The sequence below is a fragment of the Pongo abelii genome, chromosome 14 (genome assembly GCF_028885655.2).
Source record: "Pongo abelii isolate AG06213 chromosome 14, NHGRI_mPonAbe1-v2.0_pri, whole genome shotgun sequence".
Lineage (NCBI taxonomy): Eukaryota > Metazoa > Chordata > Mammalia > Primates > Hominidae > Pongo > Pongo abelii.
In genome coordinates, this window is record NC_071999.2 from 119,441,915 (window position 1) to 119,584,951 (window position 143,037).

The 143,037-nt window shown below is 45.8% G+C and overlaps 3 protein-coding genes and 1 pseudogene across 9 annotated transcripts in view; 3 read left to right on the forward strand and 1 right to left on the reverse strand.

The window, feature by feature from the left end:
* Positions 1 to 1,045: 1,045 nt before the first annotated feature.
* PCID2 (PCI domain containing 2) lies at positions 1,046 to 32,156 on the reverse strand. 5 transcript variants are annotated; one of them, XM_009248805.4, is made up of 14 exons: positions 32,018 to 32,156; positions 23,643 to 23,732; positions 21,346 to 21,419; positions 20,334 to 20,399; positions 19,345 to 19,386; positions 18,303 to 18,357; positions 14,109 to 14,212; positions 8,825 to 8,900; positions 7,830 to 7,971; positions 4,593 to 4,693; positions 3,620 to 3,693; positions 3,379 to 3,504; positions 2,404 to 2,527; positions 1,046 to 1,724 (listed from the first exon to the last, which is right to left on the reverse strand). In XM_009248805.4, the coding sequence occupies exons 1-14, from the start codon at positions 32,051 to 32,053 to the stop codon at positions 1,635 to 1,637; spliced, it is 1,200 nt and encodes a 399-aa protein (XP_009247080.1). In that variant the 5' UTR covers positions 32,054 to 32,156; the 3' UTR covers positions 1,046 to 1,634. The 5 variants fall into 5 exon arrangements, with proteins under 5 accessions (XP_009247080.1, XP_024086489.1, XP_024086490.1 ...); XM_024230721.3 differs by having other exon boundaries at positions 31,765 to 32,083; XM_024230722.3 differs by having other exon boundaries at positions 1,540 to 1,724; positions 2,400 to 2,527.
* Positions 32,157 to 33,030: 874 nt separating this feature from the next.
* On the forward strand, positions 33,031 to 88,037 carry CUL4A (cullin 4A). 3 transcript variants are annotated; one of them, XM_002824451.6, is made up of 20 exons: positions 33,043 to 33,222; positions 33,420 to 33,535; positions 41,370 to 41,473; positions 50,890 to 50,959; positions 52,370 to 52,443; positions 55,985 to 56,147; positions 56,661 to 56,750; positions 57,891 to 57,973; positions 59,658 to 59,725; positions 62,279 to 62,397; positions 65,925 to 66,117; positions 67,355 to 67,459; positions 67,898 to 68,008; positions 68,101 to 68,186; positions 68,912 to 69,019; positions 75,855 to 75,968; positions 77,466 to 77,571; positions 77,726 to 77,898; positions 83,372 to 83,524; positions 86,469 to 88,037. In XM_002824451.6, exons 1-20 carry the CDS (start codon positions 33,075 to 33,077, stop codon positions 86,562 to 86,564), a joined length of 2,280 nt encoding a protein of 759 aa, XP_002824497.2. In that variant the 5' UTR covers positions 33,043 to 33,074; the 3' UTR covers positions 86,565 to 88,037. The 3 variants fall into 3 exon arrangements, with proteins under 3 accessions (XP_054385270.1, XP_002824497.2, XP_054385269.1); XM_054529294.2 differs by lacking the exons at positions 33,043 to 33,222; positions 33,420 to 33,535 and adding an exon at positions 34,367 to 34,390; XM_054529295.2 differs by lacking the exons at positions 55,985 to 56,147; positions 56,661 to 56,750; positions 57,891 to 57,973; ... (10 more) ...; positions 83,372 to 83,524; positions 86,469 to 88,037 and adding an exon at positions 52,566 to 53,681 and having other exon boundaries at positions 33,031 to 33,222.
* Positions 88,038 to 101,014: 12,977 nt separating this feature from the next.
* Positions 101,015 to 102,224, forward strand: LOC134759871 (L-lactate dehydrogenase B chain-like; annotated as a pseudogene).
* Positions 102,225 to 122,522: 20,298 nt separating this feature from the next.
* LAMP1 (lysosomal associated membrane protein 1) overlaps positions 122,523 to 143,037 on the forward strand; it is a 24,746-nt gene continuing 4,231 nt past the window's right edge. The window contains exons 1-4 of the mRNA XM_024230776.3: positions 122,523 to 122,941; positions 131,874 to 131,995; positions 135,069 to 135,288; positions 136,140 to 136,298. Of these exons, the coding sequence (XP_024086544.2) occupies positions 122,875 to 122,941; positions 131,874 to 131,995; positions 135,069 to 135,288; positions 136,140 to 136,298 (568 nt within the window). The 5' untranslated portion in view covers positions 122,523 to 122,874. The remainder of the gene's footprint in view (positions 122,942 to 131,873; positions 131,996 to 135,068; positions 135,289 to 136,139; positions 136,299 to 143,037) is intronic.

The following is a 143,037-nucleotide window of genomic DNA, read 5'->3' on the forward strand; positions in this document are numbered from 1 at the left end:
AGACCAGCCTGTGCAACACTAGCAAGACCCTGTCTCTACAAAAAATAAAAAAATTAGTTGGGTGTGGTGGCATGCACCTGTGGTCCCAGCTACTTGGGAGGCTGAGGAGGGAAGATCACTTGAGTCTCGGAGGTCAAGGCTGTAGTAAGCACTGACTGTACCACGCACTCCAGCCTGGGCGACAGAGCGAGGTCCTGTCTCAAAAAAGGAGGGAGAGAGTCATCTCTATCTGTACCATCTCTAGCACAGCAAGAATACCACCTTATTCTTAAGTGTGCAACTCAGAAGAGAGCCCTCCCCAGAAGCCGACCGTGCTAGCAACCCCATCTCAGTCAGACTGCAGCCTCTAGAACTGTGAGGAAATACATTCCTGTTGCTTAAGCTGCCTGTGGTATTGTGAAGGCAGCCCCAACAGCCCAATGTGAGTGGCCCAACTTAGCGACTGTCAACCTCGCCGTGGTGCCGAACGGATGCACTCGGGGCAGCCATGCCTCAGCGTCCACGCAGCCCTTCGGTTTCCACTCTCAGTGCAGCACTCGGTAAGCTACACGAGGTATTTACACTTTTATTTTTATTTATTTGTTTTTTTGAGATGGAGTTTCACTCTTGTTGCCCAGGCTGGAGTGCAATGGCATGATCTCGGCTCACTGCAACATTTGCCTCCCGGGTTCAAGCGATTCTCCTGCCTCAGCCTCCTGAGTAGCTGGAATTACAGGTATGTACCACCATGCCTGGCTAATTTTGTATTTTTAGTAGAGATGGGGTTTCTCCATGTTGGTCAGGCTGGGCTCCAACTCTCAATCTCAGGTGATCTGCCTGCCTTGGCCTCCCAAAGTGCTGGGATTACAGGCGTGAGCCTCAGTGCCCGGCATCTATGCTTTATTATAAAATAAAATCGGCTTCATGTTTGATTTTGCCTAAGTGGAGGCTTCTGAGTATGTTAAGGAAGGCTAGAGTGAGCCATAATGTTTAGTAGCAGGTGTATTAGATGTATTTTCAATTTAAGATGGTTTTTTAAAAGAAATGTTTTTTTTTCACCAACAAAGCAAAGGCAAATAAAATAAGTTTATTGGGATGTAACCCCATCATAAATTGAGGAGCATCCATATGGGCAAGCTATAAAATCTGGAAAATTTAAATCAAATTAAATTCTGCTTTTAAAAAGATGCCTTAAGTTAACCAAGCATTTTGATAACATATTCAAATTTAATATATAAAAATAGATGTATCCTGGAAGATATAATGAAGAACATGCCATGTGCATAAATTCAGAATATCCTTTTTATACAAAGAACTACAAAAAGTTACAAAGACAGCCTTCAGGAACCACACTTAGGAAAAGTGAGTCGGAGCTGCCTTCACGCAAAGCCTCCTTCAAGGAAGTTTCACAAAGACTCCAGAACCAGCTGAGTTTTGTGAAAAAGGAATTCCAGGTTTTCATCAGGCTGAAATTAGTTACAAATGAAGGAGACTAACTCGGGTGTGCGGAAAATCTCAGCCTCAGCATCCCTGGGAAAAGCGCCTCCAAGAGTTCCGGCTTCAGGGAGTCCTGTCGCAGTACTGGACCGGTCTCATCAGCACAACCAAAATGGAAAGAAACAACTGCTCACCCGTCCTCAGGGCTACATGTACTTTCAACACACCGTGGACAGTGGAGGAAATGGGTTCTGCTTGCTGACCACTAGCTTCTGATGCTGATGCGATATGTAGCCTTTGATGTGGCCCTGCAGGACAGAAAGGGAGGAATTCGTTTACATTTTTGGATCTGAGTCATGTCAAAGATGCTGGGTGATCTAATTAATTTGGCATTAGCATTCTTCCCCAAGAGCGGCACAGTTCAGTTCAGTGGGAAGACAATGAATAAAAATAAATACAATCAACCCTCTATATCCATGGTGGGTTTCATATCCATGAATCCAACCAACTGTGGACTGAAAATATTTGGGAAAAAAAAAAACACATCTGTAATGAACATGTACAGATGCTCTTCCCTTGCCATGATTCCCTAAACAATACAGTATAACACCTATCTACAGTGCACTGAGTATTTTAAGTAACCTAGAGATAATTTAAAGTATACAGGAGGATGTGCATAGCTTTTATGCAAATACTACGTCCTATCAGTGACTGCAGCACCTGTGGATTTTGGTATCCGAGGGGGGCTGGAGAATCGACAGATACTGAGGGATGTACCACCAGTAAAGGATATGCAAACATACGGAGTATCTGTCCCCTCATGCTCCTAAGGCCCTGGTGAATGGTATTTCCTGGGCTAAAATTAATTCTATCAAAAAAAAAAAGCAAAAGGCCTTTTAACAATTTTAACACCACCACACTGAAGCTTCAAATTCTGGGCTGAATCTTGCTGTGAGTAGCTGCTTAAATTAAAACTAGGACACACACCATGTATATCAAGTTAGCCAGAATACACTGAACTTCGTCAATGTCCACGTCCTCCACCTGCATGAATTTCAGGGCAACCAGAAAAGCATCCAGAGAGAGCTGGTGTGTTTTCAGTAACAAATACCTGGAAGAGGGGAGGAGAAGGGCACTGTGGTTACCGACAGGATGCAACACTCCACAGCCAAAAAAAGGCACTGTGAGTCAGCAGGGAAAAGGCACCTCTTAATAAGCCAGTGTTCTAAAGGAGTAAAAAAATTCCCACCTATTAGATAAACTCTAAACTACACTCTCAAAGAGCTATTAAATCTAATTTGACTTTTCAATCTTTAAAAAGTCACTAGTACAAATACAAATTTTAATCATTTTCTAAGTATTTCATTAAGGTTCGTTTTTTTTTCACATTTTAATCTCCCTGAAATCAGGAAGCACCTGACAATGGGCTGTGTCTCACAGACTCAGCGAAATAGGGTCCCTGTTGTTTGTGACGTGCTACCCACAGCTCTATACAAAGTTGGCCTTTGCCTGAAGTTTACTGAACTGAGCTCCTGCTGGGACGAGGCCTCAGAAGACGTGTGAGGAAAGGAATGACTATCTCTGCATCTGCCTTTGTGACAGGCGGGAGTGGCTGGGAGGGCTACTTGGTCAGGACTAAGGGAGGGGAGTGAGTGGCGAGTCCTGTGTGCTCTGATGAAATGTGGTACCGCGGCTCTCAGGGCTGATGTTCTAAGTCATCTTCTCACATAGAACCTGCTTACCTCCCCCAGAAGTCCAGGCACAGCTTGTGCTACTCACGTGTGTCCGCGCAGGGCCCCCAGGAGGCAGTGGGCGGAGGCTTCATTTTATCCTACACAATGGAAGGAAGATGACGGCCCTACCCACACGGTGGCCTCGTCTCTTAGCCTGCAACAGCCCTGGATGTCTGACTGCTCTGCTGAGAGCCACACTGGGAGCCCAACGTGCCGGGGAAGCGCTTACACTTTCTTAAAGAGGTTCCTGTAGGTGATGATCTTCAGCTTCTCCAGGATGAGGAAGATCCCGCAGCGAATGAAGAAGGCCTCGTGCTTTGCCAGCGCCTCGTGCAGCAGCAGCAGGTTGCCCTCGCTGGTGATGGGGGAGGCGCGTCAGAAGGAGGGTGAGTTTCTCACACAGTGTGCACGTCAACTCTCATCAGGCTTGCATTTTTAAAACCCCAAACAGGAAGGATGGCATACTCTACCTCACAGCTCTGGTTACTTCTGCAAACTGCATCAGGTGATACTTTTTCAGGAGCTCCACGGTGGGCATGTGACCCTAAGACAGTCAATTTTCCAGAATGAAAATGTTTTCATTTTTGACAAAATTGTCCTTGATAAATATTCATATCAAGGAATTAAGTTTTAAGAAAATTGCAGCCTGAGTTTCTTAGAATGTCCATGGATTAAACACATCATAGTACACTAGGAAAACAACACAGGTCTAGAAATCAGAACACCTGGGTACAATACACTTTTGTCATTCCATGACACGTGACCTTGATCTTGACCTTCTCACATTTCTTCGCATTTCTGTAACAGGAGAGTGATAACTGAAGAAATGCTAGTATAAGCATGAGATGTAGGCATACAGAAGTAGCTTCCAGAAGAATCAGCTAAGCATTTGAAACTGGCTGTCAGTTAAATGGGGTGAGAAGTGAGGAGGGCAAGGCCACAGCAGCGCTTCTCCATCACAATCCATTCAGAGCTACAGAAGCTTTAGCCACCTGTGTGCAATGCTTTTCTCATTAGTCAATTAACTTACCAGTTATTTCAAGTATCAAAAATACATTTCAGTAACTAAATGAAATACCCACAGAGAGGGTGAAATGACATTTTTCTTTCTTGGTGAATCCACTGCTTTTAACTTAGGTTTTAAGGGAGGAATACAAATGATACGTACTTATTTTGTCACATGAACGTTAAACTCTTGAGTTAAATACTTTTAAGGGAAACAAGACACAGGGAGAGCTTTTCTAGAAGGACCTGGAGGCGTAAGGCATGAAGCTCTGGGTTTGGGCCACACCCAATGCATGCTCCTTCTTTATTTTGGGGTGTGCTCATACACAGCTCAGGCTGTGATCAACTACAGACTGTCTGCTAGGTTTTAAAATACCTATCAGCTGTCAACTTTGTGAAAGCACCAGGATCTATAAACATGGAGTAACAATCACTCACCAATAGCATTTTTACTGGAAGCAAATAGATCAGAATCATCCTTTTGTTCTTCTGACTAGAACGGTGACAATGCTCAAAGGCAAACGACAGGTACTCCTCAGCTGCAAAGAAGGCAGAGCCAGCACGCGTGAGACCAACGCACCTGCTTCAGGCCCCTTCCTGCTCCATTTTCTACCACTGTCTCCTGATTTAAAAGACAAAAGCCCCCTCCCTTTATTATCTCAAAAAATATCAGCCCAGTTTCATTTCTGTGATCAATGACTTTCCTTAAGTAAAATCCATACCCCCAAATTCAACGGGAACTGCCTGGGAAGTCCTACTTCACAGAGGAAAACTGAAGAAAATAACTTTCACAGAGATTCTGATTTGCCTAAGGTCATCTGGCAAGCCATTATGATAACATTTTAAAAGTTTGACCCTGCTCAGATGATTTCTACATTCATGAAAAATATAAAGACATATTTAAAAATGTACCTCCACAATACATTTTAATCACTCATAATTAAACAATGAAAATAACTTAGTAAAACACCATCCTCCAGCTTAACATATAATTAGTGATCATATATCTTCCATTTTAAATGACCGCATGCTTTAAAAAATTAACTTATTGTTAATAACACACAACATATTAATTTTGTCCTGAGAGCAATATTAAAAAACAGACTTGAATTTAATAGATTTCAAAATACAAAAGTAATTCTATTCGTCAAGATTAATCCTACAAACTACATGACAGGCCTGCAAAGAGTTCAGCCCATGCTAACAAGGAACTCTCAGAACAGGCAGGCAGGAGCTGAGCCTTGTCCTGAGGCTGGAAAGCTGAAGGGTCAGGGGTTTCTGGACAATGATTCCACGTTCTCCCTAGGTGAAGAGAAGAGGCTTTGCTAAGGCTGAGTTTGGGTCAAGAATTAGGAAAGTGAGATGTTCCTGTTTATGTAAGTTCTTCCTGAACAGTGATATTAAGTCCCAAATATAAGAGAACAGAGATGCTCAGAGCTGCAGAGGCCCTCCCTTATGTAGAATGGGTCACCAGAAGCAGCAGGCCCTGGGGTCTGGGTCGAGGCCTAGGGAACCCACACTGAGACCACACACTGCCTCTGCTCCTAAACTGTGTGGCCACACTGGCACAAAAAACATCCAGTCTTGCACAGCGAGCGTGAATGCTGTGGGGCCAGTGTCTCTTCCAAACCACAAAGCCATGACCCACGAGGAGCTCTGTGGGGCTGAGACCAAGGAACAAGGATTCAATGAGAGTCTGCAATATCCCACCAGCTGCCAGTTTGACTTTTGCAAACTAGCCTCTAAAAAGTATACCTTTGCTACTGCCCAAGGTAATCTCAAATTCTCCTGGATATACAAAAAATGCATTTTTTTTCTTTTTTTTGAGATGGAGTCTCACTCTGTTGCCCAAGCCGGAGTGCAGTGGCGCGATCTCAGCTCACTGCAAGCTCCGCCTCCCGGGTTCGCGTCATTCTCCTGCCTCAGCCTCCCGAGTAGCTGGGACTACAGGAACCCGCCACCGTGCCCGGCTAATTTTTGGTATTTTTAGTAGAGACGGGGTTTCACCGTGCTCTCGATTTCCTGACCTTGTGATCTACCCTCCTCAGCCTCCCAAAACGCTGGGACTACAGGCGTGAGCCACCGCGCCCGGCCAAAAAATGCATTTTCTAATAGTTAACGTAAGCTGAGATTTTTCTGCTGTCTTTGAGGGAACCTTAGTCATTTTGCATCAAATAATATATTTCGGTTGCAGTCAAAAATATCTAGAGGGGTATAAATCTCTGAAATTAATAAATTAATGGAAGTATACATACAACAACTGAGATACTCCGAATACTCTCTTTCTTACATAAATAATATAAAATCACAGTAAAGAAAATCACCACAATCTCTGCAGACATTTTATCCACTTAAATACAATTAGGGCTCTAGGAATTCCTAGCAGTAAAATGGAAAACAAAATCTCTGCAAGCTACAAGGCAGAAGATGTATGGCCAGCGCTGGCTTTTTGGGGACACAGAATCACTCAGTAATCTCAGAGCATCACACTGTCAATGGCTTTCTATTTCTTTTACAGTCAAACGAAAGGGTTGGATGATACAGACTTAAACAAACTTTTTAGCTCTAAAGATGTCAGAAACTATGACTATGTCGCATCAATATTAATAATAATTTCTGGCTATGTTAGGCATTCAAAAATACCACTTACTGAATCCTCAGAAGAAAAAAAATCAATACCTTAATAAAATCCAATAGGATAGAATTTAAAAGCTTCTCCACCTTTATGCTTCATATTAAGAGAAAAAAAAAGAGACAGATAAGAAAAGCCCTTCTTTAATTTAAAAGCCCTAGATCTACTAAAAACTGAAAGGAAATGAACAGTCAGTCCATACAAGCCCACAGAGTAAAAACTGTGAAAGGAAATGGTCTATACAAGCCTATAGAATAAAAAGCCAGAGCGTCTTTATGAAAGGGCTATTATTTATCTTGCATTGCCTAAAGTTTATGTTGCTTCATGTACTTGGGACTGTGCGCTCAACAAACAGCTGAAGAAGAGTTTAAAGTCTGGTTTAAGCACAACAGAAGAGATCACCAAGAATGATGCCATGACAGCCAATAAAAAATTACAAAAAGAAGAAAAGACTAGTTTCCTGTTCTTGAGAAAGTTACCAACGTAAACTAATACAATAATGTCAGGTGTGGTAGCGACACACCGTGCGAGGCTGTTTAAACAGGAGCTCTGTGGTAGCAACACACTGCACGAGGCTGTTTAAACGTGAGCTCTGACACCAGGTCCAAGGGCATATCCCCTGCTTCTAAGTCATCTCCATGAGGGATTTGTAGGTCATTAAGTCAGTCGCTGAACTAAATGTTGTCCTAATCTCCATTTCCTATGTCAACATAACCAGCATCTATTACAGGGTCAAAAGGCAAATAAAGAAAACAATGATTTACATTCTATTCCGAGAACAGTCATGCTCAGTGAACTCAGAAAAGGATGTCTATGATGCCTGTGAGACTCCAGCATGCACTTCAGAGACCCAGTGTGGATTAAGAATCTTCAATATCATTTCCCTTTAATCAGCTTTAGTGTCAAATATGTATATATAACTTGGTCCATATTTAAAAATAAAATATAGTAATTGTGTTCTCTGAAACTATCTTTATTATTCAAAGTTGTTCAGAATGCAATGTCTTATTTAAAATACTGGGAAAAAAAGATTAGCAACATACCTTGCTTAAAGTCGCTGTCAAACATGGCCTTGCGTCCAACGTAGTATTTGTATGTTACTCTCTGTGCAGTGCTGTAATCGTCTTTCAGGTTTGAGCTGTCAATTGCTCTAATTAGCGGTTTACATAAATGGAGTTTGTTGATCTATAATGAATAACAATCCATTTAAAATATTTAAAAACAACAAAAACAGGTGGCAAAACAAATTACTAAGCATGTCTCCTTAAAATGCAAATTACAAAACCTATTGTATCATAAAAATTATTTATATAATAAAACCAAAACAGAGAGCAGCCAGCATAGATGGCATTCACCCTGGGAGGCTCTGCGAAGCCGTTCCAGGGGGCACAGCCCTACAGGAGCCAGTGCTAGTGGAGGCTCTGGGAAGCCGTTCCAGGGGGCACAGTCCTGCAGGAGCCAGTGCTAGTGGAGGCTCTGGGAAGCCGTTCCAGGGGGCACAGTCCTGCAGGAGTCTGTGCTTGTGCAGCACCGGCAGCAAGGTGGGGTGCTCTACAGGAGTGGAAGGCCCTGGACAGAAGGCACAAGTCCCAGCTGCTGACACGTGATGGGCTGCTCTTCACCTGACTGACTTTATGTGGCAATGGTTTCTTTATCCATCTATCCATCTACGTGCCTGCTTTTCCATAGTTAATTATGACCACAGAAGACAAAAGGCTCTGGAGTGAAACCGCCTGCACTGAAAGCCCAATTCCACCACACTGGGCCAGCTGCTTCACACACAGGGGCCTTCGTTTCCTCTGGGGCTGGGAGCGCTAACCTCAGAGGGCTGATTGTCAACAGGAAGACATTTGTAAAGCATTCAGAATAGTGCCTTGCACCTAGTAGGCATTCAACAAATGTTCGCTATTAGGACTAGGAATACGGTTATGATCATTTTGCAAGCAACACCAGGGAGGCTAGCTGATATATATGATATGTGGGAAGCCCAGGAGAATCGAAAATTGTAAAGACAGAAAGGATTCAAACAGAAGCGCACCTTGAAGTAGATTTTAAACAGCTGGTTCACCAGAAACAGCATGCCCCACTTCTTAGAGTCCTCTATACCAGCACGGCTACGGGGAAATAATTTTTTTTAAGTTACATAGGAAATCAAAATTTTATTTATAAATCACAAAATAAACTGCCTAAACAAATTAATATCTTGAGGTAAAGTCCCAAAGCTCAAGTCATATTCATATCAACTTATTCATATCAAGTCATATTCATCAAACAAAATAACATTATGAAAAAAGATGTCTTACCTGATGGGTAAAAATAAAAGAAAAAGCAAACCAGGAAAATCCCAATTAACTACTTGAGTAACATCCTCCCTCCGCGGCACCAGCTAAAAACTGCCTCATTTGCAGCAACAATGTGTAAAATTTGTTATAAACCATTTTTGAAAAATGGAAAAATAGGGCATGGTGATGTGTGCCTGCAATCCCAGCCACTCAGGAGGCTGAGGCAGGAGAATCACTCGAACCCAGGCCAATGCACTTCAGCCTGGGTGACAGAGCGTGACTCCGTCTCAAAAAACAAAAACAAAAAAAGAAAAGAAAAATGGAAAAATACCTTCTCATCAGTACAACAAAACAAACGAGTAAAACACAAAGAGGATGAGTCCCACCAAGGCAGACACAAAAAGTACACACTGTGGGCATCCATTTACATGAAGTCACCGAACAGGCAGGAAATGACCCACGGTGGAACAAATCCAGACGGCAGAAAGGGCCTGCCCCACATGAGGGATGAGGGAAGTTTCTGGGGTGGCAATCGTGTCCTATACCTCAGCAGCAAGCAGACAGATAATACTGTAGGTAGTTCACTGCATGCAAATTTTACCTCAAAAGACTGAAAAAACAGAAACTGAAGCACCTAGGGGAGGGTGTGCCACTGTCTGCAATTAACTTGGAAATAGTCACATGTTACACAACACTTCGGTCAACTACAGATGACCACATGTGAGATGGGGGTCCTACAGATTCTCACACTGTATTTTTACTACATCTTTTCTGTGTTTAGATATGTTTAGACACACAAATAATTCCCACTGTGTTCCAGTTGCCTACAGCATTCAGTGCAGCCACACAAGGCTGCTCTTGCTCCTCGCAGCCTAGGACCCACAGGCTGCGCCCCACAGTGGGGGTGTGTAGTAGGCCACGCCATCTAGGTTTACGAAGAACACTCTGTGGTGTTAACAAAATGATAAAATCACTCAAAGTCAAGGCACAAAAATACAAAAGTGCCCAGTACAGAAAATAAGCAGGTGGTTTACAAGCCACAGAACATAAAATTACTCTTAAAGACCAAAATGTGTCCATATAGAAACACTTAAAATAATGTAAAAATACAATTTTAAAATATCAAACCCTGTTTTATAACTGCCTGTGAGCTGCTCTAAGCAGGTCTATGACTTTTATCATTCCCTAGGTGCATGACCTCAAACAAAAGTCTCTCAAGGTCTCGTTTTCCTCATCTGAAAACGGAGACAAATAATAATATTGTTCTATGACTTCAAAGAGCTATGGGAAAACCAAACAAAACACGTAAGTACTCTGTAATTCACGTAAAATGCTACATGTATGGTAATATCGTAGCTGGTCTGGCACCAGGAACGATGACCTCTATTGGAGACTGTGACAAAAGCAAACCCCAACAGGAAAGAGATGTCACTGGGGATCTGCCTCTGTCTTCTGAGTGTCCCCTCAGGGTGGAAATGCTGCGTCACATGGTAGCTCTACGTCCAACTTTGAGGAACTGCCTTCCCGTTTCTGCACAGCAGCTGCACTGTTTTTGTTCCCCTGGCAATGTGTACAAGACTCGTCTCCCTGCATCCTCACTGGCGCTGCCCATCTTTCTGATTACAGTCATCCCACTGGGTGTGGACTGGCAGCTCTCAGAGGTTCTGATTTGCATTTCAAGTGACTGATGCATTAGTCATTGCTGACTAAGTCATTGGTGACTAATGACGTTGAGCATCTTTTCATGCACTTACTGGCCACTTGTGAATTTTGTTTGGAAAATTTTTCAAATTCTTTAACCATTTTAAAATTGGATTGTCTTTTTACTGTTGAGTTGTAATAATTCTTTATATATTCTGGATATTAGGCCCTTATCAGATGTATTATTTGCTAGTTTATGGTTGTTTTTTACTTTTTTGAGAATGTCCTTTGAAGTCTAAAGTGTTTAATTTTGATGAAGTCCGATTTATTTTTTCCTTTGGTGGCTTATGCTTTTGTTGTTGCATCTGAGAAGCCTCATCAAACGCCATGAAGGTCACTGCTGTGCAGGAATACACAACCAAGCAAAATTTCAAGTATTCATTTAAGAAACACTGATTGAGCTCCTGTGGTGCAAGGAACGCCAGTGATGGAGAAGGCCCATGCCCTTACGCACTTCGCAATCAAATACAACGTCATCAAATCATTTGGTAAACACAGTGAAAGAAATGTACAGTCTGCTATGAATGTTTATAAAAGGGAAATCTGATCCACCATGAAGTCCAGCAGCGAGAGGCTTTAGAGAAGGCGGAAACCTTTAAATGAGTATAGACTGCCAGAAGTCGAGGAGAACCTCCCAGCAAAGGAAACGGCACCCATGGGAGGCCTCAGTGGGAAAGTGCCATGGCATAGGAAGGACTTTTCTACAGTCCAGCCTTGGTACAAAAAGTTCTGAAGTGAGGCTGGGTAGGGAGGCCATGTTACCCCCACAGCACTATACATCTTGTAGGCTTGGCTGAACAGCTGCACAATTCAAACTCTGCTTATCTTCAGCAATTGGATGCCTGAGGTCAGAGGCTCCCCTCTTGGTTAAACCAGCTAAGACCAGCAGGATGCTAAGTGGAAGTCCACCTGGCCTTTGCAGGGCCTCCAACTTCATTACAATCTCATTTTCATGCTCAGTGACACTCCCACCAGTGCCACAACGGCTGACAATCACCATGACAATGACGGGAAGAAGCCGTAAAAGGACAAAAAGATGGCAGTGCTTCAGCTCCCGGAAGTTCACTGTCCATTTCCAGAAAAGCCATGAATATTCTTCCCCTTGCTTTCAATGTCCAACCCCTTCATTCGAGAAACCGTCTATTTCAATCCCTCACCCGTCAGGAGTAGAGAAGTTGATTTGTGAGCCACACTCCTGCTTCTTCATTCCTTGGCCTTTACATACAGCTTGCTCTGCTCAACCCTTACTTTTGGTTTCATGGATGGGATCTACGACACCCAAAAGGAAAAGTTCCCATCTTTTGAGGCTACCAAGTTTATTGGCAACAAACATGGTGAGTGAAAAGAGAAGCTGGGCTACTGCTATGGTTTGGATGTGGTTTTTTGGCCACATCCAGCCTCATGTTAAAACCTGATCCCCGTTGTTGGAGGAGGAGCCTAATGGGAGGTTTTCAGGTCATGGGGGTGGACCCCTCATGAATGGCTTGGTGATGTCCTTGCCATAATGAATGAGTTCTCGCTCTGAGCTCCTGTAAGCGTTCCCAGACAGCTGGTTGTGGAAGAGCCTGGTGCCTCCCCTTCTATCTCCTGCCTCCTCTCTTGCCATGTAGTGGGCTCCTCTTTGTCTTCCAGCATGAGTGGAAGCAGCCTGAGTCCTCACCAGAAGCAGATATGAGCACCATGCTTCTTGTGCAACCTGCAGAACTGTGAGCCAAATAAACCTCTTTTCTTACATTCCGCAGCCTCAGGTATTCCCCTCTTTTCTTACATTCTCCAGCCTCAGGCATTCCCCTCTTTTCTTACATTCCCCAGCCTCAGGTATTCCCCTCTTTTCTTACATTCCCCAGCCTCAGGTATTCCCTTCTTTTCTTACATTCCCCAGCCTCAGGTATTCCTTTATAGCAATACAAGAGGACTAAAACAACTACTCTCTGGGAACGATAGTTTTTTGTTTATTTATATATGGATACCTTTGATAATCTTTCTTTGCTTTAAAATTTCCTAAATCTCATAAATAAATGTGATTATATACTTGGTGAAGAGATGTGAGTTTTAGAAGAAAAAATGGAAACCCTAAAGCAGAATCAGATGGAAAGCTGAGAATTTAAAAATAAATAATGACAGAAAAGATCAGTTAACGTGTAAGCAGGTCAATACAAATTACCTAAAATGAGGGAGAGGAAAAAAAAAAAAAAAAAAAGGATTGAGGCCAGGTGCAGTGGCTCACGCCTATAAATCCCAGCACTTTGGGAGGCCAAGGAGGGTGGATCACTTGAGGTCAGAAATTCAAGACCAGCCTGGCCAACATGGTGAAACCCCATCTCTACTAAAAATACAAAAATTAGCCAGACGTGGTGGCATGTGCCTGTAATCCCAGCTATTCAGGAGGCTGAGGGAGGAGAATGGTTTGAACCCAGGAGGCGGAGGTTGCAGTGAGCTGAGATGGCGCCACTGCACTCCAGCCTGGGCGACAGAGCAAGAGTCTGTCTCAAAAAAAAAAAAAGATTAAAAAATAAACAAAGAGACTAACAGTGGCCTGTGAGGGATAATATCATGCATTTAACACACATGCAGTTGAAATCCCAGAAAGAGAAGAGAAAAAATGGGGCCAAAGGTAGTTGAAGAATGTAAAACATTAAATTTTTTAAAACATCAACTTACAAATATAGGAAGCCCAATGAACCCTAAACAGGAGAAATTAAAGAAAAAAAAAAAGCCAACTATGCACATCAGAGCCAAATTACTGAATGCCAATGATAAAGAGAAAGTCATAGCCAGAGGAAAAAGACCCATTCTATACAGGGAACGATGGCAAGGACTCATCAGAAGCAAAGGAAACCAGATGGAACGACATTTTTAAAGTGCCAAAAGGAAAAAACTGTCAACCCACGAGACTCCATGTAGCAAATGGAGCCTTAAAAAATGAAGGTAATCAGTGCTGCTTCTTCACTGGTAAAAAGAGAAAATTTCTTAAAAAAAATAAAGACAGTTTCAGAAAAATGAAAGCTTAAAAGATTCACTGCCCTCAGACCCTCACCAAATGCAAATGCGGAAGAAAGTGCCTCAGGAAAGGGAAATGGCACTAGACGGAAACTGGTTCCTGCAGAGAGGAGCTCCAGGCATGGTCAAATGTGGGCAAATGAAGACTCTTTTTTTCCCTCAGCTCTTATTTCCTTTACAAAACAATCAACTTTTTAAAGCAAAAATAATGATGGTTGTGGGATTTTAACGTGTAGAAGTGAAATATGTGTCAACAATAAACACAGGCCAGAAAGGGTGAACGCTGCAAGAAAACACCACCAACAGCGTCTGGTGGTCGGTCCTCAAGTCCTTACTCACGTGTCACTGGCACAGACCCGGAAACAGCTCATCAGTAACTCTGCTGCTTTTTCCAACATGTCCCCAACTTTGCTTTTTCCTTTCTTTACCAACTGCTGATCTGCCTAATAAAATATAAAAACATTTATTTTATTTCATTTTTCTGAGGCAAGATCTTGCCTTGTCATCCAACCTGGAGTGCAGTGGCACAATCACACCTCACTGCAGCATCAACCTCCTGGGCTCCACTGATCTTCCCACCTCAGCTTCCTGAGGAGCTGGAACCATGGAACCAGGTACTACCATGCCTGGCTAGTTTTGGGTTTTGTTTTGTTTTTTTTTTTTTTAATTTTAATTAATTTTAATATTTTTTTTCTTTTTTTTTTGTAGAGACAGGGTCTCACTTTGTTGCTCTGGCTGGTCCTGAACTTCTGAGTCCAAGTAATCCTCCCATCCTGGCCTCCCGAAGTGTTGGGATTATAGGCATGAGCCATTGTGCCCAGCCAAAACATTAATTTCTTAAAGCAAAAAATGGGTACAATTAAGACTCAAAGTCCCGAAAGATTCTGGAGAAATCAGGTAGCATGTACTATACTATAATATTTTTAAAAACTGAGAAGTCTGTATTACTCCAATTCTTCCACAAACCAAATCTTTCTTCAATTATTTCAAGTTAAGTCAGTCACCAATTTTTCAAACCTGCACTGCATATGTTACTAAGCAACTAAGCTCTCTCTTACTTCAGTCCCTGAAGTTGGCTAGTCAAAACACTTGAAATAAAAACGTTTAACAAATATTAAAGTCATCACTGAGTTTGACTTTTCCCTCGCATTTGGGAGGATGGCCTTGGTTAAAGAAGAAAGAATCTGTTTCTGTCACTTGCGTTCTCCACAAACCCGAGGCCTGCAACAGGCTTGCAGATGACCCACAGCTCAAACTATATTCACAACAACACTAAGCCATTATGGTCTTATTTTTACTGTATTAACATTTGCATTGATGGTGCAAAAACAGCAATAGGTAAAATGCTGGAGTGCTCCCACCAGCACCAAACTACACAAGTAATCACCATGTTCTTAAACACCAGACACTTTACAATCAATCAATCAATCAACAAACCAGTAAAATTAGTTTCCTTTAAAAAATGTCCTTGATGAGCCAAGCACAGTGGTTCACACCTGTAATCCCAGCACTTTCGGAAGGCTGAGGTGGGAGAATCACTTGAGCCCAGGAGTTGAGACCAGCCTGGGCAATATGGCAAGACTCTGTCTTAATTAAAAATTTTTAAATTAGCCTGGTATCATGGCATAGACCTGTAGTCCCAGCTACTCGGGAGGCTGAGGTGGGAGGCTTCAGCCCAGGAACTCAAGGCTGCAGTGAGCTATGACTGCACCATTGCACTTCAGCTTGGGTGACAGAGCAAGACCATCTCTAAATAAATAAATAAAATGTCCTTGATAATGCAGTAAATATGAATTTTCTTAAATCTTGGTCCTTGAGCACACATGTTTTTTATATTCTTTGTGATGAAATGAGAAGCATACAGCACTTCTGTTGCACACAGGTGTCTCATGGCTGTTTACAGAAAAGCTCTGGGCAGCTGTCTGAGCTGTGAGCTGAACTAGCTGCTTCTTGCGGAACAGAAAACTGACAGGCAGACACAGCTACCCAGGCTTGGGCATCTGGCTGACCATATTCTCCAAAACGAATGAAACAAATCTGTCACTTCCAGACAAACAACTGATGGTACTGGTTGCCAATGACAACATTTGTGCTTTCAAGAAAAATCAGAATTCTGGAAAACTTCTATGAACTACCGTGAGCTTAGCAGCTTTTCCTTACTCCAAGGCTTTTCTGATGAGGCCCCTGGAGATGTCAAGGAAGGTAGGGGTTTGGGGGTTGGGTTTTTAACAGTGGTATGTCAACACTTGGGAGGTGCTGCATGGCTCAGTAAGCCAATATTCTCCAAATGGTCTGCTATGGTCTGAAGGCTTGCGTCCCCTCCAAAACTCATGCTGAAATCCTAACCCTCAAAGTGACGGTGTTTGGAAGAGAGGCCTTTGGAAGGTGATGAGGTCACGAAGGTGAAGCTGTCATGAATGGGAAAGAGAGATCCCTTGCCCCATCTACCACGTGCAGACACAGCAAGAAGATGCTATTAGCCAGGAAGCAGCCCTCTTCATCAGACAGTCAACCTGCTGGTGACTTGATCTGGACCTCCCTGCCTCCAGAACTGTGAGACATAAATGCTTGTTGGTTACAAGCCACCCAGTTTATAGTATTTTCTTATAGCAGTCCAAATGGACTAAGACATGACTAACGCAAGATATTACGAAATCCATTCAGTGCTTCAGGCAGACCAGTGGATTTCAGTGTAAAGGTAGAAAAAGTTTATTGGTACACTTCAGAAGCCAATTGTAACTAACCTTTTAAAAAAAAAACTGCCTCTTGGAGTTTTTGTATATAGAGTCAAAGAATTATCTCAATGGTCTGGAAAGCCTATGAGAATATTCCTCTCTTTTCCATCTACATCTTTGTGATGTAGCCTTTCACCATCAGGCAGAGAAATACTTTACTCAAAACAGTGTACTACAACAGAGTGAGTGCAGAAGCAAGCGAGGGGACCAGATTGCCTCTGCTGAACTAGACATCAAAGAGGTCAAAAGTGATGTGACACAACTTTTCTTAGTATTTTGTTTTGGAAATATAGTTATTTTGTATTTAAAAAGTCAGTTATGTTACATGTAAAAAGTTTATTATTGTTGCTTTCAAATGAATATTTTAAAATCTTCTCTAATTAAAATTTCTAATACAGTAAATATAAATAGATATAACAAAAATAAAAGCTCTCTGAGGTCTTCAGTATACTTTTCAGTTCTAAAATTTCCATTTGGTTCTTCTTTATATCACCTATTTCCTTGTTAAGACTTTAAATGTTTTCATTTGTTTCAAGCACGTTCTAAATTGCTTGCTGAATCAAGAGGGCTGTTTAAAACTCTTGTCAGGTAATTCCAACATCTGTGCAATCTCAGCATTGGTGTCTTCTGCTGAATGTTTTTTCTCATTCGACATCTCCGAAAGTTGAGATTTTCCCGGTAATCAGTGTCGATTAGATCCCGGATATTTGAGGCACTACCTGACGAGACTATGGACTTTATTTCTCTTGTTTAGCAGGCCTCACCATGCAAGCAGAGAAACAGGCGCATCCCCTTTGCCACTGAGTGGGGGAGGTCTAGTTCCCCTGCTTAGCCTCTGACATCCACCTGGTGGGGAGGGGGACTAGCTCCTCATTACTGCTAGCCCACGGTGGAAGTCCTGGGCCACCCCCAGCCCGCACCACTTTGCAGATGGGCGGGAGGGACCTGCTGACTTTTTTGTGCCTGGCACTGGAGTGAGGTAGTGACGGTCAGAGTTCTGTCTTGCTGGACTGTCTTCCCAGCCTCCTGGTTTCCTTGGGGCTTTTTGTCTCTGCCTGATGGTGAAAGGCTTCAGGTTTCTAACGTGCCCAGTCCAGGACAGACAGGAGACAAAAAGGAAACCTGGAGACTCCCTACATGTAACTCTGAGCCCCATCCCCCTCTTCTCTCCACCTCCCATAGCCATGCCCGCCTGACAACTCCCAGGGTTTTAACTGTTTTTAGCAGGCACAAAAGGGAGAAATCCATTGCATCCTGACTGGAACTGAAGTCAACAATCATTCCTAAAACTGTAAAGGGGTTGTCCTAAAACCAAAAAGTTGACAAATGCTGCTCCATAATGGGGACTTCCGTGGGTCCCCATGGGGACGTCGCCTCCATAAAACCCAGGATCTCCCCTCACCCCAGGGAAGCCCCCTCCTACTGCCCAAATCTATATGAAGCTGAATTCTTTTTGGCAGGGGAGCAGGCCACATCTTAAAGGTAGAAGAGATGCAGAATAGCTCATTTGTTGTTGTTCCACTCACTTCATAAAAATAACACATACCATAAATGGTTAACCACAGAATGGAACCTCTCCCTCTATATGAACAGTGTGGAAATCTGAGCAAATGTTTATTTAAATCTGTTTGTGTTAACCCAGAAAGAATAGTCAATATCTTTCTTTTGCTCCCTATACCAGACACATCCCAACTCCAATTCGCTCCTCAAAACTTCTGGGAAGAATGACATGAAATTAAACAACAGATAGTCATCAAGTTTCAGTTTTAAAACAATAATGACAGCAAATTAAACTTACATTATTGGCAAACACTCGAAGGTCAAGCGCTACTGCATACATGACAGGCAGAGCCCTACAGGGCAAAAAGTAAACAAAAGTGTGAGGGGCTATGTGGCCCAAGATTCCATCCCCAGAGGTGGGAAGAACACGGACACCCAGGGCTACTATCCAGAATGGAGTCCGCACTCATCCAAAACTCTGACAGTTGTCTGCTTCCTCACCTTCTGTCCAGGTAGGCTGCAGGCCCCAGAATTCCTGATCATCCCGGGGCCCCACAATGCGGTGCTCCACACCCCTTTCCCCAACCCGGTCAGAGGCCCCAGCCCTGCTTCAGTTCTGGGCTCCCAGGATATCCTCCTCCCCTCAGCTTCCCACCAGTATCCAAACAGCACCACTAAAAAAGAAGTGGTTTGATCAGATTTCCTAACAGGAACCAGAATATGTAATACACAAAATGTCACAAAACAACTTTTACAGCCAACTGGCAAAACTGGACTGTTTTCATGTACAAGTTTTCACGTTAAAAGATAAAAGGGTGGCAGGAGGCAGAGGCTGCAATGAGCCGAGATTGTGCCACTGCACTCCAGCCTCGGCAACTGAGCAAGACTCCTTCTCAAAAAAAATAAAATAAAATAAAAATAAAAGGGTGGGTTTGTTTGCAAAAGGCCTTTGGTTATTTTAGTATAAACAAATTTCGGTATTAACCTATAGTTCGTTAATAAATCAAAAAATTAAGAATTAGTTTGGCAAGGCATTTAAAAATACCACCATTATTATGTATTAGAACACCCCAAATGAACTGTAGTTGGTCTACCTCTTTTATCTAAGGTTTAAAACCAAAAGTTCAAAATTGACAACTGAAGGAAAAAACAGTATTTAAATCTACCATTTAGATTTGTAACTCCACTAATCTGTGTAGATATTACCATATGTCAACACACTGATTATTAAATATCCACATGGAAAATACAATACACATTTATTTAAAGCAAATTTGTAAAAAGATTCTGCTAAAAAAAAATTGCCATTTGCTAATTCAGCTGTTTCTGTTCACACTTACCAGTTTTCTTCTTTGTGGGCCTGGAATGCTCGCAAGAATGACGTACTGTATTAAGGAAGATATGGTATATGAAGTTCAAATAATGCTACGTACAATAAAAGTAAAGAATAAGAATCTAAATTTTAAGGAACATAGCTCACCCTTTAGCAGATTTATGCTGCAACAATAGTAAGTTCTTGAAGGAAAAAAGGTATAAGCTCACATTACAAATATCTGTATCTCATTAGGCTCAAGTATACTAAATACACTTATTTCATACATACTGTCTCCTAAATAAAAAAGACTTACAAGATTTTTTAAAATCAGCCATTTCAGACATTTTATTTGGTTTCTCTGAGCGCAGATGATCATGAGTTATATTTAAGTGCTTTAGAATCTGTAGCATAAGGCTGATTTTATCAACTCTAGAATTCTTGAATTCTAAGGAGGCTGTTAGCAAATAGCCCAACTCTCTTCTGTGTATATTTAAACAAGGTGGTTAAAACGAAAAGACAAAATCTAAAGATACATACAAATCCTTAGAACACTCACTGATTCAGGCCATAACTAAAGATACCCTTTAAATGACTTAAGTATGAACTGGTTTGATTTAAGGTCTTCAGCCGCCACAATTCAATGCCGATGTGCATCTGAGTCCACTCTTGTCCTTCTCTGCCTGAATTCTGGATTTCTGATATTTCACCAACAGGACTTAACCAGTCCCTGTAAATATACTTACTACCTTACTAAGGGCAACAAAGCACTCTTCTTCTCAGCAGAGTAAGATCCTTCTTCCTAACCAGTGTTCTTCCTTACTAAGTACTGTACGAGTCTTCAGATCCATGCTAAATTTAAGTACCCAAGTGAAATAGCTGAAACAAGCTTCTGTTCCAACATTCCTTTCTAACTGCAGAAATGAGCAACTGGCCCAATGTTTCCAGGTCTCAAGTCCCAAGTAATTCACTGCATGTGTTCTATGCTGGACAGCTGCCATGAACGACAAAGGATATTGGACTATCACGGTCTGGCACTTGTAAGCCTCTATGAAGTCATGATTCCCCACTGCGTAAGTGCACCTGGAGGAGAAACATAAACACGCTGTCACACAATAAAAACCTAGCACTCGTTATGCAGCCCACACAGCTCACTTCACTGCACAGGTCCCAGTGGTCCTGGGATGAAAGGAGTGAAGGAAGAAACACACAAATGGCTGAACACAAACAGGTGAGGATAAGAGGAAGTCCCACAGTAAGCTTGGAGACTACTCTTTCAAGTCCCAGAAGGACCTAGCACCAGCAGGTTTATGAGTAACACATGTTGATAACATAGTATGACCCTTCCACTCTAGCAGGGGCTGACAATGACATTCAAACTAGATTCCCAGCTGGGTAATGTCAGTGTTAGTTCATTGCCAAATCTGGAACCTATTGCACACCGCACAGAGCTAGGAAATCACAGGTACTTCGTACTACAAGGAACACGGTGGTGCCCCAACTCTTCCAAAGACCCTGTGGGGTTCACAGAACATTCCTGCTCACAGACCCCACCCTGGTCCTGTAGCCCAGGCTGCTCTGAAAGACAGTAATCAAATCTCACACGGCTATAAGGACACAATCTTCTGCCTGAACTGATCCTTTAAAGATAAAACAGTAGATATGAAGTGTACATAAAAAGTAGCATTGTTTGCTTTGCTCAACTCTAGTTTCTTTCCCAGTAACATAAAGAGCTTCAAAAACAGGCATATTTCCACGAAAAGGGTAAGTGAACAGTTAGGCTCCATACTCTACTAAAAAGACCACTAACCAGGCACTATGCTAAATATTATGTGATGTTAAAAATAGTATTATATAACTGATGTACAAAATTTTCACAGGCTTTATCAAAATGAAATTACAAATGCATTTTCCTACTTTTTCGAATCAATTATTCACTGCTTCAAGCATAAGATAATGCAAGATAAAACCCCCAGTTAATTCAGCAATTTCCAGATGTGTGTGTTTTTCTTCCTCCCCAACAGATTACCTTAAATGAGCTGCAAACATTTCATCATAAGGGGGTTCCAAGACTTGTTGACACTTCTCCTCTGGAGAGGCCATCTGATTTTAAAAAAGAAAAACGGCAAAAGTAAAATTAACAGGCACAGAAAGAATGCAACATATAGAAAGAGATTTAAACCTCTGTTTCAAGAGAATTTATGCTTTATAGTTCACAGTAACACTTTATATTTAACACTCGAAACAAAAGGTTCAGGCCGTGAGCACAGTGGCTCATGCCTGTAATCCCAGCACTTTGGGAGGGCGAGGTGGGCAGATCACTTGAGGCTAGAAGTTCAAGACCAGCCTGGCCGACATGGTGAAAGCCCATCTCCACAAAAAAAATTACAAAAATTAGCTGGATGTGGTGGTACACACTGGTAATCCCAGCTACTCAGGAGGCTGAGGCATGAGAATCGCTTGAACCTGGGTGGTGGAGGTTGCAGTAAGCCAAGATCGTGCCACTGCACTACAGCCTGGGTGACAGAGGGAGACTCTGTCTCATAAATAAATAAATAAATAAATAAATGGTTCATTACTTCAACAAATATTTATCAATATTTCAGGGGAAGAAGAAGCCCACGAATATAATTTAGTCTCGCCTTCTGCAAGTCAGAAAATATTCTAGGCACTTTCATATACATTTTAGTATACTAGTATTCTTGACCAGTCAGTCAAGAAATACTTGTTAAGTAACTATCATAGGTTTAGTAAGTGAGGTCTAATGAGTTACGGATGGTGCTATGTTAGGACTCGTTCTTCTCGGCTTCCTGCTGAGAGTACCAGTCTCATCTCCTGGGCTAGTCTAGCTGACATTTCTTTCTAAGTTTTCCTTTCCTCCTAACAGTCAAATTTTAGATAATCTGAACATCTCAATAGGTGATGGTTAATTTTGCCAACTTGACTGGCCATGGAGTCCCCAGACAATGTTCTTTCTGGGAGTATCTGTGAGGGTGTTTCTGGATGAGACTGGCAGTTGCACTAGTAGACTCAGGAAAGTAGATGGCCCTCCTCAGTGTGGACGGGCAATGGCCAATCTGATGAGGGCTTGAATAGAACAATGACCCTCCTCAGTGTGGACGGGCAATGACCAATCTGATGAGGGCTTGAATAGAACAAGAGGTCGAGGAAGGAAGGATTCACTCCTTGTATGGGATTTCTTGACCTCTACAATCACAGGACCCAGTTCCTCATACTAAATCTCTATAAATATCGATATATCCCACTGGCTCTGTTTCTCTGGAGAACCCAGACTAACCCACAATGGATTATAGTACGTTGCGTTTTTTTGTTTTGTTTTGTTTTGTTTTACAAAAGCAATGAGCCCATGCTGATATGGTGAGAGAGAAGAATGACAGTATTAGAAAAATCACCATTCTACCGTCCCTGGTGAATGAAACCACCGGAAGAAAGTTTACTGGGGAATTTTACAATGAAGGGATCCATCTCAGATTGCCAACAGGACAGTGTGTGTCCTCTCATGTCATACAATACAAAGCACAGGGTAGCAGCCATGGGGTGTTCTGGCCAAGGCAAGCCTGAGTCTCATCGAGTCTCTAGCACTAACTCCTACTTAAAGCAATGGTTTTTAACACTGTCTACACATAGAATCACCTAGGTAACTTTATTAGAAAAACAAAAACAAGCCTGCTGCTACTTCAGAGACTGATTTACCTGGTCTGAGTTGCAAGTCTGTACACCGCCAAACATAATCGCCAACAGATAAGCCCATTTCTCTTCCAAAAGAAAAATGCTGCTCCCAGTAGGAACACACTCCAATATGATAAAGGGTGTCAATAAGGAAATAGGGCTTTACCAAATGTCCACAAGATTTTCTATAGAAAATACTGCCTCAACATCATCTACACCACAGATGACATGGAAACTCCATGTACAACCCCAGGCTGGGCCTTGGCTTGCCAGCCTTTCTGACTAACAACTTAAATGGGAGACACCTGCGGTACAGGATGTCTATGGGGCTTTGGGGACGCACAGGCCTAGAAAGAGTCTAAGCTCCACCGCCTCTCGACCATCTAACTTCTCTAAACCTCAGAGAGCTGTCTAGGAATCAAACACAAGAGCAGGAGGTCCACATCACCACAGTGTACATACATAGTCAGTGCTCCACAAATGAATTGAAATACATAAATCATAAAGAAACTTCAAAATTTTCAAATAAGAGTGACAATATTAGTTTTCTTCTTACTCAAACTCTATGCTTCTCTTAGGAAAGTGGTTACCCTGTAATTGTCTGCAGACACCTGTGTGCACAGCTCTTTTACCTACTTGAAGTCGTGGGTTTGCAACATGAGGATGTTTAAAAGACACCAACTCTGCACAAGATGCTCCATCTCTGGTGTCGATGGCTTCGTACACCTGAAACATTTGAAAGGGAAACCTAAGTAGAAAATAAAATATTCTCTTCGAACAGAACCTACAACAATACATTGAATGCCACACTGGGGAAAATTCATTTTCCCCTACTTTGAAAGAAGACAGAACAATCAAAATGTAACAGGTGGTCACTACTCTCTGCAGTGGGTAAACAACAATTTCATTTCAAAATAGATTGTTCCTGACTGGCTCAGGCCTGTAATCCCAGCACTTTGTGAGGCTGAGGAAGGATTGCTTGAGCCAGGAGTTCGAGACCATCCTGGACAACATAGCAAGACCCATCTCTTTAAAACAGACCAAAAAAACAAAAACAAAAACAAAAACAGATGTTCCTGAAGCAAAAAAACAGGTTAAGCAAATAAAAATAAGTCAGTGGTTTATCATGTAGCTCTTCATGAAGGTGAATTATTCTAATTTTACTCAAGCACACTAATATATGTTTGAAAATCCAAATACACAGCTTATGAAAAAGAAATCAGTTTAAAAACCACATATATCCAAAATTCAAAAAGCTTCCACTCAAACTTAATATAAAATAAAAAGAAAATGGAAATAGCTAAATAGATGTCACATTCATACAATGCAATACTTGGCTGCTGTTAAAAAGAATAAAATAGATCTATATGTAGTAATGTGAGAAAGTGCCCACAATATGATGATCAAATAGATCTATATGTAGTAACGTGAGAAAGTGCCCACAATATGATGATCAAATAGATCTGTATGTAGTAACGTGAGAAAGTGCCCACAATATGATGATCAAATACATCTATATGTAGTAACGTGAGAAAGTGCCCACAATATGATGATCAAATAGATCTGTATGTAGTAACGTGAGAAAGTGCCCACAATATGATGATTAAATAGATCTGTATGTAGTAACGTGAGAAAGTGCCCACAATATAAATAGATCTGTATGTAGTAACGTGAGAAAGTGCCCACAATATGATGATTAAATGAAAAAAAAAAAGTTAACTGCAGGAAAACTGTATAACTTGATTTGGGAGAAAAAAGAAGAGAAAAATTATGTACAACATGCAAGCACAGGAAAGAATGCAGGGCCTGTACCATACCACACCAGCTGACTGCACAGACCGTGGGGTGGAGACTAGGAGACCCGGGAGCCTTTTGCCCCATCTAGCTCCTGCCACAACAGACATTTTATAATTAGAAAACCAAATATGCTTTTAAATTATATTTACAAAAAAATTGCCAGGCGCAGTGGCTCACGCCTGTAATCCCAGCACTTTGGGAGGCTGAGGCAGGCAGATCATGAGGTCAGGAGATCGAGACCCTCCTGGCTAACACAATGAAACCCCATCTCTACTAAAAATACAAAAAAATTAGCCAGGCGTGGTGGTGGGCACCTGTAGTCCCAGCTACTCGGGAGACTGAGGCAGGAGAATGGTGTGAACCCGGGAGGCAGAGATTGCAGTGAGCAGAGATCGTGCCACTGCACTCCAGCCTGGGCGATAGAGCGAGACTCCGTCTCAAAAAATAAAAGGACATAAAAATTCTAACTAAGCAAAAAGGCAAGCACAAAGCTTTAGATACAGTATAATTTAACTATGATAAAATTAAATATTTACATTTTATGCTAACACAAGACTGACCGGGGATGTCATAACATGGATGTGCAAATGGCAAAAAAGCACAAGCAGATGAGATCCCTCTACACACCCACAAGAGTACTTACAACTAGGAAGGTTGATGACACCAAGTGTTGCCAGGAGCCTGAAGCAACTAGAAGGCTCACACATTGGTGATGGGGTAACTTGGGGTAAATTTTTAGAAGAAAATTGGTATTCTACTAAAGCAAGCAAATGCCTACTCTCTGACCCAGTAATCCTGTGCCCAGGTGTCCATACCCAGAAGAAAGGGAGGCACATGCCACCAGTTCAACACGCTGCAGCCCAACTCCTCCTACCCCATTGTTCAACCCAGGGTATGACTGGGAGGCTGACACCATCTTCCTGAAAACTAACTTATAATGATAAGGAATTTCCCACCTGACTATTCCATACAACTACATATGCTACATTTTGAAACAGTAATCACACTTCCAGGGACTTACAACTAGAAACAGAATGTATTTGTACTCAGCTACATGTAATCACAAAATATTGGACACAAACTAAATATCCATCCATAGAGACAGGCTGAATACTCTGTGAAACATCTATTTTAAGGCACACTATGCAACCATTTTTTGAAAATGAGGAAGATCTCTATGAATTTACATGGAATAATTTCTAGGAAGATACAGTTAAGTGAAAAAAGCAAGTTGTAAAAGAGTATGTATAGAATGCTGCCTCTTGCATAAGAATGAAGGGAAACAAGAAAAATATGTGTGTTTATGTGTGTGTGTGTGTGTCACATATACATCCCAAAAGGAAACACAGGATGGAGAAGGCAGAATCTAATGCAAATGATTATCTTTCTAGAGAGGGGGTGGAATGAGGTGAGAGAGAAGGAAAGTTTCTGAGCACACCTTTAAATATAATAGTTACTTACAACCCCATTCAAGAAATAAAATAGACAAACCTTAAAATTGAAACAAATAAAAAATACATACCTAAGTGGATATCAGAAAAAAAGAATATGATTTGTGGAATTTGACTGTCCGTATTCTAAGGATGAAAAGACTGCCAAAAAAAAAAAAATTCTGAATTTCAACATCACTGAGTAGATGTTGTTGGTGGCACTGGGGCCCTAATCCTGAACTACTTGTGAGTGTAGTGGGTAGACTGGTGTCGCTGGGACCACAGTCGTCAGTGAGAAAGAGGAGCACTGGCACAGAGCAGGAGAAGGGAGAGTCCCATGGGATTTGGCTTGGAGGTGTGAGCAGGAACTTAACTTTATCTTCAGCTGAAGCCATCTGAAGACTTCCAGGTTTTACGCCTTCATCGGAAAATTCCAGCCATTCAGAGGCAGCCCCCCTGCCCCTGTCCATGCAAGATCACAGGATGCTGCTCAAGGTCACATTGTATCCCAGCTCCTGACATTTTCAAAGTCACAAATGGGTGCAAGATGATTTGGGCCCAAGTATTATGAAAACTAAGTTTCTCTTCACAGCCCTGGCCACAAGTTTAGGAATTTCATCTAAAAGGTAGACAGATGGATACTAAGATCCTCAACTGTTTAGGGGAAAGGGTTAGGTTTCCTCTTTAAAATCACCATGCTACAGATCAGTATTTTGCGATTTACAACACTGCATTTGCCAATCATCATCAAGAAGCTGAAGGTGGCCCCAAGAAGACAACACTGGCATCTGCCCATCCTCTGCAGGAGGCTTTCCCGTGTCCCCTGCCCACGCCCTGCAAGAACTCACTGGTGCCCAGCTCCAAAAGGGCCTCATCTGGCTCCCTCGAGACCACCTGACCAGGTGCAATGGAACAGCGCCCTCAAGGATGAGGGTGGCAACTGCCTTGGCCAGGCAGGCACACTGGGTCTTCCCTGCCTGCCCTCCCATCAGTAGTTGGCCCTGGGCTGGAAGGCAAAACAACCAATCCCGCCCAGGTCTTGGTCTGCAAGTCCCCCAAGAAAACCAGGATTAGTCAGTTTAGCCCCAAAGAGGACACACCTTCCAAAGTGGCCCTCCCTGTGCCATGTGGGCAGGCCTAGCCACAGGAGCCCCAACAGACTCCAACCTTGCTCAACTAAGGAGCTTCCGGCTAGAAAGCGTTCTGGAGCCTGCTGGCCAAGCCCTGCTCTATTTGGTTCCACACAAACAGGAGGTTCAAGCTAAGAGTTCCCCACAGCCACCCCTGCTTATGGTTCCAGGCACTCCAGGCCCCGCACTGTGCGATCACTCGCACCACCTAGGGCCTTGCACTGGGCCCAGCCCCAGGAGCCTGAGAAGAGGAGGGTTCTGGTTAACATCAGTACTCTGGTGACCGGTCATACTTGAGCACGATGTTCTGATGTCGCCAAGGCCTCCAGAGCTCTCTGCAGAAGGAACCTACGGGTGACTGAGAGCTGAGAGTCCCAGACTTGGAGCAAGCACTGTGGAATGGAAACATACTTCAATGACTAAACACACTGGGGACACAATGGTCATGAAGAGATCAAACCCTGGAGTCCAGACACCGGGTCACTCCAAGGAGAGGTGGAGACCCCTGCTGGGGGCATTCACTGGTAGCCCTCCTTTGCCTGTGACCTCCCAGGGTGGTCCCTGCACATATGCAGGGTGATGTCACCACATCCTCGGCTCCGCTTGGCCACACCCACCTGGGCTGCACCCAGTGTCCCAGGGGTGACCTGACCAGAGGAGGGCTCAGTGCCACAGGGCCTTGAGCCCAAGGAGGGCCCCAGCTTGCTTGGCAGGCATGAATGTGTCCCAAGGGTGGTCCTATCAATGCCCCTGCCTCAATGACTAAACCGTGAGAAGGCTGGGGATGTGAAGAGGAAAAGCAGGGATGGCAACGAACAGTACCAGCAAGCCCTAAAGGTGCGACTGGCGCCGCAGTGGACACAGGACCCCTAGCAGCCCAGCCACCTGGCCAACTCTTAACAGCTCATGCTGCAGAGCCTTCAGCCCTCAATGGGACCACACAACCAGACTCCAAGTGAGCACCTTCTGAGCGGCACCCCCAGGCCTGGCTCACCAGGGGATGCTCCCTGGCTCTGGCCCCAGGAAGACTTTCTTGTGGCTGCTGCATGCCCCTCACGACCTCCAGTCTGGTCCACACAGGAGGCACCATCTACTCTTGGAACTCATAACTCTCCTAAAAATTCAAAATCATTACAGGTCATGAACCTCTGAAGTCACTTCTGAATAGTCAAACTTTCCAATTCCATAAACTCTTGAAAGACAATATGAAGAACTATCGAAGATGAAGGAGTAAAGTATCTAACTCAAAGCTGATTCCCTAAATAAAGGTGTTCACTACATCTGTAAAAAGGAGAGGTGTTCTTGGCAAAAGGAACATAATGAAGAAAATCTTTGGGACAAGAAAGATCACGGGGTGCCACAAGAAGATACCACTCCGCACCCAGCAGGATGGCCATAATAAAAAGAATGGAAAAAAACAAGTGTTGACAAGGAAGTGAAGAAATTGCAACCCTCATACATTGCTGGTGAAAATGTAAAATGATGCAGCTGGCTGCTTTGGCATTTCTTTAACAAGTTAAACACAGAATTACCATATGACTCAGCAATTCCACTCTTAGGTATATGCCAAAAAGAATACAAAACGTGGGCATGAATGTTCACAGCAGCAGCACAATAGCCAAAAAGAGGAAACAACTGAAGTGATCCATCAACTGATGAACGGATAAACAAAATGCTCCATACAGTAGAATATCATTAGCCATAAAAAGGAACGACACACTGACACATGCTCCAACATGGATGAACCCTGAAAACATTATGTAAGGAAAAGACACACAAAAGCCACATACTGAAATCACCAGAATCAGCAAATCCATACAGACAGAGAGTAGATTAGTGGTTGACAGGGGCTCAGGAAGGAGGAACAGGGAGTGACTGCTTAATGCTTATGACGTTTCCATTTGGGGTGACAAAAAAATTCTGGATAATGTTGATGGTTGTGCAACATTGTCAATGTACTTAATTGTGTACTTTAAAATGTTTAAATGGTAAATTTTAAGTTATGAGTACTTCGGTGGGGCAATGGTGCATTCAGCACAAGTGAAATAAACCTTCAGACTGGTGATGCCAAGTTAACAGGTAAACATGGACCAGATGATGTGCTAAAGCATTTGGAACTTTCCCTGGAGGAAACAGAGAATCAATGAAGTTTTAGTAACAGAGGCAGATGCTCAACTCTTCTTCAATAAAATACCAGAACTATCATTTACTAAGTAAACGCATTTTCTGTGTATTCATGGTCTTTTTAATTCTCACAACTTACGTGAAGCCTGTTTAGAGATGGAGAGTCACATAAGTAAGATAACTTGTCATGGTCCCAGAATTAGTAAAAATGCTAGGATTTGGGCTGAAGTCTTATTGTCTTTAAAGTCTATGCTGTCTTTGCTGTTTCACTAGGAAAAGGCAAAGTAAAGGAAACCATCAACCAGTACCTGCAGCAGGTGGGTCCTGGCTGGGGAGCATGTGGCAACAGATAAAAAAGGGATGGATCTGAGAGACTTCGAAGATACATCCAATTAGGTAAAGGACTATTTGCTGAGACTAAAGGAGGAGTCAATGATTTCCCCCAACTTCCTAGCTTTGATGAATGTGCAAATGATGGTTTTATTCCCAAAGAGACACAGTTACATTAGCACCTATGTTCCTATACAACAAATCAAACTTGCTGTGTTACCGTGTACAACCGGTTGCTGTTCTGTATCAAAGAGGCACCTATTTTTAAAAAATATTCAAGAATCTGTTAATACATAAAACTTAGGTAACATGCCAGTCCAACCAGAAATATTTTTATCCATCAAAATTAGGAGGAAGTGGACTTCTTGCTGTCTCACCTTAGTGGCTACACTGCCCTTTGTGGAGATGTAGGCATGCGCATCTCCATAGAGGTCCATCCTGGGCCCAGTCCCTGTCTACTCTCTACTTGTTCCCTGGGTCACCCCTTCCCTTCTCAGTCTTTCCCATCATGTGAATACCAAGGAGTCTCAGATTTGTATCTTTAACCCAAATCTGTCTGTTTAAACTTCAGTTTACAAACATAGAGTAGAAGCTCGCTTACCAGTCTCACTTTAACTGACGTGAATTGGAATAATGACTCTCTCCAAACCCTCCCTGAAATACACGAGCTGATGCCCAAGGCATGATGAGGACTTTCAGCAAGTAGGCTTCACTCAAATACATCGCAAGCTTTTGCCAGCTAAGTTGTATGTGTTCTCATATCCAGATGTGTTTGTTCTCAAATCTATTTTTGCTACCCGAACCTGTTACGGTAGTTATGTACTTTCAAGCTCATCAATGAAATATAAATGCAAAAGGAAGCAGTTGTTTCTCTATAAGCTAAGTTGCATGTTTTTAAAAGGCTCACTTGAGTTTTTAAAAAAAATAATTAGGTGTGGGGGAAAAATTGTAAAAGATTAAGAAAATTCTAAAGATAATCGTATCAAATTGGTTCTTAAATGCCTATATCCTTGTTTAACTTTAAATAAACTTATATTGGAAAATGTTAACTCTGCAAAGATTAGGCCAAAACAGACACAGCCTAAAGAAAAGGCCTTGGGCTTACATCAAAAGATTGGCAAGTATAGAACCTGAGGTAAGTGGTTTAAAAAAAAAAATTGCCAAGTGAATGTATACTTTCATGTTTTAAGTTAAAAGCATACATCCATTTTTTTGTGATTCCTGTTTCAACCAGTTTTCTCAATTAACCAAGCAACTGCTGGGCCCAATCATGTCAGACTTTTCAGCTATCAAGTACGTATCTTTACCTAGTTGTCAACAGACATCTCAAACTCAACATGCCCAAAACTTTATTTCTCCCTCCAAATCCACTCTATTCATCTTTTTCCCAGATTACAAACCTGGGAATCATTCTTAACTCCTCCGTGTCCCTCAGCCCACCCATTCTTATTCACCACATCCTGGTAATGTTTCCTTCAAATATTTTAAAAATCCATTCCCTATATTTCCTATGCCTGTTAACACAGTGCTGGTTCGGAAGACAGGCATAGTTTAGTGGAAACAATATGCGCTTTGAATCTTTACAAGTGTTCATGTTTTAACTGTGCTTCTGCTACTTACAAGCTGTTGAACAACATCCGTCAGACGCATGTACCGAGCGATATGAAGTGTGCATTGTGCTCGGAGAGTGAAGGGCGTTAAACCACAGCGAGGACGAGGGGCACGAGCTCGGCCTGCAGCACGGCCACAGCCTCGCGCTTACCCCTCCATCGCCTCCTGGAGTCCCCGAATTCATCCCGCATCCTGCTGGGAAGCAGCGTCCAACCGACACATCACCGCCCACACCGGGCCCTCGGCGTGGCCCGCAGGCCCTTCGGACCCCCTGGGAGCGCGGCCACACATGCCAGCAAGTGAGGGCAGCGACCTGGGACCACCGCGTCTACTTACACCGCGACGACTCCGCGATCCATGGACACCGCCCGGCCCCCACGGCGGCCCTGCAGGGGAGACCTCGGGCCGCCTTCCCGAGTCCCGGCCGCCGCTGTTCGGCCTTTCAGTCGGCTCGCGCGGCTGCCCGCCGGGGACCCGGGCGGAGAAAGAGTGGCGAGGCGGGAAAGGAAAAGGCCTGAGGGTCCAAGGCAGGACACGGAACACGCCGAGGGCCAACCACGCCGCCGCGCGCTCCCCGGCTAGGACCCACCTGCTGCAGGTACTGGTTAATGGTAATGTGCGCCATGGGAGCGCCGCCGAACAGAGAGCGCCACCCCTTACGCCTCAAGCCGGCCAGCTGGCGTCACTTCCGGCCCTCGGTCCGTTTCGGTCCTGGCGCCCCCCCGGCCCCGCAGCCGGTGCGCAGGCTGGTTCCGGAGGGAGAACCCGGGGACCGGCTCGGCGACGCGCTCGGGCTGAGGGGGCCCGGGGTCTTTCTGCCTGGGCCCCGTCCTCTCAGCCGGGACGCCAGCGGCTCTGATTGTGTGTTCGGGCCCGCCCGGGCTGAGGGGTTTGGGGTCCAGTGGCGAGGACAGCCCCACGGCTAAACTGCGTTTCACTGCGCTGACCCTTCGTCTGCCCCTTGTGAAAACGAGGCCGCGGGGGACACTCCGCGCCCGGCTGGGCCAGGGCCTCGGGGCGCGCGCGCCTGAGCAGGGGGAGGGGGAGGGACATGGCGCGCGCTCCCGAGCTCTCATAAGGTGCCTCCGCCGCGCGCTCCCGAGCCTTCAGGAGTTAGGGCACGTCCCGGCGCGCACCCCTGAGCCCTCGAGGTGGTCTCACGCCCGGGGTGGGGGTGCCGAGCCCTCAGGAGGCGCGCGCCCCGGGGCCCTCAGGAGGGGGTCCCGGCTCCCGATCCCCTCAGGAGGGGGTCCCGGCTCCCGATCCCCTCAGGAGGGGTGCCCCCGGCAAGCATCCCCGAGCCGGGGGGGGGGGGGCCCGGAGCCCTGGGAGCAGGGTCTCGGTGCGCCCCCCGGAGCCGGGGGTGAGGGTCCCGTTCCCTCAGGACGGGAGTCTCGTCGCGCGCCCTCGAGCCAGGAGGGGGTGTCCGAATCTCTTAGGGGGAGTCCGATCCCTCAGGAGGGGTTCCCGGCGCGCGTTCCTAAGCCCTCAGGAGTAGCCGGGCGCGGCGGCGGTTGGGCTCGGGCACGCGGGCGGGGCGGGGCGCGCGAGGAGGACTGGGCGGAGGCCGCGCGGACCGGGGCGGGCGGAGCGGAGCTGGGCGGGCGGCGGCGCTCGGGGCGGGGCGCGGCGGTTCCGGCCCAGCCATGGCGGACGAGGCCCCGCGGAAGGGCAGCTTCTCGGCGCTCGTGGGCCGCACCAACGGCCTCACCAAGCCCGCGGCCCTGGCCGCCGCGCCCGCCAAGCCGGGGGGCGCGGGCGGCTCTAAGAAGCTGGTCATCAAGAACTTCCGAGGTGGGTGCGGCGGCCGGGTCGAGGGCCAGGCGACCCCGGCGGGGACCCCACGAGACCCCGCCCGACTTGGGGGGAAGGCCCCGAGATCGGTGCGGGCCCCGGGAGCGGGGGCGCCGGGGCGCCGGCCGGGTCGGGGGTGGCTACGCGGGGCTCTTCGCGGCGCGCCCTGAGCCGCCCGCTCTCCCTCCGCCCTGCAGACAGACCCCGGCTGCCCGACAACTACACGCAGGACACGTGGCGGAAGCTGCACGAGGCGGTGCGGGCAGTGCAGAGCAGTACCTCCATCAGGTACAACCTCGAGGAGCTCTACCAGGTGAGGCGGCGGCCGGGGCTGGGGGCGCCTCTCCTGCCCCGCGTGACGCAGTCGCGGCCGGGTGGCCGCTCCGGGTGCCTCGCAGGCTCTCGCCGGGGAGCGGAAAGGCAGGGCGTTTGCCTCCACTGCAGGGCCGGGAGCCCCAGAGGCAACAAGTGGTTTTGTTTATTGCCGTGGTGGAATTTTTGTTTTCAGGCTTAAGCTGCTTAGAACGATATTTAAAGTTATCCCATTACAGAGGAGAAGGAGGTGTGTTTCTAGGAGCCACGTGACTCATATTTTGCAAGTATACAGCAAATTATTTTCTCATTATATATAAAGCTCACTACTGTGTCACTTGCCACAGTAATAAGAGGGTCTTTTCTCTATTTTGTGATTAATGATTGCCTTTAAGATATTCAAACAGATTTTGAAAAAATTCAAAATTCAAAAAAAGTGGTTTTTTTCTCAGTTGTGTTTCGTGATTAGTGGTTGCCTTTAAGATATTCAAAACGGATTTTGTAGCATTTAATTCAAAGTGATGGTGTTCCGTTTCTAAAGTAACAAAAAATGGCTAAAAGTACATTTTAGCATACTTGGATATTTTATTTATAAGCGGACTTTTTTTCTGACGTCTTTTTGTAAAACAACATTCATTAAGTCTAATATCTATATTTTAGGTCACGATGTGTCATACAATTATTTCTATTAAAAGGCTTGAACTAAAAAAAATTTTTTTTCTGGATATGCAAGTGACTGCATTGTAAAAATTATAAAAAATACAAAAAAGAAGACTTCAATCACCTATACTCCTACCACCCAAAGAAAACTACTGTTGACAGTTTGGTGTACATACATCCATTCTTTGTCTGAAGTGTAAGTGGATTATGTTTTCTTACCAGCTTTGAGATATAGTCTACATATAATGTGCACTTCAAGAAGTTTTAACAGATGCATACAGTTATGTAACCGGCACCACGGTCAAGATGGAATCTTTCTTGGTAGAACGGTAGAATATTGCTACCACCCCCGAAATTGCCATGACCACTTTTGCAGTCAGCGCTCTCCCCTGACTCCTAGCCCTTGGCGGTCCTCCATTTGCTTTCTGACACTATATTTTGTGATTTCTAGAACCTTATGTAAAATGCAGTCATGTATTTCGTAGTCTTTTGTATCTGGCTTTCACTTAGGACAGTGCTTTTGAGATTCATGCACACGCAGTGTGATTGTAATTTGTTTATTACCTAGTAGAATGGGTATGACACAGTTGTTTTATCCATTCACCAGTTAATGGACGTTTGGGTGTCCATGTTTGGGGTTTTTTGTTTGTTCTTTGAGACGGAGTTTCACTCTTGCGGCCCAGGCTGGAGTGCAGTGACACGATCTTGGCTCACTGCAACCTCCACTTCGCAGGTTCAAGCGATTCTCTTGCCTCAGCCTCCCGAGTAGCTGGGATTACAGGCACCTGCCACCACGCCTGGCTAATTTTTGTATTTTTAGTAGAGTCGGGGTTTCACCATGTTGGGCAGGCTGTTCTCAAACTCCTCAGGTGATCCACCCACCTCGGTCTCTAAAAGTGCTGGGTTTACCAGCATGAGCCACCGCGCCTGGCCTTGGGTTGTTTTAAATAAAGCTGCTGTAAACATTTGTGAATAACTCTTTGTTTGGACATATATTCTTATTCTTCTCAGGTAAGTTCTGCTTACTTCTGTATCTACAAGTAAGTTCTCAGGGTCATATGGAAAATGTATGTTTAACTTTGTGCGAAATTTCTTGTTTTTGCAAGTGGCTGCCCCTTTTGCGTCTCTCCCAGCAGTGTATGGGAGTTCCAGTTCCACTCCACCACCAGCGTGTGGTGTCCTCAGTCTGTAATTTTAGCTGTGCTAGTGGGTGTGTGGTGGAGTGTGGTTGTGGTTTTAGTTTGCATTTCCCTCTGATGCTAAGCATCTTTGTATTTACTTGCCATTCTATGTATCTTCTTTGACAAAGTGTCTGTTTAAATATTTTGCTCATTTTTATTGGGTTGGTTATTTTCTTATTATTGAGTATTTGACTTTATTATGTATTCTGGATACAAGTCCTATATCAGATATTCACCTTGCAAATACTTTCTGCCTAGTCTTCAACTTGTCTTTTGATTCTCTTAACTGTGCCATTTGAAGAGTAATCGTTTTAAGTTTTCAAGTCACATGTATCAGTTTGTTCTTCTATGGATTGTGCTTTTAGTATCCAAGAAATCTTGCCTAATCTGAGGTCACAAAGTTTTCTCTTATATTTTCCTGCAGACATTTTAGAGTTTTAGGTTTTACATCTAGGTCTACAATCTATGTAGAGTGAATTTTTGTATATATTGTGAAATACAATCTAGAGTTAGAGTTGGGTGCAGTGGCTCATGCCTGTAATCCCAGCACTTTGGGAGGCCAAGGTGGGTGGATCGCCTGAGCGTCAGGAGTTTGAGACCAGCCTGGCCAACATGGTGAAACCCCATCTCTACTAAACATACAAAAAATTAGCTGGGCGTGGTGGCAGGCACCTGTAATCCCAGCTACTCGAGAGGCTGAGGCCAGAGAATCGCTTGAACCCGGGAGGCGGAGGTTGCAGTGAGCCGAGGTTGTGCCACTGCACTCCAGCTTGAGCAACAGAGTGAGACTCCATCTCAAAAAAAAAAAAAAAGAAAAAAGAAAAGTCTAGAGTCAGTGTTTTCCCGCACATGTCCAGTTGTTCAGTCTCTTTTCCCCTACTGAGTTGCCTTTGCTCCTTTGTCAAAAACCATGTAGGAGTAGGTGGAGTGAGTTGTGAAATCGGGGTGTGTTGGCCCCCCAACTTCATACATTTGCACAGGTTTCTGGCTATTCTTGGTCCCTTGTGTTTCCATGTGAATTTTAGAATCGGCCAATTTGTATAAGAAAGTGTGCTAAGATTTTGATTGACGGTATATAGAATCTATAGATCAATGTAGGAGAATTAAATTCTTAACAGTACTGAGAGTCTGGGCTCAGTGGCTCACACCTGTAATCCCAGCACTTTGAGGGGCTGAGGTGGCCTGATCGCTTGAGCCCAGGAGTTCGAGACCAGGAGGCAACATGGTGAAACCCCATCTCTACAAAAAATTTAAAAATTAGCCTAGTGGGGTGTTGCATGCCTGTAGTCCCAGCTACTCACTCAGGGCCCCCACACTACAACCTGGAAGCTCTTCACGCAGGAAGCTGAGCAGTTGGGGCCTGTTTGTCTCCCATCTTTCTGAGATTCACTGTCTTTCATAGCCCAGTGCTCAGTGCTTCGAAAACTGTTGCTTCGTGTATTTTGTCTGATTTTGTGGATATTTCAGGCAGAAAGTTAATACAGTTCTTATACTGTGTCTTGACTAGAAACAAGAGTCCCACCTGAACTCTCAGAGGTCTTTGGTTTAATAAAATACGATACCTTACAGCTAAAGCTTCTTACTACCTTTTTCCTGGAGATTTGGCTGTCTGATATCTGCTGCCTCATTATTTTTACTTAAAATGGCGGAATTACTTTGCAACACCTTGTACACAGTGATATGTCTTATAAAATAATCACTGTAGATATTATGAACAATGTTTGCAGGTGCCTTAGGTGTCTGTCTTGAAACCCTGAGAACTAGGAGTGCTTACCCCAAAATGATAGTCACTGGTTCCTCCTTGGAATGAGACATTGCAAATTCCAGGGGCATCTCTGGAGGTGCTGCCCCACCAGGGGCCATGTGGAATCAATTGATTCACTTACTTGTGGTCATCTCTCCACGCACAGGTGGGCTTCTGGCCTCTCACAGAGTCTGAAGCATGAGCTGCCTCAGATCTATTGGAAGCAAATGGAATAGAAATCTAAGAAAAGCAAATGTGAGATTACTGATGTCTGATCAAGCCGGCAATACATTTGACTTGGTGTTTCAAAATAAAGTCTCAATTTTTGTATAGGTGGGGTGGTGTATACTTTGCCAAAGAATCTTATGTGAAAGGACCAATTCTCACCCAAGTTTGAAAGATTTGGTTTCGTGTTTGGTTTTTGGTTTTGCTCAGTCTCCCTCTACCTCTGAACACCTTAGGAGTCCTGTCACTTACATTGTTTGGGCCTCAGCTGGCCTGTTGTTTCTCTGTTTGTTACTTTGTTTTTATCATTTTCCTCCTGTAATGTGTAGAGGAGAATGTTGTGAAGGCATAGATCTTTTGCATTTAACGACCTGAATTTCAGTCTGTAGTAACTAACTCCCTGAAGAAAGTGCATCTTCTGTGTCTTGTGTCTCTATGTTTTAGTCCTGCTTGTTGCTAAATGAGACAACAGAAAACTGAAGACTGCATTTCTAGAAAGGTTTCAGAGAAAGGCTGTGTTTTGATTTAGAACTGGTTTTTTTGTTTGTTGTTGCACAAAAACAAACCTCTCAGGCCTTTTTAAAAAAAGAGAGAGAGGCGTGGCCTCCCTATGTTGTCCAGGCTCCTTGGGAACTCCTGGACTCAAGCAGTCCTCCTGCCCTGGCCTCCCGAAGTGCTGGGATTCCAGGCGTGAGCCACTGCACCCAGCTGACATACAAGTTCTGGGGAAAGCCAGGCTGTCTTTCTTGAGTCACAGAGTAGTTGTCTCCGTGACATGTTGATACCAGGTGATAATGGTGAGTGAAAGAGAGCGGTTAGTCCTTTGTATTAGGTGGCGTCCTTCCCTCACACCCAAGCTGCGGGCGCCCAGCGTAGGGATGGGACCTCCACAGCTACACAGGTCTCATTCTGTGTGGCTGTGAAGGTCGCTATATGACTCTGGAGGTAGCTGGGTGACTATGGAGGTCGCATCCCGTGTGGCTGTGGAGGTCGCTGTGTGACTGTGGAGGTCTCGTCCTTTGTGGCTGTGGACGTCTTGTCTACGTGACTGTGGAGGTCACTGTGTGACCATGGAAGTCGCGTCCCGTGTGGCTGTGGAGGTCTGTGTGGGAGTATGGAGGTCACATCCCATGTGGCTGTGGAGGTCACTGTGTGACTCTGGAAGTCTCGTCCGTGTGGCTATGGAGGTCTGTGTGTGACTCTGGAGGTCACGTCCCGTGTGGCTGTGGAGGTCACTGTGTGACTATGGAGGTCACGTCCCATGTGGCTGTGGAGGTCTCTGTGTGACTATGGAGGTCATGTCCCACAGCTCCATGGACTTCCTTGTTCTGTCTTCCACATCTGAGAGCAGGGATTGCCCTTATCCACAGTGAGCATTTTGTTTAAGTGGCAGTGAGTTCACTCCAGGCAATGCTTTGACACTATAAATAGACGTGTATTTGACATTCAAACACGTGTCTGTTGAGCTAATACAGGCAATCATTTGATGTACCTGCTGGTTAGGAAGTAGCTGTGATGTGAGAAGAGACAGTGCTGGGTGAAGATACACACCAAGTTTCCTCACTTGGCTGTTGATACAAGGAAAGCATCTTGGTACTAATAGGAGTAGAATGCAAATGATACTTCTCCACCTCCGATGATTGGATTACATTCCTTTTCTCTGGGGTGAATCTTTAAAATACTAATGGCCTGAGTGCACCAACATGAAGCACACAGTACCATCTGATTAGTTGCTTTATGCATCCAGAGAGGGTATTTCTAAATCTCAAAGTATGATTGAGTGTCAAAAATCCATTTGAGGGAGGAGCAACTCCTGTGTTGTGCTGCCTCTGTAACAGCACAAAAAAGTCTTCCAGTATATTCCTGCCAGCAAGGAGTTGGCAGGGCGGAGAGAAACAAAGGCTGTCGCCTTTCCAGTGATGAGTGCCTGTAATATGAAGCCGGGAGTCCTGACTCAGCACCTACAGCAAACCTGGGTTACCCAGGGCTTGCCACTTGTTTTGAGAGGTTCCTAAATTCTTGATTTTAAAAACAAAGTAAATTGCAATATGACTCATATGAATAGTAAATGTGCACCAAATAGGACACATAGGAGGCAGAGTGGGTTATAAAATATTTAGTCATTTGCCACAACCAGGAAAAGATAGTTTTAAGGATATTGGTTCTTGGCCTAGGAATTAAAACATCCAGAAAATGGTCCTAAGTTACTGTTGATTTTTGCTGAAGAAAATACATTTTTTTCATGGGTTATAAAAAAAACTTACTTGGTAATAATTATGTTTGTGGGATTCACTAATGTTTAACTACTGGAGCAAAACCTTTGCCGTAAAGTTCTCTTGGTTGTTTGAGGAGACAAAAGGATGGCAGATCTTTGACCAAATTATGAAGATATGGAATTCAAAGGGATGGAATTGAGCTTGAGAAAGGAGTTGAAGTAAATACAGAGTGTGGGTAGGAATTCTCTATTTCTATAGTAAGACAAAATGTAGGGGGAGAGTTTGTATTTCTTTGTTATTATGCTGATAATAAGCTTGCTAGAAAACAGGATTATAATTAAAAACAGGATTATAATTGTTCCACATCCTCTTTTGATCTTTGTAAATATGCATGTATTTTATGTGGTAATAATCAGTGTATGTATTTAACTTTGGTTAATATGTAGCAGCTCTCTGATATTTACTATTGGAATTATTAATACTTGTAAGTATTAGTAAAATGAATAGCTTTATAACTTTAATTTACCTTTTTTCCTAGGAGTATATTGTATCCTAATTAAATTCAGATTATTTATCTTAAGTGTTTTTATTCTGTATATCCCCACATTTTTCGAACCCCACATTGGTTCAAAACTTGTTAGAAAAACCATATTTCTGTTTATAATATTTCATATTGGAATTGAATGAATTTAAGTTTTTGTACCTAAGATTGGAAAGGAAATTTTATTAGAACTGGTAAGAATGTATAAGCATTGTTTCTTTGAGGTGAGTAAAAATATTGTGAGAAAAAGTTTTCTGCTTCAAAAAATGGTGTCAGCTGGGCACGGTGGCTCATGCCTGTAATCCCAGCACTGTGGGAGGCCGAGGCGGACAAATCACCTGAGGTCAGGCGTTTGAGACCAGCCTGGCCAACATGGCAAAACCCCTCCTCTACTGAAAATACAAAAATTAACCTGGGCGTGGTGGCAGGCATCTATAATTCCAGCTACTTGGGAGGCTGAGGCAGGAGAATCGCTTGAACCCGGGAGGTGGAGGTTGCAGTGAGCCAAGATCCTGCCATTGCACTCCAGCCTGGGTGACAGAGCAAGACTCCAACTCAAAAAAAAAAAAAAAAAGATTTCTTCTTGTACTAGGGATGTTCACAGAAAAAAAAAAGTTTCTTAATTAAACAAACTGAAGTGAATTACATATCTAGCCTGCAGAAAAATAAATAGGAAACAATACAGTCTGGCCTGTGTCACCCAGAAAAAGCTCAGTTTGGACTGAATCACTGCCCTGGGTAGTGTGAGGGGAAGGCCCAGCCTGTTGTTCTCCTTCCTGATGGGAAGGTGGTCACTGATGGAAAAGATTTTCTTGGTTCTCTAGCCCTGATTTCACTTTGTAATCATCAAGGTGAACTTAAACACACACACACTCCGGTGACCCCCACCTCAGACTGAGGAATCGGAGCACCCAGAAACAGGCCTGTGAGGATCAAACCTGTTGAGAAGTCCCGAGTGACTGGGCACCATAGATGCTCAGGAGTGGTGGAGGCCAGCCGCCTGGGACCCGAGGTCCAGCAGGCGCAATGTGCCCACATTAACTGTTGTTACCTCTACCCCATGCCAACTATGACTGGACTGCAGTGTTCCAACGAGAAGTGCCCGAAACTAAATAAATAATAAGTAATTTATTTGTAGATTCCTGAAGTACTGGGGTAGGGTGTGGGGTGCCTTTTTGTTATGATTACAGCTATATTAACAATAGGGTTTTTTTATGAACCAATCTGTTGTTCATACTGAAGAATTGATGTACCCCTTTTGTTTGCAGGCTGTGGAAAATCTCTGTTCTCACAAAGTCTCCCCAATGCTCTACAAGCAGCTGCGTCAGGCCTGTGAAGACCACGTCCAGGCACAGATCCTTCCGTTTAGAGAATATCCTTTTTTTGGTTCATGAGGTTTCTATTCATTATCTAAGTCTTTTAAAACTGAACATTATTATGATAAAGAACTAATGAGTATCCTTAATATTAAAACAACAGCTTTTAAAGTTCTGTTTTATTTGGTAGGTTTGTAAGTGAAATTTACCATTTAAATTATTTTGCTGATCTGAATTAAAGGGAAACCGTGTTCATTTATTGGGTATGGTTGAAGTATTTAGGAAATGTTCTGAAAAATGTCTTAAAGTTTAAGTATCCTTTATTCTAATAAACACCATCTGCATTGGCTTTCTGTGATAGGCAACAAAGTCCCATCAACTTGGCGACTTATGGAGACACCCACTTAATCAGCTCACAGTTGTGTCTGTCAGGGGGCCAGGCAGGATTCAGTGGATTCTATGCTCAGTCTCACGGGCAAAGTCAAGGTGTCAGCCAGGTTGGGGCCTCACCTGAGGTCTTCGCTAGCACGGGCAGGCAGTCGGCGGAAGCCAGTTCCTGTGGTAGTGGGACTGAGGGCCCTGCCTTCTGTCCCGTGTTGCTCGGTGTCACTCTCAGCTCCACATGCACAGGTCCTTACCTCTCCTCTCACAGCACGACTCTTTTCTGCTTCTAGACCAGCAGGAGAATCTGCCTGTCTGACTTGCTGAGATAGGGCCTTATATGATGTAACCCGTAACCCAGTCAAGGAATGATGACCTTCGTATTCACAGCCTCGTTCACAGTTGCGTGTGAGGCATCCTCCACATGGGGACAGGGCAGGAGCATCTCGGAATTCTGCTGCCACACCAGCTGTGACTCAGACGTCTACAGGGGAGTCTCTGGGCTCCTTGGCATCCTATAGAAAATCCTTTAATCTGGACTCAATCTCATTCCCCAGCCTCCTCCCATTACTGTAGCTGTCCATGTGTCTCACTGGGTAGGAATTAGAAAGTAGAGTTTATAATTGCAGAAAATCTACTTGTGGCTGTACTTTTCTAGGCCTCCGTTTCTTCATGTGTAAAATTAGGTGGTTTGTGTTTGCTTATTTCTAAGTGTTCTTCTAGTTCAAGGAAACTTCTGCTCCCCCTTCTCCCTGATCTTGGTAAACTAAACCATTCTGAGTTCATTGGAAGGATCCTCAGGGAATCTGCAGCAGTTGGTGCTGCTGAAGTTGAAGCACGTGACAAGCTGAAATGTAGGGTGAGAGGCCTCTGTTTAGACAATCTCCACAGCACCCCCCACAGATGGTGAGTGAGGTCAGTTCCAGCTCTGTTGTGCTGGCTTCTGTAAATACGCCTCTGCAGTGTTTTCCAGCAAAGCCCTTTCCTAAAGATCATGAGGTTGTTCAAGAGATCAGTGACCACACACAACCTTTTGGAACCTGGCCAAAGTGCACCTTATCTCAGGAGGCGCCTGTGAGGGCGCACAGAAGCAGGCCCCGCCCCAGTGCCACAGCTCAGCAATGTACTTCCAGGAACACATGTTCCAGATGTTTCCATCCAAAAAGTGGCCTGACTCCTAGGCTTGGGGGAAGTCTTTAGCAGATGCCCAAGCCTTCTCCCAAAGACTTAGGCATTTGTGAGAGTCAGTAGGCGATAATTGTTCCTACTCTAGTTGCTGTCCCAATTTACTTGAAAACTACTATTTGATTACCTGATCAAATGAATCTTCTGCCAGTTACTCCTACTCTGTGGGTTGACTAATGTGCCATCAGTTCACTCACTGCACAAGCACTTGCTTTCTACCTACTGCACTGGCACCGCAAAATGGAAAGTGACCCCCATGCCTGATTTCTACCCTCCAAGAAGTCGCAGGCCTATGGGAGAGGCAGGGGAATTACTGTATTTCCCTGGTGCGGTGGCAAAACTGTGATTACAAAAATTATCATTTGGTTCATTAAAGGCGAAAGAAAAAAACACTACCATATTAAATGCCCTTATTAGTCATGAGACAAGATCTTGAGTTGAGAACTGCGAGTCAGGCCAGGAATGGTGGCATGTGAAGCATCTGGGGCAGAGCCTCCCAGAGGAGACCCTCCTGAAGGATGGGGAGGATGCGCCCTCCTGTGGATGTGGCACCAGAAGCAGAGCGTGGAGGGTGCTCTGGAAACCCCGAGCAGCGGGCACAACTAGAACTCCAGAGATCTGGTGGCCCTTAGGCTGTGATGCTAAGTTGCAGATTGAATTTGAATCTTTGTGGATACTATCAAGGAGTTAGACTTCAGTCTGTGAGTATCCCAGAGTCCTCACAGGTTTTTTAAGCAAGAAACCAGAATTAGATTGTTCATGGAGGTCACTCTGGCAGAATGATGAGATAAGTTTACATATAGACAGCACACCACAGCCTTCCATTGGGTCGGCACATGTTTTTAAGTATCTGTCATGTGCTAGGTATAATGCCAGGCCCCGGGAAAATAAATCTGAGCAGAATGGGATTCTGTCCCTTTGGAGCTTAAACCCCAATGGCGGTGGCAAAAGCATCAGGATAAGCATTTACGCAGTGCTGTGATAAGGGTTTTTTTTTTGTTTTTTTGTGTGTTTTTTATTTATTTATTTATTTTTTTGTGAGACGGAGTCTTGCTCTGTCACCCAGGCTGGAGTGCAGTGGCACGATCTCGGCTCACTGCACCTTTCCCTCCTGGGTTCAAGCCATTCTCCTGCCTCAGCCTTTCCAGCAGCTGGGATTACAGGTGCCCACCACCACGCCCGGCTAATTTTTGTATTTTTAGTAGAGACGGGGTTTCACCCCGTTGGTCAGGCTGGTCTGGAACTCCGTACTTCGTGATCCGCCTGCCTCAGCCTCCCAGAGTGCTGGGATTACAGGCGTGAGCCACTGCACCCAGCCTGTGATAAGGGTTTTCAAAGGTTCAGATAAGCTCCTGGGACCTAAAGAAAGAGCAGCCAGCCCGCCTGTGTAGGGGAGCATTGCAGGGGCGAAGCGATGTCTGGGCCATGTCCTAAAGGATGGATGAGGAAGTAGCAGGTGCTGTGGGATGCCAAGGTGGCACAGGCCAGGGAGCAGCATGGGCAGCCCTGGCGCTGAGGAAGCTTACTGGGCAAAAGAGCCAGGTATGCTGCTGGGTGTGGGAGAGTTGACCACTGACAGGATCCCTAAAGGGGAAAACGACAGGAAGGTGGATGCTGAATTGTGGAGGAGCCTTTGTTGAACCAAGAGGTTGAGGTTTATCTGAAGGTGGAGATTGAGCCAAGGTGTTCAGGCACAGCATGGCTGGGTTATGTTGGTAAGAAGTTAGTGTGCCTGTGTGTGTGCACTGTGGTGTGAGGGGTCACACCACAATGGTTTGACTGGGCAGCAAAACCACGGAGTGGAATGGCAGCATCCTGCCAGCAAACCTCTTATGGTTCAGAGGGAAAGGATCTGACTGCTGTGGAAGGATGAACCAGACACAGATTGAGGCGGGGAGGGTCTGTCATGGTCACGTTGATTTGGAAGGAGGAGACACGGATTGAGGCGGGGAGGGTCTGTCTTGGTCACGTTGATTTGGAAGGAGGAGGCACGGATTGAGGCGGGGAGGGTCTGTCGTGGTCACGTTGATTTGGAAGGAGGAGATACGGATTGAGGCGGGGAGGGTCTGTCTTGGTCACGTTGATTTGGAAGGAGGAGACACGGATTGAGGCGGGGAGGGTCTGTCTTGGTCACGTTGATTTGGAAGGAGGAGGCACGGATTGAGGCGGGGAGGGTCTGTCGTGGTAACATTGATTTGGAAGGAGGTGAGGAGGCACTCAGGTGGAGATGCCTGTTGTGCATTTGGGGCTAGAGACACAGATCCAGTGGTTCCAGACATGGATGAGATGCCCAGGAAAAATGAGCAGAGTGGCCAGACACAGTGGCTCACGCCTCTAACCTTAGCACTGCATTTTGGGAGGCCAAGTTGGGAGGGTCAGTTGAGCCCAAGAGTTCAAGAGCAGCCTAGACAACAATTAGCCGGGTGTGTGGTTCACACCTGTGGTCCCAGCTACTCTGGAGGCTGAGGTGGGAGGATTGCATGAGCCCAGGAGGCCGAGGCTACAGTGAGCTGAGATTTCACCACTGCACTCCAGCCTGAGCAACAGAGCAAGACCCCCATCTCTAAAAAGAAAATGAGCAGAGCCATCAGAGGAGGTGGTTGAGGGCTGGTGTCAGGGAGATGAGAGGAGAACCTGGAGAGTCATCTTGTGGGAATCGAGGGGCGAGTTTAATACGGCAAGCGGTTTAGTGACCAGTAAGTAGAGTCTGAAGGGATGATGAGACCAGGAAGTGGCAGGTTACTGTGATGAAGGCTTTTAGGCTACATTCGTACATTAACCTAGTAAACATGGGGTGTTTCTATCCAACTCAGCACTGTGCGTTGGGGACCACGGACAGGCATAAATGGCATGGGTCCTGCTCTCAAAAAGCTTGTTTTTGCTGGAAGAGAGTTCTGACCCAGTCCAGTCTCATATGGGGAAATGTTAATGTGATGGCAGATGCTCAGATACTGTGTGGCAGGGAGTATTCCAAGGTCTACATATTCAGATTTCTTTGGCCTCTGGGCTATTCCAGTACTTCAAGTAATTCTACTTTCTAAGATTTAAATAATTTGTTGTTGTTGTTGTTGTTTTGAGATGCAGTTTTGCTCTTAATTGCCCAGGCTAGAGTGCAATGGCGCAACCTTGGCTCACCGCAACCTCCACTCCTGGGTTCAAGCGATTCTCCTGCCTCAGCCTCTCGAGTAGCTGGGATTACAGGAATGCGCCACCACGCCTGGCTAATTTTGTATTTTTAGTAGAAACGCAGTTTCTCCATATTGGTCAGGCTGATCTCGAATTTGCGATCTTGGGTTATCTGCCTGCCTCGACCTCCCAAAGTGTTGGGATTACAGGCATGAGCCACCATGCCCGGCCAGATTTAAGTAATGTTATGTGCCGATTATATTTTGATTGTGTGCTGATATTAGATTACAGATGAAACCCATCAGATGCGCAGGTAGAAAAAGGGCTTTTGTGGAATTGAGTCATTCACTACCATCTTCTTCATTTACCATGTCCGTTTTCTTGTCTCATGTGTTTGATAAATTCTGCACTTAGCTGTCCCTTTCAAAATAGGTACCTGCTCTTGGTGACGTCCCTTCCCCAAAATAAAGGCCATTTGTACCCATGCACTCATACACATGCTCAGCCACAGGCAGCTGCTGCAGAACCCGCACCACATGCTGCAGGACCATGTGCCACCCAGCCAGGCTACATGAGCACCAGGAGCTCATCAAAAATGTCAAGCCAGCGGAGTGCGGTGGCTCACGCCTGTAATACCAGCACTTTGGGAGGCTGAGGCGGGCAGATCACGAGGTCAGGAGATCGAGACCATCCTGGCTAACATGGTGAAACCCCTTCTCTACTGAAAATACAAAAAAATTAGCCGGGCGTGGTGGCGGGCACCTGTAGTCCCAGCTACTCGGGAGGCTGAGGCAGGAGAATGGCGTGAACCCGGGAGGCAGAGCTTGCAGTGAGCCGAGATTGCGCCACTGCACTCCAGCCTGGGTGACAGAGCGAGACTCCGTCTCAAAAAAAAAAAAAATATCAAGCCAACTGTCCCAACTGTCCTCAGAATCTAACCTGTAGATAACTATAGATGAGGCTCACATCTTCCTTCCCCTGGCTCACCTTGACAGCATTGCAGCTCTGGTCTAACTATAGATGAAGCTCACATCTTCCTTCCCCTGGTTCACCTTGACAGCATTGCAGCTCTGGTCTAACTATAGATGAAGCTCACATCTTCCTTCCCCTGGCTCACCTTGTCTGCAGCTCTGGTCAGCCACCGAATGCCAGGCAGTGGTGGACACCATGAGAGCCGTGTGGCCAGAAGGGAAGGGCACGGGAGTGAGCTGGGAACCTTGGCTGTTGGGGAAGTTGCAAAGCTCCAGTTTCCTCACAGCGTGCCTTTATGATCCGCACTGGCGACAGCAGGCTTTGTCTTTCCTTAGAAAGCCTTTGTGCCTGTTCTCACTTGACCAGATATCGTGTACAGAGCACTTGCCGGCAGTAGGCCAAGCTCTGCACATTCACGAATTGCTTTGTCTCACAACACCCTGAGCTGTAGGTACCTGTATTGACCATATTTTCTAGATGAAGAGATGAAAGCCCAAGAGAACCCTGTTAGTGCTCGGCCAGATCAGAGAAGACAAAAAAGCACCCCTGCCTTCATGGGTTGTGTGGATGAATGAGGGTCGGCCTAGGGCTGTCCCCTCGCAGTCTGTCCGGTCTGTCTGTGGGTAGAGGCAGCAGATGGGCCACTTGTTCCTGGAATTGCAGAAGCAGATAACCAAGCATAGAAAATGTACGTATCCCTCTTCTGCCCCAACAGAAGCACCGTCTTTTTGCTTTCTTTTTCTTTTTAATTATGGATATGATAGGTAGGTTTTTTTCTATGGTGTAAGCATTTCTGCTGTTGGATTTTGTTTGCTGTTTGAAGACCTGCCTAACTTATCTCAGTAGGCTGTATAAACCCTTTAACGAAGATTGGGCCTTTTCTGAAATGAGAAAAAGGATGGTTGCTGAAGAACCTATCTCGAGAATACACTGTTGACAGACTGATGGTGTCTATGTGTCTCATATGCTGGAATTACTTGTGCAACATTGTGGCTATAGGCTGTATAAATCCTTTAATGAAGATTGGCCCTTTTCTGAAGTGAGAAAAAGGATGGTTGCTGAAGAACCTATCTCGAGAATACACTGTTGACAGACTCACAGTGTCTGTGTGTCTCACATCCTGGAGTTACTTGCACAACATTGTGGCTATGTGTTATATCCTAGAATATGGAATTGATTTTGATATTTAGAAGGCCAGAGCTTACTTAGTAAATGCCACACTGATTTTAGCTTACCATTTTGTACTTTTTTCTGTGGGAAATAACAAAACAATTATTGATTGAGGATCTATATTGATTTTACAGAAAGTTTTTCTCATTTAATGAACACTTTACGTTGGACTTTCCATCTTAACAAGACACTGCCCCAGGTGGAACTCTATCTTCACAACACCTGAGCTGCCCAATGGTGTCAGATTGACTGGCGTCCGTTTAACCCCATTAAGTTGAAAGGATCTGTGCACCCTTATCTGGAAACAGAGCTCCGCCTCCAGCTGGTGCGGCCGGCCGGCCTGCCTGCCAGCAGAGAGACTTGCTGGGAGGTCCAGGCCACAGCTCTCATTCAGCTCCTGGAGTCAGAAATGCAGGATGGCTGTTGGGGTTCCTTGAAGCCTGTCCAAATGTACTTGGGATGGGTTTTTTTGTTTGTTTTGTCCAGACTGTTTCTGTAGATTCCTAATATAATGAGCCATTATAATTTTGAACAATTTGAAAAGAGTACTTCTAGAGGAACCTGTTAACCATTCAACCATTAGGTCTTTGCTGTAAGTGTCTTTAATTTTCTGGCGATGCTTTCTGAGAATTCAGCAAAGCCTCAAGAAAAAATAGTGTAAGCTGTCTTAGCCAGGCCCCTGTAGCTGTGGTCACAGCACTTCCTGGTGTTACAAGGACTCAGACCCCCCCGGGAGCCCCTTGGCTGTCCTCAGCACCGTTTATTCCTCCTCAGGCTCTGCCTGGCACCCTACCCTCCCTGGTACTCTTTCTTTGTACCTCCTGGTACTCTTTGCCACCCTGAGACTCCAGCTCCTGTCTGATTTGTGCATCCTACTTAACTGATGTGTTTTTCCTCCTCTCTGTGTGTGAGGATGTTGTCACCACCTCACGTCGGCTCTTGAGTGTGAAGTGTCTTGCTGCACAGCAGAAACAGGCCTAGAGAAGTCCCTTGGTATGGCCAGTATCGTGTTGCTGACAGGCGGTGGATCAAGAGTTAGCATGTAGGAAGTCCATGTTCTGTCAACTTTGATGAGCCATCTTCTTAATCTGTGCAGAGGGAGCAATGCCTGCACCACGAGGTTGGGGAGATTTTCAGTGAGGATGCATGTGAAGAGTGTTTCCTAAACCAGAAAGCAGTTTATAGTCATTTATGATTCCAGCTTTGCATGAACCTGAGGGACGCCAGACCACTTGCTCTACGAGCCCATATTCTGGGTTCTTTGTCCTAAACTACTTTTTGGGCCTTTTCCTAAAAATACACATTCTAAGAGTCAAGGTAAGAGTGTTCCTAATTTGGTGCATGCATGAGAGTTCATGTTAGTTTTCATTGAGGCTGGAAGTTAAACCTGAGCCATTTTCCTGTCCAGCTGCACTTCGCCACAGGCTGGGCACACTGGCTCACACCTGTAATCCTAGCACTTTGGGAGACTGAGACAGGAGGATTACTTAAGACCACGCGTTCAAGACCAGCCTAGGAGTATAGTGAGGCGCCGTCTCTTTTAATTTTTAAAATATAGTCCTAGTGACTCTTACCAGGCCAGTCACCATCTCCAGGAGCCCCTCTGTGGGAGTATGTTCAGTGTCTGCCCTTTGTGAAGTGGGGCCTTTTGTCCGGCCACCTAGCCCCAGGGCACTTATGGCCTGGGTGTGTTTCTGCCGGCAGGGACTTGAAAGTGTCTGGCAGTGAAGGAAAGAGAGGATGAAGGGAGGCTGGAGAGGGAGTGGCGAGCGGCCGGAGGCAGGCAGGGCCGCGGGAAGGGAAGGCAGCACAGGCAGGCTGAGGTGATGAGATACAGAGATCCATGATTGAACTTCTAGTGTATCTTAGCCCACTGGGGCTGCTATGACAAAACACCATAGCCTGTGGCTCATCAACAGCAGGAGTCTGTTGCTCACAGCTCTGGAGGCTGCAGGTCCAGGGTCAAGGCACTGGCAGATTTCATGTCTGGTGGGGTCCATAGCCAGCACCTTCTCACTGCATCCTTATATGGTGGAAGAGTCAGGGGAGCTCTCTGGGGTCTCTTTTGTAACCCCATTCTTGAGGCTTGTCCACTCTCGTGACCTAATCACCTCCCAGAGGCCCTGCCTCCTAACATCATTACCGTGGAGTGAGAGTTTCGGCCTATGAATTTTGGGGGGACATGAACATTCAAGACTAATATTCTTTCAGTATTCCAATTACTGAATGGTGTGTAGTATTCAGTGGAGAAGATAGCTGAAATTAAGGGTTAAAATTGTAATAATGGCCAGGTGCGGTGGCTCACGCCTGTAATCCCGGCACTTTGGGAGGCTGAGGCCAGTGGATCACGAGGTCAGGAGTTCGAGATCAGCCTGACCAACATGGTGAAACCCTATCTCTACTAAAAATACAAAAAATTAGCTGGGCGTGGTGGTGCATGCCAGTAATCCCAGCTACTCAAGAGGCTGAGGCAGGAGAATCGCTTGAACCTGGGAGGCGGAGGCTGCACAGCAGTGAGCTAAGATCGTGCCACTGCACTCCAGCCTGGGCGACAGAGCGAGACTCCATCTCAAAAAAAAAAAAATTGTAATAATTAAACTGGCCAGCGTTTTTGAAGTTTTCCTTAGCAGGTCTGTACAGACTCACTAGATAGTGTTTTATTTTTAAAGAAGATTAACACATGCTGGCAGGACCACTGCAGACAAATGGTAAGCTTGTTAATTTTTATATCAAAACACGACCTCATCCATCTTCCCTCACCCACATGATTGAGAGCTGAGACATAGAAGTTCTGTCGAGGGTTCTGTCTGTGTTCAGTGCTGTAGTTGAACAGCACAATGAGAAAAGCAGAGAAGGTGAACTCCTCAGCTCCTGTGGAGGGCCCCATGACCCTCTTGGCCTTCAGGTCCACAGTCACTCCGCAGTGGTGAGAGGATTCTTAGATGCCTGAATGGGTCTCTAAGTGTCTCTTTAAGCACAGTTTACTCCTGAAAATCTAGCCTGAATCCCAGGTCTTTACTGCAACTGCACAACCAACGTCTTAGGCTTTGTAGATGTCTTGGCTTTGACTTGACTTCATGTATACATTTTTAGTGTGACCTGGCCATTAATTACTTAAGTGAGAGAAAAGACCGTATTAATAGCTTTCCTAAGTAGGTTGAAATCTTTCGTTTTCTAAATGATATAAGTAGGAGACGATGGGTGTATTTCTCTTCTGGGCCAGGTACCTGGCAGCTGCTAGAGCTTGCTGAGTGTCTGTTGGGAAGGTTTTGGTGAGATGTGTCCACAAGTCTCCCCAGCCAGGTAGTGGGCTCAATGGTAGGAGCACAGGACAGGACCAGTGCATCATCCTGCGTCCCCTCACTCTGCTCGCAACGCAGAGTCAGAGAGACACGTCCAAGAGCCTCATCATGTAACAGGAACTCAGGTTTTAAAAGCTTAGTGCATCTCACTAATCTAGTAAGAAGTACCACATCAGTCAAAAAAAATGACCAAATTTAGGCCAGGCGCGGTGGCTCACGCCTGTAATCCCAGCTCTTTGGGAGGCCGAGGAGGGCAGATCACGAGGTCAGGAGATTGAGACGATCCTGGCTAACACGGTGAAACCCCGTCTCTACTGAAAATACAAAAAAAAAAAAAACAAAAAAACCGGGTGGGGTGGCGGGCGCCTGTAGTCCCAGCTACTTGGGAGGCTGAGGCAGGAGAATGGTGTGAACCCGGGAGGCAGAGCTTGCACTGAGCTTGCACATTGCGCCACTGCACTCCAGCCTGGGCGACAGAGCGAGACTCCATCTCAAAAAAAAAAAAAAAAAAGACCAAATTTAAAAGATATCCTTTAGGCCTTGGCTGAACACAGGATCTCTTTAAAAAAAGAAAAAATATCGTTTTAGGCTAAGTGCATTAAAATTCCTACAGTCAGATTTACGATATTATAGAGATGGAAATCACATACCAAGGGGACAAAATTAACTTTAGAAAAAAAAAATCAAACATGAGGGCCGTGGTGGACAGGAAACAGTTGTTGGATTTGAGACAGCTAGCATGGAGTTAAAAGGCCTGATCTTTAATATTTTGCTAGTAGAATTCATAAGTAAATGGTTCTCCTTTCTGCTGGTCAGATCATGATCAGAAGCATCTTCCTGTTCTTGGACCGCACCTATGTGCTGCAGAACTCCACGCTGCCCTCCATCTGGTGAGTGTCCTCACAGGATAGAGCTGCGTCTTCCCTGCGGCTGATGCTTTTCGTCCCGTTTGTGTCTTCCGCAGGCTAAGATGGTAAAGTGTGTGTGATTACTTGTGCCTTCCTTTCTTCAGCCAAAATCATTAACGTGAACGTAGGAGTCCAGGTGGGTCTGTCTTATCCTTCAAACACCAGGTGTCTAGCCAGCAGTGAGGAGTGGAGCGGGAAGCTGGGACAGGCGGCTGACTTTGGTCATGAGTGTGAAGACGGAGGGTCTTGGTTTCTCTCTGACGACTGGAGGTTGAGTCTGGAGCAGCTCTTTCCAGCGCTGCAGTTGAAACTCTGAGAAAGACTGCCTGCTGCCCGTGGGGTGGCAGCCCTGAGGCTGTGCGTCCCCTGTGGGATGGCTTGCTCAGCCTCCCGGCCTCCTGAGCACATAGCACTCATCATCTGTCATCTTTCGGGGACTGTATACACTAGGGGTTCTGGGGCCTTTCCTCAGCAGCATTCATGGTCACTGACCCCTGCATGTCCTCTGCTGACCCCTGTGTGTCCTCTGTGACCACCCCAGGGTGCTGAGTCCTGCCGCCTCCTGCAAGCCGACTTTGGACAAAAGTTGTGTCTGGTCTCACCGTCTGATTTGTCTTGTTCTCTGTTAATGTAGTGTTTCATTCTTCTCACATTCATGCATAAAAGTGATGTTGTGCCTTCTCATGAGCTTTAAACCCAAGTTCTTTAAAATGTGCCTGCTTTTCCTACCCCCACCCACTGGGCATGCTGAGCCAAGGCAATGTGATTTCTGCTTTCACCATGTAGAGATTGCTCTTGTCTGAGATGTCGGTGACCTGCCAGTTACCAAATCCAGCGAGCGTTTTTGTCCTTATTTTATACAATATTTGTGCAATTTTGAACACCCTGTCCTTGTTGAAGCTCCCGTTAATGCCATTTGCGCTTCTAACTTCCTCATGGAACTCCCACACATCTCCTAGCAGGCATCCATGTGGTCTATGAGAAGGCAAACGCTGCACAGAAAAGACAGCCTGTGTTCCAGGAAAGAATGGAGATGATAAAAGTGATCATAGCAGATTATTTAGCATTTGCTCTGTGCAAGGGACTGTTTCCTACTAATGTATTTAATCCCTAGAACAGCTCTATGGCGTGGCCATTGTTACTCCTATTTTATACAAACTAAGGCACATAAGTTAAAATAACTTGCCCTACCTCAGTTGTCTGGCCCATAGTCTAAATGCTTTTCAAAAATTATTATTATTATTATTATTATTATTTTTAGAGACAGGGTCTCACTCTGTTACCCAGGCTGGAGTGCAGTGGCGCAATCATAACTCACTGCAGCCTCAAACTCCTGGGCTCAAGAGATCCTCCTGTGTTGGCCTCCCCTGTAGCTGGGACTATAGGCATGCACCGCCACATTCGACTAACTTCTAAAAGTTTTTTGTAGTGCCAGGATCTCGCTATGTTGCCCAGGCTGGTCTCGAACCCCTGGCCTCAAGCGATCCTCCCACCTCAGCCTCCCAAAGTGCTGGAATTACACAGGTGTGAACCACCATGCCCAACACTAAACTCTTAATTTATAAACATAGTTTATACCATAATTGTCATACAAACTATAAACATTGTTTATAGAATAGAATAAATGATGCCACCTCCAGTCTATCACAAGAGGCTAAAAACCTGAATGTGAGCATCATTACAAGAAGAATCCTGGTTGAGGTGTGTGTGGGCAATGCGTGGTGAGGACATACTTTGTCCATCTCTGGGATGGGGAGGAGGGCTGAGGGTGAACCTTGGCCTGTGCTTTGAAGAATGGGCAAGGGTGATCAGGCAGCTAAGAAAGAAAGAGTAGAAGGAAGGAAGCAGTAAGTTCAAAGCTGAGTATCTCCTGCTAGTGATGGCTAGGATGGCAGCATGACCAGAAGAAGCCTGTGTGGGGAGTGGGAGGTGGGGAGGGATGGAGCTGATGAGGGCCCTGAAGGCTTTTCAGCTGAGGTTGATGTTTTAAAGAGAAGATCCCAGTGGCAGGGTAGAGAGTCACACAAGTGGAGACCTAAGCCTTCCTAAGCACTGGCTACCTGCCTGGCACTGCCCCAAGGGCTTCACAGGCAGGAACTAATAACATTTGATCCCCATTTTACAGTTCAGGAAGGAAAGGCACAGAGACATTAAGCTTCTTGCTCAGGGTCACACAGCTAGCAAGTAGTAGGGCCAGGATTCAAACCCAGGCAGCTGCCTCGAGCCCACAAGTCTGGCCACTGCACCTTCCCGCTCCAACTGTGGTGAAGTGCACAGAAGACCTGGTGTGCAGCACGCCCGGGAGCAACAGGAGAGGCCCATGGCGATGTGGTGGGCAGTCAAAGGAGGTGCATGTCTCCACCATCGAGGTGGCTCCCAGGGCCCTCTGCACACCTGTGTGACACCCACCACTGTGGCTGCTGCCACCACTGCCACCATAATATTATTAATAATATTACTACCACCACCGCCACCACTGCGATTTCTACTGCCGCCACCACCACTGTTACTATTACCGCCACCACCACTGTTGCTATTACTGCCGCCACCACCTGCCCACCATGTTACTGCTGCCACCACCACTGTTAGTATTACCGCCACCACCACTGTTAGTATTACCGCCACCACCACTGTTACTATTACTGCCGCCACCACCTGCCCACCATGTTACTGCTGCCACCACCACTGTTAGTATTACCGCCACCACCACTGTTAGTATTACCGCCACCACCACTGTTACTATTACTGCCACCACCACTGTTACTATTACTGCCACCACCAGCACCACTCCTGCCCTGATGTGCCAATTCAGGATTTCTGGCTGGAGCCCAGCATCTGTATTTTTGGCCCCTCCTTAATGGAGTACTTGGCCATTGGGGACAGCATGAGTGTCAAAGCAAAGCACAGAGCCCACAAGATGGGTTTTGTGGACAGCCACTGGCAGCTGAACCATCTTCCTAACATTCTTCAGGCCATGAGCTGAGGACTGCGATGAACTCTGAAAGCTGTGTGTCACCTTCTCTTCTCAGGGGAAAGCAGCAAACGTTTGGTAGGAGAGCTCCCAGGGCTTGGAGAAGGGAAGCTGCTGGGATGTGCTCAGCAGAGGACACTGGGAAGAGAGTGTACCCTGAGGGCTGTTAGAGACAGTGGCGGGCGGGGCAGGTGGGGCAGACAGGGTCGTGGTGCCCAACTGCCTGAGCGTCTCCAGTCACTCAGCAGGAAGGTGGCGAGGACCCCAGGCTTCTGCCAGCAGCTTGTGTGATACCAGTTTTATTGTCAGTGGCATGCATGACCTAGCAGTGTCTCCAGGAACGTGGAGCAGCTCTGTTTAAGGAAGGAAATACAAAGCACGCTAGACTGGCCGAGAAACAGAAGTTTTTAAAAAGGAATTCTTGGCACCTAGATGTAGAGAATTAGCAACTTCACATTTTTGGGATGATATTGAATAGCATAGCTGGAGATTCACCCATAACTTCTAAAAAGCGAAACTAAAATGTAGTCCTGTTTCTTACTGTCTGTACAGGGATATGGGATTAGAACTGTTTAGAACCCATATTATTAGTGATAAAATGGTTCAGAGTAAAACCATTGATGGAATCCTGCTGCTGATCGAGCGCGAGAGGAGCGGCGAGGCCGTGGACCGGAGCCTGCTGCGGAGCCTGCTGGGCATGCTGTCTGACCTGCAGGTGAGTGCTGCCTGTGCGGAAGATACCTGTGTACCTGCCCAGCTACTTGCACCAGAATAAATGGTTGTACCAAAGATGTTAAACAATGAAATCATAAAGACATTTGTTGAAGATAGGAGAGTCTTTAAAATCCCTAGAAGGGGAATGGCTCTCGAGCTACCACCACACCAGGTGCCACAAAAGAGAAGATAGATCAAATATCACTACATAAAATGCACCTTTTTCATGGAAAATATAAACAGAGACAAAACCAGATGACACACTGGGGGAAAATATTAGCAACACACACGAAGTTCTTTAGAGCAATAGGACCCCAAGGCACGGTAGGAAGAGAACAGAGGAGGGCCTGCCTGGCCGTTTTGGGAAGGACAGTGCAGCCAGCCGGCTGGGTGGCCACAGGCGGCTCCAAGTTCGGGTCATGGCAGCCTGCCCCGTCAGAAACTGGGATGTGTTACCACTTGTAAAGATTGTTTCCTTTACTGAAATTGGTCAATAACTTTGCTCATTTCTTAGGTGTATAAAGACTCATTTGAACTGAAATTTTTGGAAGAGACTAATTGCTTATATGCTTCCGAAGGCCAAAGGTTAATGCAGGAGAGAGAGGTGAGATGATGGGATGTTTCTGAATCCCCTGGCTTTGTTTCTGCAGATGAGCACCTGGGAGGACTTTCCTCATGTTTGCCTTTTCACACACACGCAAACGTTTCATTGAAAATCTTCTGAAAGCTGCAATCTTGCCAGAATCCCCAGTAATGAGCTTCGTTCTTAGTATACTAAGAATTTAGTTTATGTGAACTTAGAAACTATTGCACTCCCCCGACAAGTAAAAAGCTGTAAGATCATTTCTGAAATAATTAAAATAACTCAAATTTAAGCAAGATGATAAAAACATACATCTTAAAAATGAAAAATAAATACAAATGATAAAATTTTTTATTTGTGTGAAGCACTGCAAAAAATTTTCCCAAAAAAAGCCGTGTGAAAAAACGTATGATAGTAATAGGAACCCAAAAAACTTAATCACCTTTCCAGATACCAGAGCAAAATCATAAAGGAACCTGCCCCATAGACTGTCACCCAAATGGCGTGTGCTACTGCCTAGAATGGACCCTGGCCATTGGTTCCTTCATTCTGGCTTTGGAGAGGAAGTTTCATGTCAGATACTGAGCCCGGCTGCAGCTACCCCAGCAGAGCCTCAGGCCTTTCCTGCACTGTCTTGGGAAACATGGGGGTACTTTGAGGTCCCCGGCAGAGCCCCAGGCCTTTCCCGCACTGTCTTGGGAAACATGGGCGTACTTTGAAGTCTCCTGCAACCGTGTTGTTTGGTGTCCCCCAGATGAACAACCAACTTGTTGACTTGCTTTTGCTGACCCAGCTGTGCAGGGCAGGGTTGCCATTTAGCACCTCACCCTCTTACCAAGTGCTGCTCAGCTCCCTGTGGGCCCTGGGGATGGGAGGAGGGTGTGTACAGACCCCGAAACTTGGTGGTGAGCAGGGACAAAAGAGAAGTGCAGCCTGGGCCCTGTTCTAGGATGGATGTTAATCTCAGGGTCCTTTCTCCATGTCCCCCACACACATATTTCCGTCCTACCTCTCCCTCCCTGTTAATCTGTGTTAATATTTGGCTTGAATATATATTCTGCTTTTTAAAAAAATTACATGTAAGGAAAACAAAATTTCAATTTCTTGGATAGTGTCGACAGTCTTTTTGTTACTGACACGTTTAATTGTTTTGTTTGTAAGGTTCCAGAATATCTTAACCATGTAAGTAAACGCTTAGAGGAAGAAGGAGACAGAGTAATCACTTACTTGGACCACAGCACACAGTAAGTACTGTTTGCTCGCTGAGCATTCGTATCTTCACCGTGGCTGGAAGGTTCTCCTGGCTGGTTATTGAAATAAAGGGTGACTTTGTCAATTCATTCAATACTAAGAGTATTTTTGCACCTAGCATATTTTACTATGTTATTTGTCATTATTTGGCATTCACAAATTACAGTTTTTACCCAGTGCCTTGTCGTGAGTTACTGTCTAAAGGAGTAAATCTTGCTGAGATACTTGGCATCTTTGAGTTTTGAGATGGTCTATTTATGTTAATGGAGTATCACTGAATATTAGACTATTTTGATTGTGCACTCTCTGTTACACATTTTATATTGCTTTAATTTTATTTATGGTGCTGTCACACAATTTTCTCTTTTTATCTAATGTTTTTTTCCTGCAAACCTCAGGTTGATGAGTAGCTAGGGAAACAAAAAGGGAGAGATTATGTGAGCGTGCATGTCAGGCACAGAGTGTCCATATGATGGGAGGCAAGGACAGAGGCAGAGGGGACAGCAAGGGAGAGAAATGAAAATGATACAGTGTGCAGCCGGGCGTTATGACTCACACCTGTAATCCCAGCACTTTGGGAGGCTGAGGTGGGCGGATCACAAAGTCAGGAGATCGAGACCATCCTGGCCAACATGGTGAAACCCTGTCTCTACTAACAATACAAAAAATTAGCCGGGCGTGATGGCAGGAACCTATAGTCCCAGCTACCTGGGAGGCTGAGGCAGGAGAATGGCATGAACCCAGGAGGCAGAGCTTGCAGTGAGCCGAGATCGCGCCACTGCACTCCAGCCTGGGCGACAGAGTGAGACTCCGTCTCAAAAAAAAAAAAAAAAAAAAAAAAAAGAAAATGATACAGTGTGCAGAACTGGACCCAGTAGGGAATGATAAAATATACAGATGTGCAGAACAGGACTTGGTAGGACTCAGCAGAGAAAACAGGAGGAGAGATGAAAATGATACGGTGTGCAGAACTGGACTCAGTAAGGTAAGGAAAGGGGCAGGATTATGACAGAATCCAGCACAAAAACAGGGCGCAGAAAAAGAGATTTGGTCACTCAGACGTGTGGAGTGTTGGAGGAGCCTGTGGGAAATCCAAGATCTCGAGCCAGGCCAGGGCGGCTCAGGTACCATGTTGTGCTTCCTTCCAACTGGGAGCAGAAGAGCAGCCCCCAGGAGACTGGGAAGCAGCAGCCAGGGAAGTCAGGGGGAAATAGTGGAGAGAGCTGCAGCTACAGCAAAGCCCAACAACCAGGGTGTGCAGGTCACACACAGCCTCCCTGAGCCCTTTCCGCTCGTGTAGGAAGCAGAAGGCGGAATGTCGGCTCTACTCTTCTCCATAAGATGGTGCATTAAAACGTTCCTTATAAACTAGAAATGAAGGCTTGGGAAGATGGCTAAAATAAGCAATTCTTGGAATAACGCAGAAGCATCCCTGCTTCCCAGGGCCCGCCCGTGGGCCTGTTTGTGCCGTTCAGTAGGTAGTTTTTAGAAAGCGCTTCCTTTAGCGTCGTTAGCAACAGGAGTCGTCGTCCGTTTGCATGAGGAAATGCTCTTAACCTTCCGTTTCTGATTGCCTCTAGACTGCATCTGTCGTAGAGAAACGCCCCCGTCTTTTACAGAGAACCAGTTTCTTCTTTAAACTTTGTTTCTAACGCTTATTCTTTTTGCCTTATATAGGAAACCACTGATTGCTTGTGTGGAGAAACAGCTATTAGGAGAACATTTAACAGCAATTCTGCAGAAAGGTAGATTTCCTAACTCTTGTGCAAATTAAACTGAACAATTATCCTTAATTCATTAGGAAAGTAAAGGGAGCATTACAAATAGCAATGTTAGGATGTTTGTTATTTTCATAAGACAGTCATTAAAAATCTTTTCTAATGAACATGTTAGCCATCCACAGGAGAAAAAAAATCAGTAAGAGAAATAATGGAAGGCACCTAGTGGAACTACATTCACTGCTAAAACCCCAGTGGCGGGAAGGCCCGGCGGACCTCCTATACCACACACATGCTGAAACGTGGGTGCAGTGAGCCTGATGCAGCTCTCTGAGCAGGCTCATTTCCTGTGTCCGGCCATTCTTCATGCACACTCGGATGTAGGGGACTCAGGGAGCTGTTCGGGCTGTTAGATTTTCGTGAGGCTTCCCTCACCTGTGGACTTCGTGCATCTTAGTGTCAGATGAACTACTGACTAGGTGGTCTGCTTAAGCAGAGTACACTTTTCTCCTGATTTTCTGGAAGAGAAGAGCATGTGTTGTAGTGCTGACTGCGCAGCCTTCACGTCCACTTCTCCCCAAGTGGTGGCAGTACCTGGCCACAGGAAGATGGCTTCTAGCAGCCTGCACCTTTAAAATTGATGCTGATGTCTTACCTCGATCTTTGTTTATTGCTTTTATTTCTAGGCTTCAAAGTGTGCTAAATTCTGTGAAAATTATAATGAGCAGTCTAACCTTTATAACACTTTAGTACTTAATTGGGACAGTCACTGTTACCATTTGAAACAATGTTACCTTCTGAAAGTCATTTTAAATGTATTTGGAAAATACAAGACTTTTTTCAGGCCATTGGAAACCTTAAAGTTTAATTTTGAGAAGGCCCTAAATGGTATTCAAATATATTCTGGTTTGGGTTCTACATTGTCAGATAATAGTAGTATGGCTAATGAGATACTTAAGTGAAACCAGAATAAAACCAAAAAGTAGGAGAATTAACATGATTGAGCATCTCCTGTTACAAACAACTGCACTTGATGTAAATATCTTTTAAAACAATTCTGTGAAATCATTATCCCCATTCTACAAATAAGAAAACCAGGGCTTAAAACAGCCAGATATTGGTGCCTGGAATCACATTGCTTGTGAGCTGAGAGCCATGGGTCCAATCTGGTCATGATTTTTCTGCTTATGCCACACTGAAACCTACACAGCTGATGTAGTTTCACCTATCCATCTAAAAACAAATGCATTCAGAATTTGTGTCAGGTGTTTTTATGAAAGGAGTCACTTTATAAGAAAAAAGGCCAGGCGTGGTGGCCCATACCTGTGACATCAGCACTTTGGGAGGCCAAAGTATCACTTTGGATCACTTGAGCCCAAGAATTCACGACCAGCCTGGGCAACAAAGAGAGACCCTGTCTCTACCAAAAAAATAAAAATAAAATTTTTTTTAAAGCCACAGGTGGTGCATGCCTAGGGTCCCAGCTACTCAGGAGGCTGAGGTGGGAGGATCACTTTGGCCCAGGAGGTTAAGGCTATAGAACTACAAAAGCCTGGGTGACAAAGCAAGAGACCTGTCTGAAAAAAAAAAGAGAAAAAAGATTTCAAGTAAATAGTAGAAATTTGCATAAATTGTTCCAGTGCATACTTTGTTGAGCAAAATTATTTAAAGAAAATGGTAAATTATATATGTAAAAGCTTACCCTAAATTTTATTAGAAGTATTTTAAAAATTAAAAAGATACTTTTTTTGAATTCTTAAGACATGGGTTTTAGTAAGATAAAGTATAAAAAGTTTGTGTCAGTAGATCAGAATGTAATTGAGAGAAATAAACATTTGGAACTCTAGGTAAGGATTGTAATTATAGCCCCACCATGTGTTTGCACACAACTTTAAACCACTCGTTTGTGTGGACATCGTGCCCACTGTAGGCAGAATCTGAGGCTTTGTGAATTGTATGACTGTTCACCATTTTATGCTTTAACCTGGCTGCCTCTCAATAGCTATCATAAAGCAAGTATTTAGAAAATCCATGGAGTTTTTCTAATTGAAGTATGGTTTTAGAAAGCCGTTATCAATATTAAAAATCTAAAACACTGAAAACTTTTTTAAATGCTATGTTAAACACTTCAAAATGTCTGATGATGTTTTTCTCTTATAGTTTACTATAGGTGTGAATAAATTTAATCCACTATAAATTAGATTTGATAGCTTGTGCTTTTACATTGTCTGGCCGATGGACTAAATCAGAAGTAGATTGAGAACATGAACCTCCCAGGTTAAATAGTTGGTGTAAACTGGATTTTCTGACTTGCTAACTTAAGTGAAATAAGAGGGCTTCAATGACATGAAGAAGTAAATAATACATCTTCCAACATACTCAGAGAAAATGAGGTTCACCTAATAGGATCCATCTCAGATATTTAACCAGATCAACCTGCTCATGTAGAGGCAGCGATATGGAGACCTGCCCAATTTCTAAGCGGTGTATTGACGTTCTTATGGTGCACGCTGTATTCTAGTTGAGTTGTTGTTAATGCTGCCCATGCTGTACTCTGCTGACGTGTACTGCACATCTCAGGGCTTGACCACTTACTGGATGAGAACAGAGTGCCGGACCTCGCACAGATGTACCAGCTGTTCAGCCGGGTGAGGGGCGGGCAGCAGGTGCTGCTGCAGCACTGGAGCGAGTACATCAAGGTACTGGCGGGGTTTTGAGGCCGCGGGCGCGGGCATTCCCTGCAGGGAGCAGAGCCCCTCCTGAGAACGCCTAGTGTGCCCTGGCAAAGGGAACTGGGCTGCTGGAGGGCCCGTCTGCATTTTCATCACATAGGGTGATGATATGGTGGATGGTAGGCTTCCATCTGCTTCCCAATCACCAGTGTGAATTTGCTTTTTAGGATAACACCAGCAGTGATTAGCACCATCAAGGTAGAAAGTATAACTTAAGAACAACTGTTTTGCTCTTCTTCATCAGCATAAATATTGGTTTAATTCTAAATCATGATTTTTCCGAAAGTAATCATTTTGGTAAATCTGCTTGTCAGACATGATCTCCTCATGCCCTTTCCTCAGTGGGAACTATTATATATTTGGCATATCAGGTTGCTTTATAGACTTTATTTCTTAACGGTCCAAATTTAGGATTTATTACTTCAACTTTCGCTTTCGTGTTTTGAAAGCATTTCTTTGGCATCCCTGACAAGCCCAGTCCAACCCGTCGCAGAGTGGCTTCTTGGGCAGTACCCTGAGTTTTCACATGTCCTGCCCAGGAGAAAGGCCCCTCGGTGCTGACATAGGACCTCCCTGAAGACTAGGGGCTCTTGGCCCAGGGCTCCACCCCACCAAGGGGACACTTGTTGATGTCTGGAGACATTTGTGGCTGTCTGAACAGAGAGGATACTGCTTGCTTTGCTGGGCAGCACCAGGGGTGCTGCTGAATGCACAAGGCAGCCCTCACCACAAAGAATCGCCTGCCCAGAGGGCCAGAGTTGCCCAGCCCAAGAAACCTGCTGAAGACCCTCTGATGAGAAGCCGTTCTCCAGATGCCCCTCACAGAAACAGGAGAACTGAGGCAGACATCAGGGCCCCTTCACAGATAGCTCGTGTTTTCAGGATGTGCCAGTTGCCTAGCATGAATTTTCCATCTTAAATGGTGAACATTTAGCAGAAATCTGTGTTTTTGCTTGCTGGTGACTATTCTTAGATCCCATAATGAAAAGATAAACAAAATTTCCAAAGAATTACGCTGAGAGGAAAAAAAAAAAAGCCAATCACAGATACTTAACATGTTATTGCATAACATGTTGGAAATGACAAAATTTAGAAATGGAGGATAGATGAAAAGTTACCAGGGTGTAGGGATGGGGCGGGGTGTGTGGTTATAAAAGGCCCCAGGAGGTAGCCTTCTGCGGGAACAGTCGGGGTTTTGGCCGAGGTCTACATGTGCACACCCAGATGAGTTACGAGTAAACTGGGCCATCTGAAAAAGACTGGTGTGTTGTCAGTGTCAGTATCCCAGTTGAGATACTGTTGTGTAGTTTTGCAAACCGTTGCCATTGGAGGAAACTGTGGAAACACACACTGGGATTGCTTTGCTATTTTTACTGTTGTGCAAATCTTTCATTATCTCAGTAAAGATTTCTGTTAAGTAAAAAAGATAAATGAAAGCTTACATGCTGCTTTATGGAATAATCAGACCTGAAGTCATGCATCAGTCCAGCTGTAGAAAACCGGCGCTCACAGCACCCCTCCCCACAAGGTCTCGTACAGGGATAGAATTGGAAGTTATAACTGAGTCACACTAAATTGGCCATAAAGCTACTGAAGATTTAGGTTTTTTGCCAGTGAGACAGTCTTCAGGGGATGGGAATATGTGCTAAAACTAGGAAAAGTTCACCTTTGCAGTTTCCAATCTGGGTAATAAAAATCAGTCAGTGACCATCACCCCTGAGTGTCAGCAATAAGCAGTTATGCTGTAACAAAATAGTAGTTTATATTCAACTCCACATGCCGTTATCAAAATAAAGCTGGGCCTTGTAGTATATGTGCATTATTTTAAAATGCAGTTAGCACCAAAGGGTGTAGAGTAAGAGGTAAGTCCCTCCCACACCTGCTGGCCACACACTGCCCCTCTCTGGGAGACTCTGTGCCCTTTCTGTTGGCATCTTTTTTTTTTTTTTTTTTTTGAGACGCAATCTCACTCTGTCATCCAGGCTGGAGTGTGGTGGCGTGATCTCAGCTCACTGCAACCTCTGCCTCCCGAGTTCAAGCAGTTCCCTGCCTCAGCCTCTTGAGTAGCTGGGATTACAGGCTCCTGCCACCACACCCGGCTAATTTTTGTATTTTTAGTAGAGATGGGGTTTCACCATATTGTCCAAGCTGGTCTTGGAACTCCAGACCTTGTGATCCACCCGCCTCAGCCTTCCGAAGTGCTGGGATTACACGCGTGAGCCACTGTGCCCAGCCTTCTGTTGGCATCTTTCCACCAACCAGCTACCTCGCGTGTGTGTGTGATGTGTGAGTGCACATGTGCATTCTATTGAGACAAATTTTTTAAATCCAGTCATTGTATTCAGTTCCTCTTCGGCATATATAGTTTATATCATCAAATGTTAACTGTTTATTAGTGCCCTACACAGACTTTTAGGAATGTTTAATATAACATTTTTAAATTAAAAATACAAACTAGGCTAGGTACAGTGGCTCACGCTTGTAATCCCACCACTTTGGGAGGCTAAGGCAGGGGGATCATGAAGTCAAGAGATCGAGACCATCCTGGCCAACATGGTGAAACCCCGTCTCTAGCTGGGCGTGGTGGTGTGCCCCTGTAGTCCCAGCTACTTGGGAGGCGGAGGTTGCAGTGAGCCGAGGTTGCGCCACTGCACTCCAGCCTGGTGACAAAGCGAGACTCCATCTCTAAACAAAAAAAAAAATAGAAACTAAAACAGTGAACTTTTCGTGGTTAGAAGTGATAGAGAAGGAAAACAGCTAAGAAGCCCCAAGAGGTATTTCATGGTTAGAAGTGATAGAGAAGGAAAACAGCTAAGAAGCCCCAAGAGGTATTTCATGGTTAGAAGTGATAGAGAAGGAAAACAGCTAAGAAGCCCCAAGAGGTACATTGAATTAGTAGGAATTAACTTGTCTTGGAGGAACTTACACATAAACATTCTTTAAAAAGCAATGGACATTTTCCAGTCGTTGGTAAGTTCTCTCAGAAACAGAATCGTAAGACCAACGCATTAATTGTGTATTTAATTGTATATTCACACCAAGCACAGGGGCTCATGCCTGTAAACCCAGCACTTTGGGAAATCACAGCGGGAGGATTGCTTGAGGCCAGGAGTTCGAGACCAGCCTGGGCAACATGACCCTGTCTCTACAAAACTTTAAAAAGATTGGCCAGATGTAGTGGTCTGAGCCTGTGCACCAGCTACTCAGGAGGCTGAGGTGGGAGGATCGCTTGAGCTTGGGAGGTCAAGGCTGCAGTGAACCGTGATTACACCACCAAACTCCAGCCTCGGCCGCAGAGTGAGGGCCTGCCTCCAAAAAAAGTGTATTCACTTAATTTTTGAAATGTGAATTCAATTTGTGAAACTTTTAGAGTTATTGAGTATTTACTACTAAGAGTAATTTCTGTTAAACTATCCTGATTATATGATAGCAGGAGAAAGTACGATTTGGTATTGTAAACGTATTGCTGAGTTGGTATTGATTTGCTTTTGTAGACTTTTGGAACAGCAATCGTCATCAATCCTGAGAAAGACAAAGACATGGTCCAAGACCTGCTGGACTTCAAGGACAAGGTGGACCACGTGATCGAGGTCTGCTTCCAGAAGAACGAGCGCTTCGTCAACCTGATGAAGGAGTCCTTTGAGACGTTCATCAACAAGAGACCAAACAAGCCTGCAGAACTCATCGGTAAAAAATATTTGGTTTTGTTTGTTTTTGAGACAGTCTCACCCATTTCTAGACAATTTTTCAATGTGGGAAAATAAGGCAAAATCAACCAAAATGTTCAAGCTGCTCAAAGGGTGTGTGGAAAGCATTTTTATCAAGTCTTATTAGGACACACATTTAAAACCGACACACCTGCATGCATGGGTGGAGGAGGGCACTTCCATAAGGGAAGATGAAGTAAGAATTTAGAAAAGAAATGACGCTTGACTTCGCCAAAGAAGGGAGGGGTGATCACCATCTTTGTATTCTCTAATCCATATTAAAATAGGATAAAACCAGATGAGATCTCAAATGATAATACTATTTTTAAGCTGTACAGTTTGTTCACAATAATATCAAAATATATTTCAGAATTCATAGGGTTTCTCTAGTCAGTAATTTTTTTTTTAATTTGAAGGAGAAAGGGGCAAAGAGAACTGTAATACGATGATACTAGATTGACTATTGATTACTGCCGAAGATGTAAGATGGAACATGGAGCTCATTGTGCAATTGTCTACTTTTGTGTGTGTTCAGAATATTCCATTACAAAATGTTGAAAAGAAAAAAACTAACAAAAACAGCAACAGAAGGAATTCACAAGGCAGTTTACTTTGGCTTTTGTTCCTCTGTATCATTTGTGGTTTCTCTAAAGCAAAGGGATGTTGAGCTCTTGGGAGTTTGGGCTTCTGGAAGTCTTGGGTTCTCCCATCACATGGGGACTTTGATCCTCCCTCCCGAGCCACCTGACGATGGCTTGTGCAGCCTCAGAAACAGGAAGCCCGAGTAGAAATGCTTTCACCCTGCGTTGCCACCTTGGATGCCCTGAGAAAGTCTTTCTCTTTGAGAATGTCTCCTCTGCGTTCATGACACCAGATCCTAGAAATAGGCACTCCAGCGTCCGGGGCAGTCATGTCCTGAAACCTGAGCATGTATTTGCTGAACCCATTTTATTTTGAAATTCAGAGATTGCATTTAGAGATAAGAAAGATACTTAAACCTGCTTTAAACATTCAGTCCTGGCTTCATTAAAATTTTGGGAAGTATTTACTCTCACATGACTTGAGAAGTATTTATCTTAGAAAATCAGATATTTGTTTTTTTGTCATATAGTCATTTTGGGAAGGTTCCAGAATGTTCCTGTACAATGTTGCTTATAGAAATTGAAGATGCTCTCTTTTTCTAGTTTAGAGTATTTACTATATGTTTATGCTCACAGCAAAGCACGTGGATTCAAAGTTAAGAGCAGGCAACAAAGAAGCCACAGATGAGGAGCTGGAGCGGACGTTGGACAAGATCATGATCCTGTTCAGGTTCATCCACGGTGAGACTTGGGCACTCAGAAAATGCTGCATAATCAAGAGGTGTAAACAGGCCCTGCTTTCTCAGAGGAGGTTTAACATGAGAATGTCAGTATCAATAGAGCCAGTTTGTATTGGAATGAACACTTTTCATGCTGGCTAACACGGTGAAACCCCGTCTCTACTAAAAATACAAAAAATTAGCCAGGCGTGGTGGCGGGCACCTGTAGTCTACTCGGGAGGCTGAGGCAGGAAAATGGCGTGAACCCGGGAGGCAGAGCTTGTAGTGAGCCGAGATCACGCCACTGCACTCCCGCCTGGGCAACAGAGCAAGACTCCGTCTCAAAAACAAACAAACAAAAAAAAACACTTTTAAGGGTTTTCAGCAGTTGAAGTTTGAGGTTTAACATTTGCTTATCAACTCTCTGATGTCTTGATTATTCTCATCTGGTTATAAATAGGTAAAGATGTCTTTGAAGCATTTTATAAAAAAGATTTGGCAAAAAGACTCCTTGTTGGGAAAAGTGCCTCAGTCGATGCTGAAAAGTCTATGTTGTCAAAGCTCAAGCACGGTAAGCATGTGGGGCCTGGGCTCCTCCCCTGTAACTGAGGGTCACTGCCCTGTGTGTTGCCCTAATCTCACTCCCTCCTTTGCTGTGTCCAGAGTGCGGTGCAGCCTTCACCAGCAAGCTGGAAGGCATGTTCAAGGACATGGAGCTTTCGAAGGACATCATGGTTCATTTCAAGCAGGTGAGTTGTGTTTCTTCAGGTAAAGCGGCTTTTTAAAAAGTATCTGATAGTGTGGTGGCTCATGCCTGTAATCCCAGCACTTTGGGAGGCAGAGGCAAGAGGCGATCTTGAGGCCAGAAGTTCAAAACTACCCTGATCAACATAGCAAGACCCTGTCTCTACAAAAGAAAAATTTTTTAAATGAACAGGTAGTCCTAGCTACTGGGGTGGGGCTGAAGTGAGAAGATCACTTGAGCCCAGGAGTTTGAGGCTGCAGTGAGCCGTGACTGCACCACTGCGCTCCAGCCTGGGCAACAGAGTGAGACCTTGTCGTGGATGGGTGGATAGACAGATACATACATAGACAGAGATAGCAGTACCTTGTCATAGATAGATAAATAGATAAGGTAGGTAGATGCAATAGATGAGATAGAAAGAATGAATCTCACTCTATGTAAGAAAAAAATTACACTATTAATGTTTCACAAGTAAATTTTAAAAGAAGAAAAAGAAGATCTAAACATGTGTGGCAAGAATTTGATTTCAGTGAGTCTGGTGGTGACACCTGAAGAAGGGAAAAAGGCAGTACCAGTGAGGCATTGGGTTTCATGGAATACATTCTGGGGACTGAGATAAATTCTAACACAGATGAAACTATATTGAAAATTACACGGTTTATTTTGTTTTAGGTTAATTATGTTTTATTACTTTCTCAAAATGATTATCTTGGATTTCTCTGTTTTTAGCATATGCAGAATCAGAGTGACTCAGGCCCTATAGACCTCACAGTGAACATACTCACAATGGGCTACTGGCCAACGTACACGCCCATGGAAGTGCACTTAACCCCAGAAGTAAGTGTGCAGAAAGCATGCTGTCCACTCCCGCTGTCATGCCTTTACCAGGCACAGATATGTTGCCTTCAAGAATTGTTTAATGGGGAGTTTTTAAAAATAGCCCACTCAGTCCAAAATCCAAGTGCTCTTATGGTCTTTGGAAATCCGCTTTAGAAAGTGACCACTTTTGTCACCCTCTGTGGCTCCTCCCAGTGCAGCCTGTGTCCACCTGCTGACCTGCAGGGGGCCCATGAGCACAGGCAGTTGTTCTGGAAGTTATGGCTTATTAAGCTGCGGTTCTTGTCTGGTTGTTCTTTCTTTCCATTGTAGACAGTGCTGAAGTCTTGGGAATGGCATTATTTAGGGCCTTCTTTGTCAGCCACTACTTTAGCTACACTAAACCCTTTAGTGGAGGGTTTGCACCCCGGAGGTAGAATTCTGTGCTCAATGAAGTTAAAATCAGCAGGAGATACAATACATGCACCATTCATTTAATACCAGGCAAAGGGAAAGGGCTGAGACCAGCCTGGAATCATGGAAGACTTCCTGGAAAAGGCATCCCTTAAGCCTGATCTCAAGTAAAGATGAATGATGATTTCCTCAGCTGAGAAGGGAAGAAAGACTCACAGCTACAGTGGTAGGACAGTGTGATTCCTTTTCTTATCCATCATGAGGGTCATGGCCAATGCTCCTTTAACAAAAGACAAATTAAGGAGGAGAAAACCATAACAAATTTATTTAATCAAAGTTTTATTTAACACATCAGGCTTCAGAAAGGAAGACCAAAGACCCAGGGAAGACTGTCCGTTGTTATGCTTAGGTTTGATAAAGAAAGGGCAGCCACGTAGAAATAGGTGTGTTAGTCTGTTTTGCATTGCTGTAAAGGAGTACCTGAGGCTGGGTAATTTGTAAAGAGAAGAGTTTTCATTGGCTCATGGTTCTGCAGGCTGTACAAGCATAGCACGTGTGTCTGTGCAACTTCTGATGAGGTCCCAGGAAGCTTTTACTCAAGGTTGAAGGCAGAGGGGGAGTAGGTGAGAGAGAGGGCGCAACAGGTGGTGGGGGAAGGTCCCAGACTCCTTAACAATCAGATCTCGTGGTAACTCATTGCCGCAGGGAGGGTACCAGGCCATTCATGAGGGATCCACCCCCATGACCCAAACACCTCCCACCAGGCCCCACCTCCAGCACTGCAGATCACAGTTCACTGTGAGATTTAGAGGGGACAGACCCCCAAACTCTTAGCAATGTGACTGGACAGAAGGGTACCATCTAACAGTAGTAGAGTAGCGGGGAAACCAGTAAGGCCTGTCTGTTCAGATTCTTCTTGGCCTCACTGGGCAATGTTCTTTCCTCCCAGGTGTAGGGCAGGACACCTCTGGAACAAGAGTCTTATGACTTAACTATCAGCAAGGTAGGTCAGAGAACTTCTTAATATCCAGATCCTACACAAAAGGGCAGGGGAAGCATAGAGTAGTATCTCCAGGCTTTATGGCTGGCTTTGGGCAAGAGGGGTTTGAGTTTTCTCTGGCCTGCCTTGGGGAAGAGGAGTTCTCATTCCAGGAGAACTTTGGGGGAGAAGGTGGGGTGGGAGAAGGTGAGTGAGAGATCTTGCTTCTGAGGCGTCCTAGCCAGACTTAGAGAACATGTGCGGGATGCTCAAAGAAAGCCAGGCAGCCTACTTTCCACGCTGGCCACGTGGTGCTGTCCCTTCCTCTCTCCACAGATGTTTGTGCTCCTGCATCGTTCCCTTTCCCCTTAATATTCTAGTGGCTATTTCCCAAGAACTTCAGCACCTGTCAAATGAGGGCATTCACCCTGATGTAATACTTTCACCCCATTTCTGTTGGTTGTCTCAGATATGTCCTTTGTGGTGTTTTTCCGGTACCCAGCTGAGCCCAGGACCCAGGCGGCCTTCGATGCTCCTTGTGAGTAGGTTCAGGTTGGGCAGGTCCAGCCAGATGCCCCGTGTCCCCATCAGGATCCTGGCAGGAGGTGCACATTATCACGTGCCCCAGTATCTTGGTGACATTCGATAGCATCCTCCTGTTAAGGTGCTGGCTGGTTTCTCCACCGTATCGTTAGTGTTTTTCCTTTTGTAATCACTAAGTAATCTGTGAGGAGACATTTCAAGACTACGTAAACATGTTAATCTTCATCCAGCTGTCACCTGTGTGGCGATTCCTGGCTGAATTGATTTTTACCTGGTGAATGGGGATTTTTTTCCAGCTCTATCGTTTCTCTGTATTTAGAAGTTGGCATTCTAAGGAAGAGCCCTTCTTTCCACCCCCTTTATTTACTTATTTATTTCTCTCTCTTTATATCATTATGAACTCACAGATTCTTAATTTATGTACTATTTTGATGCTTAAATTGTCCCATATGTGGTCCGTGGGCCACCCTTAACGCTGGTTCCTTTGCTCTTTGATATGCCTACATCATTTTTTTAGTACTTTTTTGTTTTCTAGCGAAAGTTGTTTGAAGCTTACCATACTGTATTTTTTTATTGTGATAAAATATACTTTAACATTCAAGTTACCTTTTTAAAGTGTGTGGTTCAGTAACATCAAGTGCAGTTGTTCCTCAGTATCCACGGGCTGTTGGTTCCAGGACTCCCACAGATACTAAAATTCACAGACTCAAGTCCCTTATTTTATATAAGTGTGAGATTTTATATAACCTATGCATATACTTATATAACCCTCCCATATACTGTAAATAATCTCTAGATGATTTATAATACCTAACAAATGCTGTGTAAATAGTTGTTACACTGTATTGTTAACAGTACAATAACAGACCTGTCTGTTCAGATTCTTCCTGGCCTTTTAGGGGATTACTGACAAAAAAAGTTTGTGCCTGTTCAGTACAGACAACCATCCTTTTTTTTATTTCGAATATTTTTGAGCTGAGATTGGTTGAATCCATGGCTGTGGAACCCATGGACACAGAAGGCCAGTGGTACATTTAGTGTTACAGAGCTGTCACCCCTGTCGATTCCAGAATTTTTCCATCATTCCATTAGCAGCTCCTCCCCAGCCTGCTCTCCTCCAGACCCCGGCAACCACTATCTGCTTCCTGTCTCTGTGGATTTGTCTACATTAGATAGTTCACAGAAAGGGAATCATACATTGTGGGAACTTTTGTGTCTGGCTTCTTTCACTTAGCATGCTGTTTTCAAAGTCCATCCATGCTGTACCATACGTCAGCGCTTTATTCCTTTTCTGGCTGAATAACACCGCATTGTATCGATAGGTCTCCATTTGTATCGATGGTGTCTCCATTCACCAAATATTGGGCATTTGGGTTATTTCCACCTTTTGGCCGCTGTGAATAATGCTGCTATGAACATGGGTGTACAAGTTTTAGTTTGAACACCTGCGGTCACTTCTTTTGGGGTATATACCTGGGAGTGGAACTGCTGAGTCATGCAGTAACTTGAAGTTTAAGTTACTGAGGAATTGCCGGACTGTTTCCCACAGTGGCTGCAGCAGCTTTTATTCCAGTTAGCAATCACGAGAGCTTCCCACCGTCTCACCTACACCTGTGATCTGCCTCTTTCATTGTAGCCATCCCTGTCCATATGAGCTGGTCTCTCATCTTGCGGTGATTTGCATTTCCCTGATGACTGTTGATGTTGAGCATCTTTTCATGTCCTGATTGACCATTTGCGTATCTTCTTTGGAGAAATGTCTGTTCATGCGCTTTGCCCAGTTTTTAACCGGGCTGTTTATCTTTTGTTATTAAGCTGTAAGAGCTCTTTATATTCCAAATGCTAGATCCTTATCAGATCTGTGATTTGCAAGTATTTTCTCCCATTCTGTGGGCTATCTTTTTACTTTCTTGATAGTGTGCTTTCTACAAAAGTTTTTAATTATGGTAAAATCACATTTATTTTCTCTTTTGTAACTTTTGGTGTCATATCTGAGAAACCATTGCCAAATCAAGATCACAAAAAATGGACGAGGCCAGGTGCAGTGCCTCACACCTGTAATCCCAGCACTTCGGGAAGCCAAAGATCACTTGAGCCCAGGAGTTAGGAGCAGCCTAGACGACATGGTAAAGCCCCGTCTCTACAAAAAATAGACAGATTAGCCGCGTATGGTGGTGCCCACGTACAGACCCAGCCACTCAGGAGGTTGAGGTGGCAGGGTTGCTTGAGTCTGGGAGGTTAAGGCTGCAGTGAGCTGTGATCGAGCCACTGCACTCTATCCTGGGCAACAGAGTGAGACCCGAGACCGTGTCTCAAAAAAAGAAAATAAAATAGCACTATGTATTCTCCCAAAAGTTTTATAGTTTCAGCTCATATGTTTCAGTCTTTGACCCATTTTGGGCCTGGACTGGTAGCTAGCACATAGTACCCAAACGATAGCATTATGATGATAATTATCCTCATTAATACCAATCCAGTCCTAGGAATGAATCCCAAGGAGATGGTTTTTAGGAAAGATATGCACTAAGAGGTTTATCACAAACCATGGTACTTCTCAAGGCAAAAAGAAAAAGAAAAAAGAGGCTTATCACATTATTGACTTTTATTTAGGTATGGTAATGGCATAGTAGGTATATTTCCTAAAAGAGTTCCTGTCCTTTAGAGATACAGAAATACCTACAAATGAAATGAGATCGATGATATCGCGCCTGGGATTTGGTGTCATTGAAGATGGGGAATAGGTGCAGCAGGTGATTTATACATGTGATTTCATAGAAAGGTGACTCTTGGGCTGAGTTTTGAAGCATGAAGAGGAGATTGCCAAGCAGGTGTGAGGTTGGCAGGAATTTCTGACAGGGCACAGCTTAGACAGAAACACAGAGAAACTAAAAGGCACGTCAAGTCTAGAGAGCAGCAGGCATTTATGCAGCACCTGCTAGTGCCATGTGCAGTGCTGCAATGGGGAGTCAGAGAGCCAGAGGCCCTGCCCTGTGAGCCCCTGTCCAGAGTCCACATTCACACTGTGCTATAGATGCTGGTAGAGCTAAGAGGGTGTCAGAGAAGCCCTCTCTGAGGAGGTGGTTCTGGAAATGAGTAGGTTTCATGAGGGAGATGGGATATGGGGTCCAGCAGAAGAAACCACGTGTGTGAGAGTCTGAGGGAAAGACAGTGGAATGAGCGACTGAACCAGGCCTCGGGGTTGGGAGGGGCACAGGCCAGGTCTGTGAGATCAGAGGTTAGAATTTCACGCTTTCTTTGTCCCAAGATCTCTGGAAGCCATCCAGAGACACAGGGAATGGTGAGCGTGTGGGAGAGGAGTGATTGGTTTGGATTTGTGTTCCTGCCCAAATCTAATATTGAATTGTAATCACCACTGCTTGGGGAGGGCCCTGGTGGGAAGCAACCGGATCATGGGGGCAGATTTCCCCCTTGCTGTGCTCATGGTAGTGAGTGAGTTCTCATGAGATCTGGTTATTTAAAAGTATGTAGCACCACCACCTTCTCTCTCTTCCCTGCTCCGGTCATGTGAAGACGTGCCTGCTTTTTTCCCCTCGCCTTCTGCCATGATTAAAAGTTTCCTGAGGCCTCCACAGCCAAGCTACTTGTACAACCTGCAGAACTGTGAGCCAATTAAACTTTCCTTCTTTATAAATTACCCAGTGTCAGGTATTTCTTTATAGCGGTGAAAGAATGGACCCATACAAGACGTACAGGTGGATACTGAGTCCCGGAGCATTGGCATTTGTGGAGTGGGCGAGAGCAGGGGGAGGCTACGCCCTGGGCTGTCTAGAGATGGTCTCCTGAGGCGAAACTGATGAGCCCTCACGTGCGCAGCACAGACTCGTTGGAGAGCCCAGGTGCAGTGGACACCAGACGGGATCAAGCTGAAGAGTGGAGGGTATGACGGACCAGGAAGGGCATGCAGAAGTCAGGGAAAGCACCGCGCATGGGAGAGTCACGCACAGCCTGCCCCTGAGAGGCATCCAGGAAACACGAGCAGGATCTGGGCAATGGGAAAGGCTGGTGCACTGAGCGCTGGGAACTTGAAAATGCAGCAGCCACAATTTTTAAGGATCAGTAGAAAGTTTGGAAAATGTAAGAAATTCACTCAAGGCCAGGCACAGTGTAATTCCAGCGCTTTGGGAGGCCGAGGCAGGAGGAGCGCTTAGGCCCAGGATTTCAAGACCAGCCTGGGCAGCATGAGAAGACCCATCTCTACAAAAAAAAAAAAAATCAACGGGCTTGGTGTCATGTACCTATAGTCCCAGCTGCTGAGGACACTGAGGCAGGTGGATCACTTGCACCTGGGAGATCCAGCCTGCAGTAAGCTAGGATCACACCACAACCTGGCTGACAGAGCAAGCTTATGTTCCAAAAAAGAAAAGAAATTCACCCAGAAACTAATCATAGAAACAACTAACTCGTGCTGCACTTTCTGTGCAGGCCCTGATGGAGGTGTTTGCCATCAGCCCCTGCACAGTGCAACGCAAGGGGTAGTGGTGTCACCCCTAACAGATGAGGAAGCAGGAGCCCCGCTCATTGCAGGGAACACTCCCCGAGACCAGGGCTGGGCATGGCCGGGCTGAGACACAGGATCTGGCCTCAGACACCTTTTTCTTGACGGCTCCAGTCTTCACTCTGTGCCACTGGCCCCGGCAAGCCCTGGTATGTGCAGAGACCACGGAATACAGCGGGTCTGTACCATGAAACACCAGTGCAGGCATTATCTCGTTGACACTGGGAAGCCACAGAGTTCAAGGATTGAGGACGTTTTTACAGATAATGGAATCCAGAAAGTGTCAGAATATAGAGCTGAGCTTTTAATTCAGCTGTGAAAAATTGTAAAACTCTGCGTTAAATGGGGGGCTATTGAGATGGATGGTGTATAGCATAATTTTGTTGTTCTCCTATGCTTGACAGATGATTAAACTTCAGGAAGTATTTAAGGCATTTTATCTTGGAAAGCACAGTGGTCGAAAACTTCAATGGCAAACTACTTTGGGACATGCTGTTTTAAAAGCAGAGTTTAAAGAAGTAAGTTGTCTGTTTCATTTATTTTTTATTGTTTGTAAATATGTTAATATTTTTTTTATTGTTACTGGACTTTGGTAGCAAAAAATTGTTTCACTTTAATTCACTAGCTTTTATAAGTCAATAAAATTAATAACAGTTAAAGGGTTAATATTCCAATCAATAAAAATTCTTAAGAAATCAATCCATAGAAAACCATTTATCTATTGAAAAAAACAGCAGAGAATGTGAAGAAGCAACTCATAAAAGCAAAATTGAAAAAAATTAATATCCGTGAAAATACATTACACTTCACTGCTAAACAGAGGGCTTCAAAGTAAAATACAGTAAGATGCTACTTTTTGACTAAGATTTGATGAAGCCTAAAAAATAAAAAATTAAAAAAAAACAGACTCTTGCCCACTACTGGAAGAAGCATAAACTGTAGTGAGCTTTTGGAAGGGCAGTTTGGCATTGTGAACTTTGGCAACAGTGCCGAATTGTTGCCTTAGTTTCAACTCTAGGAACTCATCTTAATAAGACATTTTCACGGATTAATGAATGAGAATAGTTGTTGCAGTGCTGTTATTATGAGCAATTATTTAAGAGGGGAGAATGCATACAATGCACTGATCAATGAAAGGAGCTTATGAAACGGCAATTATATACACTAAGCAAAAACATTATAAAATTCCTATTTTGCATAGCTGTTATATTAATAAACTTATCTGTACATTATCAAATAAATTATACATACCTACTTTATATATATTATTGTAGAGAGTCATATACATAAAACCATATATACTCTTCCTTAAGGTATTAGGAAAGTTAATTTCTGTTATCCCCAGTTTTTGCCCTACTTGCTGACTTTAGTTGAACTTGACCTCCACAGGGTCTGTACCAGCACCACCGACTGCAGCTCTCTCCAGGTGTGCAGGAAGGGCTTGTTATGGGCTTGTGATGAGTCAGGGCTGGGTCCGCAGAGGGAGCCGCCAACTGCCACCCGAACTCTCATGTGCCTCTCACGGGTCTGACCCGGAGGCATGTGGCAAGTTGCTGCAGCAGGAACTCCTGAATAGAAAAGGAGATCATCCTGGGATATATAAGGCCAAATTGCATTCACCCCTACGTTACAGTCAGTCCCATACAAAAGAAAGCTGGACTGTAATCCCAGCACTTTGGGAGGCCAAGGTGGGTGGATCACAAGGTCAGGAGATCACGACCATCCTGGCTAACACAGTGAAACTCCGTCTCTATTAAAAATACAAAAAATTAGCCGGGCGTGGCGGGCATCTGTAGTCCCAGCTACTCGGGAGGCTGAGGCAGGAGAATGACGTGAATCCGGGAGGTGGGGCTTGCAGTGAGCTGAGATTGCACCACTGCGCTCCAGCCTGGGTGACAGAGCGAGACTCCTTCTCAAAAAAAAAAAAAAATTTGAGAGCAAAAAGAAGCTGTTTTTAATTTTTCAAAGATTGTACATGCACAGCTTCAGAGGTGTGATGAGGCCTTCTCTTCCAGGGGAAGAAGGAATTCCAGGTGTCCCTCTTCCAGACACTGGTGCTCCTCATGTTCAACGAGGGAGATGGCTTCAGCTTTGAGGAGATAAAAATGGCCACGGGGATAGGTATGAAAACCGCAGAGTGCATAGCTCCATGAGTTTTTCTTAAAGCATGTATTTGTTTTAAGATAAGACACAGACTTGGTAGCATGATTCGTTTACTGTTGTTGAGTCTCATTCGTTTAACGCCAGCCTTTGCCTGCATTTGCTTCCCATTCAGAGGATAGTGAATTGCGCAGAACGCTGCAGTCGCTGGCCTGTGGCAAAGCACGTGTGCTGATTAAAAGTCCCAAAGGAAAGGAAGTGGAAGATGGAGACAAGTTCATTTTTAATGGAGAGTTCAAGCACAAGTTGTTTAGAATAAAGATCAATCAGATTCAGATGAAGGAAACTGTATGTATAAACTTTCTCTTTTTACTTATAGGGTGTTTAGCAAGGAATCGTTTGTTTTTGTAGTAATGTTTTTGGCTGTTAGAGGCCTGAAGCACATTTCTAAAATAATCCAATTTGACTATGTAATGTTTATAAGAGTACTCATTTTCATGTCGCTTTCATTAACTTTACATTCTCAGTAGGAAAGAAAATCAGAAAAAAAGCCACTTAATGTTATTCCTATTCACAAAAAAATTGTGTGTTAAGCCAGAACTTCCCATGGTCATAGGGTTTCGAAAATTATCCACACTTTGTGTGGTAATAGAATCTGATATGGTTCACTCTTGGTGTTGTACATTCTGTGGGTCTGGATAAATGTATAATGTTATGTATCCACCATTATAGGATCATACAGGACAGTTTCATTGCCCTAAAAATTCTCTTATGTTCTGTCACTGTATCCCTGTCTCCCTCCGAGCCCCTGGCAACCCCTGACCCTGTTACTGTTACCATAGTTTTGCCCTTTCCTGAGTGCCATACAGTTGGAGTCGTAGTGTGTGGCCTTTTCAGATTGGCTTCTTTATTTATTAGAATGCATTTAAGGTTCACCATGCCTTTTCATGGCTGGGTAACTCTCTGCTTTTTGCACTGAAGGATTCTCCATTGTCTGGATGCATCACAACTTATCCCTTCAGCTACTGAAGGACATCTGGTTGCCTCCAAGTTTTGGTGATGATGACTAAAGCTGCTGTAAACATTTCTATGCAGGTTTTTATGTGGACTTAAGTTTTTAACTCCTTTGAGGGTGCACCTTTTATAGTGGGCAAAAGTGGGAAGGTCTATCAGTTCTTTCTCCCGAAGGTAACCACTATTGCCCTTTTTTTTTGTGGTCACAGCCTTTTTCTGTGGTGTGAGTATATGTAAACTTTTTTTTAAATGGGATCACTAAGCCAGGCACAGTGACATGCACCCATAGTCTCAGCTACTCGGGAGGGTCGCTTGAGCCCGGGAGTTTGAGGCCAGCCTGAGCAATGCAGTGAGACCCCAAACTCTACAAAAGAAAAAACACCTGGGATCACTGTACATATGGCACCTGTCAGGGCCCTCCTGTAGCCAGTTTTCGTTGCTGATCGCAGTCTTCTCCTGGCCAGGACTTGTTGCAGGAGAACAGTGCCAGTTGTGTAGACCCACCAGGGCTGGCAGTGCCCTCGGCCACAGGCACTAACATTCCTCCACTGCCCCTCCTGAAAATAACATTACGTTCAACACCCTGGCATAGGCATTTCTGTGCACTTGTTAGATTGTTTCTTTAGTGTGATTCTTGCTCTGGAGTTGCTGGGTAAAATAATGTGTACTTTTCTTAGTTTGACTGCTCTTTTCCAAGTTGAAGTCTGGCAGATTTCACCAGAGCACAGTGTCTGCCCCCAATTCCACCTGTCCTTTGCTCACCCTGTTCTGAGCAGCCCAAAGATAGTTTGTTGCAGTTTTCATTTTGATTTCTGATTCCTTACAGCATCTTTCTACCACTCAGTAGTTTATACAAATTATATAACCTTTCTAATGCTCAGTTTCTCATATTTAAAATAGACATACTACTACCTTAAGTTGTGAGAATTAAATGAATCGTTTAGAAAGCTCTTGCCACACACCTGTAAGCACTTCATAAATGTTGATGCTGCTCTTTTTATGCTTAGCCATTTGTATTTTTCATTTTCAAGTCATATGCATTTATTATAATGTTTTTTCTCTTACTGATTAGTAAGTTTTCTTTATATATTAAAGATATTAATGCTTTGTCCCTTTATTTTTTTGCATTTCACTCTGTCGTCCAGGCTGGAGTGCAATGGTACAATCTCGCTCACTGCAACCTCCATCTTCCGGGTTCAAGCTATTCTCCTGTCTCAGCCTCTCGAGTAGCTGGGACTACAGGTGTGTGCCACCACACTCAACTAAGTTTTGTATTTTTAGTAGAGACGGGGTTTCACCATGTTGGCCAGGCTGGTCTTGAACTCCTGACCTCAGGTGAGTCACCCATCTCGGCCTCCCAAAATGCTGAGATTACAGGCGTGAGCCACCACACCATGCCCAGCCTGCTTTGTCATTTTTGACAGAGTAATTTTGTTGTTTTTATTGGTTTTTTTTTCACATAACAGTTTTTAAGTTCTTAAATATAGTCCCCTTTTCTTTTATGGTTTCTGACTTAACGTGTAATGCTGTATTAGGCCATTCTTGTATTGCTATAAGTAAATACCTGAAACTGGGTAATTTATAAAGAAGAGAAGTTTAATTGGCTCACAGTTCTGCAGGCTGTACGGGAAGCATGGCGCTAGCATCACCTCAGCTTCTGACGAGGCCTCAGGAAGTTTCCAGTCATAGTGGAAGGTGCAAGGGGAGCAGGTGTCTCACATGGCAAAAGCATGAGCAAGAACAGGGAGGGAGGTGCCCCACATGTTTAAACGACCAGATCTCATCACCAAGGGGAGGGCCCAAGCCATTCACGAGGGACCTGCCCCCACGACTCAGTTACCTCCCACCAGGCCCCATCTCCAACACTGGAGACCACATTTCAGCATGAGATTTGGAGGGGACACATATTCAAAACCGTATCATAGGCCTAAGAGAGAAATTCCCTTAACCAGAGTTTTAAAAAACATTTATACTATGTTATTTTTCTAGAAGTTTTTACATTTAAATCTTCTTTTCATGTTGCAGAAATTATTTTAGTATCTCAAAACAGTCTAACTGCCCCCATCCTTTCCAAAACCAAATTTAAAATATCATCATTGGACAAGTTATTTGAATTATCACCTTATTATGTATCAAATTCATATAGGTCAGTTTCTCAATTCTCTTCTATAAATTCTGTATCTATTTCATAGCCAGCCATTTTTTTGCTTTGTTTTGTTTTGTTTTTTGAGACAGTGTCGCCCAGGCTGGAGTGCAGTGGTGTGATCATAGCTCACTGCAGCCTCAACCTCTTGGGCTCGAGTGATACTCCCACCTCAGCCTCAGGCATATGCCACCACGCCCAGCTAATTTTTTGTATTTTTTGTAGAGATGAGGCCTTGCCATGTTACCCAGGCTGGTCTTGAACTCCTGGTTTCAAGCAGTCCTCCTACCTTGACCCCCCAAAGTGCTGGGATTACAGCCGTGAGCCACCATGCCTGGCACCAGGTTCTTTTAATTAATGTAGCTATTCCTATAACTTTATTCTTCCAATGAACTTCACAATAATTGTATCACGCCTTTGCTCCCCCAGATAAGAACATTGACATTTTTAATCCATATTGCATTAATTTGCAGAGCTTTTATCTTTATCATATTAAATTTTGTGATTCATACATATGTGTATATATGTAAATATATACAAATCTTTTTCTCAGAGCTTTCTAGTTTTCTTCTGTAAGTCTTGCATATTTCTTGCTAGTCATAAATTTTCATTGATTCAACAAATACTTATTGAGCATCTGTGGTGGCCCAGGTCCTCTGTGAAGCACTGAGAATTCATCCATTAACAATAAAGAATAAGTCCTTGTTTCTAGGAGTGTTCAGTCTTTTCCAGCAGAGAAGTAGCAGAGGATCACACACATTACTAACTTGTAAGAGTGGAGGAAAATGTTAGGATAGAGAAGTGCAGGAGAGTCTAATTAAATACTGTCATCAGCCAACGCTTTCCTGAAGAAGTGACTAGCTTTGCTCAGGAACTGAAAGAAGGCCTCTGGCTGCAGCGTCGTTGCCAAAAGGGGAAGCTGAGCCAGACAGGCCTGATCAGGCAGCAGCCACAGCTGGACCCTCTGAAGATGGCTCAGATCCGTGAAGCATTTGGAAAACCACTAGAGTTTTAAGCAAGACAGGCTAATGAAATGCTGATATCTTATAAAGGGGACCTTTTTTCTTTACATTTCTGATGGTTTTTATCAGAATGTATGTATTAATGCTATTTGTCTTTGTATATTTATTTTATTTCCAGCCACTTTACAAAACTCTTTAGCTTTCAGAGTTTTTCTATTGATTTTCTTGGATTTTCCAGCTCATCTACAAATAATGATCGTTTTGTCTGCACCTTTTCAATATACCTCTTTAGTCTGTTCCTGTATTGCATAGTTAGAACCTCTAAAGTAATATTTTTAAGGAATAGCAATGTAGCTGAGCTTCCTAATTTTATCTCTAGTTCAGAGGATATTAACTTTTGGGGGGTCATGGATCCTGTTGAAAATGTGATGAAAGCTTGGAGTCTCTCCCATCCTGAAGCATACTTGGCCTCATATGTATGTGCAGACCTTCCCCCAGCCCTCATTTCAACTGCAGATCCCCATCAGGTTCCTATTGGACTAAGGTTAAGTTGTCTCTAGTATTTGCTGTTTGTTTCTGATAACCATGTTTTATCATGTTCAGATTCTTTCCTTTTTTTTTCATCCTTGTATGCTAATGTTTGTTTTAAATCAAAAAATCAATTTTCAATTTTATCATGCCTTTTCAACATCTATCAAGATGGTCATATAATCTAACCTTTCAACTGCTACAATGCTCTCACTTATATTCACAGATTTCCTAATGTTGATCAGCACTTACATTTCTGGAACATATCCTGATGGTCATTATGTTTTGTTTACTGTGCTGCTAGTTTTAATCTACATCATACATAGAGTTGTTGCAGCTTTCTTATAAGGAAAATAACTTTTAAAAATATTTTTTAAGTTTTGGCTTTAGAGTTTTGCTATTCTGGGAAGGTACATTTTACTACAACAAATAAACATGCATAATAGAGTAGGATTCATCAAATGTCTGACCTTTCTTTGCATCAAAAGAACATTTCCGGCCGGGCACAGTGGCTCACGCCTGTAATCCCAGCACTTTGGGAGGCCGAGGCAGGCGGATCACGAGGTCAGGAGATCGAGACCAGCCTGGCTAACATGGTGAAACTCTGTCTCTACTAAAAATACAAAAATGAGCCGGGCGTCATGGGGGGCGCCTGTAGTCCCAGCTACTTGGGAGGCTGAGACAGGAGAATGGCGTGAACCCGGGGGGCAGAGCTTGTAGTGAGCCGAGATCGCGCCACTGCACTCCAGCCTGGGCGAGAAAGCGAGACTCCGTCCCAAAAAAAAAAGAACATTTCCCATCAAATTCGGTAACATCAAGTCATTAATATTGAAATATAGGCCAGGCGCGGTGGCTCACGTCTGTAATCCCAGCACTTTGGGAGGCCAAGATGGGCGGATCATCTAAGGTCAGGAGTTCAAAACCAGCCTGGCCAACATAGTGAAACCCTGCCTGTACAAAAATACGAAAAGTAGCCGGGCATGACAGCGGGTGCCTGTAATCCCAGCTACTCGGGAGGCTGAGGCGAGAGAATCGCTTGATCCCGGGAGGCGGAGGTTACAGTGAGCTGAGATCACGCCATTGCACTCTAGCCTGGGCGACTGAGTGAGACTCCATCTCAAAAAATAAAGAAAATATAGCTTTACACTTAACTTTTTTTTTCTTTTTTGTATAGGTTGAGGAACAAGTTAGCACCACTGAGAGAGTGTTTCAGGATAGACAATATCAGATTGATGCTGCTATCGTCAGAATAATGAAGATGAGAAAGACTCTTGGTCATAATCTTCTAGTTTCTGAATTATATAATCAGCTGAAATTTCCAGTAAAGGTAAATGTAACATTAGCATAATTAAATTTGTAGTATTTGCTAAACAATTGACAAAGCGTGTTTAATTCTATGTTCAGTCATATCATTTGACCTGCATTATTCATGGTGCTTTCTGTATACACTGAATGTAGAAAAACTGGCAAATGTGAAGCTCTTTATTCCAGGTGTTGTTCATCGCCACTGCAGAAATGATAGAGCCCTAAAACTCTCCTTCCCGGGGATGGTGCGCGCTTGTTCATATTTTCAGGAAGGAAGAGGTAGATGGGACATGGAAAGCTGAACACTTTTCTCATAGTAGTAGCAGTCGAGGTTACATCACAAGATTTTAAGGAAATGATAACAATAACTTATTCAGCGTTTACAGGCTACACTGCGTTTCCCACCACGGTAATAGTCTACTGTTGCTGTTGCTTATGAAATTCAGCCCAGGCCTGTCAACCCGCGTTGTGTTTTCAGAACTGAGATCTACTGTCCTGCCACATGTGGGATGCAGGATAAGCCGGGAAAGTATTATGAAACGTTTTTTACATGTATTTATCAACCCAGGAAATACTGAACTCTGATGACACCTGGCCTCTCAGGGATGGGACCAGCCACACGTGCTTTGGAGGGAAAGTCCCCAGATTCCATGTTGTGCAGTTTGAGCCTCCCATTCCATCAAGGGAATTAAGTTGAGATGCACTAAATGGTCGAACACTTAAGAGTCTGGTGGAAGTGCCACTGTCCATCAGCCCGCATTTGCCCCCTTCCCTGCAGAGGTGAGGTGCCACCCTCAGGGCCCTGTGCAGCTCCAAAAGCACCATCAGGTTCACTGCCCCTTCCTCCCACCAGCTGGAGCACGTCTCCTGTTGCCACTGTAAACAACCAGGCCCAGCGCGAAGCAGAGGCGAGCAAGGGTGGAGTGTGGCAGACCAGGGCGCCCGCTCTGCTCTCAGGGGTAGAGTGTGGCAGACCAGGGCACCCGCTCTGCTCTCAGGGGTAGAGTGTGGCAGACCTGGGCGCCCGCTCTGCTCTCAGGGGTAGTTGGGTTTTCAGCCACATCCTTTTTTTTTTTTTTGAGATGGAGTCTTGCTGTCCCCCAGGATGGAGTGCAGTGGCACGATCACGGCTCACTATAACCTCTGCCTCCCGGGTTCAAGCCATTCTACTGCCTCAGCCTCCTGAGTAGCTGGGATTACAGGCACACACCACCACCCCCAGCTAATTTTTGTATTTTTAGTAGAGACAGGGTTTCACCATGTGGTCAGGCTGGTCTCAAACTCCTGACCTCGTGATCCGCCTGCCTCAGCCTCCCAAAGTGCTGGGATTACAGGCGTGAGCCACCACGCCCGTCCTCAGCCACATCTTGTAAAATGTGTGGCTTATCACTGAATAGAAGATTAAGTTTGTTTGGAAAATAGAGGGTCTCTCTTGTATAGGGAGAGCCTTGCACATAACTGCTCACACAGATTTGCTTCCTAATACAGCAGTGGCTGTTCCCTCTGGGCAGAGACGAGCTATGGCTGTGGATTCGTCTACTCAGTCACTTACTCTTAGCACAGGAACACTTGGGATTGTAGTTTCACTTACATGGACATGGCATGCAATAACTATATAAATACATAAGAATAAAGATACAGGCCGGGTGCACTGCCTCACGCCGGTGATCCCAGCAGGCGGATTGATTGAGCCCAGGAATTTGAGACCAGCCTGGGCAACATAGTGAGACCCCTTCTCTACAAAAAAAAAAATTAGCCAGGCACGGTGGTGCGCAGCCTGTGGTCCCAGCTACTGGGGGGGCTGAAGCACGAAGATTGCAGGCTGCAGTGAGCTGAGATCGCACCACTGCACTCCAGCCTGGGTGGCAAAATGAGACCCCATCTAAAAATCAGTAAACAAAATAAAATACAGTACTTAGGCAGAAGCATCCTTTCAAAGGATAAAAGTGCCCCAGTAAGACATGATGAGATTTTCCTTTCAAATAAAAATGTGTCATGTGATCGGGTCCGCCTCGCTTATGTGCCCTTACTGATGGCCGATGTTGGATCTGCTTCTCTTATGTGTGCCCTTACTGATGGCAGATGTCGGATCTGCCTCGCTTATGTGCCCTTACTGATGGCAGATGTCGGATCTGCCTCGCTTATGTGTGCCCTTACTGATGGCAGATGTCGGATATGCCTCGCTTATGTGCCCTTACTGATGGCAGATGTCGGATCTGCCTCGCTTATGTGTGTCCTTACTGATGGCAGATGTCGGATCTGCCTCGCTTGTATGTGCCCTTACTGATGGCCGATGTTGGATCTGCTTCGCTTATGTGTGCCCTTACTGATGGCAGATGTCGGATCTGCCTCGCTTATGTGCCCTTACTGATGGCAGATGTCGGATCTGCCTCGCTTATGTGTGCCCTTACTGATGGCAGATGTCGGATATGCCTCGCTTATGTGCCCTTACTGATGGCAGATGTCGGATCTGCCTCGCTTATGTGTGTCCTTACTGATGGCAGATGTCGGATCTGCCTCGCTTGTATGTGCCCTTACTGATGGCAGATGTCGGATCTGCCGCGCTTATGTGTGCCCCTACTGATGGCAGATGTCGGATCTGCCTCGCTTATGTGTGCCCTTACTGATGGCAGATGTCGGATCTGCCTCGCTTATATGTGCTTTTACTGATGGCAGATGATGTATGTACATTTCACAAGTTTCACATTTCCCTCAGGAAGCCACGCTCTGACCATGAACTCACATGGACGCTTTTTTTATCAAGAGATAACGTTAACTTTGTCTTTAAAATAGAAAGTTTTGTTCATTTCATAAATATGTGTATAATTATAAATGATTTTCATATAAATATTTGTATATATATTTCTATAATTATAGTTACATACTTCATGCATATACCCCTTGTATGTAAATGTTTGTAAATTTAATGCCACTCTAATTAGGGGGGTTTTATTTTTCTTTTTTAGCCTGGAGATTTGAAAAAGAGGATTGAATCTCTGATAGACAGAGACTATATGGAGAGAGACAAAGAGAATCCGAATCAGTACCACTACGTGGCCTGACGCATCTGCAGACGGTTCCCCTTCATGAAACACTAGAATGTACCCTCAGAGCAGGAGGCACACCTGTGCCATTTCTGGGACTCTGATCCAGCTGTGGACATTGGAAGGCGAAGGAAGGGAGGTGGCTCCTGGGTCATCTTTCACAAGGCTCAAGACTTCAACCTGCAGATGTATCTTTTTCCCTCCAGTTTTTCCTCTAGTTCTTTTAGGCATTTAAATTGTTTCTGTTACTCTGTGCAAAATAACTTTGAGATTGGACAAGAAGATGTTACTAAAGAGAAGTTCCTTTAAAAGGTCTTGTTCTTGTGTCAAAAAGCTGAAGGTTTGGTTTGTTCTTGTGTGTGATCATGAGTGCACAATGAAGAAGACCCTAGATGCTGCATTTTTTTAGCTCTGAAGATTCCTTAGGTATCCCTGAAGACAGCTCGCTCAGATGATCAGCATTTAGAGTGAAAACAAGGGCCCTTCGTGGGTGAACATTAGAAAGAGCCAGGGTTCAAAGCTGGCGAATGGATGATGCATCCTAGCCACTGGCCCTTCTCTGTTTCATGTATTTCCAAAAGTTGTAAACTTTGATGGCTGATTTTTCGTAAGTCAGGTTTCCAAGTGAGCTCCCTAAGGTGCCAAGGCCATGGTGTCCGCCCTGCTGCGTCTGTTCGTTTCAGCTGAGTTGCTTGTGAATCTCTGTTTTAGGGTTTGGGGCTAGTGTGTTTGTGTTTCCATTCTAAGATTGAGTCTGGCAGTCCCTGTTTTTTTGCATTGGGGTAACTGCTCTTTGATTTTTTTCAACTGCAGTATTTGTATGATTTTGCAATAATAAAGTTTGGTTTGGTTTTTACAGTCATGCGCAGGGATGATCCTTGTTCTCTGCTGTAAACTGTAAAAAGTTTATGGAGACTTAAAAGTCTTGATGTTGTGAAGCAGAGGTTATTTTGTGGAAAGATTAAAAGGATTTTGTTGGTACCTGGTTTTGTGTTGTGTATATATATATACATGAGGTTGAACAGTGAAAGGAAAGCTCAGTAGTGATGTTAGAAGGGTAACTATGACAAAGATACTTTTGAGATAACATTTAAAAATCCTTTATATTTTACATAATAGCATGTTTCATTTTGATTAAAAGCTACCAAAGGAATTTTGATCATGGCATAAGTGTTTAAAGCAATATTTTCTGGAATATACCAAGTTTATATAATTTGATTTTGTGCTAAATTATTAAAAGAGTCTCTTTTTGAAACGTGGGTTTGAAATATGACACCTCGTGGGTTTCCACATTAAAATCCTCACTCCTTAATTGTCATTTCTATCTTTGAAAATTTTCATTTATGAGTTCCATGATATGTGGTCTAAGAAAGACCAAACAGATTTCTATTTTTATTTCTTATATTTTAAGTTCGTTGTGTCTAGAGATTGTTAATATTGTAATTTAATGTAGACTTACTTTGAATAAAATTAGTTTAATTGGCCTTAAAATTACATTAATAAAACTTTGTGATATGCAAATGACACATTGTTCATAACTCTTTAGCAGCTTTGACTACTAGTGCACTAGACGGAAGTCAGAGCAGGGAGCAGCTGTTCCTCTCAAGTGATTATTGTTTCCTGCCCACCTCTGCCACAGAATACCAGTGGGGCCGGGTAGTGACAAGTGGGTCTTTTTACTTGGACGATTCGTTGTGCTGTGCCTTTGTCTCATTCGGGCACAGTGGCTCACGCCTGTAGTCCCAGCTGTGGGAGGGCAAGGTGGGACGATCGTTTGAGCCCGAGTTCCAGACCATCCTGGGCACCATGGGGAGATCCTGTTTCCATTTTAGTTTATTTATTTTTAATTGAGGTGGAGTCTCGCTCCGTTGCCCAAGCTGGAGTGCAGTGGTGCAATCTCAGCTCACTGCACCCTCTGCCTCCTGGGTTCAAGCAATTCTCCCACCTCAGTCTCCCAAGTAGCTGGGATTACAGGCACCCGCCGTCATGCCAAGCTAATATTTGTATTTTTGTAGAGACGGGGTTTCACCATGTTGGCCAGACTGGTCTTGAACTCCTAACCTCAGGTGATCTGCCCACCTCGGCCTCCCAAAGTGCTGGGATTACAGGCGTGAGCCACCATGCCCGGCCTGCCTGTTTCTGTTTTATAAAAGAAAGGAAAATCTATTTATATCTATTCTCTTATTTAGCAGTATTTAATGTTTTATTGTTAAAGGTCAGTGTAGTAAAACAAATAGTATAGAAGAAATCATTGAAAAAGAAACAGCACTTAGACAGAAATGCTGTAAAAGTGGAAAGGAAAAGGTGAAATTACTTGCAGGTTAGATGGTTGCATACCCAGGTCATCTAAAGAGCAAATGAAAAGCTGTGACTGAAGAAAGAATTCATCAAGTTAACTGGATACAAAATTAACAAAAATGTCAATAGCTTTCCTATAAATACAGGCTATAATGGAGGGTCATTTTTTATTTTTATTTAGAGACAGGGTCTTAACTGTCACCCGGACTGGAGTGCAGTGGCATGATGATGGCTCATGGCAGCCTCTACCTTCTGGGCTCAAGCGATCCTCTCTTCTCAGCCTCCTGAGTAGCTGGGCCTACAGGTGTACATCACCATGCCCAGATAATTTTTATTGTATTTTTTATAGAGGCAGTGTCTTGCTATGTTGCCAAGGCTGTTCTTGTACTCCTGGCCTCAAGCGAACCTCCCGCCTCAGCCTCCCCAAATGCTAGGATTATAGGCATGAGACTGCACCTGACCAGAAGTCATTTTTTCAATAGCAACCCCAAAAAAAGATAAAATACCTAGTAACAAATAGGGAAACACCTATGTGAAAGGTATTATAAAATTACTAAGGAACACGGGCCCTGAATAAGTGAAAGTTCTGTTTATTCTCACATTTTGCTATACGGTATCTTAAGATGTAAAACCTTCCTGTAAAACATGAGCGGATTCAAAAGTTAAAACAGAAAAGCAAATATGCAATACTAGTCAAATTGTTTTAAATTCTGCTGTTTTTAGAACATTGTAATTGAAACAGCATGATGCTGGCCCTTTAAAAAGATTCCTGGAACAAGAAGGTCCACAAATAAGCCAAATAACAGGAATTCGGAGTGGCACAAAGGGGCTGTGTGTGATCATGAACTGGACTTTGCAACAAGTACCCATGCTTGGAAGTGTGGGCTACCTTGAAAAGAGAAAAGTTGGATTAGACTCCTTTTTATACCAAGAGAAGTTCCAAGTGGTCAAGTATTTATGTGTAAAAATATATATATATATGAAACCATAATCATAAGATACATTTTTATTGTAAATTGACTATTATTGTATAAATTTGTAGAGTATAAAGTGATCTTATAAATTATGCATACAATATGGACTAGTCAAGCTAGTTACATCCATCACCTCAAATACTTAACGTTTTTGTAGTGAGAACATGTGAAATTTACTCTTAGCAATTTTGAAATGTACAATACTCTATTTTTGACTATATTCACCATGCTGTGCAATAGAACTCAGAAAAATATATTCCTCCTTTCTAAGATTTTTTACCTGTTGCCCCTTTATTTGTGTTTTTCCACCAAGTAAGTGATCTAGTGAATCCACATTGATTTTTTTAAAAAAGGATTGACATTAAATGACATCTTTTAAAGTCAACATGGGGAAAAACAAGGTTAAAAAAACTGGAACCCTGGCCGGGCGTGGTGGCTCATGCCTGTAATCCCAGCACTTTGGGAGGCGGAGGTGGGCGGATCACGAGGTCAGGAGATCGAGACCATCCTGGCTAACACAGTGAAACCCCGTCTCTACTGAAAATACAAAAAAATAAGCCCGGCATGGCGGCAGCCTTCTGTAGTCCCAGCTGCTGAGGAGGCTGAGGCAGGAGAATGGCGTGAACCTGGGAAACGGAGCCTACAGTGAGCTGAGATCGCGCCACTGCACTCCAGCCTGGATGACAGAGCAAAACTTCGTCTCAAAAAAGAAAACAAAACAACTGGAACCATCTTGGATAAAATGTACGACAAAGTACTGATGAGTTTAATGTTAACAGAACTAGAAGTCAGAAGACCAGCAACAAGCCTTTGGATAAGTGAGTTCTTCATTAGCTTTAAGAGAGTGGGAGCAGAGGAAACGGGTACCATGAGGGCAGACCTGCTTTCAAGAACAGATGAACAGCGGATGAGATGACTCTGAGAGGTCGCAGGAGCAGAGCTGCATTCCAGTGGCAGGTGACTGGGCATCGTCCTGCAGCAAGGCCCTAATATCCCAGGAGAGGGCGGGATCAAGGGCACAGGGAGTGGGGGCAGGTGAGGGCTGGCTGTAGGTGTGGTGCCGAGGGAGACATTGGTTGTGACGGTGACCATGGCCCTAGGCTGGAGGGTGGGGGGTCGTGTAACATGAAGATTTAGGAGGTGAGCTTGGAGGGCGCAGCTGTTGGCAATGATCGTCTGGGTGAGGACAGACGGGGAAGTGGGGCCAGAGCGTGGGGGACAAGACCTGATGGTTGTCCAGCAGTCAGGGACGGTGACAGGAGCTGGTGATGGAGGCCCTGAGTGCAGGACAGCCCCGGGGCCTGGAGGTGGGCCAGCCAGTGAGAAGGGCGCACCCCCCCGGGGTGTCCAGCAGCACGGAAGGAGCATGGCCTGGAAGTGGCACTGGGCAGAAGGGAGGGCCTCGCTCCAGATGCAGCCCCAGGGGGAGGGTCACGAAGTGAGCAGTGGGCCTCTGCCCCCTCCAGGGAGGCATGGGCACCCTGTGGTGGGTTTGGAAGGAGAAACCAGGCAGTGGCCAGGCCCAGGCCTCGTGCAGCAGCCTGGGAAGTTCAGGGGAAGAGGAGTGCAGGTGTCAGGACCGCCTAGCAAGAAGGTTTAGGAGATGGAGGTTTTGTCAACCACAGACTGAATTCAGAAAGGTCAGGAGAAAGGGCTGGAGGGGGAGAGGTGACAGTCGGGCTATGTGAGAGTGAGAGGCCCAGCAATGATGGGGGACAGGCTGGTGGGCTCTGGTGAGGGAGGTCAGCTCGAGGGATCTGAGACATTGTGAAATGATGGTCTCAGGTAAATTTGTGAGAATATATTAAATTTGAAAATGCCCACACCTTTGACCCAGTAAGTTCCTCTCACTCATGTAGAATGATTTCTAGTACTGTTCTCGCACACATAGAAAATACCTTAAATGTCCTTCAATAAGGAAACAGACCATGTGCTAAGTCCATGCACGTGTGATGTTCTGACCATGCAGCTTGAACCAAGATCTAGATGTCCATAGATGTCCATTTGGAGTGAATGTCAAGAGATACCACGTGAGAAAAGAGAGCAGTGCTGCCCTGCCACCACTGTGTGCACGGCCCGTGTACGTGTGAATAACAACGGCTCAACTCCAGAATGGAGTTCTGGAAGGCTGGGAGCAGGTACGCAAGAATCTTTTCTATGCATATACTATTTTGTATTTTTTTAATTTTGTGTCAAAAGAATGTTTAAAAGTAATTACAAATTATTAAGAAAACAAAATGGCCCCACCCACTATGTTGTTTCTTTACCATAAAACACAAGGAATCAGCCAACCCAAAGTAATTGCACTCTCCCGCCCGCTCTCCTCCCAACCTAATCCACTGTTGTCATTAGTTATTTTATGGGTTACCTTTGTAATTGTAATGGACATATTGAAACCCTATTCTCTCGATCCATGAATGTACTCAGTTTCTCATGAATACCTCCTGTATTGGCAGGCCGGCGCGGTGGCTCACGCCTGTAATCCCAGCACTTTGGGAGGCCAAGGCGGCGGACCACAAGGTCAGAAGATCAAGACCATCCTGGCTAACACGGTGAAACCCCGTCTCTATTAAAATACAAAAAATTAGCCAGGCATGGTGGCGCACTCCTGTAGTCCCAGCTACTCGGGAGGCTGAGGCAGGAAAATCACTTGAACCCGGGGGGCCGAGCTTGCAGTGAGCGGAGATCGCACCACTGCACTCCAGCCTGGGCGACAGAGCAAGACTGTATCTCAAGAAAAAAAAAAAAAAGAAATGTAATCCTGTATTTGTGCAGCACAAAGAATATTCTAAGCATCAAAGAGAAGCTGTTTCTTTCCACATTCCATTAAACCTGAAAATGTATGTCATATTTTAACTTGCTTTATATTTGCACTGTGGCATTTTTGTTCAGCTTTTTTTTTCCTGGAGTTTTTAATTGCTATTGATGACCAAAAAAAAAAAAAAAAAAAAACAGTGCCTTTTGTCTTATCACCAAGATAATTTCCTTATCACAGTTTGCATAAACCCAATTTTTTTCTTAAAACACACATTTCGGGGCTGGTCGCGGTGGCTCACGCCTGTAATCCCAACACTAGGAGGCCGAGGCAGGCGGATCACAAGGTCAGGAATTCCAGACCAGCCTGTCCAACATGGTGAAACCCCCATCTCTACTAAAAATACAAAAATTAGCCGGGTGTGGTGGCTCGTGCCTATAATCGCAGCTACTTGGGAGGCTGAGGCAGGAGAATCACTTGAACCCGGGAGGTGGAGGTTGCAGTGAACCAAGATCGCACCATTGCACTCCAGCCTGGGAGACAGAGCGAGACTGCCTCAAAAAAAAAAAAAAAAAATCATTTATCAGAATCCTCTAATAGTGGTTTTCTTGTTGTTTTGGGGTTTTTGGGGTTTTGTTTTTTTTTTTTATATGGAGTTTCACTCCGTCATCCAGGCTCGGGTACAGTGGTGCAACCTCAGCTCACTGCAACCTCCGCTTCCCAGGTTCAAGTGCTTCTCCTGCCTCAGCCTCTGGAGTAGCTGGGATTACAGGTGTGTGCAACCACACCTGGCTAATTTTTGTATTTTTAGTAGAGACAGGGTTTCACTGTGTTGGCCAGGCTGGTCTCAAACTCCTGACCTCAAGTGATCTGCACGCCTCAGCCTCCCAAAGTGACAGGATTACAGCTGTGAGCCATGGCACCTGGCCCTCTGATAAGTAGTTTGGTTTTGGGTTTGGTTTTGGTTTTGGTTTTGAGACAGAGTCTCACTCTGTCACCCAGGCTGGAGTGCAGTGGTGCAACCTCGGCTCACTGCAACCTCAGCCTCCCAGGTTCAAACAATTCTCCTGCCTCAGCCTCCCGAGTAGCTGGGATTACAGGCGTGTGCCACCACGCCTGGCTAATTTTTTTGTATTTTTAGTAGAGACGGGGTTTCACCATATTGGCCAGGCTGGTTTCAAACTCCTGACCTTGTGATCCGCCTGCCGTGGCCTCCAAAAGTGCTGGGATTACAGGCGTGAGCCACCGCGCCTGGCCTAATAGTGTTTTAAATTGAACTATGGGCCAGGCATGGTGGCTTACACCTATAATCCCAGAACTTTGGGAGGCTGAGGTAGAAGGATTGCTGGAGGCCAGGAGTTTGAGACCAGCCTGGATAACAGACCTCAGCTCTACAAAAAAATTTAACAATTAGCCAGGCATGCTGGTGCTTGCCTGTAGTCCCAGCTTCTCAGGAGGCTGAGGTGGGAGGATCACTTGAGCCTGTGAAGTTGAGGCTGCAGTGAGCTATGATCGCACCACTGCACTCCAGCCTGGACAATAGAGTGAGACCCTGTCTCAAAAAATAAATTAATAAATAAAAATAATATAAATAATACAATGAATCGGCCGGGCGCAATGGCTCACGTCTGTAATCCCAGCACTTTGGGAGGCCGAGGCAGGCAGATCACGAGGTCAGGAGATCGAGACCATCCTGGCTAACATAGTTAAACCCTGTCTCTACTAAAAATACAAATAATAATAATAATAATAATAATGATAATAATACAATGAATCATTTGCCTCTTTTTTTTAAGAGACGAGGTCTCACTGTGTTTCCCAGGCCAGAGTAGAGTGCCCTGGCCATTCCCAGGCACGATTCGAGTGCACCCCCACTCTGGCTGCATCATTTGCTTTTAAGCCCCTGCATAGCTGTGATCCTGGAACCCATTTTCTCTGCATTTCTGTTTAGGTCCACTCCTTGGATCTCAGTCTTCTCTTTTTCTTGTCTTCTGGTTTTATTAAGTAGATTCTTTTTTTTTTTTTTTTTTTTTTTTGAGACAGTCTCACTCTGTTGCCCAGGCTGGAGAGTGCAGTGGCACGATCTCAGCTCACTACAATCTCTGCTTCTTGGGTTCAAGCGATTCTCCTGCCTCAGCTTCCCGAGTAACTGGGATTACAGGCACACCACCACGCCCAGCTAATTTTTGTATTTTCAGTAGACACGGGGTGTTGCCATTTAGCCAGGCTGGTCTCAAGCTCCTAACCTGCCTCAGCCTCCTGAGTAGCTGGGATTACAGGCACACGCCACCACACCCAGCTAATTTTTGTATTTTCAGTAGAGAAAAAGCCAGGCTGGTTTCGAACTTCTGACCTCAGGTGATCCGCCCACCTCAGCCTCCCAAAGTGCTGATTACAGGCATGAGCCACTGTGCTGGGCTTCATTAGGTAGATTCTTAAATGATCTTCTCAGGAAGAATGCATGGGAGACAAATTTTCTGAATCCTGGCTGGACTGTTTTTATTTTACACTTGTGTTTGATTGTTTGGCTACATAAAAACTCTAGGCTCAAAATCACCTTCCCTCAGAACTTTGAAGGGATTGCACTGCCATAGTCTTCTATTTTCTAGCTCTAAAGTCTGATGCCATTTTGTTAGCTAACCTGCAGTTCCCTCACGTCACTTTTGGAGTCTTCTATTCCTGGAGTTTTGGTATCTCACAAGAGTGTCTCGGTGTGTGTCCACTTTCATCTGGCCTCTGCCAGCCACCCACTGAACCTTCAGACTGGAAGACTCAGGACTTCTGTTCCAGGAAGTGTTCTTTTTTGACATTCTACATTGCCTCTTCCCCTTCAACTTCTTTGCTGTCACTTTCCTTAGCACTCATCTTTCTAAGTAAACCAACTGGAAGCTCTAATGAGAAGAAGGCCTGGCCTCACCCCTCCCCACGCATAGTTCACTGTTCTGTCTCTGTTTCTGGTTGGCTTTTCTCTTGGTGGCCTCTACTATCAGATGATTGTTTCTTGGTTTTCTTTTTAATAAAAGATTGTTTTATGTTTTTATATTATTTCTTATTTTTCTTTTTAATAAAAAATTGTTTTTATTTTATTTCTAGAATATCTTCTTGAAACTCAAACTGTCCTGACAGGGTTAGCAGGAATTACACGCCGGGTTCTAGGCAGAAATGCAGTCATAACTAAGCATGAATCAGGCTGCACTTTGGCCCACTTCCTTGTAACTGGAAGTCTTGTAGCCCTGGATACTGATCATTTGCACCCCCATTGTTCTCATAGATAGGACCACTGACGTTAGAACCATAAGGCTTTAAACATTGCTTAATATGTTTTTCAGATCCTCAATTCTAGCAGAACAGCTGACATCAACCAGTCAATGGCTCCCACAGGGCGCTGAGGCAGCATGAGAATGCAGTTTCTTCATCCCCCCATCCCATGATTTTAGCCTGCACTCTTCAACCCATCAGCAACTCCCACACCTCGGCCACTCCGAAACCCTTAAAATCCCCAGCCCCAAACTCCTCTGAGAGGCGCATTCAAGGCTTCCTCTGTCTCTTGTTCAGTTCCGCTCTGGGTGTTAAGCTCCGTCTCTGCTGCAATCCCCAGTGTCTCAGTGTACTGACTTCCTGCACATCAGGCAAATGACGTTAGGATTAAAATTACACACCAGTGGGGCGCAGTGGCTCAAGCCTATAATCCCAGCCCTTTGGGAGGCCAAGGTGGGCAGATTGTTTGAGCCTAGGAGCTCAAGACCAGCCTGGGCAACATGGTGAAAACCCATCTCTACAAAAAAATACAAAAATTAGCCAGGTGTGGTGGCGCATGTCTGTACTCCCGGCTGCTCAGAAGGCAGAGGAGGGAGGATTGCTTGAGCCCAGGAAGTCAAGGCTGCAGTGAGCCGTGATGGAACCACTGCACTCCAGCCTGGGCAACAGAGCTAGATCCCGTCAAGAAAAAGAAACAAATTGAACTAGTGCCTCAGAGAGTTGTATGTTTTTTCTTTGAGACGGGTCTCAAGCTCAAGCACGTGTGTTGTGATCTGGGCCCCCATTCGTCAGGCTTCTGAAGTCGTGTTTTTAGGCACAAGCCTGTCCCCAAGTCTATAGCATCTGGTGCACAGTGCTCAGTAAACGGTGAGGAGTGAATGAAGCAGGGCCAGTGGAAGGAACAAAGACCAGCGAGATAAGAATGGGGAGAAGTACGGGTGGGACAGAACAAAAGAAGGGAGTTTTAAAGTGTGGTGAGAATCAGAAACGGACCGTCAGGGTGGCATCTCGGGCCATTCAGTTTGTGTGCTGGGCCCAGCGGGTGGTGGGTGTGGCGAGTGGTAGCTGGAGGCAAGGCAGAGGCCAGGGAGAGCTGCTCTTGGGTAATGAGAATTGAGCAAGCATCAAACTGAGCAAGCAAGAGAGAAAAGGGGAGAATCTGAGCATACGGAAAGGAGAAATAACTGTGGGTAGGTTTCCCAGGGAACAGAACAGGGGAAACCAAATCCCCGCGCAGTGTGCTCCCCCCCAGCGAAGAGAACAGGGAAACCACATCCCCGCGCAGTGCTCCCCCCCAGGGAACAGAACAGGGGAAACCAAATCCCCGTGCAGTGTGCTCCCCCCCAGCGAAGAGAACAGGGAAACCACATCCCCGCGCAGTGCTCCCCCCCAGGGAACAGAACAGGGAAACCACATCCCCGTGCAGTGCTCCCCCCCAGGGAACAGAACAGGGAAACCACATCCCCGTGCAGTGCTCCCCCCCAGGGAACAGAACACGGGAAACCAAATCCCCGCGCAGTGTGCTCCCCCCCAGGGAACAGAACACGGGAAACCAAATCCCCGCGCATTGTGCTCCCCCCCAGCGAAGAGAACAGGGAAACCACATCCCAGCGCAGTGCTCCCCCCCCAGGGAACAGAACAGGGAAACCACATCCCCGTGCAGTGCTCCCCCTCCAGGGAACAGAACAGGGGAAACCACATCCCCGCGCAGTGTGCTCCCCCCCAGGGAACAGAACACGGGAAACCAAATCCCCGCGCAGTGTGCTCCCCCCCAGTGAAGAGAACAGGGAAACCACATCCCCGCGCAGTGCCCCCCCCCAGGGAACAGAACAGGGAAACCACATCCCCGCGCAGTGCTCCCCCCCAGGGAACAGAACAGGGAAACCACATCCCCGCGCAGTGCTCCCCCCAAGGGAACAGAACAGGGAAAACACATCCCTGCGCAGTGCTCCCCCCGGCAGAGGTCGCTAGGGAAGCTGAGGGGCGGACAGCCGAGCAGAGGTAAGGCTTTCTGTGGTCAGTGATGGAGGAACCAAGGCCAGCTGCAGCGTAGGTCGAGGCAGCATTGTACTGAGAAGTGGACGCCTGCTAGGATTCCACTCGTCACAGAATGAACAGCACCTTCAAGGCACTGGGATCAGCAGAGAAGCTTTAACACTGGCCAGGTCCCCCCTCTGCCAGGTCCTCCCTCTGTCACTGTCCAGGTGCAATTCCTGCAATTCTTTAAACCTTGGTTTTCTTAAAAGTGGAGATAATAATCCTACTTACCTCATGGGGTGTTTCCAAGTGAACACACACAAAGCTGCTTAGGACACGTACTACACACCAGCAAAGAGGAGTGTCACAGTCACACACAAGCACAGTGCCTCTTCATCAGGAAAACCCAGTTCCATACACATCTAAATGGCTTATCTTCAGAAACATTAATGAAGAGCTGAAGCAAACACTGTCAGCTGGGAAGTCTGTATTCAGTGAACATACATTTCTGAATGGAGGCAAAGTATGCCTTTTCAGACAGAAACCTCTAGTAGGAGAAGTGCAGGAGGAAGGAGCTTCAGCTGCTGGAAAGCAAAGCCAGATAGAAGCCAGGGTCTGCCAAAGGCCTGGGGAGCGCCCGCACTCGCAAGCATTTGGGTAGACACACACACAAATCAGCTTCACAATCTTATTATTTTCTTTAAAAACAACTATTTAAAGCAAAAATAATGTATGTTGGCATTAATACCATATGTAGAAGTAAAACGTATGACACGACACAAAGAATGGGGAAAGAGATGGTCTGGTGAGTGTGATGAGCTAGAGATGCGTGTGGCAACCCTGGGGGGAAAGGGGAGATGGTCTAGTGAGTGTGATGAGCCCAGAGATACGTGTGACAGCCCTGGGGGGAAAGGGGAGATGGTCTAGTGTGATGAGCTAGAGATGCGTGTGACAGCCCTGGGGGGAAAGGGGAGATGGTCTAGTGTGATGAGCTAGAGATGCGTGTGACAGCCCTGGGGGGAAAGGGGAGATGGTCTAGTGTGATGAGCTAGAGATGCGTGTGACAGCCCTGGGGGGAAAGGGGAGATGGTCTAGTGTGATGAGCTAGAGATGCGTGTGAGAGCCCTGGGGGGAAAGGGGAGATGGTCTAGTGTGATGAGCTAGAGATGCGTGTGAGAGCCCTGGGGGGAAAGGGGAGATGGTCTAGTGTGATGAGCTAGAGATGCGTGTGAGAGCCCTGGGGGGAAAGGGGAGATGGTCTAGTGTGATGAGCTAGAGATGCGTGTGAGAGCCCTGGGGGGAAAGGGGAGATGGTCTAGTGTGATGAGCTAGAGATGCGTGTGACAGCCCTGGGGGGAAAGGGGAGATGGTCTGGTGTGATGAGCTAGAGATGCGTGTGACAGCCCTGGGGGAAAGGGGAGATGGTCTGGTGTAATGAGCTAGAGATGCGTGTGACAACCCTGGGGGGAAAGGGGAGATGGTCTGGTGTGATGAGCTAGAGATGTGTGTGGCAGCCCTGGGGGGAAGGGGGAGATGGTCTAGTGAGTGTGATGAGCCCAGAGATGTGTGTGACAGCCCTGGGGGAAAGGGGAGATGGTCTAGTGAGTGTGATGAGCTAGAGATGCGTGTGACAGCCCTGGGGGGGAAGGGGAGATGGTCTAGTGAGTGTGATGAGCCAGAGATGCGTGTGGTAACCCTGGGGCAGCCACTAACAATACCAGAGAGAGAGGCAAAGGAAGAAAGAACAAGCCAACAGAGGAGACAAAGTATAATTCGAAAGAACGCTCAATCCAAAGTGTTGACAAAGAGTCAAACTGTGAAATATTTGAAGAGATTTATTCTGAGCCAAGTATGAGTGACCAATGGCTCATGACGCAGCCTCAGGAGGTCCTGAGAACATGTGCCCAGGGTGGTCAGGACACAGACTAATTTATTTTTAGGGAGACATGAGACATCAATCAAATACATGTAAGATGTACGTTAGTTTGGTCTGGAAAGGGGGCTGCGGGAGGCTTCCAGGTTATAGGTAGATCTAAAATGTTTCTGATTGGCAATTGGTTGAAAGAGTTACTATCTAAAGACCTGGAATCAACAGAAAGGAATGTCTGGGTTATAATAAGGGGCTGTGGAGACCAAACTTTCACCATGCAGATGCAGCCTCCAGGTGGCAGGCTTCAGAGGGAACAGAGTCTCATGATGCTTAAAGAGTCTGTTCTATCAATAATTCCAAAAGGGCAGGGGTATCATGAGGCATGTCTGACCCCTGCTCCCATCATGGCCGGAGCCAGCCCATCAGGTTCGCCTTGGAAATGCCCTCCCTGATAGAGGGGTCCATTCAGATGGTCTGAGGGGGCTTTGAATTTTATTTTTGTTTTACAAAAGGCAAACAGGAAATTCTTTTTTTTTTTTTTTTTTTTCCAGATAGAGTCTTGCTCTGTCACCAGGCTGGAGTGCAGTCGTGTGGTCTTGGCTCACTGCAGCCTCTGTCTCCTGGGTTCAAGCGATTCTCCTGCCTCAGCATCCCGAGTAGCTGGGGCTACAGATACCCAGCACCACACCCAGCTAATTTTTGTATTTTTAGTAGAGACAGCGTTTCACCATGGTGGCCAGGCTTGTCTTGAACTCTTGACCTCGTGATCTGCCTGCCTCTGCCTCCCAAAGTGCTGGGATCACAGGCGTGAGCCACCGTGCCTGGCCTGGAAATTCACTTTTAAAAGGGAATGAAGAACAGATAGGACAAATGGAAATGGAAAGAGGGTGGACTGGAACCTGACCATCTCATTAATTTATTAGTAACAATGACATCACACTCCAATTAAATGCCAAAGATTTTCAAGCTGTATAGAAAATTAAGACCAAAGTATATGCTGTCCACTAGAAAGGCACTGTTATTTCGAGAGAGGATCTCACTGTGTCGCCCAGGCTGGAGTGCAGTGGCACAATCACGGCTCACTGCAGCTTCAATCTGCCGGGCTCCAACAATCCTCCCATCTCAGCCTCTTGAGTAGCAAGTGTGCGCCACCACAACTGGCCAATTGGTTATATTTTGTAGAGATGACATCTCACCATGTTGCCCAGCCTGGTCTCAAATTCCTGGGCTCAAGTGGATCCTCTGCCTCAGCCTCCAGAACTGCTGGGACGACAGGCGTGCGTCACCGTGCCCAGCCCAGAGAGTCATTTTAATAAAGACACAGATGAGTTAAAGGATGAAGAAAGACCACGAGACACACGCAGCTGGCATTGTCTTCTCTGTACAACTGTTACAGCAGTTTCCAGAGCCTTCTCTCTCCTGGGCACAAGGGCATTTCTTAAGGAAAGACTCCTTGCACCAGCTGCAGAAGAGGCAACAGGTCCCAAACAAGCAGATCACTGTGGGCGTGTTGGACAAGCTGGTGAGGCGTGTGCTGTCTGCCTCTGGGAAGGTCTCTGATGAGCTTGCTCTTGTGCGTGCTATGGAAGATCAGTGCAAAGGTGGCATGGTGGATCTGCAGATGGCAGCTTATTTCTTCAGACACCTAAAATTGTGGCAGATAAATATGACTCTGTGACCACTGGGCTCACACCTGTAATCCCAGCACTTTGGGAGGCCGAAGCGGGAGGATCACAAGGTCAGGAGTTCGAGACCAGCCTGGCCAATATGGTGAAACCCCATCTCTACTAAAAATACGAAAAAATTAGCCAGGTGTTGTGGTGCATTCCTGTAATCCCAGCTACTCAGGAGGCTGAGGCAGGAGAATTGCTTGAACCCGGGAGGTGGAGGTTGCAGTGAGCCGAGATCACACCACTGCACTCCAGCCTGGGCAACAGAGCGAGACTCCATCTAAAAACAAAAGAGTGAGACAGTCATCTCAACCTGGAGCAGAGAGAGCCTGGTTGCATCATAACTGAGGTTTGCAATGCAGTGAACATTCTTACATATGTTGGATTACCCAAGCACTGCATGATTGGAAGTGGGTGTGATCTGGATTCTGCCACGGATGGATTTGGGGAGAACACAGTGACTCAAGTGTGGCTGTGTGGAGTAGTGTGAACGTGGCAGGTGTTTCTCTCCAGGAATTGAATCCAGAAATGGGAACTAATGATGATCAGGAAACTTGGAAGCAAGTGTATAAGATAGTGGTTGAAAGTGCCTGTGGTCATCAAGCTAAAAGGATATACTGACTGGGCTCCTGGGTGAAGTGTAGCTGATCTTGTTGAATCCATGTTGAAAAATCTGTCCAGGGCTCACCCAGTATCAACAATGGTGAAGGGGATGCAGGGCACCAAGAATGAAGCCCTCTGGAGTCTCCCATGTACCCTCAGTGCTCGGGGATTAACCAGTGTTATCAACCACAGCTAAGGGATAATGAGGTTGTTCTGCTCAAGAAAAGTGCAGATACCCCGTGGGACATCCAGAAGGACCTCAAAGACCTGTGACTCCTAAGCTGTAGAAATTTAAAACCACAGTGAGATGAACCCTGAGCCTTTAGTGTTCATCCATAGGCATGCATGACCGTTTGCTTTTATCTTCTTCAGTATGTGAATTTGGGCTCAGAATCAAAGCCCATGCTTGATTTCATGCTTGCAATCGAGTCCTTGAACAAATACAATGAACCAAATGAACCATGGTAGCGTGCTTCTTAATAAAAAGAAGAGAAGGCTGGGTGCAGTGGCTCACGCCTGCAGTCCCAGCACTTTGGGAGGCCGAGGCGGGCAGATTGCTTGAGTTCATGAGTATGAGACCAGCCTGGACAACATGGCAAGACCCCATCTCTACAAAAAAATACAATAATTAGCCGGGCATGGTGGTGCATACCTATAGTCCCAGCTACCTGGGAGGCTGAGGGGAGGCTGAGGTAGGAGGATGGCTTGAGCCGGGAGGCTGAGGGGAGGCTGAGGTAGGGGGATGGCTTGAGCCTGGAGGCAGAGATTGCTGTGAGCCAAGATCATGCCACTGCACTCCAGCCTGGGCAAGATAGAGCCTTTTTTTTTCTTGAGATGGAATCTTGCTCTGTTGCCCAGGCTGGAGTACAGTGGTGCTATCTTGGCTCACTGCAGCCCCCGACTCCTGGGTTCAAGCAATTCTCCTGCCTCAGCCTCCCAAGTAGCTGGGATTACAAGTGCCCGCCACCCACCACACCTGGCTAATTTTTGTATTTTTAGTAGAGATGGGATTTGGACAGGCTGGGCTCGAACTCCTGACCTGAAGTGATCCACCCGCCTCAGCCTCCCAGAATGCTGGAATTACAGGCATGAGCCACGGCACCCGGCTGAGACCTTGTCTAAAGAAGAAAGAAGATGAAGAAAGACGTACCATGAAGACGAATGAGAAAGATAGAGTGGCTACATTAAGATCAAAGTAGACTTCAGGACAAGGAATCTCACCAGAGATAAGAGGTACCTTTCATAACGGTAAAACACAGACGTTCATCCCAAGACTTAACCCTAACTGGGCAGGCCTCTATTCACAGACCTCAAAATATGTAAAGCAAAAGCTGATGGGCGGACAAGAGCAACAGGAAACAGGCCGACCCATGGGTACAGCAGGAGTGCTGACCCTCTTCTTTCAGTAACTGAGAGGAGATAGCAGAAAATCAAGAGGGACAGAAAAGACTTGAAAAACACTCCTCGCTAATTGGAGCCAGTTGACAGTCATGTATCATTACACTCAACGACAACAGTCACGTAGCATTACACCCAACGACGGTCACGCAGCATTACCCCCAACGACGGTCACGCAGCATTACACCCAACGACGACGGTCACGCAGCATTACACCCAACGACGACGGTCACGCAGCATTACACCCAACGACGGCGGTCACGCAGCATTACACCCAACGACGGCGGTCACGCAGCATTACACCCAACGACGGCGGTCACGCAGCATTACACCCAACGACGGCGGTCACGCAGCATTACACCCAACGACGGCGGTCACGCAGCATTACACCCAACGACGGCGGTCACGTAGCATTACACCCAACGACACTCACGTAGCATTACACCCAACGACGGCGGTCACGTAGCATTACACCCAACGACACTCACGTAGCATTACACCCAACGACGGCGGTCACGTAGCATTACACCCAATGATGGTGATCAGGTAGCATTACACCCAATGACGGTCACATAGCATTACACCCAACGACGGTCACGTAGCATTATACCCAACGACGGTCACGTAGCATTACACCCAACAATGACACTCACGTAGCATTACACCCAATGACGGCAGTCACGTAGCATTACACCCAACGACGGCAGTCACGTAGCATTACACCCAACGATGGTCACGTAGCATTACACCCAACGACGACGCTCACGTAGCATTACACCCAACGACGACAGTCACGTAGCATTACACCCAACGACGACACTCACGTAGCCTGACACCCAGCGACGACGCTCACGTAGCATTACACCCAGCAACGACGCTCACGTAGCCTGACACCCAGCCACGACGCTCACGTAGCCTGACACCCAGCCACGACGCTCAGGTAGCCTGACACCCAGCCATGACGACAGTCACGTAGCATGACACCCAACGACGACAGTCACGTAGCACCCAACGACGACAGTCACGTAGCATGACACCCAACAATGGCAGTCACGTAGAATTACACCCAACAATGCTGCACACACCAGGACAAGCACGGGTGGCTCATGAAACAAGGGTTAATATATTTAAAGGATTAAAATTATACAGAATGAATCCTCTGACCACAATGAGATTAGATATCTAACAGAAAGATAACTGTAAATAACTAAATGGTTAGAAATTAAGCATAGGCTGGGCGCAGTGGCTCATGCGTGTAATCCTAGCACTTTGGGAGGCCAAAGCAGGTGGATCACAAAGTCAGGAGTTCAAGACCACCCTGGCCAAGATGGTGAAACCCTATCTCTAATAAAAATACAAAAAATTAGCCAGGCATGGTAGTGGGTGCCTGTAGTCCCAGCTACTCAGGAGGCTGAGGCAGGAGAATCACTTGAACCCGGGAGGTGAAGGTTGCAGTGAGCCAAGATTGCGCCACTGCACTGCAGCCTGGGTGACAAAGTGAGACTCCGTCTCAAAAAAAAAAAAAAAAAAAGAAATTAAGCAATATATTTTTGAATAAATAATTCTAATATAAAGAGATAATTCTAAATAAATAACACACTTGTAAATCAGTAATCCAAGAGTCAAAGAAAAATCACAAAGAACATTAGAAAATGTTTTGAATTTGATGAGTATGAAAATAATTGACCAAAAATTTGTCAGATGCACTAGAGCATGTTTAGAGAGACATTTCTGGATTCAGATGGTTATATGATGCTGTAGACTAGTGTGTACCCCCAAAACTTGTGTTGAAATCCTTACCCCCAAGGTGATGGTATCAGGAGGTAGGGCCTTTGGGACGTGATGAGGTCGTGCAGGTGCAATCTGTGAATAGGATTAGTGCCCTTGTAAGAGCCCAGAGAACTAGCCAGTCCCTTCCACCATGCGAGGACAGAGCAAGAAGGCACCATCAAAGATCCAGGAAGCAGCCCTCACCAAACAATGAGTCTGCCAGCACCTCAATCCTGGACTTCCCAGCCTCCAAAACTGTGGGAAATAAATTTCCATTGTTTATGAGTCACTCAATTTACAATATTTTGTTATAGCAGCCCAAATGATCTAACACAACTGAAAACTACAAAACATGGTTGAAAAAAACGTTGAAGACTAAAATAAATGGAGACGTTTACCACATTATTGTCAAACCCAATATTAAGATGTCAGTCTTCGCCAAATTGATATATAGATTCAATCCAGAGCCCAGCAAAATTCTGGCTTGCTTTATAGAAAAATGACAAGCTGATTCTAAAATGTATATGGAAGTGCAAATAGTCAAAACAAATTTTAAAAGAACAAAGTTGGAGACTTACTCTACCCAATACCAAAGACTTACTATAAATCAAGACATTGTGATATTAGCAAAAGGGTAGACATAGAGATCAACTGAGTCACACAGAGAGAATAAAACTTCATCCACTTACATCAGGTCAAGTTATTTTCAACAAGGATGCCAGGCCGGGTACAGCGGCTCACACCTGTAATCCCAGCACTTTGGGAGGCCGAGCAGGTGGATCACTTGAGCTCAGGAATTCAAGACCAGCCTGGGCAACATGGTGAAACCCCATCTCTGCTAAAAATACAAATATTATCTGAGTGTGGTGGCACGCACCCGTAGTCCCAGCTACTTGGGAGGCTGAGGTGGGAGAATCACCCGCCCTGGGAAGTCGAGGCTGCAGTGAGCAGTGATGGCACCACCGCACTCCAGCCTGGGTCATGAGAGTGAGATCCTGTCTCAAAAAAGCAAAAACCAAATAAACAAAAAAATAAAGATGCCGAGGCAATTTTGACGAAAAAGCCAAACTTGTAAAATATTGAAAGAGGTTTACCCTTGAGCCCAGGAGTTTGAGGCTGCATGAGCCTATGATTGTGGCACTGCACTCCAGCCTGGGGGACAGAGCAAGATCCCATCTGAAAAAAAAAAAAAAAGAAAGAAAGAAAAGAAAGAAAGAGAAAAGAAAGAAGAAAGAAAGAAAGAAAGAAAGAAAGAAAGAAAGAAAGAAAGAAAGAAAGAAAGAAAGAAAGAAAGAAAGGAAAGAAGAAAGAAAGAAAGAAAGAAAGAAAGAGAAAGAAAGAAAGAAAGAAAGAGAGAAAGAGAGAAAGAAAAAGAAAGAAAAAGAAAGAGAAGAAAGAGGTTTATTCTGAGCCAATACAAGTGACCATGGCCCAGGGAACAGTTTCAGGAGGTCCTGAGAATGCGTGTGAGGTGGCTGGGCTCCAGTTTGGTTTTACACATTTTAGGGAGGCAGGAGTTGTGGGCAAAGGCATAAACAGATGCAGGTTGGTATACTTTGGTCTGCCTGGGAAGGCAGAGCATCTTGAAGTGAAGGTTGGAAGGAGCTTACAGGTCATAGATGGAGTCAAAGATTTTCCGATTGGCAACTGGTTGAAAGAATTAAAGACTTGAGGTCAGTAGAAAGAAATGCTTGAGATAGGATAAGGGGGTGTTGGGCTGGACGTGGTGGCTCATGCCTGGAATCCCAACACTTTAGGAGGCCAAGGCGGGCGGATTCGTTTGAGCCCAGGAGTTTGAGACCAGCCTGGGCAACACAGTGGATCTTGTCTCTACAAAAAAAACTCAGAAAATTTGCTGGGCGTGGTGGCACATTCCTGTAGTCCCGGCTACTCAGGAGGCTGAGGCAGGAGGATCACTTGAGCCTGGGAGGTCAAGGCCACAGTGAGCCCTGATTGTGCCACTGCCCTCCAGCCTGGGTGACAGAGCAAGACCCTGTCTCAAAATAAAATAAAATACATTTTAAAAACTGAAAGCTTGCTCTTTGATAGATACCATTAAGAAAACAAAAAGGTGGCCGGGCATGGTGGCTCACACCTGTAATTCCAGCACTTTGAGGGGCCAAGACAGGCAGATCACGAGGTCAGGAGATTGAGACCATCCTGGCTAACATGGTGAAACCCTGTCTCCACTAAAAATACAAAAAAAAAAAAAAAATTAACCAGGCATGGTGGTGGGCGCCTGTGGTCCCAGCTACTCAGGAGACTGAGGCAGGAGAATGGCATGAACCCAGGAGGTGGAGCTTGCTGTGAGCTGGGATCATGCCACTGCATTCCAGCCTGGGTGACAGAGCGAGACTCTGTCTCAGAAAAAAAAAAAAAAAAAAAAAAGACAAGGCATAGAATGGGAGAAAATGTTTACAATACAGAGCGCTGACAAAGGATCTGTGTCCAAAATATGTAAAGAACACTCAGAATTCAACAATAAGAAAAGAAACCATTCTTAAAAATATGCCAAAGTTTAAATAGACACCACTGAAAAAGATACAAATGGATATTAGACACATGAAAGGACCCTCCATGCCATTAGCTGTCAGTAAAATGCAAATGACAATCACAGTGAGATACTATTACAAAGCTATTATAATTTTTTTAATTAAAAAGACAAATCGGGAGTGGTGGTGCACACCTGTAATCCCCAGCTATCTGAGAGGCTGAGGCGGGAGGATCACTTGAGGCCAGGACCTGAGAGCAACCTGGGCAACATAGCAAGACTCTGTTGCAAAAGATAAAAAAGAAAAAGAAAAAATTAGAAAAGAAAAAGACTGACAATACCAAGTTTTGGCAGAGATGTGGAGACGCTGTTGTGGGGAACGTGCAATGGTGCAGCCACTTTGGAGAAACAGGTAGCCGTTTCTCTGGAAGCTAAACACGCACCTACCACATGCCCGAGCCATTCCGCTCCTAGGTATTTACTGAAGGGAAAGCACGGGTCCACAAAAAACCTGTGCACAAACATTCACAGCAGCTTTATTTGTAACAACCAAAAAAATGGAAACAACAACCCAAATGTCCTTCAACAGGTGAACGAGCAAACGATTATGGTAGAGCCAAACAAGGGATGTGCCTCCAAACAAGGGATGTGCCTCCAAACAACGGGATGTGCCTCCAAACAACGGATGTGCCTCCAAACAACGGATGTGCCTCCAAACAACAGGATGTGCCTCCAAACAAGGGATGTGCCTCCAAACAACGGGATGTGCCTCCAAACAACGGGATGTGCCTCCAAACAAGGGATGTGCTTTCGCACTAAAAAGGGTGAAGGTGTGCTGTGTACAGCAACATGGGCAAGCTTCAAAAGCATCACCCAAAGAGAAAGAACCCAGACACAACGAAGTACACACTCTGTGCTTCCAACCAAGTGAAATGCTGTGATACACAACTCATCCCTCGCGACAAAGCAGACCCGAGGCTGTGTGGGTTTAGGGGTTGGGTGAACCACAGAGGGCATGCGGGAGCCTTCTGGATTGAAGAAAACGTTTCCTATCTTGATTGGGGTGGTGGTTTCATGGGTATACATACTTGTCAAAATTCTTCAAACTGAGCACCTAAAATGGGTTTCTTTATTTTATGTAAATTAACCTCAGTGAAGTTGATTTTAAAAGTTAAAAGAGGCCAGGTGCAGTGGCTCACGCCTGTAATCTCAGCACTTTGGGAGGCAGAGGCAGGCAGACCACTTGAGGCCAGGAGTTCAAGACCAGCCTGTCCAACATAGCGAAACCTCATCTCTACTAAAAGTACAAAATTAGCTCAGCTTGGTGGCACATGCCTGTAATCCCAGCTACTTGGGAGGCTGAGGCAGAAGAATCACTTGAACCCGGAAGGCGGAGGTTGCAGTGAGCCAAGATCACGCCACTACACTCTAGCCTGGGCAACAGAGCAAGACTTTCTCCAAATAAAAATTAAAAGAAAAAATGGAAAATGAATGAGGCATTTTTACCTAGCTCTACCTAGATAAACTAATAGTTCCTCATTGAGGATCTTTTTCAAAGTCAGTGCCATGGTCATTGTGATCTTTCTTAATGCTCTTGTCTGGATCCTAAAGTTTTCTTCTTATGAAACAGAAACAGACAATGGCCAGATTAACTGATGACTGATGCCTCCAGGTAGCCTTCCTAACAGATACCACCTGGAGACCACAGATGGACATGTGTCTGCAGGTCTTTCATCACAGACACCATCTCCTCTCATCACCATCTCCTCAGGCATGACGTGAACACGATTCTGACATGTCTGTCCCGTGATGCTCAGTTCTGCTGTATGGCAACAGTAACATAGAGCCTTTCTTTTTTTCTTTTTTTTTTTTGAGACACAGTCTCGCTCTGTCGCTAGGCTGGAATGCAGTGGCGCGATCTCAGCTCACTGCAACCTCCACCTCCCAGGTTCAAGTGATTCGCCTACCTCAGCCTGCCGAGTAGCTGGTATTACAGATGCCTGCCACCACGCCCAGCTAATTTATGTATTTTTAGTAGAGACAGGGTTTCACCATGTTGTCCAGGCTGGTCTCGATCTCCTGACCTCGTGATCCACCCGCCTCAGCCTCCCAAAGTGCTGGGATTACAGGCGTGAGAAACCGTGCCGGGCCTCACAGAGCCATTTTTAAATCCCCCTTTGAGGTGAGTCATGAGTTTAGATGGAGAAGTGGCTTCATGTGGATTTCAGTTCCCATTCTGTGTTTTCCATTATTAGGAATAGGCTCTGGTTAGCAGGATTTCATTCTTAAATAAAAACAGGCTCTAATTAAGCACACCTTGGATCCCAGGGCTCTCAGGAGACAGCATTCCAGTGAGTCTGTAATGGGAACATGAGCATTATTGCAGTTACTGAATTTCTCTTGCTGCAAATGACTTTGAACTATTTTTTTTAAACCCACTTTCGAAGAAGGTAAAAGTTTTGGTTCTTTTTTGTGAGAGGGTTCCGTTTCATAACCTTCTAAAAACAAGACTACCATGGTTTAAGTACTTCAAGGAAATTGGTAAACCTTGCCCGTTTTAAGAGGCTTAAGTCACGGCACCTAACACTCAGGACAGTATTAAGGCCTTCTCATGAGCAGCTCCTGGAAAGCAACTTAGACACAGAAGCCGAAAGGCTGACACCCTGTGACCCAGCCATTCTCCAAGGAGTCTCTCAAAAGGAAACTATCCAAGACGAACCAACACATAGGTACAAAAGATTCTCCCAAAGGCATTATTTTTTTTAATTTTATTATTATTATTATTTTTTGAGATGGAGTCTCACTCTGTTGCCCAGACTGGAGTGCAGTGGCACCATCTTGGCTCACTGCAACCTCCACCTCCCAGATTCAAGCAATTCTCCTGCCTCAGCCTCCCAAGTAGGTGGGACTACAGGTGCCCACCACCATGCCCGGCTAATTTTTGTATTTTTAATAGAGACAGGATTTCACTATATATTGGCTAGGCTGGTCTCGAACTCCTGACCTTGTAATCTGCCCACCTCGGCCTCCCAAAGTGCTGGGATTACAAGTGTGAGCCACGATGCCCAATCCATTTTATTATTTTTGAGACAAGGTCTTGCTCTGTTGCCCAGGCTGGAGTTCAGTTATACAATCACAGCTCACTGCAGCCTTGACCTCCCGGGTTCAAGCAACCTCCCACCTCAATTTCTCAAGTAGGTGAGATCATAAGTGTGCACCATCACACTCAGCTAATTTTTGTATTTTTTGTAGAGATGGGGTCTCCCTATGTTGCCCAGGCTAATCTCAAACTCCTGGAATCAAGCAATCCTCCCACCTCGGCATCCCAAAGTGCGGGGATTATAGGCATGAGCCACTGTGCCTGGCCCCAAAGGCATCATTTTTAACAGAAAAAAAAGTAATCTAAATTCCCACAGAAGAGGCTCATCTAAAAAATTATCACATTATGGGAGTTTTGCTTCTTTTTTCTGCTTATTAGCATATATTTTACTTTAACACTTCCTGTTTTACATTTTTCTGACATGTCATTTGTTAACTCTAATTGTACACTGATCAGCATGATCAGTCGCCCTCTCATTCATTAACCCTAACCATACACTGATCAGCACGATCATTGCCTCTCACTGGTTAACCCTAACCGTACACTCATCAGCACGATCCATTGCCTCTCATTCATTAACCCTAACCATACACTGGTCAGCACGATCGTTGCCTCTCACTGGTTAATGCTAACCGTACACTGATCAGCAAGATCGTTGCCTCTCACTGGTTAACCATAACCATATACTCATCAGCACGATCGTTGCATCTCATTCATTAACCCTAACCATACACTCATCAGCATGATCGTTGCCTATCACTGGTTAACACTAACTGTACACTCATCAGCACGATCGTTGCCTCTCATTGGTTAACCCTAACCGTACACTCATCAGCATGATTGTTGCCTATCACTGGTTAATGCTAACCGTACACTCATCAGCATGATCATTGCCTCTCATTCATTAACCCTAACCGTACACTCATCAGCACGATCCATTGCCTCTCATTCATTAATCCTAACCATACACTCATCAGCATGATCAGTTGCCTCTCGTGTCATTAATGGACCAACAGGAAATGCTGCTGAGGTAAGTGTGCACGAGCATGGTAAAGAAGTGAAAATCAAGGACCCCAGTGACGAGTGACAGACAGGAGCTTCAAGCTCAGGTCCGCCTGGTGCCAAAGCCCACATTCTGAGTAGCCTCAACAGAGCTCAGCTCTGATGCAACCCCAGGGAGAATGGAAGGCTCGAGGGAGGAAGACCCCTGGCAACCTGTCCTCTCCCCAGGTCCAGTGCTAGAAATTCTGATCACCACAACAGTAGTCTCTTCCAATATGGGACGATTTGCTGATTCTTGGGAAAAGAAAACAATCACGGATAGGGAGAGATTGGCTAAAGGATACAAAACTACAGAAGGAATAAGTTCCAGTGTTCTACAGCACTGGAGGGGGACTACAGTTTCAAATAGCTAGAGGGAGGATGTGGAATGACCCCAATACCGAGAAATGATGTTTGATTTGACAGAAGTGTTAATTACCTCGATCTGACCACTACACGTTATATGGATCCAAACATCACTATGTACTCCATAATCATGTGCAATTATTATATGTCAATTAAAAAATAAAATAAGGCAGGGCTCACGCCTATAATCCCAGCACTTTGGGAGACTGAGGCAGGAAGATGGCTTGAGAGCCGGGTGCGGTGGCAGACACCTGTAATCCCAGCACTTTGGGAGGCTGAGGCGGGCAGATAACAAGGTCAGGAGTTCGAGATCAGCCTGACCAACATGGTGAAACCCTGTCTCTACTAAAAATACAAAAAATTAGCTGGGCATGGTGGCAGGCACCTATAATCCCAGCTACTCGGGAGGCTGAGGCAGGAGAATCGCGTGAACCCGGGAGGCAGAGGTTGCAGTGAGCTGAGATTGTGCCACTCCAGCCTGGGCAACAGAAAAAGACTCCTTCTCAAAAATAAATAAATAAATAAATAATAAAAATAAAAATACAAAAATCAGCTGGGCATGGTGGCGGGTGCCTGTAATCCCAGCTACTCAGGAGGCTGAGGCAGGAGAATCGCTTGAACCCGGGAGGCAGAGGTTGCAGTGAGCCGAGATTGTGCCACCGCACTCCAGCCTGGGTGACAGAGCGAGACTCCTTCTCAAAAATAAATAAACAAATAAGTAACTTAAACTAGACTTGGACAAATTTAAGTGCCCTTGGGTAAGAAGGTGCAACACCATAAAGATGTCAACCTCCCTCAGTGAACTTGTAAGTACAACGTGATCCAGTGAAAACGCCATTGGCTGTAGACATAAGAGTGACAGAAGCCTGATACCTTCATCCAGTCCCATGTTAACTCCTTACAGAACCGTGGTGCATCCATCAAAAACAAGAGATGAATTTTGGTGCCCTGCCATTAGCTAAACTACAAAGCTCATTTGAATGTTACCAATTTTTTACAAATGCCCTATCTCTGTTCTAGCAGCTGATCCGGGGTCCCACACTGCGTTGGTCCTCATGTCTCCTTGGTGTCTTTGTCTGTGACAGTTCATCCTTCTTTCACAGTCTGTCATGACCTTGAGGTTTTGAGTACTGGTCAGGTACCTGGTAGACCTGCCTTCCATCTGCGCTGGTCTGTTTTCTGAAGGCCAGCCCCGAGGGGGCTGGGCATGCGCGGCGGCCTGTCAGGAGGCACACGGTGCCAGCAGATCCTGCCACAGGGGATACCAGCCTCCATCAGCGGACTCAGCTCGTGGCAGCAGGGAGGCTTCAAGGCGATGCAAATACTTGTTTCTCCTTAAACGTTCCTGTTCAGGTCTGCCAGTGGACACAGCCTGCAGCAATTGTTATGATGGTGGAAATGCTAATTTTCCACTTCCCTCCTCCTTTCTGCATTGAATGACGGGAATTTCTGTAAGGAAGATTTGTTTCTTCTCCTCTACTTATTCAGTTATTTCCATCTGAAGGGATTCAGGGACTGCCGAGACCAGCTCGGTCGGGGAGGGACCCTAACCCAGCGGCGCTAGAGGAATTAAAGACACACACAGAAATACAGAGGTGTGAAGTGGGAAATCAGGGGTCTCACAGCCTTCAGAGCTGAGAGCCCTGAACAGAGATTTACCCACATTTATTAACAGCAAACCAGTCATTAGCATTGTTTCTATACATATTAAATTAACTAAACATATCCCTTATGGGAAACGAAGGGATGGGCCAAACTAAAGGAATAGGTTAGGCTAGTTAACTGCAGCAGGAACATGTCCTTAAGGCACAGATCGCTCATGCTATTGTTTGTGGCTTAAGAATGCCTTTAAGCGGTTTTCCGCCCTGGGTGGGCCAGGCGTTCCTTGCCCTCATTCCCATAAACCCACAACCTTCCAGCTTGGGTGTTAGGGCCATTATGAACATGTTACAGTGCTGCAGAGATTTTGTTTATGGCCAGTTTTGGGGCCAGTTTATGGCCAAATTTTGGGGGACCTGCTCCCAACCAGGGACATTTACTCTATTCTTTTGCTCATATGCCAAAGCTATTATTCTTTACTTTCCTACTCAAACTCTTCCAGCTTTGGCCATTGGGAACGTTTTTTGGGGTGGCATCTGGGTCCTTTTATCACACCTGTCAGTTTGCTTTTCAAGTACATCCTAATTTCCTGGAGCCACGAGATGCTCCAGGCTCATTTTGCATTTTCCCTCCTAGTCTTGGATCAACCATTCTCCAAGGAGCCCAGATTCCTTTACTGGAGAATGGTGTTGAGAGACCAGGATGCAGCCACAGGCTGTGCTTGCTGTCGCTGAAGCTGCAGCTTCAGCTCTGTCAGCAGCTGGAGCCAGGCGAGGAGAGGAGGGTCCGTGACTCATGTGTGCATGCACGTGCAGGTCTGCTTATTTCTGTAACTATGCGGCTGTATCTATTTAAAGACACCTGGGCTCATCCTGAGGCCCCAGGGCCTGCCCATCCAGTGCCACAGAACTCATTCTCACCTGTGCCTTTCCTTACTCATAACTTCTGTCTTCCACAGGGAGGACCTGCAAATTATCATTATCTGCAGAATATCCATTGGTTCCACACTGGCAAACACATAGTTTGCTAATCCACACCCCTGTGGGAAACAAATTTACCAACCAGAGTATGGTGTTTCTGAACAGCTCTTGCGCATTGAACCTCACAGTATTAAAGGAAACCAGAATGTGTCACCGTAAAATATGCCTCTTTGACATAAAACTTATTTTGAACTAAAAGCAATTTAGCAGCAAATGGAGGAAAAGCTCTTCTACACCAAGACAGGATATAAATTCTCCTTTACTGGAGACAGCTCTGGACGCTCACCAGTCCAGAGAAGGTACCAGGGAAATCTGCAAGCAAACCTTACCCCATTCGTTTCCTCCCATATATTTTAGCTTCCCACAATTTCCCGCCTTTGGAAGCCCAAAACTGCTTTCCTTTGCCCTCTGTCTGCAAATATACTGTTCTTTCCTGAAGATGCTGTAAGCCAGAGTTGTAAGCCACTGCTTTGTAATTTTCACTGAGTGGGGTGGTTTGGATGTTTGTCCCTCCAAATCTCATGTTGAAATACATTAACCTCTAGTGTTGGAGGTGGGGCCTGGTGGGGGATGTGTGGGTCATGGGGGTGGATTCCTCGTGAATGGCTTGGTTCTCTCCTCATGGTACCAAGCGAGAACCTGTTCTGAGTTCATGAGAGCTGGTGGTTTCAGGCGGCCTGGCATCTCTCTCTTGCCAGGTGATGCGCCTGCCCCTCCTTTGCCTTCTGCCACAATTGTAAGCTCCCTGAGGCCTTCCTAGAAGCAGATGCCAGCACCATGCATTCTGTGCAGCCTGCAGAACCATGAGCCAAAATAAACCCCTCTTATTTGTAAATTACCCAGCCTCAAGTATGCCTTTCTAGCGATGCAAACAGCTAACACAATGAGATTCCTCCCACTGATGCGCACCGTGTGTTTATCAACCGTTTGCTTTTCTCTTGTTAACCTGTCTTTTGTCACGGGACTCTGTCCCAACTTACAAGTCATGGAGGTTGAGGAAAATCATATTTCCTCCCCAAAAGCATCCTGTGAAGACTCCAAGTCACTTAGACCAGCTCCTTTCTTCCTCACGTCCTTCAGTGTGGCTGCGGGACTCGCTCCCATGCACCGTCTTTGCTGGTCACAGCCTGCATTCTGTCTTGGGTCTTCCCCCATCCCTACCTCCAGGTAGATTTCCAACATTAATGTATAGTAAAGTTTAGTCTGTGATGTGCATCTCTATGGGTTTGACAAATATTCAGAATGTCCTCCACCACCATATTCCTTACAGAACTGTCCTGTCATCCTGGAACCCCCACGGCCCCCGACCTCAGAATTGTCCCGTCATCCTGGAATGCTGGGGCTGGCTCTCCCGACCCCAGAACTGTCCCGTCATCCTGGAATGCTGGGGCTGGCTCTCCCGACCCCAGAACTGTCCCGTCATGCTGGAATGCTGGGGCCAGCTCCCCCCGACCCCAGCAGTCCCTAGTGCTTTGCTTTTTCCAGAATGTCATGTGCATGGAATCACACTTGTGACCTTTTGAGGCTTGTTTTTGTTTTGTTTTGTTTTTTGCATCACAAAATGCATTTATGGTTCAGGCTGGGCGTGGTGGTTCACGCCTATAATCCCCACACGTTGGGAGGCTGAGGTGGGAAGATCACTTGAGCTCAGGAGTTCAAGACCAGCTCGTAATCCCAGCACTTTGAGAGGTTAAGGCAGGAGGTTCGCTTGAGCCCAGGAAATCAAGACCAGCCTGGGTAACACAACAAGACTCCGTCTCTACAAAAAGTTCAAAAAATTAGCCTTGTGTGGTAGCACGCACCTGTGGTCCCAGCTACTCAGGAGGCTGAGGATGGAGGATCACTTGAGCTCAGGAGTTCAAGGTTGCAGTGAGCCAAGATTGTGCCACTGCACTCCAGCCTAGGTGACACAGCAAGACCGTGTCTAAAAAAAAAAAGAAAAAAAAGAAAAGAAAACAGGAAAAAAAAAAAGAAAGAAAAGGAACAAAAAGCACTCCTTAAAACTTGGAAAGAAATGAAGTCAATGAACCTAACTGTAGAGAGAGTGGGTGGCACAAACACACAAAGAAGATGCCTTGAGTGACTTTTACACAGAGCACCGGCTGCTGCCCTGGGAGGACGTGCCCAAAAGACGAAAAAGAGCTGTGGACAGACCCTCAAGGCACCCAGCAGTCCTGGTGGTGACCTGAGTGCTGCGCCGCAAAGCTGTCACTCACAGATTGTAGGAAAGCAAATTATGGGACCCTTGTCAGGAGTCAAGATTGTCAGCGTAAGAAAACACAGATGCAAATACAGACATAAAAAAGAAGTTAGGCCGGGTGCAGTGGCTCACACCTGTAATCCCAGCACTTTGGGAGGCTGAGGCAGGAGGATCACCTAAGGTCGAGAGTTTGAGACAGGCCAAGCCAACATGGAGAAACCCCGTCTCTATTAAAAATACAAAAAAATTAGCCGGGCATGGTGGTGCATGTCTGTAATCACAGCTACTCGGGAGGCTGAGGCAGGAGAATCGCTTGAACCTGGGAGGTGGAGGTTGTGGTGAGCTGAGATCGCGCCATTGCACTCCAGCCTGGGCAACAAGAGTGAAACTCCATCTCAAAAAAAGATGTTAAAACTCCCTAATTTTCATTTGAATAGAAAATCCCAGTATAAAGTCCTGATTTTCTTAAATGTTCTGTCTTTCTTAGGTCTGTGTATGGAAAAGACCTAGAAGCTTGACAAACCAGTTGCTAAAATAGATTGTGATCTCAATGAAAGTTGATCAGAGAAATGGGGTCATTCTCGCCACCCAACTAAAACAGTCAAAGAGCCCAGGGAGAAAGCACTCAGGACACACAATGTTGCTCCAAAATGTAATTCTCTTCAAGCCTGGCAGCGAAAACTGCTGCTGTAACCTGAATCCAGTTCCATCCATGGCTGCTGAGACACCCGACAGCCCCAGAGGACAAACTTCCCCGTCCCCACTGCTGCCCCCACTGCTGCCCACGCCCACGGACCCTACCAGCTCCCCCAGAGCTTTACCAACAGCAGGGAACTTTCTCTCAAGACCTTCCTCCTTCTTATCAAACCCCGAATCTTCTCTTTCTTCTTCAAAGACACGCAGTTTGTGTGTATGCTCCTGTGAAATTGAATGAATCAAACATAAAGCCTTTGAAATTGTGAATTATCCCGAGTCTTGAGGGGAATGTGGCTACGCGGCCTAGGTCATGCCACATGCAGCTGCAACTTCTGCCTTTTTCTCTGTAAACAATAAAAACCAAATGGCACTGGAGATAAGACCCCCTCAGATCACTACCCCTCCTCATGGAGTCATAACGCAATCTTTCTTCAAATACAGAGATCCCTAACCAATGGAACCGCTGCGGCGTGTGCCCCTGGCCTCGTATGAGAACTGTGGTGATCCTGCTGGAGCTTCTGTCTCCGCCTGGTAAGTGAAACCTGAGCTTCTCCACTCGGAAACGCTGACCCCATTTGTCTGCAGTCAGTGCCTTCCCGGGTGGCCATCCTCAAACTCTGCGCTCAAATACACACTATAGGTAATCAGATTTTCTGAATCTCATTATTTGCGGTTGACACCTGAATTGCAATGCTTTCTTCCCAAATAAAACGTTAAATTTGGAGAGTCATCTCTACATTTTTATTTTGACTCTGACATCTCTAAAGACCATTTCTCATCAAAATAAACCAGGGCTTTATTTTTTTTCAGACAGAGTCTCACTCTGTTGCCCAGGCTGGCGTGCAATGGCATGATCTCAGCTCACTGCAACCTCTGCCTCCCAGGTTTCAAGTGATTCTCATGTCTCAGCCTCTGGAGTCGCTGGGATTACAGGCGCACGCCAACACAGCCCGCTAATTGTTGTATTTTCAGTAGAGACAGGGTTTCAACATGTTGGCCAGGCTGGTCTCAAACTCCTGTCTTCACGGGATCCTCCCACCTCAGCCTCCCCAAGTGCTGGGATTACAGGTGTGAGCCACTGCGCCCGGCCCAAACCAGGGCTTCTTGATGAAATCATGGATTCCAACTGTGACCTAGAAATGCCCAAGGTGAGTTTAGCCATAATGTTGGTAACTGGGCTGGACATCGTGGCTCCCATCTATAATCCCAGCATTTTGGGAGGCCAAGGCGGGATGGTCACTTGAGCCCAGGAGTTCACAACCAGCCTGAGCAACATAGCAAACCCTTTTATACAAAAGTAAAAATAAATTAGCCAGGTGTGACAGTGCGTGCCCGTAGTCGGAGCTGCTTGGGAGGCTGAGGTGGAACCGTCACTTGCACCCAGAAGGATGAGGCTGCAGTGCTGGGCAACCCAGCCTGCGCAACACAGTGAGACCCTACCTCTAAAAAACGTTTTTCAAGTAGTAACTGAAAGGCGGGTAATAGTGGTAGGCAATGCGGGGATCATTATATTATTCTACTTTTATGTAAAATATCCTTTAGAATTGTTATAAAAAGACTACTTATCTCAATTTTTACCTATCAACCACTACTTTATTTCAAATACTGAGCCATGTATCAGCTACCAAACCTCAGTTCTTGTGTCAGAAATTGCAGAAGAAAATTTGAGGAGCCTCTGTTTCTTGTGCCAAGGGGGAAGCCAGGCCTGTGGCCTGAGCCATGCAGCACGTGTGCAGCTTCAGCTTCTTGGGCTGGGCAGGCTGACAGGCGACCACACAGCCTCTTGTTCTTATTTTGTAAATGACTAGGAGAGAGCAGAGGCCAGACTTCCCTGCTTCCCATTACTGATCTTTGCTGTGGACCAGCCGCCTCCTTCCTTGTCCTGTGCACCTGTCCTCAGACTAGATGGCACAACCCCGTGACATACTCCGTGTGGAATGCCAAACATACCTTTCCCAATAGGAAACGACCACCTTGGCTAATCAAAGCACAGTAACTGTGCATTCACCCTCAGAGAGAAAGATGCTGGAATTGTGTTAAGTTTCCCTAAACTTCATCCATAGAAATGATCCCAAACTGCTACATTTCAGAACACCGACTTCCGTTCTTTGGAATCTGTGCTTCCTGGGCGGCCTGTCCTCAAACTTTCTGCTTGAATAATCTCTCTTTAAAGTAGATTCTGACTCTTGATTATTTTAGGTTGACAATGTCTTCAGGGAAATATATTCCACACTGAATTCCTAACTTAAAAAACAAAGAAAAGCTATAAAAAAGTGGAAAAAAAAGGTCAGGCACGGTGGCTCATGCCTGTATTCCCAGCACTTTGGGAAGCCAAGGAGGGTGGATCGCTTGAGGTCAGGAGTTCAAGAACAGCCTGGACAACATCGTGAAACCCTGTCTCTACTAAAAACACAAAAATTAGCTGAGCATGGTGGTGCATGCCTGCGATCCCAGCTAATTTTTTAAAAATTGGCCAGGTGTGATGGTGTGCACCGGTAGTCCCATCTACTTAGGACGCCGAGGTGGGAAGACCGCTTGAGGCTGCAGTGAGCCTTGATTCCAACACTGCACTCCAGCCCGGGAGACAGACAGAAATCCTGTCACAAAACAAAACAAAACAAAAAATAAAGAAAAGGGTGAAGAAAAGAAAAAGGAAAGAATGAGAAAAAGAAGAAAAAAAGAAAAAGAAAAGGAAGGAAGGGAGGGAGGGAGGGAGTAGGGCATCACTTTGTCTAAATAATTGTAACCACAAAAAAGTGGAGGCAGGTAAACTAAATAGATGAGTATGGCCAGAGCACGGGAAGCAGCAGGAAAGGAAGGAACAGACATGTATGGTTCGGACTAGATGAGTGTTTCTGAGCCTTTTTTTGATAAATGCCCTCCCTCCATTCTGATACACACTTCAGGACACAGTGTGGGAATCATGTCATGTCTGAACCTCCTTCAACCAAGATTTTGTCCAGCATTAGATTCTATTTTTGCATTGTTAAGCAGGTTTTTGTTTTGCACCACAAAACTGTAATATTCAGTATGCTTGTTCAACACCTCTCCTACTTTCTAAACCCTACTTCTAGCCTCCTTAAGAAGCAGTGGATGAGAGGAGTCCCCAAATTTAAACCTCCAGAGTTTTGCATAATTATCTCATTCCACTGCAGGGGAGAAAATATAATTTCTCTTCTTTCTCTATTAGTTGAGACATTCTCCTGAAAACAAAATTCAGAGCAACAGGAGAAACCAGCAGAAGTTTATTAGCACTTGCTGTACCCATCGTGTGAGAGGTCTCGGTTCAAAAGTACTTCTCTCTCAAGGCATGTTGTGAACAGCACAAGGTCAGACATAATCAGGTCCACACACGTGTATGTCTTTCCACAAGGTGGAAATATATTGATGCTATTTCAATTATAAAAGCCACGAGCTACGAGGAGTTGCCTCGAGACAATTCCCTTCAGTACTACTTGTTAACTTGGTAGAGCCATGGGCAGAGGCTCAAGCCACTCCACGAGTCAGTCAATACTGCAAATTATACATCACTGTGTACTTAAAATACAAACGTTATGGTTTAAACATTCCCCATCAAACAAAGTAACATTGGACATCAAGAGAAAGGGGATAGGAAAAGGGGTTAATGGATCAATCCAAGGAAAAGCAATGACGGGAACAAGGAGTGTATTCCGGCCTGATCCAGACAGAAGTCACTGTCTTCCAAGGAAGTCTTTGATGCGAGCAGATCCTTAGGCAACAGATGCAGGGTGCTAAGCACAAGTGACAGCAAGGTGGGGTCTATCAAAATGCCAGTGTTGAACTGGTCAAATCCCGCCCTTTTTAAGGTCACAGTCCTCTGGTGAGGACTCATAGTAAGAGTGCCTGGTCATGTCTTTATCTGGCTGAGTGCTGTCTCTATTAACTAGGTGCACATCCAGTCCCTGTTGCCATGATGCCTTTTGAAATGTAAGATTAAATCTTTTTCTAAGATGTAGGTACTTATGCGACAGGTGCTTTATACAAAGCAGTAGCGTAGGGGCCTTAATTAAATAGTATTTTAACAAAAAGCCATAAATCCTATACGGTGACAAGCCAAAAAACAGTGCATCTTCAGACTTCTAAAATGCAGGGGCCGGGCGCCGTGGCTCAGGCCTGTAATCTCAGCACTTTGGGAGGCCGAGGCGGGTGGATTGCTTGAGGTCAGGAGTTCGAGACCAGCCTGGCCAACTGCTGAAACCCCGTCTCTACTAAACATACAAAATCAGCCGGGCGTGGTGGCGCATGCCTGTAATTCCAGCTACTTGGGAGGCTGAGGCAAGAGAATCGCTTGAACCCGGGAGGCGGAGGTTACAGCGAGCTGAGATTGCGCCACTGCACTCCAGCCTGGGCGACAAAGCGAGACTCCGTCTCAAAAAAAAAACAAAAACAAAAACAAAAACAAAGTGCTCGACAGGAACTTTCTGTAAGCGGAAGAGTATCGCCATCGCACCTTCACCTTCACCTTGGGCAGCCGTCTTCCCTCAGCCTGCGATTAACGAGCGGAAGGCCGCACTGACCTATTTCAGATCCCTTATTTCCTTCCTAAAACCACTCAAGAGTTTCGGCACAGTGGCCGACCCGTGTGAGGAACTTGCTTCCCACTCACCAAAAGACAAACGCTTCGCCCATCCCTGGCCGCGCACCCGGCCGGTCACCCGCGCTGCCACCCCGACCACCCTCCGGTCCATAAAGAGCCCGCGTTTGGGACGCCTCGCAGGCTGAAGGGAAGCCTGGGCGTCCGCGCTCCGTCTGCCCTTTCTCCCCTCGCGGGCTTCCTCTTTCCTCACTTTCTCCCGCCACTACTCTTCCTCTTCCTTTTCCGCGAATCCAGCCCACTTCTTGTTTCAGGACCTCGGCTCGGCCCCAAGCCCCCGGGCCAGGCCGGGTCACGTGGGTCCAGGGTCACGTGCCGCTGCGGATCACGTGTCGGCCTGCATCACGCGTGAGGGGGCGCGCTGTGCTGGAAGCTGCCGCACCTGCGGGGAGCGGAGCCGCCGGCTCTCGACGCGCGCGCTCTCGCGAGACCCACGGGGTCACGTGACGCCCGGGCGCGGCGCAGCTCACGTGACAGGCGCTGCCGGCCGCGGGGTCTTCTTCGTGCCGGCGTCGCAGTGGCCGGGCTTCTTGCGTCTGGTAACGCCGCCGTCTCTCACGCCAGCCCTTGGCGCCCGCGCCCCGCCGCCGCCCCAGCGCCCGGCAGTCCGCGGCCCAACCGCCGCCCGCGCCCCCGCTCCCCTCACCGTACCCGGCCGCCTCGCGCCATGGCGGCCCCCGGCAGCGCCCGGCGACCCCTGCTGCTGCTGCTGCTGCTGCTGTTGCTGCTGCTCGGTGAGGGGGTCGAGGCGGGGCCTGGGAGCTGCGGGACTGGGCGGAGCCGAGGTCCCTGGGTCTTGAGGGCGGGGGGCTGCCGGGTCGTTGTCCCGCGGGTCGCCCCGCACCCACTGCTCCTAGTCCCGGCCGGCTCTGCCCGCGGGCGGGTGTTTCTGTCGGGGTCGTAGGGTCGGAGCAGAGCTCAATGGCAGGTGCTTGGGGGACCAGGAGGTTTCATCCCAGGACCTGGCTCCTCTAAGGTCTGTCTCACTGAACTCAGTTTTTCTGTGGTGTTGAGTGCGAAAGAGAACTTCCGATGGCTTGCTTGGCGGTCTGGTGCTTTCAGGTCGTTAAGTTTCCTGGCAAGTTGAGGCGGTGAGATCTAGACGAGGCTGCGCCGCCGAAGGTGGCAGGGACGTTTCAGCTCCCAGGCGGGTGACCTAGATCAAGCTCTTCCCAACATGGATTTCCCCCAGGACAGGGAGAAGCCGGCGCGAGCATTCCCCACCTTTGTACTTGAACCTTTCTCCTCTTTCAGCGGTGTGGAGGAGATACGGGTGTATTTATGTTATTGTGAATTCACATGTATGTTAAAATAATTTTTAAAGTTATCTTTGGGATTTCACAAGATTCCGTAGTAGGCAAGATGAGGGAAAGCTGGCGTCAGACTCACGGTGGCAGTGTTCATGTCTAGTAAGTAGTTTAAAGAGCGCCGTTCCTGTAGGCCGAAATGCGGGACCCGGGAACTCGTGGGAAGGCACCCTTCTCTTCTGTCAGTTTATAGAGCTCAGATGGGCAGTAGGTGCTCAATATTGTATTGACTGGTGAATTTCGTTCTCATTTATTCTGTCTTAATAAGAGGATGTGTGCTGTCTCTTTAAGACAGTCCGGATTGCCCCCCCCCAACACTATTCTCTCACCTCTTCCCCCCGGCCCCCCTCGACCAGTAATATGGGAAGATTATCTTAAGTGCCAGGATCTGAAAGGTGATGTAGAAGCAAGCTGGGGGAGTGTATGTGAGTTAAGTAGATACAGAAATACACTCCTGTACACATCTGCCTTGACTTCTTTAATTCCCTCAGCCCCATCCAGCTGTAAAACTGTTACTGTGAGTGAATGGACTTTGGCTTCCCTTTTTCGTTTTGCCTGTTGTGTAAAATGAATTCTTTGAACTGCCTGAATAGCCACAGAGATGAACTTACTCCAATAGTAAGCCTGAAGCCTTGCTCAGCTCCTGTGACAGGGTCAGGTGTAGTTAATGAAAGGAGTTGCAGAAACAAGTTTTGTCATGTCACAGCAACTACATTGTTCTTTGTTACAGATGCTCACAAGCCGCATGACTTTGATGTTTTGTTTCATGTTTTAAAAACTCACTTTAAGCCGGGCACAGTGGCTCACGCCTGTAATCCCAACACTTTGGGAGGCGGAGGCGGACGGATCATGAGGTCAGGAGTTCGAGAGCAGCCTGGCCAATATGGCGAAATGCGGTCTCTACAAAAATACAAAAATTAGCTGGGCATGGTGGCGCACGCCTGTAATCCCAACTACTTGGGAGGCTGAGGCAGAAGAATTGCTTGAACCCGGGAAGCAGAGGTTGCAGTGAGCCGAGATCAAGCCACTGCACTCCAGCCTGGGCAACAGAGGGAGACTCCGTCTCAAAAAAAAAAAAAAAAGTTCACTTTAAAAATGAAGAGAAAAAATCCATAACTCCCTAATATTGTGATTGGAATATTGCTTGTGTAATCAGCCTTCTAAGATCTGTTCCATTATATATTTTATGTTTACAATCTTAACTTTTTTTTTTTGAGGCGGAGTTGCTTTGTGCCCAGGCTGGAGTGCAGTGGCACAACCTCGGCTTGCTACAACCTCTGCCTCTCGGGTTCGAGCAATTCTTCTGCCTCAGCTTCCTGAGTAGCTGGGATTACAGGCACCCGCCACTATGCTGGGCTAATTTATGTATTTTTGGTAGAGACAAGGTTTCACGATGTTGGTTAGGCTGGTCTCGACCTCCTGACCTCGTGATCCGCCTCCCTCTGCTTCCCAAAGTGCTGGGAGTACGGATTTGAGCCACCGTACCTGGCCCAACTTTTTTTTTTTTTTTTTTTTGAGTCAGAGTTTTGCTCTGTCACCCAGGCTGGAGTGCAGTGGGGTGATCTCCGTTCACTGCAGCCTCCGCCTCTTGTGTTCAAGCAGTTCCCCTGCCTCAGCCTCCCTAGTAGCTGGGACTACAGGTGCGCGCCACCATGCCTGGCTAATTTTTGTAGTTTTAGTAGAGATGAGGTTTCACCATGCTGGCCAGGCTGGTCTCGAACTCCTGACCTCGTGTTCCACCTGCCTCAGACTCCCAAAGTGCTGGGATTACAGCCATGAGCCACCGTGCCTGGCCAAAATCCAACCTTTAAAAAAGGCCTTTTAACAACTTGCATTTGAAGATATTTAAAATGTTTATTTTAATGTGCGATTTCACCAAAACCATTTTCTCTTAAAAAAAAAACTCCTCAATTACTAATTTCCACTATATTAATAAGTAGGCATTGTTTAAAGCTACTGTGTTTGAATACTTAGAAAGCTCAGACAAGCATGAACTGAAACTTGTCTTGATAGATAGGATTAGCTGTGATTGCGTAATGTGACCCTTTAAACCATTGATGTCAGCAGGATGACTGCCCTACCCTTTCCACTTGAACAACTATCACTTAGGAGGTTTGAAAAATTTTATACTCGGCTGGGTGCAGTGGTTCACGCCTGTAATCTCAGCACTTTGGGAGGCCCAGGTGGGCGGATCAGCTGAAGTCAGGGGTTTGAGACCAGCCTGGCCAATGTGGTGAAACCCCGTCTCTACTAAGAATACAAAAATTAGCCAGGCGTGGCGTGGTGGCAGGTGCCTGTAATCCCAGCTACACGGGAGGCTGAGGCAGGAGAATTGCTTGAACCCGGGAGGCAGGGGTTGCAGGGAGCTGAGATTGTGCCATTGCACTCCAGCCTGGGCAACAAAATCTAAACTCAATGTCAAAAAAAAAAAGAAAGAAAGAAAAGCTGGGTGCAGTGGCTCATGCCTGTAATCCCAGCACTTTGGGAGGCTGAGGTAGGCGGAACTAGGTCAAGAGATGGAGACCATCCTGGCCAACATGGTGAAACTCCGCCTCTACTAAAAATATTTTTAAAAAGTTAGCCAGACATGGTGGCACAGGCCTGTAGTCCCAGTTACTCAGGAGGCTAAGGCAGGAGAACTGCTTGAACCCGGAAGGTGGAGGTTGCAGTGAGCCGAGATCGTGCCACTGCACTTCAGGGCGACACAGCGAGACTCCATCTCAAAAAAAGAAAGAAAAAAAATTTTTTCTACTAACTGATGTTACCTTTGATTGTGCAGGTTGTCTGTTATGCAGTGGAAAGAACAAATTTGTCAGTAGATTTGAGGTCAGCATGTCTTTGTAGCCCTGTAATTTTGAATTTGTATTACATTAGCCCCATCCCAGACAACGTTACCCTTTCTTCTCTGTACCCAAGACTTTTATTGCATGTGCTTCTACATGGTAACATCTGTTCGGCTGCACTGGGATTATTTTTGCCTGTGTATCTCCCTTCCTTAACTGACAGGTAGTAAGTGCTGAGTACATATATGAAGAAAGGATCAATTTTATAGCAGTGGCTGTTAACCAAACATATGCACAGATCCACAGGATCAGCTTTTTAGAAATATACGTACCACAGCGAGGCACAGTGGCTCATGCCTGTCATCTCAGTGCTTTGGGAGGCTAAGGCAGGAGGATTGCTTGAGATCAGCCTGGGCAACATGGTGAAACCAGTGTCTCTACAAAAAAAATTAAAAAGAAATATACGGCCAGGCGCGGTGGCTGTCACGTGTAATCCTAGCACTTTGGGAGGCCGAGGTGGGCGAATTGCCTGAGCTCAGGAGTTCGAGACCAGCCTGGGCAACATGGTGAAATCCCGTCTCTACTAAAATACAAAAAAAATTAGTCGGGCATGGTGGCATGCCCCTGTAGTCCCAGCTACTTGGGAGGCTAAGGTAGGAGAATTGCTTGAGCCCGGGAGGCGGAGGTTCCAGTGAGCGAAGATCACGCTACTGGACTCCAGCCTGGGTGACAGAGCGAGACTCTGTTTCCATTTAAAAAAAAAAAAAAATATATATATATATATATATATATTTACACACACACTCACTCTTATACCCTGCCTCTAGAGGTTGTGATTCAGTGCCTGGGATGGTATTTTTTTCCTTTAATTCTTCATAAATGATTGTGCGTCATTGGTTAAGTAGAATAAAAATCCCATATTTAAAAGAATCAAGCCAAGAAAAACTAAGATGTGATTTCTTTTTTTTTTTTTTTTTTTGAATTGTAGTTTCACTCTTGTTGCCCAGGCTGGAGTGCAATGGCGCAATCTTGGCTCACTGCAACTTCCGCCTCCCGGGTTCAAGTGATTCTCCTGCCTCAGCCTCTTGAGTACCAGGGATTACAGGCATGCGCCACCATGCCCGGCTAATTTTGTATTTTTAGTGGCGATAGGGTTTCTCCACATTTGGTCAGGCTGGTCTCAAACTCCTAACCTCAGGTGATCTGCCCACCTCGGCCTCCCAAAGTGCTGGGATTACAGGCGTGAGCCACCGCGCCCAGCCTAAGATATGATTTCTTAATAAATTTTTTTTCTTCTTTTTTTGAGACAGTCTCTTTATGTCGTCCAGTCTGGAGTGCAGTGGCACGATCTCAGCTCACTGCAACTTCCACCTCCCAGGTTCAAGTGATTCTTCTGCCTCAGCTTCCCGAGTAGCTGAGACTACAGGCGCGCGCCACCATGCCCGGCTAATTTTTGTATTTTTTTTTTTTAGTAGAGACGGGGTTTCACCATGCTAGCTAGGCTAGTCTCAAACTCCTGACCTCAGGTGATCTGCCCACCTCAGCCTCCCAAAGTGCTGGGATTACAGGCATGAGCCGCTGTGCCTGGCCTAATTTTTTAAAATGAAGTTTTTTACTCATTTCTTCAGATGGTAATCTTTAATATCAAAAGCAAGTATTTCTTAATTTTTATTTATTTTAATTCAAAAAAATTAAAAATTTTTTTTTAAGAGACAAGGTCTTGCTGTGTTGACCAGCCTGGTCTGGAACTCCTAACCTCAAGCAATTCTCTGCTTCCTCAGCCTCCAAAAGTGCTCAGGTTACAGGCATGAGCCACTGCACCCAGCCAGTGTTTCCTCATTGGAAGCCCATTCCCTCAGTCATCAAGTGCTGGAGAGACAGTATGGTTCAGAAGTGGCACGTCCTGTGAGTCAGAAGACCCCCTTCTAGATATAGGTCTGCACCGCTCACTAGCTGTGTGACCTGGGTGGGTTAGTTGACCTCTCTATGCCTTAATCTCCCTATGAAGAGTTGTCATGATAACTGGGATGTGCTTAGAGCAGCACCTGGCACAAAGTAAGTGTATTCCAAGTGCTTGTTAAATGAGATAGTTTTTGATGTTTTGTGTCAGATACTGAGGATTGAATGATGAACTTGATAGGAACCCTCTGTACCTGTGCAGATGTTTAATAACAGCTGACATCAAAGCTGGCGTCAGTGCTGGGCACCAAATGCTCAGCTGCTCCAACAGTCCCGAGGCCTTGGCACTCTCTCCTCCTGCTCGTGGGTGCAGAGACTGGGGATTGGGCTCTGCTACTGGCCATGGTTGCACAGCTAGTAAGTGCTGGAAGAACCTCCAGGAACTGAGGGCTGTGACTCAGAAGCACGCATGCTTCCCACAGCGGCACTTGTTTCAGAGAATAGAATTTCTCCCAAGTGGGAGTATTTCGAAGCCACGGTTACTCCTTTATGTGATCCCTGGAGAAGTGGTCCTGTTCGTGTCTGAGTACAGGACTGCCAGAGATAGCAGTCACCAGTAGGCCAGGGTGCCCACCTTGGAGATGCTGCCAACAGCTGTCCTGTTGGGCTGTGACACCTGTCAGGTTACTGGAAACATTGTAACTTATTTGAGGTTTTTTGTCTTTTTTTTTTTGCTAACCAATTGCCACTGTTGTGGAAGTTTTTAAAGAAACTTCTGACCATTAGCATACATACATTTTTCTCTTCAAGCTCTGTGTGCTAATGCTCTTATTTTCCTCTTTACCAAAATTGCCTTCTGAGGGTAAGTTTATTTTAATAACTCAAAATTCCTGGGACTCTCCAGAGTAATATAGGCATCTTGTGCTGCCAAAGCTTACTTTAAATTTATTTAAATGGTATTTCTTTGTTTTCCTCTGAAAGCTGAGACCTGGCCGGGCATGGTGGCTTACACCCATAATCCCAGCACTTTGTGAGGCCGAGGCAGGTGGATCACTTGAGGCGAGGAGTTGGAGACCAGCCTGGCCAACATAGCAAAACCCTGTCTACCCCATCTCTGCTAAAAATACAAAAAGTAGCCAGACATGGCGGTACAAACCTGTAGTCCCAGCTACTCAGGAGGCTGAGGCACGAGAATTGCTTGAACCTGGGAGGTGGAGGGCTACTGCACTCCAGCCTGGGCAAGAGTGAGACTCAGTCTCTAAAAAATAAAAATAAAAAAGCTGAAACCCTCAGCATATTTACTAAGTGAAAAAAAAATTGTATCATTGAAAAGTGACTTAGTTTGAAATATTTCCTAATGAAGTGCTTCGGGTCAGTAAAGTGTTTGAGGAAACTTATAAAAGGGCAGCTTAATAAAAGCCAGCCTATGGGTGCTCCCATGCGGGCATCCGGGTTGTCAGTGGTGGCTGGGAGCCCTGTGACTCCTCAGCTGAGGGCGGGGTGGGCAGTGGCCCACGCTGAGCTCCAGTCAGTGTTAAGTCTCTGGCGTCTGCTGTGTCTGCCTGTCCGCTGCTTCTGCCTTGCTGGCGTCTGCTGTAGCTTCTGTACACTCATCTGATCTCTCACAAGAGTGAGAATATTTTGTCTGTTTTTAGAAACCTTTACTATGTCAAAAATAAGTGGTAGAATCTTCTCTAGATTCTCTAGATTCATTGGAAATGCCGTTCGTATGATCCTGCCTGAGTGTTGCAGAGTGTGGCTTGAAAAACCAAGCAAAGCAGACAGTAGGTTGGAGGTTTCCTTGCACGCCCTACTTTGTTTCATTGTCATGTAGCACCTTTTCTTTTTCTTTTTTTTTTTTTTTTTTTTTTGAGACAGAGTTTTGCTCTTGTCACCCAGGGTGGAGTGCAGTGGCGTGATCTCGACTCACTGCAACCTTGGCCTCCCTGGTTCAAGTGATTCTCCTGCCTCAGCCTCCCGAGTAGCTGGGATTACAGGCGCCCGCCACCATGCCCAGATAATTTTTGTATTTTTAGTAGAGAAAGGGTTTCACCATGTTGGGTAGGCTGGTCTTGAACTCCTGACTTTGTGATCCACCCGCCTCAGCTTCCCACCAAAGTGCTGGGATTACAGGCGTGAGCCACTGTGCCTGGCAGCACCTTTTCTTTATGGACGTAGATTTTGGTATTTCCTTTACCAAAGGGAAGATAGGTGGGACTTTTGGTTATATGCTTTGCTTTAGGCTTGAAGAATAGTTGCTCTAAAGATTTTATTTTGTGAAAGACCCAAGGTTGAAATGAGTTGGATTCATTGGAATCCATTACTTTTCCAGGGAATACGATTTTAAATGAAAAGCTGAGCATCCTCTCTTTCAATTTCTGCCCTCACAGTGTGCCTGAGTTGCATTTACACTTAGAGTGACAAATGAGACCCGGGTGTGTGTGTGGTTGGAAGGCTGTGCTCACGCAGTGTGAGATCAGCCCCTGGGTGGTGAGTGCTCACTGGACTGGCATGCACGAGCTTGTAGTGGCAGAGACAAGTGAAAGCATGTTATTTCTGCACGGATCCCAGTGGTGGCGGATAGGTGTTTGGCGTTAGAACAGGCAAAAACACCTGTTTTCCAATCTGTAATGAAAGAACTGTGTAATAACGTGCAGTTTGTACAATTACCAGTGTCTCTACCATAGTGATCAGATTACATTTGTTGCCACACATCTTGATCAGGGAAGTGGAGTATGAATAAGCCAGAGAGGAAATATTTAGCAGTGACCACTGTCAAGCTGGAAAGACCTGTAGAGCTTCCATTCTGTCCCTTTGCTTCAGGATGGGGAAGGGAGGCCACTCCACCAATGTGTGGTGCTGTGAGGACTTTTCTGAAATTGGGCAAAGAGCTCAGCACTTTGAGTCCATGAGAAATAAAACTGACCAGACGTTAAGTAGCAGGTGAGGACCATAGTGAAAGATCCTGCAGACTCTCCCATGGATTTCTGCAGATGGGTGAGTTGTGCCTTCAAGGCACCACGTCTTACAGAGATCCTCTGAGAAAGGCGGAGCAGCATATGCCTAGGATGATGCAGAAATTGACATGTGCCTTCCTGATAAGTGTTCTGAAATAAAGCACTAAATAGCAGTAGACCAGATTGGCAGACTCAATCAGATGGGCTTAGAGATAACAATTCCAGAATAGTATCCGCAAGGGACAGGGCACCAGGTGAACTGGCCGCGTAATCCATGTGTCTGGTTGTTCATTGAATTTAAGAAACACAGTGGAGGCTGGGTGCAGTGGCTCACACCTATAATCCCAGCACTTTGGGAGGCCAAGGTGGGTGGATCACCTGAGGTCAGGAGTTCAAGACCAGCCTGGCCAATGTGGCAAAACCCCGTCGCTACTAAAAACAGAAATTAGCTGGGTTTGGTGGCACGTGCCTGCACTTCCAGCTACTCGGGAGGCTGAGGCAGGAGAATTGCTTGAACCTGGGAGGTGGAGGTTGCAGTGAGCTGAGATCACGCCACTGCACTCCAGCCTGGCGACAGAGTGAGACTCCGACTCAAAAAAAAAAAGAAACAGTGGAATCTTGTAATAAAAGCCATCACTGCTACAGCTGTGGAAAATGGGAATACTCGGTCATGTTTTCTGGACAGTTTTTGATGGTCTCCGTCTTCCCTGGAATTGACAGGCCTCGTGCATTGTGCGTCAGCAGCAATGTTTATGGTGAAAAATGGCAACGGGACCGCGTGCATAATGGCCAACTTCTCTGCTGCCTTCTCAGTGAACTATGATACCAAGAGTGGCCCTAAGGTAGGAAACACCAGGGCACTTCATGCTTCCCTTGTGTGTGTGGAAAGATGATTTTTAACATTTCAACCAAGTCTTTGAAAAATGGCCCCATCTGAACATGGTGCTTTTCCTATCTGCATATCTCCTTCTGGTGTTGTCAGTAACCTGTGCTGTCATGTGCCATAGCCACAGGCACAATAACAGACCTTTACATGTGCTGCACCTCACTGTTTATCATGAACATTTTTCTTTTTTTTTTTTTTTGAGACAGAGTCTCGCTCTGTCGCCCAGGCTGGAGTGCAGTGGCGCGATCTCCGCTCACTGCAAGCTCTGCCTCCCGGGTTCATGCCATTCTCCTGCCTCAGCCTCCCCAGTAGCTGGGACTACAGGCGCTCGCCACCACGCCCAGCTAATACTTTGTATTTTTAGTAGAGACGGGGTTTCACTGTGTTAGCCAGGATGGTCTCAGTCTCCTGACCTCTTTTATCAACTTAACAATAACCCACAACACTCGGACCAACTGTCTCCTGACCTCTTGATCCACCCGCCTCGGCCTCCCAAAGTGCTGGGATTACAGGTGTGAGCCATTGCACCCAGCCTATCATGAACATTTTTCTAGTTTTCTTTTTTTTTTTTGAGACGGAATCTTGCTTTGTCGCCCAGGCTGGAGTGCAGTGGTACGATCTGAGCTCACCACAACCTCCGTCTCCTGGGTTCAAGCAGTTCTCCTGCCGTAGCCTCCTGAGTAGCTGGGACTACAGGTGCCCACCACCACGCCTGGCTGATTTTTGTATTTTTGGTAGAGACGGGATTTTACCATGTTGGCCAGGCTGGTCTCAAACTCCTGACCTCAAGTGATCTGCCTGCCTTGGCCTCCCAAAGTGTTGAAATTACAGGGGTGAGCCACCGCTCACGGCTCTAGTTTTCTTCGTGATTGTCTTTTATAATCATAATGTAATACTTTATTATGTTAATTCACCATAATTTCTTACACACTCCCCTATTAGTAATTGGTAAGTTGTCTCGAATCTTTTTCATGCTCTGTGAATGTGGCTTTTTTGATTTAGAGAGTTATACTGCAAGAAATGTATATAAATGGTTGTTTGACATGCAGTGCTACAAACACTGTACCAGTTTGATTAAAATGTTCCTTAGTAGTTTTTTTGAAATGGCTTTGTGTTTCTTTGGGATGACTAAAGCCTTTTGGAATAACAAAATATTTTTAAAATCCAGGACATAGCAAGATCTTATCTCTTTAAAAAAAAAAAAGCCAGACATGGTGGAGTGTGCCTGTGGTCCCACCTACTTGGGAGGCTGAGATGGGGAGGATTGCTTGAGCTTGTGGGGTCGAGGCTGCAGTGAGCTATGATCTTGCCGCTGCACTCCAGCCTGGGTGACAGAGCAAGATCATCTCCAAAAAAAAAAATCCAGTCTCAAATTATAAATACTTGTCAAAGCCTTTTTCCTTTTTTGTGAGACAGAGTCGCACTCTGTCCCCCAGGTGGCTGGAGTACAGTGCCAAGATCTCGGCTCACTGTGTCCTCCACCTCCCAGGTTTGAGTGAGTCTCATGCCTCAGCCTCCTCAGTAGCTGGGACATCAGGTGCATGCCACCATGGCCAGCTAATTATTTGTATTTTTAGTAGAGACGGGGTTTTGCTATGTTGGCCAGGCTGGTCTTAAACTACTGGCCTCAGGTGATCTGCCCACTTTGGCCTCCCAAAGTGCTGGGATTACGGGCGTGAGCTACCGTACCTGGCCTCCAAGCACTTCTTTTTTTTTTTTTTTTTTTTTTTTTTTTTTTGAGACAGAGTTTTGCTCTTGTCACCCAGGCTGGAGTACAATGGCACAATCTTGGCTCACCACAACCTCTGCCTCTTGGGTTCAAGCGATTCTCCTGCCTCAGCCTCCCAAGTAGCTGGGATTACAGGCATTTGTGCCCAGCTAAATTTTGTGTTTTTAGCAGAGACAGGGATTCTCCATGTTGGTCAGGCTGGTCTCAAACTCCTGACCTCAGGTGATCTGCCCACCTCGGCCTCCCCAAGTGCTGGGATTACAGGCGTGCCCCAGCATACCTGGTCTCCAAGCACTTTTTATTTAATTTCTACATCACTTTTTTAATGTTTGGTTTTGGTGGTTGGATTTTTAAAATATTCTGTTATAAATTATGTTTCACAAGTGAAGTCACCTATATGCTGTTATGCACTTTGTTATTTCACAAAACATGTCTTTATCACCTTGTGTAGTTTTGTGGGTTTTTTGTGGCCCACATTAGTATACTGCTTCACTGTAGTTCATTTGACCTATCTAGTTTACTTTGATGAACATTAGGTGGTTTTCCAGTTGCTCGTTTTGCTTATACTAGTAAATTTAAACATTTCTGCTATAAACACTTTCTTTGTTTAAAGAAACATTATTTAAATGAACATTTCTATAGTAAAAAAGTAGTGATAGCTTTTCTCAAATATGTATCTCACCCTGAAACCGGTGTGAAGTGTTTCAATTTCAAGACGCTTTAAATTCTGTTATAAATTATATTAACAGAAAATGAATTTATGGGGTTGTTTTGTTTTGTTTGGAGACAGAGTCTTGCTCTATTGCCCAGGCTGGAGTGCAGTGGTGCAATCATAGTTCACTGCAGCCTCAAACCTAGGCTCAAGCAATCCTCCTGCCTCAGCCTCCTGAGTAGCTGGGACTACAGGCAGATGCCACCATGTCTGATTAGTTTATTTTGTTTTTGTAGAGATGGGGTCTTGCTATGTTGCCCAGGCTGGTCTTGAACTCCTGGGCTCAAGCAATCCCCCCACCTCAGCCTCCCATGTTAGGATTACAGGTGTGAGCCGTCATGCCCAGCTGCAAATTTTTGATTATATGAATTATTAAGCCAACTTTCTTATACCTGAAATACTTTTCAGTCTGTTACTGACATGTAATACTAACCTTTTTTTGGTTTATATTAAAAATGAGTACCTCAGTAGTGATATCTCCGTTGGAAATGGAGTATAAGTTTATATCAGACTTACAGAAAATCTCTTTCTTTGAACTTTTAATAACCTCCATCCCAATTGGGTTACATTTAATTGTGTTTATTCTAGAACATGACCTTTGACCTTCCATCAGATGCCACAGTAGTGCTCAACAGCAGCTCCTGTGGAAAAGAGAACACTTCCAACCCCAGTCTCGTGATTGCTTTTGGAAGAGGACATACACTCACTCTCAATTTCACAAGAAATGCAACACGTTACAGCGTCCAGCTCATGAGTTTTGTTTATAACTTGTCAGACACACACCTTTTCCCCAACGCAAGCTCCAAAGGTAAGAACCAAAATGGGCTGATTATGAAGTGATAGAAAATTGGGTTGGAGGATTGTCTAAAGTTACTTCTACTTAAGAATTACAGGCTGGGTATGGTGGCTCACACCTGTAATCCCAGCACTTTGGGAGGCTAAGGCAGACGGATCACTTGAGGTCAGGAGTTTGAGGCCAGCCTGGCCAACATTGTGAAACACTGTCTCTACTAAAAATACTAAAATTAGCCAGGTGTGGTGGCGGGCACCTGTAATCCCAGCTACTCGGGAGGCTGAGGCAGGAGAATCGCTTGAACCCAGGAGGCGGAGGTTGCAGTGAGCTGAAATGGTGCCACTGCACTCCAGCCTAGGCGACCAAGTGAGACTGTCTCTAAAAAATAAAAAACACGCAGCCAGGCACGGTGGCTCACGCCTGTAATTCCAGCACTTTGGGAGGCCGAGACGGGCAGATCATGAGGTCAGGAGTTCGAGACCAGCCTGACCAACATGGTGAAACCCCCTCTCTACTAAAAATACAAAAATTAGCTGGGCGTGGTGGTGTGCGCCTGTAATCCCAGCTACTCAGGAGGCTGAGGCAAGAGAATCGCCTGAACCCAGAAGGCGGAGGTTGCGGTGAGCTGAGATCACGCCACTGTGCTCCAGCCTGGACGACAGGGCAAGACTTCTTCTCAAAAAAAATAAAAAACACATAAAATAAACTAAGTGCTATAAGTAGTTTGCAATTGTGATTTTTTTTTTTTTTAAATCTAGAAATCAAGACTGTGGAATCTATAACTGACATCAGGGCTAAAATAAAAACATAAACTAAGTACTACAAGTAGTTTGCAATTGTGATTTTTTTTTTTTTTTTTAATCTAGAAATCAAGACTGTGGAATCTATAACTGACATCAGGGCAGATATAGATAAAAAATACAGATGTGTTAGTGGCACCCAGGTCCACATGAACAACGTGACTGTAACGCTCCACGATGCCACCATCCAGGCGTACCTTTCCAACAGCAGCTTCAGCAAAGGAGGTAGGACGCTGACCCTTGGCCCTCTGGTGCTAGTGGTTGGGTAGTTGGGCGGCAGTGGCTGCAGGTGACCTCACTCCTCTGTGTCCTGGCGCTGGGCTTTGCTTGGAACGCATGTGCACACAGCCAGCGACGTCTCTGCAGAACGTTCTCATCCTTCTTCCTAGGACAGGTGACTTGTAGATGAGGGTAGACACATGTTGATTAAAAAGGGTGGAAGATTGAAGCGAAATATCCCGGGACAGAGACAGATGTTGTGTGGTCTCACTCCCACGGGAGCTAAAAAAGTGGAACTCGGTGTGGGGGGTAGAGAGAATGGTGGTCACCAGGGGCTAGGGGGTGAAGTTGATCAGAAGATAGAATGCTTCAGGAAGACAGGAGGAATTAGTTGGAGAGATCTCTTTACAGCATGTGACTACAGTTAATAATGTATTCTGGCTTGAATATTGCTAAGTAGATTTTAACTCTTCTCACCATAAAAAGTAAGTGTTTGATTTTAGCTGTCACACAAGTAGATGTATTTCAAAACATCCTGACACACATGGTAAATACATGCAATTATTACTTGAAAATGTCAGAAGGGCAAAGCAGTTGAAAGCTTTGTGCTTCTACTGGGGCAGAGATGATGGGACCAGGGTCACAGATCTCTTGCAGTTTGAGCCAGTTGCCTTCTTCACACAGAGACCTAGTCTTATCTCCATCCAGCTCTGGCTGGCCAGCTTAGGGACAGGTGCAGAAAGACCAACACTGCCTCTCTGAGGAGGTCAGGGCCGCGACGATGTACCTGCTAACCCAGCCGCCGGGCTCTGGGGTCAGGCAGGGTCCAGGCCACCTCCTAGTCCTGTGATCTTGAGCAGGGTAGTTTACCTCTCATTTTCTTTGCATGTGGCATGAGATTAAAAGCCTGTCTTCGAAGGTTGTTGGAATTAAAAGAGAAATGTGTGCAAAATTTGTATCTCAGCATCTGGCACAGAGTTAAGTAGCAAGCACCTGGTAAATCCTGTTACTGTTGAGCTTCTCTCCCGAGCCTCACGGTCCACGTCATAGGTTGTTGTCATTTTGCTGAAGCGTGAGGGCCTGTGATTTGCCTTACTTAGGGTGAGCTTTCCTGGCTGCTAGAAATATATGGAGACATCACAGCCTTCTCTAATCTTGAGAGCTACTGTGGAGACCTTTGGTTTGCAACATTCCTCAGCAGTCTTGCTTAAAGGCTGAGGAGTGACTGCTGGGGGATCGTCCGTCTCACCCCTCCCCGAGGAGCAGGTATTCTTGCAGGTCGGCACCCCATGGTGCTGGGCCGGTCTTGCCCACCTCCAGTTTCCATACAGCCTATGAGCTAAGAATGGCTTTTTGATTTATAAATGTAACATACCAAAAATCAGAAAACGTATATTTCTTGACACATAAAGATTATGTAAAATTCAGTGTCCATAAATTAATTAAGTTTTCTTGGAACACAGCCACATTCATTTATTTACACATTATCTGTGGCTACTTTTGTATTAACAGTGGCAGGGCTGTGTTGTCTTGACAGAGAGCCACAGCCCACAAAGTCTAAAATATTTACCGTCTGTAGCTTTGCAGCAGACTTTGCCTCCCCTGGTGAGTAGGTGAAAAGGAGCCCAACTTGGAAACCCCGGGTGTGACTGGGACTTGATGGGGCCATGTGGGCTGCCATAGGGGAGGCTTGGAAGGAAACACACTTAGGAGCTGGGTCCTCTGTAGGTGCTGCTGCCTTTAATCCTTAACACAAGGCCCCGGGGGCCATGGTGACAGCCCCTTTCCTGGTGCAGCCTCTGTTCACATGGAGCCTGGAGTCGTGTCTGCTTCATCAGGAAGAGCGGGCTACAGTCCTCTCACATGGGCTGCGTGTGTCTGAGGACGGCCGTCTGGCAGCCTGTCCAGGTCACGGGCTGCGTGTGTCTGAGGACAGCCGCCTGGCAGCCTGTCTAGGTGTGTTCATGCTCTCAGACACACCTCAGCCAGAGCTAAAGATGACTTCAGCTAGGGGCAGCGCTCCCTACCGAGTGGGAGTTAGAGTAACACATGGGGGGTAGTGTTCACGGTTATCGATTTCCAAATTATCTGGGCTTCACACCTAGCTGGCTACCTCTAGGCTGCATCAGTGTGGCTTGAAGAGGAAAAGGAAAGGCACGCACTGTCTGTCAGAGCTTGGGAAATGAGAGAGAATTGGATGCTGACCTTGGCCGGGGACTCCCTACTGGCCAGGCCTGGACACGGTTGCAGAACGTGTCTCGTCCCCATGTGGCTCTGTGACCGAGGGGTGCGCGTGGCATGACTGCTTACTCACTCCTGCCTGGAAGTGAGGGGCTGCTAGGTGGAGGTCAGCAAGGATGTTGAGCGCCCTGAGACGGGTGGCAGGATTCTCTAGATGAAAAACAAGGTTTCACAGGTCTGGAGAAGCTTGCTAGGTTCTTTTGAGAAACCTGTTTCTTCAGGTTAATAATTACTTCTAAGATAGACTGTTTTTTTAGAGCAGTCTTAGGTTTCCGTGTATTCTTTGCCGCTGCGCATGCACAGCCTCCCTCTGTGTCCAGATCCCGGACGTTGGTTCCTTTTTTAATGGAGAACACGCATGTGATTCCAAGTGGAAAAAGGCCCGACAGCCCAGCCCTGGCCACTTGCCCCTCCTGGAGGCAGCCAGTGTGGAGATGCCAGTGTGCCTGGGGCGTGGCCTCCTGGAGGGAGCCATTGTGGAAATGCCTGCGTGCCTGGGGCGTGGCCTCCTGGAGGCAGCCAATGTGGAGAGGCCGGTGTACCTGGGGCGGGGCCTCCTGGAGTCAGCCAGTGTGGAGAGGCCGGCGTGCCTGGGGCGTGGCCTCCTGGAGGCAGCCAGTATGGAGAGGCCCACGTGCCTGGGGCGTGGCCTCCTGGAGGGAACCAGTGTGGAGAGGCCGGCATTCCTGGGGCGGGGCCTCCTGGAGTCAGCCAGTGTGGAGAGGCCGGCGTGCCTGGGGCGGGGCGTCCTGGAGGCTGGGCTTCCTGCCTGGGTGGCGCTTCACCAGAAAGCCTCATGTATCTTGTCTTTTTTTTTTTTTTTTTTTTTTTTTTTGAGACAGAGTCTTGCTCTGTTGCCCAGGCTGGAGTGCAGTGGCGCCATCTGGGCTCACTGCAATCTCTGCCTCACGGGTTCAAGCGATTCTCCTCCCTCAGCCTCCTGAGTAGCTGGGATTACAAGTGCCCATCACCACGTCTGGTTAATTTTTGTATTTTTAGTAGAGGGGGGCATTTCACCAGGTTGGCCAGGCTGGTGTTGAGCTCCTGACCTCCCAAAGTGCTGGAATTATAGGTGTGAGCCACCGTGCCCGGCCCATCTTGCCTTTCAATACATCATCTTATCTAAAAAAGTTCGGGGACCTCATAGATTTTATTTTAAAAGGAAATGAAGCACAAGCCAACTTTGAATGGACTTTCCTGTTGGTTTTGTACCTTCCTTCCTGAGCATCTTCAAAGTAGGACACATGTGGCTGGGCGCGGTGGCTCAGTCCTGTAATCCCAGCACTTTGGGAAGTCAAGGTGGGTGGATCACCTCAGGTCAGGAATTCGAGACCAGCCTGGCCAACATGGCAAAAACCCGTCTCTACTAAAAATATAAAAATTAGCCGGGCGTGGTGGCAGGTGCCTGTAGTCCCACCTACTCAGGAGGCTGAGGCAGGAGAATCGCTTGAACCCGAGAGGTGGAGGTTGCAGTGAGCCAAGATCATGCCACTGCACTCCAGCCTGGGTGACAGAGCAAGATTCCATCTCAAAAACAAAATAGGGCAGATGACTGTCACTCCAGAGGGTCTGAGTGTAGCTCTGCCTGAGGCTGGAGTCAGCCAGGTATCCATCCAAACCGGATTTCCAGCCCAGGCCCATATGGGGTTAGCAGATCTATGGTGAGGCTCAGCCAGGCTTTTGGGTTTATGAGTTCACCTGGAGGAGTGGGGTGTCTTCGTCTTTTATCCTCAGGGTCTGATAGGTGCACGCTTGTTGAATGAATCAGAGGATTGCCTGACTCCTGTTAGGAGTTGGAAATGGAGGTCACCATATCTCATCTCTCACCCAATTTGGCATAATTTTTTTTTTTTTTTTTTTTTGAGACGGAGTCTCGCTCTGTCACCCAGGCTGGAGTGCAGTGGCGTGATTGACTCACTGCAAGCTCCGCCTCCCAGGTTCACGCCATTCTCCTGCCTCAGCCTCCCGAGTAGGTGGGACTACAGACACCCGTCACCACGCCTGGCTAATTTTTTGTATTTTTAGTAGAGACAGGGTTTCACTGTGTTAGCCAGGATGGTCTTGATCTCCTGACCTTGTGATCCACCCGCCTCGGCCTCCCAAAGTGCTGGGATTACAGGCATGAGCCACCATGCCCAGCCGCAGCATTTTTTTTTTTTTTCCTAGGAACACAGTCTGACTCCTAGCTTAAATGGAAGGAATCGATGGTAAAACATTGGAGATGGAGGGTGCAGTGAGCTGAGATGGCGCCACTGCACTCTAGCCTGGGTGGCAGAGGAAGTGAGACTCTGTCTCAAAAAAAAAAAGAAAAAAGAAAAAAAATACCTACCATCAGAAAGGTGGAGAGGATGAGAGTCCCTCAGGACAGGTGAAAGGGACAGGAGAAGGTCAGAGGCCTGACACACCCAACATTGTCACAAAAGACTGTAAGAGAGGCTGTGGGAGCTGTGAGCCGGAAACCTGCATGCAAACCAATCTCATCCTCACAGACACCTTTGAGGGTCTGAATTGCAGCCTGCAGGTTGATGTGAGTATCTGCTGTTGCCGGGAGAGGAGGAGGGGCCTTCAGAGCACATGAGCTTTGGAAAGGCCCGGCTGTGTGCTGCTCTCCGGAGGGGGCTGGAGGAGGTGTGACAGTGGACCCTCAGGTCTCCCCAGAGGCTCCTGTGCCACCATCTCCCCCCGGGCAGCTCAGGGCACTCTCCAGTGTGTTCCATGATGAGCTCTCCATCAGTGTCCTCCGCCCTCAGCAGGAAGGACTTTGGGATTTAGTACGCGTTCAGGGAAGGAGAGTGTGGGTTTGCGTTTGTAATTCAGGTAGAAGGAAGAGGGCATTTTATCCACACTTATTTCTCAAGTTCCAATTTTTTAAACTGGTGGTTAGACCTGATGATGTTTTATTTTTGTTTCCGACTTCTTGTGACCACTCTACAGAAACAAGGTGAGAAATGAATGTGCCACGTGGATCACAGGTGAAAAATAATTGTCAAAGCAGTGTAGGTTACACTTTTTCTGTGTGTCGTGTGGCCATCTAGACTAGAATTTGGACAAGACTGGCCGGTTTTGATTGGGTTTTGCACATTTAACTTGCCTGTTTAACCGTGTTCTGTAACATTTTATAAAGGAACTGTGAAGCTGCTCTTTTTTTTTTTTTTTTTTTTTTTTGAGACAGGGTCTCCCGGGCTGGAGTGCAGTGGCACAATAACTGCTCACTGCAGCCTCAGCCTCCCAGGCTCCAGTGACCCTCCCGAGTCAGCCTTCTGAGTAGCTAGGACTAAGGCGCATGCTACCATGCCTGGCTCATTTTTTAAAAAAAACTTTGTGGAGATGGGGTCTGCCTGTGTTGCCCAGGCTGGCCTTGAACTCCTGGGCTCAAGCAGTCCTCCTTCCTTGGCCTCTCAAAGCCCTGGAATTACAGGCATGAGCCACTGCGCCCAGCAAGTGAAGCTGTTTTGGAAAGGACTGGTCAACCTGCAGCTTAGCCAAGGGCAGTGAGCAAGGGTCCCTGAGCACATCCCAGGTTGGGACGGCTCCCAGTGGCCGTCAGTGCCTCTCACTTCAGAGCTTGGTGTGGTTACTGCAGCTCTTCTCTGCCATCTTGTGCTCTGTCCAGAAGGGGCTTTTACACCGGGGAGTGGGGGGACTCCTGTGTGTGTCTCAGAACCCGTTGGGGTACGGTCATAGGCGACATTTCCTGTCTCTTTCCTCCGCTGAGTAGATGGGATGTGAAGGTGGGAATTGGACACTAAATGTTGAGATGGAAGCGGAAGCAGCAAGTGACTGATGGAGTTATGAGTGGCAGATTCCCTGCAGGGTTGCCCACCCTGGATATGTGGGGCTCACGTGTGGTGACTCAGCCTAGCAGAGATGTGGAAAGGATCGAATTGGGTAGAAATTATATAAATATCATTCTTGAGTATCCACAGAAACAAGGTGGTAAAAGAAAGAACCTGATTTCGAGGTTGATGGTGTGTTGGTGAGAGTGCTGACCACAGAAGACTCGGTAGAGCTCTACCTAGGGTTCAGTCTGCCTTGACTTTGAGTAGAAATTTGTGTTTTGAACATCTTGGTGGGTGAATTGCTGAGGGACAGAGTCACATTCAGACTGCTGGGCATTCCCCAGGGGTGCCATGTGCCCCCCCACTCCCACGGATTCCCTGAACTGTGCCCTCTTGTCTGGGGATTTCAGACACACCCACACCCACTGCCTTCTCCCTTGTGAGGATGCTTGCCCATCCCCCACAGCCCCCTCCCCAAATGAAGACCCAACACAGCTGGCTAGCCTTGCCCGCCTTTGAGTCTCTGCTCACACGGGGGGTCCTCATGGAGACTGCCTGACCCCTGGCCTGCCAGAGGGCCTCCTTGGCTGCTCTGCATCCCCCCTGGCCGGTCTGTGTGTGCTGCAGACTCTGCTTTCCTCTGGGTAGTGTTTCCAGCATGATCCTGGCGCTCACCCGACAGCTCAGGGAGCAGTTTCTGAGTCGTCACCGTTTCCCAGGGGGTG

Bases quoted from the DNA above. Each gene is read 5' to 3' on its own strand.
- CUL4A (XM_002824451.6), top strand. From the start codon at position 33,075: ATGGCGGACGAGGCCCCGCGGAAGGGCAGCTTCTCGGCGCTCGTGGGC. The intron at 33,536-41,369 runs GTGAGGCGGCGG...TTTTGTTTGCAG, and splicing joins ACCTCGAGGAGCTCTACCAG to GCTGTGGAAAATCTCTGTTC. The intron at 52,444-55,984 runs GTGAGTGTCCTC...CTGTCTGTACAG, and splicing joins TCCACGCTGCCCTCCATCTG to GGATATGGGATTAGAACTGT.
- PCID2 (XM_024230722.3), bottom strand. From the start codon at position 32,053: ATGGCGCACATTACCATTAACCAGTACCTGCAGCAG. The intron at 18,358-19,344 runs GTAAGTGTGAAC...TTTGCCCTGTAG, and splicing joins GCCCACAAAGAAGAAAACTG to GGCTCTGCCTGTCATGTATG. The intron at 1,725-2,399 runs GTGTCCTAGTTT...TCTGTCCTGCAG, and splicing joins TAACTTGATATACATGGTGT to GGCCACATCAAAGGCTACAT.